General features: G+C 45.2%; 6 protein-coding genes across 12 annotated transcripts in view; 3 read left to right on the forward strand and 3 right to left on the reverse strand.

Annotated features, from left to right (window-relative positions):
- Positions 1–9,276, forward strand: part of LOC115122490 (protein Shroom3-like) — a 166,312-nt gene extending 157,036 nt beyond the window's left edge. For all 3 annotated transcript variants that reach the window (XM_065007629.1, XM_065007630.1, XM_065007631.1), the window contains 3 exons: positions 1,259–1,388; positions 1,626–1,910; positions 6,581–9,276. In XM_065007629.1, the coding sequence (XP_064863701.1) occupies positions 1,259–1,388; positions 1,626–1,910; positions 6,581–7,027 (862 nt within the window). In that variant the 3' untranslated portion in view covers positions 7,028–9,276. The remainder of the gene's footprint in view (positions 1–1,258; positions 1,389–1,625; positions 1,911–6,580) is intronic.
- A 29,072-nt stretch (positions 9,277–38,348) lies between these two features.
- Positions 38,349–42,644, reverse strand: LOC115106043 (ankyrin repeat domain-containing protein SOWAHB-like). Its single transcript, XM_029628642.2, has one exon. It carries the CDS (start codon positions 42,481–42,483, stop codon positions 39,925–39,927), a length of 2,559 nt encoding a protein of 852 aa, XP_029484502.1. The 5' UTR covers positions 42,484–42,644; the 3' UTR covers positions 38,349–39,924.
- A 345-nt stretch (positions 42,645–42,989) lies between these two features.
- Positions 42,990–69,062, reverse strand: LOC115106045 (cyclin-I). Of its 3 annotated transcripts, none has more exons than XM_029628643.2 (8): positions 68,812–69,060; positions 68,214–68,379; positions 66,484–66,618; positions 59,249–59,323; positions 58,774–58,914; positions 54,386–54,622; positions 53,079–53,396; positions 42,990–43,980 (listed from the first exon to the last, which is right to left on the reverse strand). In XM_029628643.2, exons 2-8 carry the CDS (start codon positions 68,334–68,336, stop codon positions 43,777–43,779), a joined length of 1,233 nt encoding a protein of 410 aa, XP_029484503.2. In that variant the 5' UTR covers positions 68,337–68,379; positions 68,812–69,060; the 3' UTR covers positions 42,990–43,776. The 3 variants fall into 3 exon arrangements, with proteins under 3 accessions (XP_029484503.2, XP_064863707.1, XP_029484504.2); XM_029628644.2 differs by having other exon boundaries at positions 43,804–43,980; positions 53,050–53,396; positions 68,812–69,062; XM_065007635.1 differs by lacking the exon at positions 58,774–58,914.
- A 1,035-nt stretch (positions 69,063–70,097) lies between these two features.
- LOC115106046 (cyclin-G2-like) lies at positions 70,098–77,167 on the forward strand. The gene is made up of 8 exons (XM_029628645.2): positions 70,098–70,220; positions 71,042–71,186; positions 71,370–71,510; positions 71,731–71,981; positions 73,911–73,989; positions 74,111–74,209; positions 74,576–74,772; positions 76,046–77,167. Exons 2-8 carry the CDS (start codon positions 71,082–71,084, stop codon positions 76,188–76,190), a joined length of 1,017 nt encoding a protein of 338 aa, XP_029484505.2. The 5' UTR covers positions 70,098–70,220; positions 71,042–71,081; the 3' UTR covers positions 76,191–77,167.
- taf1c (TATA-box binding protein associated factor, RNA polymerase I subunit C) lies at positions 77,081–94,769 on the reverse strand. Of its 3 annotated transcripts, XM_029628639.2 has the most exons (14): positions 94,385–94,769; positions 94,104–94,215; positions 93,933–93,985; positions 93,726–93,821; positions 93,575–93,642; positions 91,813–91,931; positions 90,808–90,925; positions 85,724–85,795; positions 82,278–82,413; positions 81,920–82,048; positions 80,789–80,969; positions 79,930–80,067; positions 78,777–79,663; positions 77,081–78,495 (listed from the first exon to the last, which is right to left on the reverse strand). In XM_029628639.2, the coding sequence occupies exons 1-14, from the start codon at positions 94,517–94,519 to the stop codon at positions 77,710–77,712; spliced, it is 3,030 nt and encodes a 1,009-aa protein (XP_029484499.1). In that variant the 5' UTR covers positions 94,520–94,769; the 3' UTR covers positions 77,081–77,709. The 3 variants fall into 3 exon arrangements, with proteins under 3 accessions (XP_029484499.1, XP_064863705.1, XP_029484501.1); XM_065007633.1 differs by lacking the exon at positions 94,385–94,769 and having other exon boundaries at positions 94,094–94,144; XM_029628641.2 differs by lacking the exons at positions 93,933–93,985; positions 94,104–94,215; positions 94,385–94,769 and adding an exon at positions 92,150–92,317 and having other exon boundaries at positions 91,813–91,941; positions 93,726–93,815.
- A 9,349-nt stretch (positions 94,770–104,118) lies between these two features.
- LOC115104839 (phospholipid-transporting ATPase IC-like) overlaps positions 104,119–144,179 on the forward strand; it is a 71,091-nt gene continuing 31,030 nt past the window's right edge. The window contains exons 1-11 of the mRNA XM_065007636.1: positions 104,119–104,399; positions 124,047–124,215; positions 125,119–125,216; positions 129,604–129,717; positions 132,974–133,072; positions 134,759–134,820; positions 135,359–135,431; positions 135,547–135,617; positions 135,836–135,918; positions 137,028–137,186; positions 139,556–139,644. Of these exons, the coding sequence (XP_064863708.1) occupies positions 124,074–124,215; positions 125,119–125,216; positions 129,604–129,717; positions 132,974–133,072; positions 134,759–134,820; positions 135,359–135,431; positions 135,547–135,617; positions 135,836–135,918; positions 137,028–137,186; positions 139,556–139,644 (990 nt within the window). The 5' untranslated portion in view covers positions 104,119–104,399; positions 124,047–124,073. The remainder of the gene's footprint in view (positions 104,400–124,046; positions 124,216–125,118; positions 125,217–129,603; positions 129,718–132,973; positions 133,073–134,758; positions 134,821–135,358; positions 135,432–135,546; positions 135,618–135,835; positions 135,919–137,027; positions 137,187–139,555; positions 139,645–144,179) is intronic.

Below are 144,179 nucleotides of genomic sequence, written 5' to 3' on the forward strand. Positions count from 1 at the left end.
AGGTTTTAACTCCAACCCTGTTCCTGGAGAGAGACCCTCCTGAAGGTTTTAACTACAACCCTGTTCCTGGAGAGAAACCCTCCTGAAGGTTTTAACTCCAACCCTGTTCCTGGAGAGAAACCCTCCTGAAGGTTTTAACTCCAACCCTGTTCCTGGAGAGCTACCCTTCCTGTAGGTTTTAACTCCAACCCTGTTCCTGGAGAGATACCCTCCTGTAGGTTTTAACTCCAACCCTGTTCCTGGAGAGAGACCCTCCTGTGGGTTTTATCTCCAACCCTGTTCCTGGAGAGAGACCCTCCTGTAGGTTTTAACTCCAACCCTGTTCCTGGAGAGCTACCCTTCCTGTAGGTTTTAACTCCAACCCTGTTCCTGGAGAGAAACCCTCCTGTAGGTTTTAACTCCAACCCTGTTCCTGGAGAGAGACCCTCCTGTAGGTTTTAACTCCAACCCTGTTCCTGGAGAGATACCCTCCTGTAGGTTTTATCTCCAACTCTGTTCCTGGAGAGAAACCCTCCTGGAGGTTTATCATTTTCAACCCAAGATGGTATATATTCTACAAAATCTCGGCTGGATTTTTGAGTATTTGGGAAATAACTTGAGAATTTGTATAGGTAATATTTTAAAATATGAAATGTATTATATTGAAATAGAACCAGAGGACAGTTGGGTTGTTAGAATCCTCGGTGTCAGAGGTGGGTGTAACCTGATTCTACTGTTGGATGTCGTTCTGTCTAAAACATTCTATTCTGCCTATCCATCCTGCCATGAAGTCATGAAAACAAACCAGCCACAGCACATTCCTTATAGTAGTGTGTGTGTGTGTGTGTGTGTGTGTGTGTGTGTGTGTGTGTGTGTGTGTGTGTGTGTGTGTGTGTGTGTGTGTGTGTGTGTGTGTGTGTGTGTGTGTGTGTGTGTGTGTGTGTGTGTGTGTGTGTGTGTGTGTGTGTTTCACCCAAAGAACACACACACACACACCCAGAATACCATACTAATTATTTTGGCATTCAGACACACTATTCAACAGACTAGTGCTTGTTGCTGACTGCTTGTTTTACAATATGTGTCAGTTTCGGTCATGAGTTTCAGGATGTAATGTGTCAGTCTATTCAAGTGGTAGTAATGCTAACTGTTGCTACGTTCTTTATGTCTCTGTTCCATGGGGTGCTGTACTACTATGCCTGACCCAGTAAAACAACATATTTCACTGCACCTTTCCTGTGTATGTGACAATAAAACATCATTTTCTTTCTTCTTGTAGAAGTCAAGATGATGTCTGTTCTATAGGACCCAATCTGCTGCAGAGAACAGAGGGAGGAGGAGGAGCAGGAGGAGGAGGCGAGGTGGACACAGATCTGGATGAGGATGAGACAGACTTCAATCAGAAGAAGGTCTGAATTTACCTTAAATACTTTTTGTTTTTGGCAAACAATTGTTTTTATCAGATCAAATCAACGGCAATACAATTACATGAATCTTTGAATTAACTGATTAATAAGTAAGGAAAATGAAAGACAAATGCCCATCCAACCTATGGTCCTCGGGGATCCAGAAGATCTCTGGTGAAAGAGAAGTGGAGACACAATAGACACAATACACCGTTGTTGCTAACTTCTCCCGTCCTCTAGGTGGAGCTACTCCAGGCTCTGACTCTGAGCGTTACCTCCTTGAGAGAGGAGAAGGAGGTTCTGGCGGAGGAGCAGAGGAGGTTCCGGGCCCTAGGGGGCCACATGGAGAGCCTGGTTCAGGAGCGCTGTAAGCCCAACGAGAGGGAGAAGTACAAGATGCTCATCGGGGACATGGATAAGATAGTCAACCTTCTGCTGTCTCTGTGTGGCCGGCTGGCCCGGGTCGATAACGCTCTCTCTGCCCTGGACAGAGAGGAGGAGACAGAGGACAGCCAAGAGGAAAGGGTGAGACATTAAACTACACTATACACTACAAGACCCTGCTAGGTAAAGTCCCCCCTTATCTCAGCTCGCTGGTCACCATAGCATCACCCACCTGTAGCACACGCTCCAGCAGGTATATCTCTCTAGTCACCCCCAAAACCAATTCTTTCTTTGGCCGCCTCTCCCTCCAGTTCTCTGCTGCCAATGACTGGAACAAACTACAAACATCTCTGAAACTGGAAACACTTATCTCCCTCACTAGCTTTAAGCACCAACTGTCAGAGCAGCTCACAGATTACTGCACCTGTACATAGCCCACCTATAATTTAAAAACAAACAACTACCTCTTTCCCTACTGTATTTAATTTATTAATTTATTTTGCTCCTTTGCACTCCATTATTTTTATTTCTACTTTGCACATTCTTCCATTGCAAATCTACCATTCCAGTGTTTTACTTGCTATATTGTATTTACTTTGCCACCATGGCCTTTTTTTGCCTTTACCTCCCTTATCTCACCTCATTTGCTCACATTGTATATAGACTTGTTTATTCTGTATTATTGACTGTATGTTTGTTTTACTCCATGTGTAACTCTGTGTCGTTGTATGTGTCGAACTGCTTTGCTTAATCTTGGCCAGGTCGCAATTGTAAATGAGAACTTGTTCTCAACTTGCCTACCTGGTTAAATAAAGGTGAAATATAAAAAAAAAAAAAATACACTATACATTATACATTATACACTATGTCCTATCTTCCCTGGATAGACAGGAGACAGAGGACAGCCAAGAGGAGAGGATGAGGCTTCACACACTGTACACACTACACCTACACTACACCTACGCTACACATACACTACACCTACACCACACATACACTACACCTACACTACACCTAAACACTACACTTACACTACATCTACACCTACACTACACATACACTACACACCACACTACACCTACACTACACAACACACCAAAACATACACTACACTACACTAACACTTCACTACACTAACACTAACACTACACTTCACTAACACTACACTACACTAACACTACACTACACTAACACTAACACTACACTAACACTACACTAACACTACACTACACTAACACTACACTAACACTACACTAACACTACACTAACACTACACTACACTAACACTACACTAACACTACACTAACACTACACTACACCTACACTACACATACACTACACACCACACTACACCTACACTACACAACACACCAAAACATACACTACACTACACTAACACTTCACTACACTAACACTAACACTACACTTCACAAACACTAACACTACACTAACACTACACTACACTATACACTAACACTACACTAACACTACACTAACACTACACTACACTAACACTACACTAACACTACACTAACACTACACTACACTAACACTACACTAACACTACACTAACACTACACTAACACTACACTACTCTAACACTACACTAACACTACACTAACACTACACTAACACTACACTACACTAACACTACACTAACACTACACTAACACTACAATACACCAACACTACACTAACACTACACTACACTAACACTACACTAACACTACACTACACTAACACTACACCACACTAACACTACACTACTCTAACACTACACCAACACTACACTATGACACTACACTAACACTACACTACACTAACACTGCACTACACTACACCAACACTACACTACACCAACACTACAATACACTAACACTACACCAACACTACACTACACTAACACTACTCTACACTAACACTACAATACACCAACACTACACTAACACTGCACTAACACTACACTAACACTGCACTACACTAACACTACACTACACTAACACTGCACTACACTACACTACACTAACACTAACACTACACTAACACTGCAGTACGCTAACACTGCACTACACTAACACTGCAGTACGCCAACACTACACTAACACTACACTAACACTTCACTAACACTACACTACACCAACACTACACCAACACCACACCAACACCAAACCAACACTACACTAACACTACCTACACTAACACTACACTAACACTACACTAACACTACTCTAACACAACACTAACACTACACTAACACTAACACTACACTAACAACTACACTACACTAACACTACACTAACACTACACTAACACCGCACTAACACTACACTAAACACTACACTAACACTGCACTACACTAACACTGCACTAACACACTACACTAACACTACACTAACACTGCACTACACTAACACTACACTACACTACACTAACACTGCACTACACTAACACTTCACACATTGCAACACTACACTAACACTACACTAACACTGCACTACACTAACAACACTTAACACCAACATTGCACTAACACTACACTAACACTACACTACACCAACAACACTAACAACACTACACTAACACTACACTAACACTACACTACACACACTAACACACTAACACTACACCAACACTACACTACACCAACACTACACTACACTAACACTACACTAACACCAACACTACACTAACACTACACTAACAACACTAACACACACACCAACACTGCACTAACACTTCACTAACACTATACTAACACTATACTAACACTACACCAACAATACACTAACACTACACCAACACCATACTAACACTACACTAACACTGCACTACACCAACACTATACTAACACTATACTAACACTATACTAACACTAACACTACACTAACACTACACAACACTGCACTACACTAACACTGCACTACACTAACACTATACTAACACTATACTAACACTATACTAACACTACACTAACACTACACTAACACTACACTACACTAACACTATACTAACACTACACTAACACTAACACTACACTAACACTATACTAACACCATACTAACACTACACTAACAATACACTAACACTACACTAACACTACACTACACTACAATTCACTACACCAACTCTAACACTACACAAACACTTCACTAACACTACACTAACACTACACTACAATTCACTACACTAACACTACACTAACACTACACTTCACTACACTAACACTAACACTTCACTACACAACACTACACTAACAATACACTAACACTATACTAACACTACACTAACACTACACTAACACTATACTAACACTATACTAACACTACACTAACAATACACTAACACTATACTAACACTACACTAACACTACACTAACACTACACTAACACTACACTAACACTATACTAACACTATACTAACACTACACTAACAATACACTAACACTACACTAACACTACACTAACACTACACTAACACTACAATTCACTACACTAACACTACACTTCACTACACTAACACTACACTAACACTACACTAACACTATACTAACACTATACTAATACTACACTAACACTAACACTACACTATACTAACACTACACTAACACTAACACTACACTACACTAACACTTCACCTACACTACACTATACTAACACTATACTAACACTACACTAACACTAACACTACACTAACACTATACTAACACTACACTAACACTACACTACACTAACACTACACTAACACTAACACTTCACTAACACTATACTAACACTATACTAACACTACACTAACACTTCACTAACACTACACTAACACTATACTAACACTACACTAACACTAACACTACACTAACACTAACACTTCACTAACACTATACTAACACTATACTAACACTACACTAACAATACACTAACACTACACTAACACTATACTAACACTACACTAACACTACACTACACACATAACAGCACAGAAGAGGGTGAAGATACTCCACTCTACATACTACAGTCAGAGAATCACAGTGTGAAGGAGACCCCTAACACCGCAGGCTATTTTTAGGGTCCCTTGTATTTTACCAGCCTGGTCTCGCTGAGATGAAGATGTGCATTTTAATAGATACCTCCGACCTCCTTGACTTCCAGGGAATCACACTTTGCTCCAGACAGTCTGTCTCATATTGTGGTATTGAATGAGGTCACAGACCGGCAGACAGCTTGTTGGTCTACAGGATGTTCTGACGGAGCCTGGGCTTTTTAATCAAGCCTTACACTCGTGTTAAGGAGCGGGGACATCATGGTGCTACCTCAGCCTCCCTCCCTTAACGAAGGAACGCCACGGTGTGTTAAAATGTGATTTTACTTCAGTCACTGGTACTACAGGGCTCCTCTCCTCTGAGACACGGATTGATTCCTGCGACCTTCTATTCTGCCCTCCTGAGAGGGTGTCGTTCAGCCCGGGTTGCTGTACTTTACTCAAACGTCCTCATGTGTTATCAAGGCTTTTACTAATCTAGTTTCCTCTACTGGTGTCCTATCTCATTCATAACGAACATGGTTCTGTAGATGTGTCACATGATGGCCACTAGGTGGTGCCAGGTCATAGTGTCTGTGTGTATTTACTAACCCACATCCTCTCTATCTCTCCCTCAGGAGTCTACAGCAGACAGGATGTCTATCACCTCTAGTTTAACCAGGAGTTTCTCTGTGTAAAGACTCTATTCACCTATCACTAACAGTCTCTCTCTGCCCTCTGGAATCTGTGTCGTCAGCACCAGGATGTCTTTAATCATCTATATATCTGTGTTAACTCAGGAGTCCTTACAGCAGAAGCGCAGGCAGCTGTGTAGTCAGCACGAGGATGCCAGGGAGCTGAAGGAGAATCTGGACCGGCGGGAGCGTGTGGTACTGGACATCCTGGGTGGGTACCTGACTGGGCCGCAGCTTAGAGACTACCAGCACTTCGTCTGTATGAAACCAGCCCTGCTGATCCGCCAGAGACACCTGGATGAGCTCCTTAAGCAGTGGGATGAACAGCTCAGCAGGCTGGCTGAGAGTATCTCTCCAGGGGATCATCAGGCCCAGCCCCGCTCACCTATCCCTGGGTTGAACCCCAGCCTCGGCTCTAACCTTAGAGCTCCCAGCCCTAACCTTAGAGCTCCCAGCCCTAACCTTAGAGCTCCCAGCCCTAACCTTAGAGCCCCCAGCCCTAACCTTGGTCCTACCCAAACAGTCCGCTCCACCACTGTGACATCACTGTGACATCACCCCAACAACAACACTGCTCCTGGTCACTCCTACAGTTGCTGTGTCTCTGTCTCTGGCGAGTAAGATACAACAGTACATGGTTGAAGAGAGAGATACAGTTCATCCAGTTCTGCTCTATACGAAGCAGGAAGGATGTCTGTCGGTCTGTCCCCTTGTTGCAGACAGACAGACAGACAGACAGACAGACAGATAGACAGACAGGCAGGCAGGCAGGCAGGCAGACAGGCAGGCACAGACCGACAGACAGACAGACAGGCAGACAGACTGCATTCAGACAGACAGACAGGCAGACAGACTGCATTCAGACAGACAGACTGCATTCAGACAGACAGACAGGCAGACAGACTGCATTCAGACAGACAGGCAGACTGCATTCAGACAGACAGACAGACTGCATTCAGACAGACAGGCAGACTGCATTCAGACAGACAGACAGACTGCATTCAGACAGACAGGCAGACAGACTGCATTCAGACAGACAGGCAGACAGACTGCATTCAGACAGACAGGCAGACAGACTGCATTCAGACAGACAGGCAGACTGCATTCAGACAGACAGGCAGACAGACTGCATTCAGACAGACAGACTGCATTCAGACAGACAGACAGGCAGACAGACTGCATTCAGACAGACAGGCAGACTGCATTCAGACAGGCAGACAGACTGCGTTCAGACAGGCAGACTGCATTCAGACAGGCAGACAGACTGCGTTCAGACAGACAGGCAGACAGACTGCATTCAGACAGACAGGCAGACAGACTGCATTCAGACAGACAGGCAGACAGACTGCATTCAGACAGACAGACTGCATTCAGACAGACTGCATTCATGATCGATGCATTCTTGTGCCTCTATTTATGCTTCCTATGTTACTCAAGCTTTTTCACATATCTGTATTCTGACTGGCCACTCAGCATGTCTTTGGTTGATTCAATACACTGTTGAGGTACCTAGTTGTATTCATACGAGTGGATCAAAGCTTTGAGAGTAACGATGGTGGATGTACAACTTCCTGTCAAGAAATGTTGTTCCCCATATATTTATAACATTACTACTGCCTTTACGTTTGTATATCACTACAGCTGAGCACTTTTTTGGGGGGCAGTTTAACTACTGATTGGTCAGAATGGTCAGAATCACAGAACTAGAATGGCTTCTATTTCTCATTCTGTTCCTATTGGTCAGGAGGAACCAGACCTGAAATGTTCAAATCAAATCAAATAGGTCTGTTTTCTTTACCAACATAATAGCACGCTCTCACACATATTAATATGTAGTCACAATCTAAGGCAATATTATGCTTCAAACACTTCTAATTCAGACTCGAAAATGATAGTTTGTGATAAAAGCTACCATGACATTGACAACAACTGCTATAATTATTTATATTATAAAAAATAAAAAAAGGAATGCAAGTGGCTGTACATATGGTGTCTGCTAACCTCTTATGATTTTTAATATGTAGATGACAAACAAACAAAAAAACATTTTATATTTTTTGGAAACTGAAAAAAAATATGTGAAATTTAAAACAAATGTGATTTCTCTCAGAGAAGGCAAGATGATGTCATGATGATGTAATGTTCTAGAATTTGTGAATTCAACTAAACTTTTCACCATGTCATTGGAATTAGGTTAAAAGTTGGGTGAATAAATATCCTTTTGTTGATTACTTTTTGCGAATCTAATCTGTTTTCTATGTTGATTCAACATCATCACATTGATTTGTTGGGTTGAAATGACGAGGAAACAACCTTGATTCAACCCGTTTTTGCCCAGTGGGAAGTGTGTGTGTGTGTGTGTGTGTGTGTGTGTGTGTAGTGTGTGTGTGTGTGTGTAGTGTGTGTGTGTGTGTGTGTGTGTGTAGTGTGTGTGTGTGTGTGTGTAGTGTAGTGTCAGCGTGAATGTAGAGTCCTGTGACTCCTTGCTTGTTTTCCCTCCCAAAATGTACTATGCCAATTGATATTGTTGTGTCCTTTTGAGAGAAAAAGCATCTACATATTATCCTAATTTGAGTCAAATATACTGTATCAGGCACATATTCATGTTACCATTTTCACCAATAATGGTGCCATCCATATTTTTCTTCATAGCTTTTCAGAAGCATAACTGAATTCTCAGATTTGACAGATTTTCCTAATCAAAATTCCATGTATCAATCGTGCTTTACGAAGCGTAGGAGAAGGGAGGCTGATTGGAAAAAACATCCTTGTTTTACAAATAAATCTATTTTTTAAACAGAGCCTTTGTTGTTGTCTTTCTGTACTTTGACTAACTATTCTATAACGTCATCAGCCAACGGTGTGTCTGTTCTGTTGTGGATGAGATTAGATCCATTTTATTCTCCCTGAAGGGTTGTTAACCTGGTCTCAGATCTGTTGTCTCCTTCTATAGCCTGGTCTCAGATCTGTTGTCTCCTTCTATAGCCTGGTCCCAGATCTGATGTCTCCATCTATAGCCTGGTCCCAGATCTGTTGTCTCCTTCTATAGCCTGGTCCCAGATCAATTTGTGCTCCATAGCTCATTGTCAGATGTCAACCCAAAAGTGACAATGAGTGGGCATGATAGCACCAGCAGACTGGCTCTCAGGCTAAAGTTGGCATGATAGCACCAACAGACTGGCTCTCAGGCTAGAGTTGGCATGATATCACCAACAGACTGGCTCTCAGGCTAGAGTTGGCATGATAGCACCAACAGACTGGCCCTCAGGCTAGAGTGGGCATGATATCACCAACAGACTGGCTCTCAGGCTAGAGTTGGCATGATATCACCAACAGACTGGCTCTCAGGCTAGAGTGGGCATGATAGCACCAACAGACTGGCCCTCAGGCTAGAGTGGGCATGATATCACCAACAGACTGGCCCTCAGGCTAGAGTGGGCATGATAGCACCAACAGACTGGCCCTCAGGCTAGAGTGGGCATGATATCACCAACAGACTGGCTCTCAGGCTAGAGTTGGCATGATAGCACCAACAGACTGGCTCTCAGGCTAGAGTTGGCATGATAGCACCAACAGACTGGCTCTCAGGCTAGAGTTGGCATGATAGCACCAACAGACTGGCTCTCAGGCTAGAGTTGGCATGATAGCACCAATAGACTGGCTCTCAGGCTAGAGTTGGCATGATATCACCAACAGACTGGCTCTCAGGCTAGAGTTGGCATGATAGCACCAACAGACTGGCTCTCAGGCTAGAGTTGGCATGATAGCACCAACAGACTGGCTCTCAGGCTAGAGTTGGCATGATAGCACCAATAGACTGGCTCTCAGGCTAGAGTTGGCATGATATCACCAACAGACTGGCTCTCAGGCTAGAGTTGGCATGATAGCACCAACAGACTGGCTCTCAGGCTAGAGTTGGCATGATAGCACCAACAGACTGGCTCTCAGGCTAGAGTTGGCATGATAGCACCAACAGACTGGCTCTCAGGCTAGAGTTGGCATGATAGCACCAATAGACTGGCTCTCAGGCTAGAGTTGGCATGATATCACCAACAGACTGGCTCTCAGGCTAGAGTTGGCATGATAGCACCAACAGACTGGCTCTCAGGCTAGAGTGGGCATGATAGCACCAACAGACTGGCCCTCAGGCTAGAGTGGGCATGATATCACCAACAGACTGGCCCTCAGGCTAGAGTGGGCATGATAGCACCAACAGACTGGCCCTCAGGCTAGAGTTGGCATGATATCACCAACAGACTGGCTCTCAGGCTAGAGTTGGCATGATAGCACCAACAGACTGGCTCTCAGGCTAGAGTTGGCATGATAGCACCAACAGACTGGCTCTCAGGCTAGAGTTGGCATGATAGCACCAATAGACTGGCTCTCAGGCTAGAGTTGGCATGATATCACCAACAGACTGGCTCTCAGGCTAGAGTTGGCATGATAGCACCAACAGACTGGCTCTCAGGCTAGAGTTGGCATGATAGCACCAATAGACTGGCTCTCAGGCTAGAGTTGGCATGATATCACCAACAGACTGGCTCTCAGGCTAGAGTTGGCATGATAGCACCAACAGACTGGCCCTCAGGCTAGAGTTGGCATGATAGCACCAACAGACTGGCCCTCAGGCTAGAGTTGGCATGATAGCACCAACAGACTGGCTCTCAGGCTAGAGTTGGCATGATAGCACCAACAGACTGGCCCTCAGGCTAGAGTTGGCATGATAGCACCAATAGACTGGCTCTCAGGCTAGAGTTGGCATGATATCACCAACAGACTGGCTCTCAGGCTAGAGTTGGCATGATAGCACCAACAGACTGGCTCTCAGGCTAGAGTTGGCATGATAGCACCAACAGACTGGCTCTCAGGCTAGAGTTGGCATGATAGCACCAATAGACTGGCTCTCAGGCTAGAGTTGGCATGATATCACCAACAGACTGGCTCTCAGGCTAGAGTTGGCATGATAGCACCAACAGACTGGCCCTCAGGCTAGAGTTGGCATGATAGCACCAACAGACTGGCCCTCAGGCTAGAGTTGGCATGATATCACCAACAGACTGGCTCTCAGGCAAGAGTTGGCATGATAGCACCAACAGACTGGCTCTCAGGCTAGAGTTGGCATGATAGCACCAACAGACTGGCTCTCAGGCTAGAGTTGGCATGATAGCACCAATAGACTGGCTCAGGCTAGAGTTGGCATGATATCACCAACAGACTGGCTCTCAGGCTAGAGTTGGCATGATAGCACCAACAGACTGGCTCTCAGGCTAGAGTGGGCATGATAGCACCAACAGACTGGCCCTCAGGCTAGAGTGGGTATGATAGCACCAACAGACTGGCTCTCAGGCTAGAGTTGGCATGATAGCACCAACAGACTGGCTCTCAGGCTAGAGTTGGCATGATAGCACCAATAGACTGGCTCTCAGGCTAGAGTTGGCATGATATCACCAACAGACTGGCTCTCAGGCTAGAGTTGGCATGATAGCACCAACAGACTGGCTCTCAGGCTAGAGTTGGCATGATAGCACCAATAGACTGGCTCTCAGGCTAGAGTTGGCATGATATCACCAACAGACTGGCTCTCAGGCTAGAGTTGGCATGATAGCACCAACAGACTGGCCCTCAGGCTAGAGTTGGCATGATAGCACCAACAGACTGGCCCTCAGGCTAGAGTTGGCATGATATCACCAACAGACTGGCTCTCAGGCTAGAGTTGGCATGATAGCACCAACAGACTGGCTCTCAGGCTAGAGTTGGCATGATAGCACCAACAGACTGGCTCTCAGGCTAGAGTTGGCATGATAGCACCAATAGACTGGCTCAGGCTAGAGTTGGCATGATATCACCAACAGACTGGCTCTCAGGCTAGAGTTGGCATGATAGCACCAACAGACTGGCTCTCAGGCTAGAGTTGGCATGATAGCACCAATAGACTGGCTCTCAGGCTAGAGTTGGCATGATATCACCAACAGACTGGCTCTCAGGCTAGAGTTGGCATGATAGCACCAACAGACTGGCTCTCAGGCTAGAGTTGGCATGATAGCACCAATAGACTGGTGCTCAGGCTAGAGTTGGCATGATAGCACCAACAGACTGGCCCTCAGGCTAGAGTTGGCATGATAGCACCAACAGACTGGCCCTCAGGCTAGAGTGGGCATGATAGCACCAACAGACTGGCTCTCAGGCTAGAGTGGGCATGATAGCACCAACAGGCTGGCTCTCAGGCTAGAGTGGGCATGATAGCACCAACAGACTGGCTCTCAGGCTAGAGTGGGCATGATAGCACCAACAGACTGGCTCAGGCTAGAGTGGGCATGATAGCACCAACAGACTGGCTCTCAGGCTAGAGTGGGCATGATAGCACCAACAGACTGGCCCTCAGGCTAGAGTTGGCATGATAGCACCAACAGAATGGCCCTCAGGCTAGAGTGGGCATGATAGCACCAACAGACTGGCTCTCAGGCTAGAGTGGGCATGATAGCACCAACAGACTGGCTCTCAGGCTAGAGTGGGCATGATATCACCAACAGACTGGCTCTCATGCTAGAGTTGGCATGATATCACCAACAGACTGGCCCTCAGGCTAGAGTTGGCATGATAGCACCAACAGACTGGCCCTCAGGCTAGAGTGGGCATGATATCACCAACAGACTGGCCCTCAGGCTAGAGTGGGCATGATATCACCAACAGACTGGCCCTCAGGCTAGAGTGGGCATGATATCACCAACAGACTGGCTCTCAGGCTAGAGTGGGCATGATAGCACCAACAGACTGGCCCTCAGGCTAGAGTGGGCATGATAGCACCAACAGACTGGCCCTCAGGCTAGAGTGGGCATGATAGCACCAACAGACTGGCCCTCAGGCTAGAGTGGGCATGATAGCACCAACAGACTGGCCCCTCAGGCTAGAGTTGGCATGATAGCACCAACAGACTGGCTCTCAGGCTAGAGTTGGCATGATAGCACCAACAGACTGGCTCTCAGGCTAGAGTTGGCATGATAGCACCAATAGACTGGTGCTCAGGCTAGAGTTGGCATGATAGCACCAACAGACTGGCCCTCAGGCTAGAGTTGGCATGATAGCACCAACAGACTGGCCCTCAGGCTAGAGTGGGCATGATAGCACCAACAGACTGGCTCTCAGGCTAGAGTGGGCATGATAGCACCAACAGGCTGGCTCTCAGGCTAGAGTGGGCATGATAGCACCAACAGACTGGCTCTCAGGCTAGAGTGGGCATGATAGCACCAACAGACTGGCTCTCAGGCTAGAGTGGGCATGATAGCACCAACAGACTGGCTCTCAGGCTAGAGTGGGCATGATAGCACCAACAGACTGGCCCTCAGGCTAGAGTTGGCATGATAGCACCAACAGAATGGCCCTCAGGCTAGAGTGGGCATGATAGCACCAACAGACTGGCTCTCAGGCTAGAGTGGGCATGATAGCACCAACAGACTGGCTCAGGCTAGAGTGGGCATGATATCACCAACAGACTGGCTCTCATGCTAGAGTTGGCATGATATCACCAACAGACTGGCCCTCAGGCTAGAGTTGGCATGATAGCACCAACAGACTGGCCCTCAGGCTAGAGTGGGCATGATAGACTACACTAACACTTCACTACACTAACACTAACACTACACTTCACAAACACTAACACTACACTAACACTACACTACACTATACACTAACACTACACTAACACTACACTAACACTACACTACACTAACACTACACTAACACTACACTAACACTACACTACACTAACACTACACTAACACTACACTAACACTACACTAACACTACACTACTCTAACACTACACTAACACTACACTAACACTACACTAACACTACACTACACTAACACTACACTAACACTACACTAACACTACAATACACTAACACTACACTAACACTACACTACACTAACACTACACTAACACTACACTACACTAACACTACACTACACTAACACTACACTACTCTAACACTACACTAACACTACACTATGACACTACACTAACACTACACTACACTAACACTGCACTACACTACACTAACACTACACTACACTAACACTACAATACACTAACACTACACTAACACTACACTACACTAACACTACTCTACACTAACACTACAATACACTAACACTACACTAACACTGCACTAACACTACACTAACACTGCACTACACTAACACTACACTACACTAACACTGCACTACACTACACTACACTAACACTAACACTACACTAACACTGCAGTACGCTAACACTGCACTACACTAACACTGCAGTACGCTAACACTACACTAACACTACACTAACACTTCACTAACACTACACTACACTAACACTACACTAACACTACACTAACACTAAACTAACACTACACTAACACTACCTACACTAACACTACACTAACACTACACTAACACTACTCTAACACAACACTAACACTACACTAACACTAACACTACACTAACTACACTAACACTACACTAACACTACACTAACACTGCACTAACACTACACTAACACTACACTAACACTGCACTACACTAACACTGCACTACACTACACTAACACTACACTAACACTGCACTACACTAACACTACACTACACTAACACTGCACTACACTAACACTACACTACACTACACTAACACTGCACTACACTAACACTTCACTAACATTGCACTACACTACACTAACACTACACTAACACTAACACTACACTAACACTACACTAACACTACACTACACTAACACTACACTACACTAACACTACACTACACTAACACTATACTAACACTAACACTACACTAACACTACACTAACACTACACTACACTAACACTGCACTAACACTTCACTAACACTATACTAACACTATACTAACACTACACTAACAATACACTAACACTACACTAACACTATACTAACACTACACTAACACTGCACTACACTAACACTATACTAACACTATACTAACACTATACTAACACTAACACTACACTAACACTACACTAACACTGCACTACACTAACACTGCACTACACTAACACTATACTAACACTATACTAACACTATACTAACACTACACTAACACTACACTAACACTACACTACACTAACACTATACTAACACTACACTAACACTAACACTACACTAACACTATACTAACACTATACTAACACTACACTAACAATACACTAACACTACACTAACACTACACTACACTACAATTCACTACACTAACTCTAACACTACACAAACACTTCACTAACACTACACTAACACTACACTACAATTCACTACACTAACACTACACTAACACTACACTTCACTACACTAACACTAACACTTCACTACACTAACACTACACTAACAATACACTAACACTATACTAACACTACACTAACACTACACTAACACTATACTAACACTATACTAACACTACACTAACAATACACTAACACTATACTAACACTACACTAACACTACACTAACACTACACTAACACTACACTAACACTATACTAACACTATACTAACACTACACTAACAATACACTAACACTACACTAACACTACACTAACACTACACTAACACTACAATTCACTACACTAACACTACACTTCACTACACTAACACTACACTAACACTACACTAACACTATACTAACACTATACTAATACTATACTAACACTAACACTACAATACTAACACTACACTAACACTAACACTACACTACACTAACACTTCACCTACACTACACTATACTAACACTATACTAACACTACACTAACACTAACACTACACTAACACTATACTAACACTACACTAACACTACACTACACTAACACTACACTAACACTAACACTTCACTAACACTATACTAACACTATACTAACACTACACTAACACTTCACTAACACTACACTAACACTATACTAACACTACACTAACACTAACACTACACTAACACTAACACTTCACTAACACTATACTAACACTATACTAACACTACACTAACAATACACTAACACTACACTAACACTATACTAACACTACACTAACACTACACTAACACTACACTACACACATAACAGCACAGAAGAGGGTGAAGATACTCCACTCTACATACTACAGTCAGAGAATCACAGTGTGAAGGAGACCCCTAACACCGCAGGCTATTTTTAGGGTCCCTTGTATTTTACCAGCCTGGTCTCGCTGAGATGAAGATGTGCATTTTAATAGATACCTCCGACCTCCTTGACTTCCAGGGAATCACACTTTGCTCCAGACAGTCTGTCTCATATTGTGGTATTGAATGAGGTCACAGACCGGCAGACAGCTTGTTGGTCTACAGGATGTTCTGACGGAGCCTGGGCTTTTTAATCAAGCCTTACACTCGTGTTAAGGAGCGGGGACATCATGGTGCTACCTCAGCCTCCCTCCCTTAACGAAGGAACGCCACGGTGTGTTAAAATGTGATTTTACTTCAGTCACTGGTACTACAGGGCTCCTCTCCTCTGAGACACGGATTGATTCCTGCGACCTTCTATTCTGCCCTCCTGAGAGGGTGTCGTTCAGCCCGGGTTGCTGTACTTTACTCAAACGTCCTCATGTGTTATCAAGGCTTTTACTAATCTAGTTTCCTCTACTGGTGTCCTATCTCATTCATAACGAACATGGTTCTGTAGATGTGTCACATGATGGCCACTAGGTGGTGCCAGGTCATAGTGTCTGTGTGTATTTACTAACCCACATCCTCTCTATCTCTCTCCCCTCAGGAGTCTACAGCAGACAGGATGTCTATCACCTCTAGTTTAACCAGGAGTTTCTCTGTGTAAAGACTCTATTCACCTATCACTAACAGTCTCTCTCTGCCCTCTGGAATCTGTGTCGTCAGCACCAGGATGTCTTTAATCATCTATATATCTGTGTTAACTCAGGAGTCCTTACAGCAGAAGCGCAGGCAGCTGTGTAGTCAGCACGAGGATGCCAGGGAGCTGAAGGAGAATCTGGACCGGCGGGAGCGTGTGGTACTGGACATCCTGGGTGGGTACCTGACTGGGCCGCAGCTTAGAGACTACCAGCACTTCGTCTGTATGAAACCAGCCCTGCTGATCCGCCAGAGACACCTGGATGAGCTCCTTAAGCAGTGGGATGAACAGCTCAGCAGGCTGGCTGAGAGTATCTCTCCAGGGGATCATCAGGCCCAGCCCCGCTCACCTATCCCTGGGTTGAACCCCAGCCTCGGCTCTAACCTTAGAGCTCCCAGCCCTAACCTTAGAGCTCCCAGCCCTAACCTTAGAGCTCCCAGCCCTAACCTTAGAGCCCCCAGCCCTAACCTTGGTCCTACCCAAACAGTCCGCTCCACCACTGTGACATCACTGTGACATCACCCCAACAACAACACTGCTCCTGGTCACTCCTACAGTTGCTGTGTCTCTGTCTCTGGCGAGTAAGATACAACAGTACATGGTTGAAGAGAGAGATACAGTTCATCCAGTTCTGCTCTATACGAAGCAGGAAGGATGTCTGTCGGTCTGTCCCCTTGTTGCAGACAGACAGACAGACAGACAGACAGACAGACAGACAGACAGGCAGGCAGGCAGGCAGACAGGCAGGCACAGACCGACAGACAGACAGACAGGCAGACAGACTGCATTCAGACAGACAGACAGGCAGACAGACTGCATTCAGACAGACAGACTGCATTCAGACAGACAGACAGGCAGACAGACTGCATTCAGACAGACAGGCAGACTGCATTCAGACAGGCAGACAGACTGCGTTCAGACAGGCAGACTGCATTCAGACAGGCAGACAGACTGCGTTCAGACAGACAGGCAGACAGACTGCATTCAGACAGACAGGCAGACAGACTGCATTCAGACAGACAGGCAGACTGCATTCAGACAGACAGACAGACTGCATTCAGACAGACAGGCAGACAGACTGCATTCAGACAGACAGACTGCATTCAGACAGACAGACTGCATTCAGACAGACAGGCAGACTGCATTCAGACAGGCAGACAGACTGCGTTCAGACAGGCAGACTGCATTCAGACAGGCAGACAGACTGCGTTCAGACAGACAGGCAGACAGACTGCATTCAGACAGACAGGCAGACAGACTGCATTCAGACAGACAGGCAGACAGACTGCATTCAGACAGACAGACTGCATTCAGACAGACTGCATTCATGATCGATGCATTCTTGTGCCTCTATTTATGCTTCCTATGTTACTCAAGCTTTTTCACATATCTGTATTCTGACTGGCCACTCAGCATGTCTTTGGTTGATTCAATACACTGTTGAGGTACCTAGTTGTATTCATACGAGTGGATCAAAGCTTTGAGAGTAACGATGGTGGATGTACAACTTCCTGTCAAGAAATGTTGTTCCCCATATATTTATAACATTACTACTGCCTTTACGTTTGTATATCACTACAGCTGAGCACTTTTTGGGGGCAGTTTAACTACTGATTGGTCAGAATGGTCAGAATCACAGAACTAGAATGGCTTCTATTTCTCATTCTGTTCCTATTGGTCAGGAGGAACCAGACCTGAAATGTTCAAATCAAATCAAATAGGTCTGTTTTCTTTACCAACATAATAGCACGCTCTCACACATATTAATATGTAGTCACAATCTAAGGCAATATTATGCTTCAAACACTTCTAATTCAGACTCGAAAATGATAGTTTGTGATAAAAGCTACCATGACATTGACAACAACTGCTATAATTATTTATATTATAAAAAATAAAAAAGGAATGCAAGTGGCTGTACATATGGTGTCTGCTAACCTCTTATGATTTTTAATATGTAGATGACAAACAAACAAAAAAACATTTTATATTTTTTGGAAACTGAAAAAAAATATGTGAAATTTAAAACAAATGTGATTTCTCTCAGAGAAGGCAAGATGATGTCATGATGATGTAATGTTCTAGAATTTGTGAATTCAACTAAACTTTTCACCATGTCATTGGAATTAGGTTAAAAGTTGGGTGAATAAATATCCTTTTGTTGATTACTTTTTGCGAATCTAATCTGTTTTCTATGTTGATTCAACATCATCACATTGATTTGTTGGGTTGAAATGACGAGGAAACAACCTTGATTCAACATCATCACATTGATTTGTTGGGTTGAAATGACGAGGAAACAACCTTGATTCAACCCGTTTTTGCCCAGTGGGAAGTGTGTGTGTGTGTGTGTGTGTGTGTGTGTGTGTAGTGTGTGTGTGTGTGTGTAGTGTAGTGTCAGCGTGAATATAGAGTCCTGTGACTCCTTGCTTGTTTTCCTCCCAAAATGTACTATGCCAATTGATATTGTTGTGTCCTTTTGAGAAAAAGCATCTACATATTATCCTAATTTGAGTCAAATATACTGTATCAGGCACATATTCATGTTACCATTTTCACCAATAATGGTGCCATCCATATTTTTCTTCATAGCTTTTCAGAAGCATAACTGAATTCTCAGATTTGACAGATTTTCCTAATCAAAATTCCATGTATCAATCGTGCTTTACGAAGCGTAGGAGAAGGGAGGCTGATTGGAAAAAACATCCTTGTTTTACAAATAAATCTATTTTTTAAACAGAGCCTTTGTTGTTGTCTTTCTGTACTTTGACTAACTATTCTATAACGTCATCAGCCAACGTGTGTCTGTTCTGTTGTGGATGAGATTAGATCCATTTTATTCTCCCTGAAGGGTTGTTAACCTGGTCTCAGATCTGTTGTCTCCTTCTATAGCCTGGTCTCAGATCTGTTGTCTCCTTCTATAGCCTGGTCCCAGATCTGATGTCTCCATCTATAGCCTGGTCCCAGATCTGTTGTCTCCTTCTATAGCCTGGTCCCAGATCAATTTGTGCTCCATAGCTCATTGTCAGATGTCAACCCAAAAGTGACAATGAGTGGGCATGATAGCACCAGCAGACTGGCTCTCAGGCTAAAGTTGGCATGATAGCACCAACAGACTGGCTCTCAGGCTAGAGTTGGCATGATATCACCAACAGACTGGCTCTCAGGCTAGAGTTGGCATGATAGCACCAACAGACTGGCCCTCAGGCTAGAGTGGGCATGATATCACCAACAGACTGGCTCTCAGGCTAGAGTTGGCATGATATCACCAACAGACTGGCTCTCAGGCTAGAGTGGGCATGATAGCACCAACAGACTGGCCCTCAGGCTAGAGTGGGCATGATATCACCAACAGACTGGCCCTCAGGCTAGAGTGGGCATGATAGCACCAACAGACTGGCCCTCAGGCTAGAGTGGGCATGATATCACCAACAGACTGGCTCTCAGGCTAGAGTTGGCATGATAGCACCAACAGACTGGCTCTCAGGCTAGAGTTGGCATGATAGCACCAACAGACTGGCTCTCAGGCTAGAGTTGGCATGATAGCACCAACAGACTGGCTCTCAGGCTAGAGTTGGCATGATAGCACCAATAGACTGGCTCTCAGGCTAGAGTTGGCATGATATCACCAACAGACTGGCTCTCAGGCTAGAGTTGGCATGATAGCACCAACAGACTGGCTCTCAGGCTAGAGTTGGCATGATAGCACCAACAGACTGGCTCTCAGGCTAGAGTTGGCATGATAGCACCAATAGACTGGCTCTCAGGCTAGAGTTGGCATGATATCACCAACAGACTGGCTCTCAGGCTAGAGTTGGCATGATAGCACCAACAGACTGGCTCTCAGGCTAGAGTTGGCATGATAGCACCAACAGACTGGCTCTCAGGCTAGAGTTGGCATGATAGCACCAACAGACTGGCTCTCAGGCTAGAGTTGGCATGATAGCACCAATAGACTGGCTCTCAGGCTAGAGTTGGCATGATATCACCAACAGACTGGCTCTCAGGCTAGAGTTGGCATGATAGCACCAACAGACTGGCTCTCAGGCTAGAGTGGGCATGATAGCACCAACAGACTGGCCCTCAGGCTAGAGTGGGCATGATATCACCAACAGACTGGCCCTCAGGCTAGAGTGGGCATGATAGCACCAACAGACTGGCCCTCAGGCTAGAGTTGGCATGATATCACCAACAGACTGGCTCTCAGGCTAGAGTTGGCATGATAGCACCAACAGACTGGCTCTCAGGCTAGAGTTGGCATGATAGCACCAACAGACTGGCTCTCAGGCTAGAGTTGGCATGATAGCACCAATAGACTGGCTCTCAGGCTAGAGTTGGCATGATATCACCAACAGACTGGCTCTCAGGCTAGAGTTGGCATGATAGCACCAACAGACTGGCTCTCAGGCTAGAGTTGGCATGATAGCACCAATAGACTGGCTCTCAGGCTAGAGTTGGCATGATATCACCAACAGACTGGCTCTCAGGCTAGAGTTGGCATGATAGCACCAACAGACTGGCCCTCAGGCTAGAGTTGGCATGATAGCACCAACAGACTGGCCCTCAGGCTAGAGTTGGCATGATAGCACCAACAGACTGGCTCTCAGGCTAGAGTTGGCATGATAGCACCAACAGACTGGCCCTCAGGCTAGAGTTGGCATGATAGCACCAATAGACTGGCTCTCAGGCTAGAGTTGGCATGATATCACCAACAGACTGGCTCTCAGGCTAGAGTTGGCATGATAGCACCAACAGACTGGCTCTCAGGCTAGAGTTGGCATGATAGCACCAACAGACTGGCTCTCAGGCTAGAGTTGGCATGATAGCACCAATAGACTGGCTCTCAGGCTAGAGTTGGCATGATATCACCAACAGACTGGCTCTCAGGCTAGAGTTGGCATGATAGCACCAACAGACTGGCCCTCAGGCTAGAGTTGGCATGATAGCACCAACAGACTGGCCCTCAGGCTAGAGTTGGCATGATATCACCAACAGACTGGCTCTCAGGCAAGAGTTGGCATGATAGCACCAACAGACTGGCTCTCAGGCTAGAGTTGGCATGATAGCACCAACAGACTGGCTCTCAGGCTAGAGTTGGCATGATAGCACCAATAGACTGGCTTCAGGCTAGAGTTGGCATGATATCACCAACAGACTGGCTCTCAGGCTAGAGTTGGCATGATAGCACCAACAGACTGGCTCTCAGGCTAGAGTGGGCATGATAGCACCAACAGACTGGCCCTCAGGCTAGAGTGGGTATGATAGCACCAACAGACTGGCTCTCAGGCTAGAGTTGGCATGATAGCACCAACAGACTGGCTCTCAGGCTAGAGTTGGCATGATAGCACCAATAGACTGGCTCTCAGGCTAGAGTTGGCATGATATCACCAACAGACTGGCTCTCAGGCTAGAGTTGGCATGATAGCACCAACAGACTGGCTCTCAGGCTAGAGTTGGCATGATAGCACCAATAGACTGGCTCTCAGGCTAGAGTTGGCATGATATCACCAACAGACTGGCTCTCAGGCTAGAGTTGGCATGATAGCACCAACAGACTGGCCCTCAGGCTAGAGTTGGCATGATAGCACCAACAGACTGGCCCTCAGGCTAGAGTTGGCATGATATCACCAACAGACTGGCTCTCAGGCTAGAGTTGGCATGATAGCACCAACAGACTGGCTCTCAGGCTAGAGTTGGCATGATAGCACCAACAGACTGGCTCTCAGGCTAGAGTTGGCATGATAGCACCAATAGACTGGCTCTCAGGCTAGAGTTGGCATGATATCACCAACAGACTGGCTCTCAGGCTAGAGTTGGCATGATAGCACCAACAGACTGGCTCTCAGGCTAGAGTTGGCATGATAGCACCAATAGACTGGCTCTCAGGCTAGAGTTGGCATGATATCACCAACAGACTGGCTCTCAGGCTAGAGTTGGCATGATAGCACCAACAGACTGGCTCTCAGGAGTTGGCATGATAGCACCAATAGACTGGTGCTCAGGCTAGAGTTGGCATGATAGCACCAACAGACTGGCCTCAGGCTAGAGTTGGCATGATAGCACCAACAGACTGGCCCTCAGGCTAGAGTGGGCATGATAGCACCAACAGACTGGCTCTCAGGCTAGAGTGGGCATGATAGCACCAACAGGCTGGCTCTCAGGCTAGAGTGGGCATGATAGCACCAACAGACTGGCTCTCAGGCTAGAGTGGGCATGATAGCACCAACAGACTGGCTCTCAGGCTAGAGTGGGCATGATAGCACCAACAGACTGGCTCTCAGGCTAGAGTTGGGCATGATAGCACCAACAGACTGGCCCTCAGGCTAGAGTTGGCATGATAGCACCAACAGAATGGCCCTCAGGCTAGAGTGGGCATGATAGCACCAACAGACTGGCTCTCAGGCTAGAGTGGGCATGATAGCACCAACAGACTGGCTCTCAGGCTAGAGTGGGCATGATATCACCAACAGACTGGCTCTCATGCTAGAGTTGGCATGATATCACCAACAGACTGGCCCTCAGGCTAGAGTTGGCATGATAGCACCAACAGACTGGCCCTCAGGCTAGAGTGGGCATGATATCACCAACAGACTGGCCCTCAGGCTAGAGTGGGCATGATATCACCAACAGACTGGCCCTCAGGCTAGAGTGGGCATGATATCACCAACAGACTGGCTCTCAGGCTAGAGTGGGCATGATAGCACCAACAGACTGGCCCTCAGGCTAGAGTGGGCATGATAGCACCAACAGACTGGCCTCAGGCTAGAGTGGGCATGATAGCACCAACAGACTGGCCCTCAGGCTAGAGTGGGCATGATAGCACCAACAGACTGGCCCTCAGGCTAGAGTTGGCATGATAGCACCAACAGACTGGCTCTCAGGCTAGAGTTGGCATGATAGCACCAACAGACTGGCTCTCAGGCTAGAGTTGGCATGATAGCACCAATAGACTGGTGCTCAGGCTAGAGTTGGCATGATAGCACCAACAGACTGGCCCTCAGGCTAGAGTTGGCATGATAGCACCAACAGACTGGCCCTCAGGCTAGAGTGGGCATGATAGCACCAACAGACTGGCTCTCAGGCTAGAGTGGGCATGATAGCACCAACAGGCTGGCTCTCAGGCTAGAGTGGGCATGATAGCACCAACAGACTGGCTCTCAGGCTAGAGTGGGCATGATAGCACCAACAGACTGGCTCTCAGGCTAGAGTGGGCATGATAGCACCAACAGACTGGCTCTCAGGCTAGAGTGGGCATGATAGCACCAACAGACTGGCCCTCAGGCTAGAGTTGGCATGATAGCACCAACAGAATGGCCCTCAGGCTAGAGTGGGCATGATAGCACCAACAGACTGGCTCTCAGGCTAGAGTGGGCATGATAGCACCAACAGACTGGCTCTCAGGCTAGAGTGGGCATGATATCACCAACAGACTGGCTCTCATGCTAGAGTTGGCATGATATCACCAACAGACTGGCCCTCAGGCTAGAGTTGGCATGATAGCACCAACAGACTGGCCCTCAGGCTAGAGTGGGCATGATATCACCAACAGACTGGCCCTCACTAGAGTGGGCATGATATCACCAACAGACTGGCCCTCAGGCTAGAGTGGGCATGATATCACCAACAGACTGGCTCTAACACTAGAGTGGGCATGATAGCACCAACAGACTGGCCCTCAGGCTAACACTGGGCATGATAGCACCAACAGACTGGCCCTCAGGCTAACAGTGGGCATGATAGCACTAACAGACTGGCCCTCAGGCTAAGTGGGCATGATACACCAACAGACTGGCCCTCAGGCTAGACTGGCATGATAACACACCAACAGACTGGCCCTAAGGCTACAAGTTGGCATGATAACACTCACCAACAGACTGGCTCTCAGGCTAGAGTTGGCATGATAGCACCAACAGACTACTCTAACACTAGAGTAACACTACACTATGACACTAGCACAACACTACACTACACTAACACTGATATCAACAACTAACACTGCTCATGCTAACACTGGCAATGATATCACCTACACTAAGACTGGCCCTCAGGCTAACACTACAATGATACACACAACAGACTAACCCTCACTAGAGTAACACTGCATGATATCACAACAGACTGGCACTAACACTAGAGTAACACTGCATATCACCAACAGACTGGCTCTAACACTACACTAACACTGATAGCACCAACACTGCACTACACTAACACTGCAGGCTACACTAACACTAAACTAACACTCACTAACACTGATAGCACCAACAGACTGGCACTCAACTAACAGTGGGCATGATAGCACCAACAGACTGGCCCTCAGGCTAGAGTGGGCATGATAGCACCAACAACACTACCTAACACTACACTAATAAGCACAACAGACTAACACTACACTAACACTGGCAACATACACCAACAGACTGGCTCACACTACACTAACACTACACCAACAGCACTAACACTACACTAACACTACACTAACACTGCACTACAGCACTACACTACACTAACACTACACTAACACTGACTGGCACTCAGGCTAGACAACACTACAGCACTAACACAGACTAACACTAACACTACACTAACACTGATACACCAACACACTAACACTACACTACACTAACACTAGACACTGGCATGATAACACCAACACTGGCACTAACACTACACTAACACTACACACCAACAGACTAACCTCACTAGAGTGGCAACAACACCAACTAACACTGGCACTCAGGCTAGACATGATAGCACTACACAGACTAACACTGCACCAACAGTGGGCACCAACACCATACTAACACTATACTCAACACTACACTAACAATACACTAACACCACACTAACACTATACTAACACTCACTAACACTGGCATGCATAGCACCAACAGACTATACTAACACTACACTAACACTAGACTAACACCAACATACACAACACCACAACAACACTGGCACTCAGGCTAAGTTGGCATGATAGCACCAACAGACTATACTAACACTAGAACATGATAGCACCAACAGACTGGCACTCAACACTACAGTGGGCATGATTCACCAACAGACTAACCTCAGGCTAGTGGGCATGATAGCACCAACAGACTGGCTAACTACACTAACACTGATACAACACCACTACAGACTGGCTACACTCACTAGACTAACACTACATAACACCACACTAACACTACACTAACAATACACTCTAACACTACACTAACACTACACTCACTGGACAACACTAACACTCAACACACAACAACACCTACACTACACTATACTAACACTACACCAACACTACACCAACACTAACATAACACTACACTAACACTACACCAACACTACACTAACACTATATAACAACACCACACTAACAATACACTAACACTACACTAACACTAACAAGACTGGCACACTCACTAGAGTTGGCATGATAGCACCAACAGACTCACTCTCAGGCTAAGTTGGCATAACACCAACTAAGACTAACACTATACTCACTACAGTTGGCATACATATCACCAACACACTCAACACTAACACTAGACACTGGCATAACAACACCAACAGACACTCTCACTAGAGTAACATGATAGCAACACTACACTGGCTCTAATACTAGAGTTGGCATAATATCACCAACAGACTAACACTAACACTAGAGTTGGCATGATACACCAACAGACTGGCACTCACACTAACACTTAACACTAGCACCATACTAACACTACACTCACTACAGTTGGCATGATAACACCAACAGACTAACACTCATACTAACACTATACTGGCAACACTAGCACCAACACTGGCCCTCAGGCAACAGTGGGCAACATAGCACCAACAGACTGGCTCACCAGGCTACACACATAACAGCACCAACAGGCTGGCTACCAACAGGCTAGAGTAACACATAACACCAACAGACTGGCTCTCACTAAGATGGGCATGATAGCACCACACATACTGGCTCTACACAGGCTAGAGTGGGCATGATAGCACCAACAGACTGGCTCTCAGGCTCAGAGTGGGCATGGGAGCACCAACAGACTGGCCCTCAGGCTAAGTTGGTCATGAAGATAGCACCAACAGAATGGCCCACAGGAAGTTGGGAAGATAGCACCAACAGACTGGCTCTCATTGGCTAGAGTGGGCAGAGCACCAACAGACTGGCTCTCAGGGCTAGAGTGGGCATGCTATCACCAACAGACTGGCTCCATGCTAGGAGTTGGCATGATATCACCAACAGACTGGCCCTCAGGCGAAGAGTTGGCATGATTTTAGCAGTCAACAGTACTGGCTCCTCTCCTCTGAGACACGGCTTTGATATCACCAACATTCTGCCCTCCTGAGAGTGGTGCATGTATCACCAACAGACTGGCCTTCAGGCTCAAACGTCCTCATGATATCACCAACTAACTGGCTCTCAGGCTAGGAGTGGGCTATCTCATAGCACCAACAGACTGGCCCTCCAGGCTAGATGTGTGGGCATGATAGCACCAACAGACTGGTGCCAGGCTAGAGTGGGCATGATAACCCAACAGACTGGCCCTCAGGGAGTCTACAGCAGACAGGATGATATCACCAACAGACTGGCCCTCAGGCTAAAGAGTTGGCATTCACCACCAACAGACTGGCTCTCTAATCAGGCTAGAGTTGGCATGATAGCACCAACAGACTGGCTCTCAGAACAGGATGTCTTTAATCATCTATAGACTGGTAACTCAGGAGTCCTTGGCATGATAGCACAACCCAGCTGGCTCCTCAGCAGAGATGGCATGGGCAGCTGAAGGAGACTGGCCCTCAGGCAGAGTGGGTACTGGATAGCACCAACAGACTGGCTCGCAGGCTTAGAGACTACCAGCACCAACAGGCTGGAAACCAGCCCTGCTAGAGTGGGCATGATAGCACCAACAGACTGAGCTCTCAGGCAGTGGGCATGATAGCAGCCAACAGACTGGCTGAGAGCTATCTGGGGACCAGGCCCAGACTGGCTCACCTAGATCCCTGGGTTGAACCCCAGCCTCGGCCCTCAGAGCTCCCAGAGTTAACCATGAGCTCCCAGCCTAACAGAGAGCCCTCAGGCTAACCTTAGAGGGCATGATAGCACCAACAGACTGGCTCTCAGGCCACTGGACATCAGGCCCAGCTGCACCAACAGACTGGCTCTCAGGCTACAGTGGGCATGATATCACCAACAGTCTCCTGCCTCTCATGCTAGAGTTGGCATGATATCACCAACAGTTCTGCTCCCAGGCTAGGAGTTGGCATGATAGCACCAACAGACTGGCCCTCAGACAGAGTCCACAGATAGACACACTAACACTTCACTACACTAACACTAACAGGCTACACTTCACAAACACTAACACTACACTAACACTACACTACATATACACAACACAGACTAACACTACACTAACACACACTACACTAACAGACACTAACACACACTAACACTACACTCAGACAGACACACACTAACACTACACAACACTACACAACAGGCACACTGCATTCAGACACACACTAACACTACAGACAACACTACACCAACACAGACTGCATTCAACACTACACCAAGACACACTAACGTACAATACACAACACTACACTAACACTACACTACATTAACACTACACTAACACTACACTACACTAACAGGCAGACTACATTCAACACTACAGACAGACTGCATTCAACAGACACTATGACACACACTAACATTCACACACACTAACACTGCACTACACTACACCAACACTACATTCAGACACAGGCAGACTGCATAACAGACACTAAGACAGACTGCGTTAACAGACAGGCAGACTGCATTCAGACAGGCAGACAGACTGCGTTCAGACTAACAGGCAGACAGACTGCATTCAGACAGACAGACACAGACAACAGACTGCATTACAGACAGACACAGGCAGACATTAACACTTCACTAAGACTGCATTCGCTAACACTGCATACACTAACACTGCATTCGTCCAACACTACATTCAACACTTCACAGACTCAAGCTTTTTACACTACACTAACATTCAGACAACACTCACACTGATTCAATACACTGTTAAATACACTAACACTACCTACAGTGGATCAAACTTTACACTAACACTACACTAACACTTGGATGTACAACACAATGTTGTTCCCCATATACTTTTATAACATTACTACTGCACTTCGTTTTGTATACACTACAGCTGAGCACTTTTTGGGGGCAGTTTAACTACTGATTGGTCAGAATGGTCAGAACACAGAACTAGAATGGCTTCTATTTCTCATTCTGTTCCTATTGGTCAGGAGGAACCAGACCTGAAATGTTCAAATCAAATCAAATAGGTCTGTTTTCTTTACCAACATAATAGCACGCTCTCACACATATTAATATGTAGTCACACTAAGGCAATATTATGCTTCAAACACTTCTAATTCAGACTCGAAAATGATAGTTTGTGATAAAACTACACCATGACATTGACAACAACTGCTATAATTATTTATATTATAAAAATAAAAAAGGAATGCAAGTGGCTGTACACTACAACTAACCTCTTATGATTTTTAATATGTAGACTGACTAACACTACAAAATAAACAAAAAATTTTTACACTAACATTTTTAACACTAGAAGGCAAGAAACTATACTGAATTACACCAACAACTAACACTTTATGTGATTTTTAAATTTGACAAACAAACAAAAAAAAACAAATGAAATTTAAAAAACAAATCTCTCAGAGAAGGCAAGATGATGTCATGATGATGTAATGTTCTAGAATTTGTGAATTCAACTAAACTTTCACCATGTCATTTGAATTAGTTAAAGTTGGGTGAATAAATATCCTTTTGTTGATTACTTTAACACTACATCTGTTTTCTATGTTGATTACATCATCACATTGATTTGTTGGGTTGAAATGACGAGGAAACAACCTTGATTCAACATCATCACATTGATTTGTTGGGTTGAAATGACAGGAAACAACTTGATTCAACGTTACACTTGCCACTGGGGAACTGTGTGTAACTGTGTAGTGTGTGTGTGTGTGTGTGTGTAGTGTGTGTGTGTGTGTAGTGTAGTGTCAGCGTGAATATAGAGTCCTGTGACTCCTTGCTTGTTTTCCCTCCCAAAATGTACTATGCCAATTGATATTGTTGTGTCCTTTTGAGAACAATACATCTCAACACTATACTAATTTGAGTCAAATACTATATCAACATATTCTGAATGTTCACACTATTTTCACACTAATATGTTAATACAATAATCCATATTTTCTTCATAGCTTTTCAGAAGCATATTGAATTCTCAGATTTGTTTTTCCTAATCACTATTCCATGTATCAACACTACGGGCGTAGGAGAAGGGAGGCTGATTGGAAAAAACATCCTTGTTTTTACAAATAAATCTATTTTTAAACAGAGCCTTTGTTCACTTGTCTTTCTACACTTTGACTAACTATTCTATAACGTCTCAGATCAACGGTGTGTCTGTTCTGTTGTGGATACACTAACATTACATCCATAACACTTCACCTCCCTGAACTTGTTAACCTGGTCTCAGATCTACACTTGTCTCCTTCTAGCACTATCTGTCAGATCTAACACTACACTACACTAACACTGGTCCTAGATCTGAACACTTCATCTAAGCCTATACTAACAGACTGTTGTCTCCTTCATAGCCTGGTCCCACTCAACACTCCACACTCATTATCAGATGTCAACAAGTGACACTATGATAGCACCAGCAGACTGGCACTAACACTACACTAACACTAACACTGGCACTAGGCTAGACTGGCATGATATCACCACTAGACTGGCTCTCAGGCTAGAGTTACACTAGCACCAACAGACTGGCCCTCAGGCTACATGATACACTACACTACACACATAACACTGGCACAGAAGTGGGCATGATAGCACCTACAGACTGGCAGTCAGAGAATCACAGGGCATGATATCACCAACAGACTGGGCTCATTTTTAGGGTCCCTTGATAGCACCAACAGCCTGGTCTCCTCAGGAGAAGTGGGCATGATATCACCAACAGACTGGCTTCTTCAGGGAGTTGGCATGATAGCACACTTTGCCTCCAGACAGCTCTCAGGCTCATATTGTGGCATGATAGCACCAACAGACTGGCTCTCAGGACAGCTTGCATGGTCTCACCAACAGACTGGCTCGGAGCCTGGGTTTTTAATCAAGCCCAATAGACTGGCTCTCAGGCTAGAGCGGGGGACATCATGGTGCACCTCAGACTGGCTCTCCCTTAGAGTTGATAACAGACAGCTCTCAGGCTAGAGTTGGCATGTGATAGCACCAACAGACTGGCTCTCAGGCTAGAGTTGGCCTGATGAGACATAGACTGGCTCCTGCTAGAGTTGGCATGATCTGCACCAACAGACTGGCTCGTTCAGGCTAGAGTTGGCATGATAGCACCAACAGACTGGCTCTCAGGCTAGAGTTGGCATGATAGCACCAACAGACTGGCTCTAGGCTAGAGTGGCATGATCTCACCAACAGACTGGCTCTCAGGCTAGATGTGTCACATGATGGCCACTAGACTGGCTGCTCAGGTCAGAGTGTCTGTGCATGATATACTAACAGACTGGCCACAGGCCAGAGTTGGCATCTCTCTCCCCTCAGGGTCTCAGCTAGACAGGATGATATCACCTCTAGTTTAACCAGACTGGCCCTCAGGCTAGAGTGGGCATGATATCACCAACAGACTGGCTCCTCAGGCTAGAGTGGGCATGATGTCACCAACAGACTGGCCTCAGGGAGTCTTTAATGATATCACCAACAGACTGGCTTAGGCTCAGGAGTCCTTACAGACTGGCGCAGGCAGTTGGTAGCAGCACGAGGATGCCAGGGAGCTGGGAGAATCTGACAGGCTAGAGTTGTGGTAGCACCAACATCCTGGGTCAGGGTAGAGTTGGCTGGATAGCACCAATAGACTGGCTCCAGGCTAGAGTCTGTATGAAATCACCCAGCTGGATCCAGGTTAGAGTTGGCACACACCAACAGACTGGCCTTCAGGCAGTGGGATGAACAGCTCAGCAGGCTGGCTAGAGTTATGATATCACCAACAGATGGCATCAGGCCCAGCCATGATAGCACCAACAGACTGGCCCTCAGCCTCGGCTCTAACCTTAGACTGGCCCTCAGGCTAGACCTTAGATAGCACCAACAGACTGGCTCCCTAACCTTAGAGCATGATAGCACCTAACCTTAGAGCCCTCAGCCCTAACCTTGGTGATAGCACCAACAGTCCGCTCCACCACTGTGACATCACTGTGACATCACCCCAACAACAACACTGGCTCCTCAGGCTCCTACAGTTGGCTGATAGCACTCTGTCTCTGGCAGAGTTGAGCAGTAAGACTGGCAACAGCTAGATGGTTGAAGACCAAGATACAGTTCATCCAGTTCTGCTCTATACGAAGCAGGAAGGATCAGTCTAGAGTCTGGCATGTTGCAGACAGACAGACAGACAGGCAGACAGATAGACATAGACAGACAACAGGCAGGCAGGCAGGCAGACAGGCAGGCACAGACCGACAGACAGACAGACAGGCAGACAGACTGCATTCAGACAGACAGACAGGCAGACAGACTGCATTCAGACAGACAGACAGACTGCATTCAGACAGACAGACAGACTGCATTCAGACAGACAGCAGACTGCATTCAGACAGACAGGCAGACTGCATTCAGACAGGCAGACAGACTGCATTCAGACAGACAGACTGCATTCAGACAGACAGACAGACTGGCTGCATTCAGGCAGACAGGCACTGCATTCAGACAGGCAGACAGACTGCGTTCAGACTGCATTCAGACAGGCAGAGTGCGTTCAGGCAGACAGACTGCATTCAGACAGACAGGCAGACTGCATTCAGACAGACAGACAGACTGCATTCAGACAGACAGGCAGACAGACTGCATTCAGACAGACAGACTGCATTCAGACAGACAGACAGGCAGACAGACTGCATTCAGACAGACAGGCAGACTGCATTCAGACAGGCAGACAGACTGCGTTCAGACAGGCAGACTGCATTCAGACAGGCAGACAGACTGCGTTCAGACAGACAGGCAGACAGACTGCATTCAGACAGACAGGCAGACAGACTGCATTCAGACAGACAGACAGACAGACTGCATTCAGACAGACAGACAGGCAGACAGACTGCATTCAGACAGACTGCATTCATGATCGATGCATTCTTGTGCCTCTATTTATGCTTCCTATGTTACTCAAGCTTTTTCACATATCTGTATTCTGACTGGCCACTCAGCATGTCTTTGGTTGATTCAATACACTGTTGAGGTACCTAGTTGTATTCATACGAGTGGATCAAAGCTTTGAGAGTAACGATGGTGGATAGCACAACTTCCTGTCAAGAAATGTTGTTCCCATATATTTATAACATTACTACTGCCTTTACGTTTGTATATCACTACAGCTGAGCACTTTTTGGGGGCAGTTTAACTACTGATTGGTCAGAATGGTCAGAATCACAGAACTAGAATGGCTTCTATTTCTCATTCTGTTCCTATTGGTCAGGAGGAACCAGACCTGAAATGTTCAAATCAAATCAAATAGGTCTGTTTTCTTTACCAACATAATAGCACGCTCTCACACATATTAATATGTAGTCACAATCTAAGGCAATATTATGCTTCAAAACACTTCTAATTCAGACCAAAATGATAGTTTGTGATAAAAGCTACCATGACATTGACAACAACTGCTATAATTATTTATATTATAAAAATAAAAAAGAATGCAAGGCTGTACATATGGTGTCTGATAACCTCTTATGATTTTTAATATGTAGATGACAAACAAACAAAAAAAACATTTTATATTTTTTGGAAACTGATAAAAAGATCATGTGAAATTTAAAACAAATGTGATTTCTCTCAGAGAAGGCAAGATGATGTCATGATGATGTAATGCTAGAATTCTAGAGCATGAATTCAACTAAACTTTTCACCATGTCATTGGAATTAGGTTAAAGTTGGGTGAATAAAGATCCTTTTGTTGATTACATTTTTGCGAATCTAATCTGTTTTCTATGTTGATTCAACATCATCACATTGATTTGTTGCTAGTTGAAATGACGAGGAAACAACAGACTGATTCAACATCCATGATATTTTGCCCAGTGGGGAAATGACTAGAGCACCAACAGACTGTGATTCAGGCCGAGTTTGATGCACCAACAGTGGCTGTCAGTGCTGTGTGTGTGTAGTGTGTGTGTGTGTGTGTGTGTGTGTAGTGTGTGTGTGTGTGTGTGCAGTGTAGTGTCAGCGTGAATGTAGAGTCCTGTGACATGAAAAAGCATCAACCTTGGCTTGTTTTCCCTCCCAAAATGTACTATGCCAATTGATATTGTTGTGTCCTTTTGAGAGAAAAAGCATCTACATATGGCCCTAATTTGAGTCAAATATACTGTATCAGGCACATATTCATGTTACCATTTTCACCAATAAGGTGGTGCCATCCATATTTTCTTCATAGCTTTTCAGAAGCATAACTGAATTCTCAGATTTGACAGATTTTCCTAATCAAAATTCCATGTACCAACAGACTGGCTACTCCAAGCGTAGGAGATCAGGCACCAACAGACTGGCTCTCAGGCTGATTGGAAAAAACATCCTTGTTTTCAAATAAATCTATTTTTTAAACAGAGCCTTTGTTGTTGTCTTTCTGTACTTTGACTGGGCTATTCTATAACGTCATCAGCCAACAGACTGGTCTGTTCTGTTGTGGATGAGATTAGATCCATTTTATTCTCCCTGAGTGGGTTGTTAACCTGGTCTCAGATCTGGCATTGTCTCCTTCTAACAGCCTGGTCTCAGATCTGTTGTCTCCTTCTATAGCCTGGTCCCAGATCTGATGTCTCCATCTATAGCCTGGTCCCAGATCTGTTGTCTCCTTCTATAGCCTGGTCCCAGATCAGTTTGTGCTCCATAGCTCATTGTCAGATGTCAACCCAAAAGTGACAATGAGTGGGCATGATAGCACCAGCAGACTGGCTCTCAGGCTAGAGTTGGCATGATAGCACCAACAGACTGGCTCTCAGGCTAGAGTTGGCATGATATCACCAACAGACTGGCTCTCAGGCTAGAGTTGGCATGATAGCACCAACAGACTGGCCCTCAGGCTAGAGTTGGCATGATAGCACCAACAAACTGGCCCTCAGGCTAGAGTTGGCATGATATCACCAACAGACTGGCTCTCAGGCTAGAGTTGGCATGATAGCACCAACAGACTGGCTCTCAGGCTAGAGTTGGCATGATATGATAGCACCAACAGACTGGCTCTCAGGCTAGAGTTGGCATGATATCACCAACAGACTGGCTCTCAGGCTAGAGTTGGCATGATATCACCAACAGACAACAGACCCTCAGGCTGGCATGATCTCAGGCTAGAGTTGGCATGATATCACCAACAGACTGGCCCTCAGGCTAGAGTTGGCATGATAGCACCAACAGACTGGCTCTCAGGCTAGAGTTGGCATGATAGCACCAACAGACTGGCCTCAGGCTCAGGCTAGAGTTGGCATGATATCACAACAGACTGGCTCAGGCTAGAGTGGGCACAGACTGGCTCTCAGGCTAGAGTTGGCATGATAGCACCAACAGACTGGCTCTCAGGCTAGAGTTGGCATGATAGCACCAACAGACTGGCTCTCAGGCTAGAGTTGGCATGATAGCACCAACAGACTGGCTCTCAGGCTAGAGTTGGCATGATAGCACCAACAGACTGGCTCTCAGGCTAGAGTTGGCATGATAGCACCAACAGACTGGCCCTCAGGCTAGAGTGGGCATGATAGCACCAACAGACTGGCTCTCAGGCTAGAGTGGGCATGATAGCACCAACAGACTGGCTCTCAGGCTAGAGTTGGCATGATAGCACCAACAGACTGGCCCTCAGGCTAGAGTGGGCATGATAGCACCAACAGACTGGCTCTCAGGCTAGAGTGGGCATGATAGCACCAACAGACTGGCTCTCAGGCTAGAGTGGGCATGATAGCACCAACAGACTGGCTCTCAGGCTAGAGTGGGCATGATATCACCAACAGACTGGCTCTCAGGCTAGAGTGGGCATGATAGCACCAACAGACTGGCCCTCAGGCTAGAGTTGGCATGATAGCACCAACAGACTGGCCCTCAGGCTAGAGTTGGCATGATATCACCAACAGACTGGCCCTCAGGCTAGAGTGGGCATGATAGCACCAACAGACTGGCTCTCAGGCTAGAGTGGGCATGATATCACCAACAGACTGGCTCTCAGGCTAGAGTGGGCATGATATCACAACAGACAGACTGCACCAACAGACTGGCCCTCAGGCTAGAGTTGGCATGATAGCTCAGGCTAGAGTTGGCATGATATCACCAACAGACTGGCCCTCAGGCTAGAGTTGGCATGATAGCACCAACAGACTGGCCCTCAGGCTAGAGTGGGCATGATATCACCAACAGACTGGCCCTCAGGCTAGAGTGGGCATGATATCACCAACAGACTGGCTCTCAGGCTAGAGTGGGCATGATAGCACCAACAGACTGGCCCTCAGGCTAGAGTGGGCATGATAGCACCAACAGACTGGCCCTCAGGCTAGAGTGGGCATGATAGCACCAACAGACTGGCCCTCAGGCTAGAGTTGGCATGATATCACCAACAGACTGGCCCTCAGGCTAGGGACATTAGTCTTGGACATTCAAGTCAAGTCAAACTGCAACGTTGCTTTTATTGTTATTTATTTACCCTTTATTTAACGAGGCAAGTCAGTTGAGAACAAATTCTTAATTACAATGACGGCCAAACCCGGACGACGCTGGGCCAATTGTGCGCCGCCCTCTGGGACTGCCAATGTGAAACAGCCTGCTTGTGTGAAGTGTGTGTGTTGCAGTTCACGTTCCTCATCCTAGAAGTTGACTGGTCCACTGACTGTCCTAGTGACTTGACTTGTGGACTATTTGCCCTCGGGAGAGCACACTAACCCAGTGTAACATGATAAGCTCAACATAGCAGTGTCCGAGTGCTGGTAGGACTTGTCATAACATTCTCATCATTCCTTCCACTGTTAAAGGGATATTTCACCCAAATTACATACAACAAAAAAATGCACGCATCATTTCTAAATCATCCAAATGTATCTCAAATTGACTGTGAAGATCAATGAAGTCACTTATAGATTAATTGAACATGATGCAGCATTTATCGTGAATGCAGTCTCTGCTATCGCGGAAACATTGTCCTTTAAATGTCAATCACGCTGTAATGCTGAACTTCAGCGAAACGGATTGAATAGAGCCCTAAACCAAAGCATGGATTGCTGTCATACCAGGTCCATAGACTCCTACAGGGTAAGAAAACCAATAGACTATCCCTATAATTCTCTCCTAACTGCCTGTTGTATTACAGGTCGAGAGAAATAGTCAAAAGAAACATGCTTGTTTATCAGGTCTGCGTTCAGCATGAGACAACATTGTGGAACGTTCAGATAGAAATTAGTTTTGTAGAACAGACATGCCTCTCTGACATGTAGGCTAAATCATGTCTGCTCTATTCATGATGTTTCTATCTGCAAAATTCCAGAAGGTTTGTCCACTGAACGAGGTCTTGGTTGTTGACAGGAATCAGATCACAGGGGTGTTTGACCTTTATTTTAACTAGACCAAGTCAGTTAAGAACAAATTCTTATTTACAATGACGGCCTACCTCGGCGACGCTGGGCCACTCGGCGGCCCTATGGGACTCCCAATCAGGGACGGATGTGATACAGCCTGGATTCGAACCAGGGACTGTAGATGCAGCGCCGTAGACCGCTGAGCCACTCGAGAGCCCATGCTACAACAGTAAACAGCAGAGGTGACACAAACAGCTATGTGTTGACAATAATCTTTGAAGAAATGTTAACAACTATAGCAGTTAATATACCATGTGCTTTTAATTCATAGAAAAAGAAAGCTATAGACATAATGTCTAACAGGTTATACAATACAATGCTTGATATAACTGCAGCCTCCCATTCACACCCAGTGACAATATATATTTCATGTTGTTTTTTTTCCATTAAGAACAAAACAAATGTACAGTAAATGTAAGTTTTGAGTATTAGGCTGTCCCCCCCCCCCCAAATGGCACCCTATTCCCTATATGGGCCCTGGTCCAAAGTAGTGCACTATATAGGGAATAGGGTTCCATAGGGCTCTGGTCTAAAGTAGTGCACTATATGGGGAATAGGGCTCCATAGGGCTCTGGTCTAAAGTAGTGCACTATATAGGGAATAGGTTTCCATTTGTAAATTAGCCTTCGTTTAGCACTCTCTCTGCAAGTTCAATTTTAACACAGGTTAACATTTCATTTAAATCAACAACAGTAGTGTTAGAGACAAAATAAATAAGAGTGCTTAAAGGGATACTTCTACTAGCATGCTAGCAGTTACCATAGACTTTCAGTCATTCCGTTAATGCTAGTTAGCATTGGCTCACAAAACTACAACCCCTTAAGTTCCTTAATACTGGACACAGAGAGGACACCTGACTCTGGAGAAGTAGATAAAGGGCCTCGTTACCAAAATCCCGATGTATCCCTTCATGGAGATGGCTTCAGAGGTACATCAAATACCAGTCTGGATTGTTTAAGCACCTCAGGACATGAGGTATCATAACAATATGATTTAAGTGCACATGGGGAAAACAGTTAATGTGAGTACTGTTTATGCCTTGTAGTGTCAATCAAAAGTGAATAAAGCCAAGCAATCTATACTGAGTGAACCTCCAACATTGTACAAGATAAGCAACTTGGTGCAACTGAAGGGAAGGATTCCTGACATTTTAGTCCAGTCAGATGATGCAATAATAACAGTGCTACTTTGAAAGGTCTTTGAACAAAAGAAAAAAAAAAGAAATCCTCTCACTACCACATTCCAGAGTCAGGTCACATCACTTCAAATCTGAACCCAGTTAAGCACGAACAACTGACACACAGTACACTTTTGTTAGAGAACAGGCATTTAAACATTTAAAAAAAAAAAGGAGTATTCTTTGGTCATTGAAAACGAGCACACGAGAATGGAAGTCATTTCCCCAGCAGCAAATAAACAAAAGCTTCTCACCACAATAAACAAAATAGCAAAGCAATTATACTGAGGTATCATAGTTTAATACAATCCCTTAAGAAATCTAACTTAATGACTGATTCTGTTGCTTCGTGTCATGGTAGGATTTCACAAGTGATAGTTGATGCCACATCATAATCCAAATCACAATATGTTAATTTAGACAGCTCAATAACATAATACCACCCTCTTATTCATTTATTAGGTTTTACTTTTTTTTTTTTTTATAAATGGAAAAACATTTGAAATAACCAAGAAAGTTTTTAAGTGGCAAATCAAAGTCGTAAAGACCCCAAACGGCTTACTTAGTAAGAGCCTTGAGTTGTGTGGTAGGTCTTGTCAGTAGCCACACCCTCAGAGCAGGCAGACTCACCCTGAAGTTCACGCTATTCTCACACAAAGGATTCGGGAGACTGAGAACCCTCCCATCCTGGGAACTTTACTAGGGTTTTATGCTTCAGGAACCCAGTGATGGACATGGACTTCTTTACCGTGGCTGAGGTTGCAACGGGCCTTCTGGGTCTCTCCCCTGAGGGTGTGGAGCTACCCCCTGTGGAAGTCCAGCACTGAGGGGCCCCTAGCATCTGTAGCAGGTCCTTGGGGCCGGTCCGGCCCACATACTGCCAGGCCTTCTTCCCACTGGTATCCCTGAGGGACACGTTAGACCTGAACTTATAAACAAGCAGCCGGATCATCTTGTTGTTCCCGTGGATGGCGGCCAGGTGAAGAGGCGTGTAGCCACAGGTAGTCTTCACATCTACGTCCAGTTTCAACCCGGCTTTGTTGACTCCGTACCAGAGTGTGTTGAGGACCCGGTGGTCTCCATGTTTAGCGATCCAGTGCAGGATGGTATAACCAGTGATGAAGTCTCTCTTGGTGAGGAGGCTGGGTTCATCTCTGAACAGGGTGTAGATGTCAGTCCAGGTCCCAGTGGCGCCCTTCACCAGCCAGTCATGTTCCTTCGTCTCCAGGGGGACCAGATCGTGGCAGTGGAAGTAAGAGCTGTCATGGCCACCAGAGTTAGAGGCTCCGTTCAGGCTCTTGTTACTGGAGGACCCGGAGTGCATCTCCCGCCTCAGGTTTCTGTAGCTGGGTGTACGAGAGGTGGGGGTGGAGAAGGAGTGGCTGATGCTGAGGTTGGAGGAGAGGAGGTGGAGGCGGTTGTGCCGTGCCGAGACGCTGTCCTCCGGGAACAGTTGGTCCAGGTCGGCTCCGAGGCTGCGGCACATACGGCTGCGGAACCGGCTGCTGATTCGCCGAACAGGGGGTCGGAGGTGGTGCTCGGGGTCTGAACCAGGAAGAAAGGTGGACTCGATGGACTTGGACCCATTGTCATCATGGAGATGACCTGTGGAGTGGTGCCATGACGACGCTCTGTTCGCCTCATCGTCAAGGTAACCGGTGGAGTGATGGTGAGGCCAGGGCGCTCTCCTCTCAGCGCGGTGCATCTGAGAGAGCAGTTTGGCCTCCTGAGCACGGCAGAGCATATCGTGCACTTTCACCCTCTGCTGCTCACCTGGGTAGTTCAGGTCCTGGTAGCTGAGAGTTTCATTGCTGGCCCACTCCTCTCTAGGGGAACGCTGGGGCCACTCATCCCTGGAGTCCAGTGACTGGGCTAGGGAGAGACTGCTGTGGCTGGAGGAGAAGTCAGAGCTGGCCTGGTGGTGGTGCTCAGGGTACCCAAACCCATCAGTACACCCAGCAGTGTGGTCCTGGTAGGCAGAGTCCAGGAGTAGGCTGCGTGGGAAAGGCAGGGTCTGGGCTCTGGACTGGGTAACAGCAGCTCCTCCCTCTTCCGGATACTGGATGTCAGGAACAGGGGCTGGGACTCCATCCTTCTGTGGTACAGGTAGGCTGCCATTGCTCTGCGTCAGCTGACAGGCAGGTGTAGCGTGCAGTGGAGCTGCTGGGAGTCCATCTTGTTTTGGTCTGGGCTGCTGTGGGATCCTATGGCGGAGGTGGTAACTGCCATCCAAGTTGCAGTTACTCCGCGTCACCTGGGGGTCAGGGGTCAGTAGAGCGCGTGGAGCAGCAGGAGGACTGTAACCATCAGATAAACAAGGAGAGGAGCTGGCATGTTCTAGAGTGGTGAGCAGTGGCCATGCTGTAGCTGTCCTTCTGTGGTCAGCTTCAGAAGTCTTCCTCTGTGGCTGCACTGCATTCTGTTGCACCAGTGTTGGGTGAGACGCTGGAGGTTTCACCTCTGTGTATAGGAACTGAGGGGGCGGATAGGACCTCTTCCTCTTTGGTTCTTTTGACTGCTGACCAAGTTCGGAACCGCTGATGTAAATACCTTTGTGATTCAGTTCCCATTCTGCTTCAAAGCTCTGACCACTCCCATCTTCTGACCACTTTGATATTGCCGCATTGTACGATGGGAGGAATGGTGCATCTCTGTTGTATATAGGAGGTGAGGCATCGTCTGGCACATGTGGCGAGGAGCATTGGATAAGCTTTTCGTAATTGATAGTTGTTTCCACAATGTTGTTGTTGTTGACAATTCCAGCCGAGACTAATAACTTGTCGGTGAGTTGGTTGGTGTCGCCTGGTGGAACGTGTAATTCATTAAAGTGCGTCTCAATCAGTCCCTTCTGACCTCTCTGCTGGTTTCGGTTTACCGGAGCTCTCGATGACTGGTCTCTCTCCCTCGGTCTCGCCTGTGGCGCCGGTTGTTGTCTAGCGCGAGGCTTTGGTGAGTGGTATGCGGCGGCGATATCTCCAGCAACCTGCCCCAGACATTTCTTCCTTAGCACAACGTATGATACTCCCTCCTCTGGTTTCACCACAGCCACAGAGTTCACAAACGTTTTAAACAGTTGCCGGTTGTGCGTCTGGTTCTCGTGGTCGCGTAAGAACGTTTTGAAGTGAGCCAACAGGTCCGAGTTCTTCACTCTCCCACCCTTGAATTGGAGAAAGTGCAACACCGAATCCTGAGTAAAATCGGTAGCCATTCTGTCTGTTTGCTTCAAGTTTCAAAGTTCAATTGATTGTCACGTATTTTTTCCTGCTCCAGCAACAATTAACTCCACCCCATCTGAACATGTTTAACTCCACCTGCACACCGGAGCTTCGGTCAACACGCCGTTAGCCTTGCGCATGAAATGTTACGTAATACAAATTGCCTACCATCCGATGGGCTACATTTCAATGTTGACATTTGAAGAAAGGACTCATCATAACCTACAGCCTTTGTCTGGTCAACACCTATCACTAAAACGCGTGCTGCAGTCAGGCCTGAATATATTCATTGCAGGAATCGGTTCTCTTATTATACACGTTGACGAAAGAATCACTATAGGGACTGGGAAAACGACCCTGAATTCGTCCCAAATGGCAAGACCCTATCTCAATTAAGGTAGTCACCCTTCCATCGTGTTTTTATTACGTTAATGTACATTGTAAATGTTCTGTAAAAAGCTGAAGAAAACGTTTATATCGAGTAACAAATTGCATGAGATTGTTAAAACGTTTTTTCTTTATTGGTGACACAAGGTGTACCAGCAGAGCATAGGCAGTTGACCAGCGCACCCAAGAAAAAAGACAACTGCTTTTTTTTGTTGTTGCAATAAATACAAAACATGTCATTTCTGAACAGTGAAGACAAGCTATTATGGTGGAATCATCTTCGTCCCTCTTGTAACGAAAGCTGTTCATCTTAAAACAATACACAAACTGGGTAAAAACCAAAACACCTGTATTGCTCCACTGAGTAAAATGAATGCTCTTTCATTAGTAACAGGATCCTGTTTTCTTCTTTGCTTTCGCTACTACACTGTGATGGGACAAATACATGAAGGTTGTGGACAGGGGATATTTAGATTAATTTTTTTCCCCTAAATATTATAAACAAATCATTCAGTACTTCACACAAAATCACTTGTTTCCTACTTTGGCAGGTTAACACAGTCATCTACTATAAACACATTTACATTCAAATCAAACTTTGAAGTGACACGTTATGTGAACGATTAAAGCAACATGCTGAGGAAAGAAAACAAATATATGTAACTTACAGAAGAGGTTCAACGACAGAAATAAAATGGCATGACCTTAAAGTAACAAGGAAAATCTCTTACACACAGAATCACTGGGAGAAAGATTAGATTTATATCAATATTTTTTGTTTTTTTAAATGATTTTATATTCTACAAATAGTTATGAAATAGCAGCTTTTTCCCCCCCTTTCGTGCCTGGTACGGTGGGTTAATGCCTGCTGGTACACTGGGATGCCTCTTCCTTGCAGATCAGATGACGAGAAGGCCTTGGTTTCTTTCTCCTCTCGATGTGACACTGACGGGTTGGAGAGGGGGCAAGGGGGAATTGTTGCCCTCCTGCCTGACTAGCAGGCCACTGCACCCTCCTAGAGGCCCCTCCGGAGGGCCCCCGCTCTCGTCGCTGTAGAGCCTCTTGATCCCGTCGTAGAATTCGTCGACCTCCATCTCCTCCACCTGAAAAATAATGATTATAACAATAATAACATTTAAATTTGTATAGCGCTTTTTTATTGGCATTCTCAAACGCTACTTAGAAAAAGAACACAATACAAATCAAGACGTTACTGGACACACTTTCACGTGGGTTTTATTGGCCTCTGGCAGCCAGAAGGCAGGAGTTCAGTTTGCATCAAATATCAATAGCTCAATCAAATTATATTAGTCACATGACTGAAATACAACAGGTTGTAGGTAGACTTTACAGTGAAATGCTTACGAGAGCCCCTTCCCAACAACTGAGAGTTAAAGACAAATATTTGCACACAAAAAAAATAAAAGGACGACAATAAAAAACAATAACGTGGAGTACCAGTACCGAGTCAATGTGCAGAGGTACCAGGTAGTAACATGGATATATACAGGAAGTACCAGTACCGAGTCAATGTGCAGAGGTACCAGGTAGTAACATGGATATATACAGGAAGTACCAGTACCGAGTCAATGTGCAGAGGTACCAGGTAGTAACATGGATATATACAGGAAGTACCAGTACCGAGTCAATGTGCAGAGGTACCAGGTAGTAACATGGTTATATACAGGAAGTACCAGTACCGAGTCAATGTGCAGAGGTACCAGGTAGTAACATGGTTATATACAGGAAGTACCAGTACCGAGTCAATGTGCAGAGGTACCAGGTAGTAACATGGTTATATACAGGAAGTACCAGGTAGTAACATGGTTATATACAGGAAGTACCAGTACCGAGTCAATGTGCAGAGGTACCAGGTAGTAACATGGTTATATACAGGAAGTACCAGGTAGTAACATGGTTATATACAGGAAGTACCAGTACCGAGTCAATGTGCAGAGGTACCAGGTAGTAACATGGTTATATACAGGAAGTACCAGGTAGTAACATGGTTATATACAGGGAGTACCAGTACCGAGTCAATGTGCAGAGGTACCAGGTAGTAACATGGTTATATACAGGAAGTACCAGGTAGTAACATGGTTATATACAGGAAGTACCAGGTAGTAACATGGTTATATACAGGAAGTACCAGTACCGAGTCAATGTGCAGAGGTACCAGGTAGTAACATGGTTATATACAGGAAGTACCAGGTAGTAACATGGTTATATACAGGAGTACCAGTACCGAGTCAATGTGCAGAGGTACCAGGTAGTAACATGGTTATATACAGGAAGTACCAGGTAGTAACATGGTTATATACAGGAAGTACCAGGTAGTAACATGGTTATATACAGGAAGTACCAGTACCGAGTCAATGTGCAGAGGTACCAGGTAGTAACATGGTTATATACAGGAAGTACCAGGTAGTAACATGGTTATATACAGGAAGTACCAGTACCGAGTCAATGTGCAGAGGTACCAGGTAGTAACATGGTTATATACAGGAAGTACCAGGTAGTAACATGGTTATATACAGGAAGTACCAGTACCGAGTCAATGTGCAGAGGTACCAGTCAATGTGCAGAGGTACCAGGTAGTAACAGATGGTTATATGGTTATATACAGGAAGTACCAGTACCGAGTCAATGTGCAGAGGTACCAGGTAGTAACATGGTTATATACAGGAAGTACCAGGTAGTAACATGGTTATATACAGGAAGTACCAGTACCGAGTCAATGTGCAGAGGTACCAGGTAGTAACATGGTTATATACAGGAAGTACCAGGTAGTAACATGGTTATATACAGGAAGTACCAGGTAGTAACATGGTTATATACAGGAAGTACCAGTACCGAGTCAATGTGCAGAGGTACCAGGTAGTAACATGGTTATATACAGGAAGTACCAGGTAGTAACATGGTTATATACAGGAAGTACCAGGTAGTAACATGGTTATATACAGGAAGTACCAGTACCGAGTCAATGTGCAGAGGTACCAGGTAGTAACATGGTTATATACAGGAAGTACCAGGTAGTAACATGGTTATATACAGGAAGTACCAGGTAGTAACATGGTTATATACAGGAAGTACCAGTACCGAGTCAATGTGCAGAGGTACCAGGTAGTAACATGGTTATATACAGGAAGTACCAGGTAGTAACATGGTTATATACAGGAAGTACCAGGTAGTAACATGGCTATATACAGGGAGTACCAGGTAGTAACATGGCTATATACAGGGAGTACCAGGTAGTAACATGGCTATATACAGGGAGTACCAGGTAGTAACATGGCTATATACAGGAAGTACCAGGTAGTAACATGGCAATATACAGGGAGTACCAGGTAGTAACATGGCTATATACAGGAAGTACCAGGTAGTAACATGGCTATATACAGGAAATTCCAGTACCGAGCTAATGTGCAGAGGTACCAGGTAGTAACATGGTTATATACAGGGAGTACCAGGTAGTAACATGGCTATATACAGGAAATACCAGGTAGTAACATGGCAATATACAGGGAGTACCAGGTAGTAACATGGCTATATACAGGAAATTCCAGTACCGAGCTAATGTGCAGAGGTACCAGGTAGTAACATGGTTATATACAGGAAGTACCAGGTAGTAACATGGCTATATACAGGAAGTACCAGGTAGTAACATGGCTATATACAGGAAGTACCAGTACCGAGTTAATGTGCAGAGGTACCAGGTAGTAACATGGTTATATACAGGAAGTACCAGGTAGTAACATGGATATATACAGGAAGTACCAGGTAGTAACATGGTTATATACAGGAAGTACCAGTACCGAGTTAATGTGCAGAGGTACCAGGTAGTAACATGGTTATATACAGGACGTACCAGGTAGTAACATGGATATATACAGGAAGTACCAGGTAGTAACATGGCTATATACAGGAAGTACCAGTACCGAGTTAATGTGCAGAGGTACCAGGTAGTAACATGGTTATATACAGGAAGTACCAGTACCGAGCTAATGTGCAGAGGTACCAGGTAGTAACATGGTTATATACAGGAAATACCAGGTAGTAACATGGCTATATACAGGGAGTACCAGGTAGTAACATGGCTATATACAGGAAGTACCAGGTAGTAACATGGATATATACAGGAAATACCAGTACCGAGCTAATGTGCAGAGGTACCAGGTAGTAACATGGTTATATACAGGAATTACCAGGTAGTAACATGGTTATATACAGGAAGTACCAGGTAGTAACATGGCTATATACAGGAAGTACCAGGTAGTAACATGGATATATACAGGGAGTACCAGGTAGTAACATGGCTATATACAGGAAGTACCAGGTAGTAACATGGATATATACAGGAAGTACCAGGTAGTAACATGGATATATACAGGAAGTACCACATAGTAACATGGTTATATACAAAGAGTACCATTACAGTCAATAGGCAGGGGTACCAGGTAGTTAGGTAGGGGTAAAAGGAGTACCAGTACAGTCAATAGGCAGGGGTACCAGGTAGTTAGGTAGGGGTAAAAGGATATATAATAAACAGAGTAGCAGCAACGTATGTGATGAGTGAAAGTGTGTGTGATGTCAATATGCGTGTGTGAGATATATATAGATATCTATATATATAGATCTATGAGTCTAGTCAGTGTCATTAGAGACATTTCAAAACAAACAAGATAAATAAATAAATAATAAAGGGAGTCAATGTAAATAGCCTGGGCGGCCATTAGATTAACTGTTCAGCAGTCTTGTGTCTTGGGGGTAGAAGCTGTTAAGGAGGCTTTTGGACCTACACTTGGAGCTCCTGTACCGCTTGCCGTGCGTTAGCAGAGGGAACAGTCTGACTTGGGATTTTTAGGGCTTTCCTCTTGACACCGCCTGGTATAGCGGTCATGAATGGCAGGAAGTTGGTCCCCAGTGATGTCCTGGGCCTTATCCTCTGTAGCACATTTCAGTTGGATGCTGAGCAGTTGCCGTACCAAGCGGTGATGCAGCCAGTCAAGATGCTCTCAATGGTGCAGTTGTGGAACTTTTAGGATCTGAGGACCCATGCCAAATCTTTTCAGCCTCCTGTGGGGGAAGAGGCGTTGTGGTGCCCTCTTCACAACTGTGTGTAGACCATGAGAGATCCTTAGTGATGTGAACACAGAGGAACTTGAAGCTCTCGACCCTCTCCACTATAGCCCAGTCGATGTGGATGGGAGCGTGTTTCCTGTAGTTCACAATAACCTCCTTGGTCTTGCCCACATTGAGGAAGAGGTTGTTGTCATGGCACCACACTGCCAGATCTCACACCTCCTCTCTATAGGTTGTCTCATCGTCGTCGGTGATTAGGCCTACCGCAGTCGTGCCGTCAGCAAACTTAACGATTAACGAGAGTGTTTAATAGTCACATGTACAGGGTTGCAGGTGTGATTGCAGGGTACAGTGAAAATCTTAGGCTTCAAGCTCCACCATGCAGGAATAAGTAAAATAGAACAATATACATAACTGTCCAGCTTCTCTGAGATGTAAAACACCGAGAGGTATTTAAGGTTATTGAAGGTCTCCACCCACGGCGGCCCTGTTGATGAGGATGGGGGCGTGTCCAGCCTGGTTCCTCCTGAAGTCCGCAATCAGCTCCTTTCTTTCGCTGACGTTGAGAGAGAGAGGTTGTTTACCACGCACCACGCCATCAGTGTCTACCTCCTCTCTGTAGACCGTCTCGTCGTTGTTGGTAAAATCAGGCCTACTACTGTCGTGTCGTCGGCCAACTTCATGACGGAGGCGGAGCTGTGTGAGGCCACTCAGTCTTGGGTATACAGGAAGATGCACCATTGTGAGGCCCCCGTGTTGAGAATCAGTGTCGAGGAGGTAATGTTGTCTACCTTCGGCACCTAGGGGGCGGCCCGTCAGGAAGTCCAGGACCCAGTTGCATAGGGAGGACTTCAGACCAAGGGCTGTGAGCTTTGTAATGAGCGAACAAGGCACTATGGTATTGAAGGGCAAGCTGTAGTCAATGATCAGCATCCTCACATTCCTTATGGACGACACAATCATGTGTGTCAGGGTGGGAGGCGAATTGGAGAGGGTGGAGTGTGTCGGGGGAGGTGATATGGTCTTTGACTAGCCTCTCGAAGAACTTCACGATGACAGAAGAGAGCGCTTCTGGTTGGTAGTCATTCAGTTCCTTTCCCTTTCTTGGGCACAAGGATGATAATTGACATCTTGAAGCAGGTGGGTATAGCAGCCAGCTGGGGACGATTAGGGATGCCATCAGGGCCATCAGCCTGAGCTAGAGAGAGGTTGAAAATGTCAGAACACAACAGCCAGCTAGGGACGATTAGGGATGCCATCAGGGCCAGCAGCCTGAGCTAGAGAGAGGTTGAACATGTCAGAACACAACAGCCAGCTAGGGACGATTAGGGATGCCATCAGGGCCAGCAGCCTGAGCTAGAGAGAGGTTGAAAATGTCAGAACACAACAGCCAGCTAGGGATGATTAGGGATGCCCTCAGGGCCAGCAGCCTTGCAAAGGTTAACAGGTTTTAATGACTTGCAGTGGCAAGAAGAAAAAAGGTATTTGAACCCCTTGGAAATACCTGAATTTCTACATAATTTGTTCTGATCTTCATCTAGGTCACAACAATAGAGAAACGCAGTCTGCTTAAACTAATAGCACACAAACAATTATACGTTCTCATGTCTTTATTGAACATACCGTATAAACATTCACAGTGCAGGTTGGGAAAAAGTATGTGAACCCTTGGATTTAATAACTGGTCGACCCTCCTTTGGCAGCAATAACCTCAGCCAAACGTTTTCTGTAGTTGTGGATCAGACCTGCACAACTGTCAGGAGGAATTTTGGACCATTCCTCTTTACAAAACTGTTTCAGTTCATCAATATTCTTGGGATGTCTGGTGTGAACCTCGAGGTCATGCCACAGCATCTCAATCGGGTTGAGGTCAGGACTCTGACTGGGCCACTCCAGAAGACGTATTTTCGTCTGTTCAAGCCATTCTGTTGTTGATTTACTTCTGTGTTTTGGGTCGTTGTCTTGTTGCATCACCCACTTCTGTTGAGCTTCAATTGGCGGACAGACAGCCTTACATTCTCCTGCTAAATGTCTTGATAAACTTGTGAATTCCTTTTTCTGTCGATGACAGCAAGCTGTCCAGTCCCTGAGGCAGCAAAGCAGCCCCAGACCATGATGCTCCCTCCACCATAGTTTACAGTTGGAATGATGTTGGTGTGCTGGGTCTTCTTTTCTCCACACATAGTGTTGTGTGTTCCTTCCTTCCAAACAACTCATCTTTAGTTTCATCTGTCCACAGCATATTTTGCCAGTAGCACTGTGGAACACGCAGGTGCACTTTTGTAAACTTGAGACATGCAGTTAAGTTTTTTTTGGACTGCAGTGGCTTCTTCCGTGGAGTCCTCCCATGACCACCGTTCTTGTTTAGTGTTTTACGTATAGTAGACTCGTCAGCAGAGATGTTAACATGTTCCAGAGATTCCTGTAAGTCTTTAGCTGACACTCTAGGATTCTTCTTGACCTCATTGAGCATTCTGCTCTGTGCTCTTGCAGTTATCCTTGCAGGACGGCCACTCCTAGGGAGAGTAGCAACAGTGCTGAACTTTCTCCAATCATAGGCAATTTGTCTTACCGTAGACTGATGAACATCAAGGATTTTAGAGACACTTTTGTAGCCCTTTCCAGCTTTATGCAAGTCAACAATTCTTAATCTTAGGATCTATTTTGTTCAAGGCATGGTTCTGTTGGTTCATATTTGTACTGTTTAACCAGACTATTTTCCAGGTCACCTTGCCATGTTTATCAGCAGCATCTCTCTCTTTCAGTTGTCCTCCAAGGCAGCTATCAATCCACAGTTTTTGATTAGGATATGTTTTGAAAGATACCATTGGCATTTTGCCACACCCGCAATAACATCTGCTAACCATGTGACCAATAACATCTGCTAACCATGTGTAGTTGACTAATAAAAGTTGATAACATGTCATTCTATGCATTTTTTTATGAATCCGGTGACTGAGTCGGCGTATTCATTGACATCTCCAGAGGCGACCCGAAACATATTCCAGTCCACGTGCTCAATGCGGTCTTGGAACATGAATTCTGATTAGGTCAGACCAAAACTATACAGGCCTGACCACTGGAACTTTCCTTTAGTTTTTGTTTGTAGAGAAACAAGATGGAATCATGGTAGGATTTTCTAAAAGGGGGACGGGAGAGGGCCTTATACCCGTGTCGAAAAGGCGTGTAGTAGTGATCAAGAGTCGCATTTCCGCGAGTTAGACAGTCAATGTGTTGGTAATAATTTGGGAGCACGGTTCTTTAACAAAAGTAATTTAAGTCCCCCGCAACAATGAACACTGCCTCCGGGAATGCAGTCTCCAGTTTGTTCAGAGTCCAATGAATATCTTTGAGAGCCTTTTTGGTGTCGGCTTGGGGCGGGATGTACACAGCCATGGCGATAATCCCGGAGATCTCTGAAAGTTAAAGAGAGCCCGCTTCCTGTCCCCTCGAAAAATCTGAAAAACCCGCTGGTTGTATATAATCCGTTTAGATGTCTCTAGGAAAGCAAAGTATGTTGCAGGATCTGATGTCCATCTGGAAGGAGATCCTCGCTCGGTGTTGAACACTGAACTGTAGTCAATGAACAGCATTCTCGCGTAGGCCGTTCCTTTTAACAGGTGGGAAAGGAAAGTGTCGAGTGCAATAGAGAACGCGTCATCTGTGGATCTGTTGGGGCGGTATGCGAATTGGAGTAAGTTCAGGGTTTCTGGGTTGATGGTTTATGTGAGCCATGACAGGCCTTTCAAAGCATTTTATGGCGGTGGTCAGACAGGTTACCTTGGCAACTGGCCTTATTCTTGGCATTCTTAGACAGGTTGCCTTGGCATTCTTAGGCACAGGGACTATGGTGGTTTGCTTGAAAAATGTAGGCATGACAGACTGGGTCAGAGAGGTTAAGCGCATGTTCGGAGTACGCGTCCTGGTATTACGTCTGGCCTTGTGAACGTTAACCTGTTTAAAGGTCTTGCTCACATTGGCTACGGACAGAGCGTGATCATACAGTCCTCCGGAACAGCTGGCACTCTCACGCATGGTTCAGTGTTGCTTGCCTCGAAGTAAGCATAGAAGGCATTTCGCTGGTCTGGTAGGCCCATGTCACTAGGTAGCTCTCGGCTGGGTTTCCCTTTGTAATCTGTGATCGTTTTCAAGCCTTGCCATATCCGGCGAGCCTCAGAGATGGTGTAGTAGGATTCCATCTTAGTCCTATATTGACCCTTTGCATGCTTGATGGTTCGTCAGAGGGCGTAGAGGGATTATTAAAAACGTCCAGAAAATTGTCCTGCTCCTTGAAAGTAGCAGCTCTAGCCTTTAGCTCAGTGTGGATGTTGCCTATAATCCATGGCTTCTGGTTGGGATATGTGCGTACGGTCACTGTGGGGAAAAAGTCGTCAATGCACTTATTAATGAAGCCGGTGACAGATGTGGTTAACTCCTTAATGCCATCGGATGAATCCCGGAACATATTCCAGTCTGTGCTAGCAAAAACGGTCCTGTAGCTTAGCATCCGCTTCATCCAACCACTTGCGTATTGAGCGCGTCACTGGTACTTCCTGTTTGAGTTTTTGCTTGTAAGCGGGAATCAGGAGAATATAATTATAGTTTTGCCAAATGGAGGGCAGGGGAGATCTTAGTCTGCGTCTCTGAGTGGAGTAAAGATGTCTCTAGAGTTTTATCCCTCTCGTTGCAGAGGTGACGTGCTGGTAGAAATGAGGTAAAACCGATAGCAACACTTCTTAACCTTTGCAGGAAGGCCACTCCTAGGGAGAGTAGCAACAGTGCTGAACTTTCTCCATTTACAAGCAATTGGTCTTACCGTGGACTGATGAACATCAAGGCTTTTAGAGATACTTTTGTAACCCTTTTCAGCTTTATGCAAGGCAACAATTCTTAATCTTAGGTCTTCTAAAAAATATTACACAAAAAAATAACCCCATTGGTCAGGAGCCCGTAAAAACGGCAGCCACCCCCCCACCCAATCCCCCCCCGGCAGCCATTCTCGTCATACCATAAGAACAACACGCATTTAGAATCAAGGCAGGTAAAATAGCAATAGTAGGATAAGTAGGTAGGTGGTAAAAATACTTTACTCCGGTTGATGGAGTAGCCAAGCTCTCACCTTGCGCTTGGATGAGAGCTTGCAGCGCAGGTGGACTTGGTGGGGTTGGTGGCGAGGCATGGGAGGACCGTGGACCTGGAGCAGGGTGTTGGTGGTGGAGAACCTGGAGAGGCTTCGATTCCTGGGGTCTGGGTCTGTGACTGGGGAGTGGAGCCTGGTGCTGGACTCTGCTTCCTCGTCGCAGGGGTCTGGGGCCAGACTGTGGATGTGGTGCAGGGGCTGGTAGATGTAGACAGTGTTGGGAGGCAGGGAAACCTCCTGTGTGGACAGGCGACGTGAAACCAGCGCTTGACAGCGGATGAGTTGAGAACTATCGATCTAGGAGGGGGAGTAACATGAGAATCTTGATTATAATGATGTTATTGTGCGTAAAAACGCAGGTAGACTATATTATGAAACCAATGGACAGCAACGGTTCCCAGGGGCATCCTGATACCAGTGACTTAAACAAAAAAACGGATCCGATATGTGGGAGGGACTACAACATCCATATTATGTAAACATCCATTTGTTTTCTTCCTGTATTTGTTATGATTTCATTGAACAGATGGTGAGAGAGAAAGAGACATGGGAGGTTGAGTGGGATTGAACAGATGGTGAGAGAGGATGAGACATGGGAGGTTGAGTGTGATTGAACAGATGGTGAGAGAGGATGAGACATGGGAGGTTGAGTGTGATTGAACAGATGGTGAGAGAGGATGAGACATGAGAGGTTGAGTGGGATTGAACAGATGGTGAGAGAGGAAGAGACATGAGAGGTTGAGTGGGATTGAACAGATTGTGAGAGAGGATGAGACATGAGAGGTTGAGTGTGATTGAACAGATGGTTGAGAGGTTGAGTGTGATTGAACAGATGGTGAGAGAGGAAGAGACATGAGAGGTTGAGTGTGATTGAACAGATGGTGAGAGAGGAAGAGACATGAGAGGTTGAGTGTGATTGAACAGATGGTGAGAGAGGATGAGACATGAGAGGTTGAGTGGGATTGAACAGATGGTGAGAGAGACATGAGAGGTTGAGTGGGATTGAACAGATGGTGAGAGAGGATGAGACATGGGAGGTTGAGTGTGATTGAACAGATGGTGAGAGAGACATGAGAGGTTGAGTGTGATTGAACAGATGGTGAGAGAGGAAGAGACATGAGAGGTTGAGTGTCAAATAGGCAGTAGGTCAGACTAGAATCCACGTCAACATTGATAAATGTGTGCGCTTTAGGCAGAAGCTCTTACTGTCTAACCGGCCCCTATCCAAACATGCCAACAGGCCTAAATGTGTTGTTCTGAGCAGGAGGATAGTGAGAGTTTAGTACCTGTGCTTTCCTGAGCAAGAGGACAGTGAGAGCCAGCCCGTCAGGGCAGATATTCTCCAGCTCCAGGGTGATAAGGGCCAGCGCCAGCATGGATCCCCGGGAGAGGGGTTGTAGCAGGGCGCTGTCGGCCAGGCAGTAGTGCAGCTGCTGGGTCAACACGGACAGGTGCTGCGCCGGGTTACACCCCACCAGACCCACCACGAACCGGGACTTGCAGGACAGCACCATGGCATGGAACTGAAGGGGAACAGCAGTGTGTAAGAGAGTGGTGCTAGCAACACCAAGGTTATGGATTCACCTCTGAACCCCACAGGTATCGCATATACATAATAAACACACTAAAATGTATGCCCTCGAGTTAACTGAGGGACAACAGCAAGATTATAGACAAAGAGTAATAGTTACAGTCGGATGGAATTTAGCTGAATAACACAAAACTGTGCTGTGATACATGTTCTATGTTGTGTTATAAAGTGGTAACCTATAGCTCATAAACAGGGCAGTATTCTGGTGGATACAGTCTGAGCCAGATCCTCCACTCTTAACTTCAAGCCTCTAATGGAGGCTCTGGCTAGGACAGGAGTATGAATGTGTTGGTGGAAGAACAGGACTCACGTCACCTATTTTATGTTTTAAAGTGATCACCTACTAGGGTTGAGGGCGGAATCCAGATTTTCAAACCTTCATACCGTCCCTGTACCACACCAGGGTATACGGTGTTACCGGCAGTGAACACAAGGGGTTCTAGAATCTTGATCCAGGAGGGGATTGATTGTCAGATTCAGAGTGTTTAGTCACATGGGGCGGCTGGTTAGCCTAGTGGTTAGAGCGTTGGACTAGTAACCGGAAGGTTGCAAGTTCAAACCCCCGAGCTGACAAGGTACAAATCTGTCGTTCTGCCCCTGAACAGGCAGTTTAACCCACTGTTCCTTCATTGAAAATGAAAGTCACATTTACAGGGTTGCAGGTGTGATTGCTTAGGCTTCGAGCTCCACTATGCAGAACTAAGTGAAATAAAATAATGAAAATGGTAAATAAAAAACTATAGAGAAATAGCACCATAAAATGTGGCTTCTTCACCGTCGTGAAGAGTTCAAGTAATATAGACATCTGTTCAGAGGAGAGACTGAATTGCTGCAAAGAAACCACTACTAAAGGACACCAATAAGAAGAAGAGACTTGCTTGGGCCAAGAAACACGAGCAGGTGGAAATCTGTCCTTTGGTCATATGAGTCCAAATTTGAGATTTTTGGTTCCAACCATTGTGTCTTTGTGAGACACAGAGTAGGTGAACGGATGATCTCCACATGTGTGGTTCCCACCGTGAAGCATGGAGGAGGAGGTGTGATGGTGTAGGGGTGCTTTGCTGGTGACACTGTCAATGATTTATTTAGAATTCAAGGCACACTTAACCAGCATGGCTACCAAAGCATTCTGCAGTGATACGCCATCCCCTATGGTTTGCGCTTAGTGGGACTCTCCAGGCTGTGTAAGGGCAATTTGACCAAGAACGAGTGATGAAGTGCTGCATCAGATGACCTGGCCTCCACAATCGCTCAACCTCAACCCAATTGAGATGGTTTGGGATGAGTTGGACCGCAGAGTGAAGGAAAAGCAGCCAACAAGTGCTAAGCATATTCCAACTCCTTCAAGAGCGTTGGAAAAGCATTCCAGGTGAAGCTGGTTGAGAGAATGCCAAGAGTGTGCAAAAGCTGTCATCAAGGCAAAGGGTGGTGTCGTGACGTTAGCCTGTGGGTAAGGTTTATGACACCACCCCCCCCCCCCCATAAATACCTTTCTCCCTTCCCTCTCTGTTGACTCTACAGAAGGACTCTTGAATAGCCGTTGTTAAACAGAGAGTCTGGGAACATCAAATAAGTGGAGGGAAAGGAACCATATTTCGGTAAGAGAACCAGTTGAAAATATGCGTTGGTACTTAATGAATATGATTTCAGTTCGGTTGTCGTCTGAGACATTATGACTGATGACAGGACGACCTAAACTGTATCTGAGAAAGTCTACACATTAGTTATCAGATTCACATGGGATTGTTGTGCAATTCAAATGTTTAAATATAAAATTATTGGTGAAAAGATTAAATGTAAATGTAGCTTCCAAATGAGAGATTAGGGTTTTCATAAGGTTAGGGCTCTGCTCAAATCAGTGGCCCGCCCCTGTGAAGAGACATGGGCTATAAACTATGAAACACACCCTTCTCCCGCCACTATATAAGCCCTTGACAAAAATGTAACCTCCTGTTCCAAGAATGATAGGACAACGGTCCATATGTTGAAAAGGACTAACATGTCAACTACAGAACTAAGCCACCTCAGCGTGAGCTTTGGTTGTGAATGGTATAAACTTTGAAATCTTACTCACTAAAGAAATGAGACATCCTAGCCGTTGAGTTAGCAACAGCAGCTGTAAACGTGGGCAAGGAAAGGACGGACAGAGTATCCCGTCTACCACACAACAACGACACTACAACGTTTCCCGTTCACCACCAGAGACACTCTTCAAAGGACTCAGTTGGGCAACACGGCCTTCCATCTACCACCAACCTATTGAAGCGCAGTTCTGAGTAAATATTTATTGCATTTTCCTTTTCCAAATGGGTGGTAATTTAGAATGCATAAGATTCTGTATTTACGATAGAGTAGTTGCCTATGGCCCGATAGAGACATTGCTTCTCCCTTTGTTCTTCAGTCTTCCCGCTCTTTCACTCAAACCCAACCCCTGTTCTTTGTGTAACCAGCTGTCATATCTGTTCTGCCCGCTAGGGACGTTTTCCTTTATGACGTAATTTGTAATCAAGGTATGACTCATTCTATGTATATGTAATTCTGTGTGATTAGTTAGGCATTTAGTAAATAAATAAATAAACCCAATTTTGTATTGCTGATTCAACTTGTTAGCCAGGGTTCCTGAAGATAACCAAGAATTTACAACTTTCAGATGAGACTGAAATAAAGTGACGATTAATATTGACTGCTATTGAGGTAAAATATTACTAGCTCTTTAAGAGTTTATTCGGAAGATAACTGCTCTAAATATTATTTTGTGGTGCCCTGACTTTCTAGTTAATTACATTTACATGATTAGCTCAATCAGGTAATATTAATTACAGAGAAAGGATTTTAGAGAAGAGCATGTCAATATCACTTAATCCAGCATAGCCAAAGACACAAGAGTGGCTATTGTGAAGAATCTCAGATATAACATATATTTTGATGTTTAACACTCTTTTTTGGTTACTACATGATTCCACAAAGCTGTCATCAAGGCAAAGGGTGGCTAATCTAAAATATATTTATATTTGTTTAACACTTTTTTGGTTACTACATGAGTCCATGTGTGTTATTTCATAGTTTAAATGTCTTCACTATTATTCTACAATGTAGAAAATAGTAAAAAAAAAATAAAAAAAAACCTTGAATGAGTAGGTGTGTCCAAACTTTTGACTGGTACTGTGTGTAATATATATATACACAATTAATAAATAAATAAAACCAGCACTTAACCCCCCCCCCTTCTAGTTCTAACTCTACTAATAGCTACTTTGAGGAAAAATGTACTTCCTATGCCTGTGATGTGGTGGTCTCACCCAGCTATCTTAAGATGAATGCACTAACTGTAAGTCTCTCTGGATAAGAACGTCTGCTAAATGACTAGAATGTCAAAAGACTGAGCTGTAGTCAAACGGAATCCTCACATACGCATTCCTTTTGTCCAGGTGATCAAAGACAGTGTGCAGTGTAATAGCCTTGTCCGTGGATCTGTCGGGGCGGTGGGCGAGTTGGGAGAGGGTGGAGTGTGTCGTGGAGGGAGGTGGTGGTGACGGTCTTTGACTAGCCTCTCGAAGCACTTCATGATGACAGAAGAGAGTGTGCTTCTGGTTGGTAGTCATTCAGTTCAGTTACTTTCCCTTTCTTGGATGATAGCTGACATCTTGAAGCAGGTGGGTAAATCAGCCTGAGCTATGGAAAAGTTGCTGTAACTAGGAAGCTTGTTCCTGCAAGCTAGCCACAAACCAAATGTATAGCTGGAGAACCAGGCTGGATGTCATTCATTTGCCATATCTTAAAATAGTTCACTTATAGTTACAAGCAGTGGTGTAGCACACACCTCCAAACTTTAGAGGGGCCCGGTAAATAAAAAATCATGCCTTCTGTATTTCAAAATACTCCCGCTATACGGTATACCGCCCAAGCCTATTACCTTTTACAACAATTTTTTTTTTTTTTTTTTAAAAACAGGGCAGTATTCTGGTGGATCCAGTCCTGGGCAGGACTGAGCCAGATCCTCCACTGCAGGCTAGTTAGTGGTTCTAGCGGTGGTTCTGGCTAGGACAGAAGTATGAATGTGGTGACAGAATACAATACACGCACAATGTGTAGAAACTCCAGCGGTGTGGCAGCGTGCAGGTCCCAGTTGAGTTTATCCAGAATGATCCTCTCCATTCTCAGTATCTCTGATGGGGAGCAGCCACACCTGCTGCTGCTGGCCAAGTCACGCAATAACGGCACACGCTGCGCACACACAGACAGAGCGCGAGACGGAGAGAGAGAGAGAGACAAAGAGGACTTCTGGTTAGTTGGGTTCAACCCACTTTCTGACAACTTGGTGTGTAGTTCTCTAGGACTTCATCTAGCATTACAACTATTGGAGCTAACCTTCACAGTGAGCAACATTTCAGCATTTGGAAAATAACCTTTCGTTGGGACGTTCATAAAATAGTTTGTTTTTAATACAGCTGCAAATCATATTGCCAAATGTTTGGATAACAAAGTTGAATAGAAAGAAACAAATAATGTGAATAGTGACTAAGGAAGGACTGATGGTGTGAGGCTAGGATGTAATCACCTCGTCTTCCTCGCTGGTTTTGGCAGCCAGGAAGTAACAGGCGATGGCGATGCAGCGGAGGTACTTTGGACGGGCCTGAGGAGAGAGAGAGAGAGACAGGGTCAGGAGGACTACGTGATGTCACTAGTACCCAGTGTCTAAACTCAGCACCCCGGGTTCTACCTACTCTGCAAGGAAGGCAGCCCAGGTTAAAGACATTCTCCAGGACTACTACTCTGTAAGGAAGGCAGCCCAGGTTAAAGACATTCTCCAGGACTACTACTCTGTAAGGAAGGCAGCCCAGGTTAAAGACATTCTCCAGGACTACTACTCTGTAAGGAAGGCAGCCCAGGTTAAAGACATTCTCCAGGACTACTATTCTGTGAGGAAGGCAGCCCAGGTTAAACACATTCTCCAGGACTACTACTCTGTAAGGAAGGCAGCCCAGGTTAAAGACATTCTCCAGGGCTACTACTCTGTAAGGAAGGCAGCCCAGGTTAAAGACATTCTCCAGGACTACTACTCTGTATACCTTTTAGCCAAAAGTGGTCCTTGAAAATTGCCTACTAGTCTTTGACTCACTCAAATGGCGAGGGGCTGAACCCCATTGGCCGGAACTTGAATTACTAGGGGGCTGGCCCAAGTAAGGGAAAATATACGGAACAAAAAAATGGGCCGCGAACGTCAACAGCGTAATGCAAATCAAATTAGAAAGAAAGTCTATTTTTCTCACGTCTATTCAGAGCAACGCTGCGAAAATGTGCAAATAAATGGTGTGGGTCGTTTGTAGAAAAGGAATTTGAGAAATTGTTATGATCTTCCCGATGTAGACTAGCTAACGAACTAGTTTAAAATCTATTGGGCTGTAAGACAAGGTTTCAGTTAAATAGGCTATATATTTTAAAACAATTGCAGCCTACCAGTGTTGATTTCAATCACATATAGCCTAGGCAGGCTGGAAAAGGACTCTAATTTCAAGAGAGAATACTGTTATGCAGAAAGAACGAGACGAGCTAAATTCTTTATTAACTGCTCAGGTGCATCTACAACCCTAACATAACTAGTGCAGGCAGGTATGGTGGCTCCGGTGGGACATAAGAGTAAAAAGGAACATGCAACAATAATTCACAATGCCTACGAAAAGATGGCACCAAAAAACATGGCTGATGTTTTACACTCTTCCCAACCAATTGTGCAATTTTGTTATTTTATTTGCATTTTGTGTAACTTATTTTTTTAACTTTGTGTGTACATTATGTTGCTGCTACCGTCTCTTATGACCGAAAATAACTTCTGGACATCAGAAACGCGATTACTCACCACGGACTGGAAGAAACGTTTTCATTTAACGAGTCCGACGAGAAGGATATCCTGCTTTCACTGGAACAGGCCCAGATCCACGCCTTTTGCGTGAAGAAAAGACACCGGAAAAGCAGATCCTTCTGAGAATCTGTAGGCGAGCGAGTAAACTCCCAATGCCTTCTATTCCACTTGCTAACGTGCAATCGTTAGAAAATAAAATTGATGACATACTATTAACATTATCCTACCAACGGGACATTAAGAACTAACATATGCTTCACCGAGACGTGGCTGAACGAAGAAACGGACAATATAGAGCTGGCGGCATTTTCCATGCACCGGCAGAACAGAGACCTACCTCTGGTAAAACGACCTTGTCAATAACAGCTGGTGCGCGACGTCTAATATTAAATAAGTCTCGAGGTATTGCTCGCCTGAGGTAGAGTACCTTATGATAAGCTGTAGACCACATTATCTACCAAGAGAGTTCTCAGCTGTATTATTCGTAGCCGTCTATTTACCACCACAGAAAAAAGCTGTCACTAAGACCGCACTCAACCAACTCTATAAGGCCATAAGCAAAAAGGAAAATGCTCACCCAGAAGCGGCGCTCCTAGTGGCCAGGGACATTAATGCAGGCAAACTTAAATCAGTTTTACAAAATTCTTACCAGCATGTCACATGTGCAACCAGAGGGGGAAAATCCTAGACCACCTTTACTCCACACACAGAGATACATCCAAAGCTCTCCCCACCCTCCATTTGGCAAATATGACCACAATTCTATCCTCCTGATTCTTACTTACACAAGCAAAAAACTAAAGCAGGAAGTACCAGGGACTCGCTCAATATGGAAGAGGTCAGATGACGCAGATGCTACACTACAGGACTGTTTAGCTAGCACAGACTGGAATATGTTCCGGGATTCATCCAATGGCATTGAGGAGTACACCACCTCAGTCATCGGCTTCATCAATAAGTGCATTGAGGACGTCGTCCCCACAGTGACTGCACGGACATATCCCAAACAGAAGCCATTGATACAGGCAACATCCGCATCGAGCTAAAGGCTAGAGCTGCCGCTTTCAAGGAGCGGGAGACTAATCCGGATGCTTATAAGAAATCCTGCTATGCCCTCAGACGAACCATCAAACAAGCAAAGCGTCAATACAGGATTAAGATTGAATCCTACTACACCGGTTCTGACGCTCGTCGGATGTGGCAGGGCTTGAAAACTATAACGGACTACAAAGGGAAACCCAGACCCGAGCGGCCCAGTGACGCGAGCCTACCAGACGAGCTAAATGCCTGTTAAGTTTGCTTCGAGGCAAGCAACACTGAAGCACGCTTGAGAGCACCAGCTGTTCTGGATGACTGTCTAATAACACTCTCGGTAGCCGATGTGAACAAAACCTTTAAACAGGTCAACATTCACAAGGCCGCTGGGCCAAACGGATTACTAGGACGTGTACTCAGAGCATACGCTGACCAACTGTCAACTATCTTCACTTACATTTTCAAGCTCTCACTGACCGAGTTTGTAATACCTACATGTTTCAAGCAGACCACCATAGTCCCTGTGCCCAAGGAAGCGAAGGTAACCTGCCTAAATGATTACCGCCCTGTGGCACTCACGTCAGTAGCCATGAAGTGCTTTGAAAGGCTGGTTATGGATCACATCAACAGCATCCTCCCTAGACCCACTCCAATTCGCATACCGCCCCAACAGACCCACAGAAGAGGCAATCTCAATCACACTCCACACTGCCCTTTCTCACCTGGACAAAAGGAACACCTATGTGAGAATGCTGTTCATTGAATACAGCTCAGCGTTCAACACCATAGTGCCCACGAAGCTCATCACTAAGCTAAGGACTCTGGGACTAAACACCTCCCTCTGCAACTGGATCTTGGACTTCCTGACGGGCCGCCCCCAGGTGGTAAGAGTAGGCAACAACACGTCTGCCACTCTGATCCTTAACACTGGGGCCCCTCAGGGGTGTGTACTTAGTCCCCTACTGTATTCCCTGTTCACCCACGACTGCGTGGCCAAGCAAGACTCCAACACCATCATTAAGTTTGCTGACGACACAACAGTGGTAGGCCTGATCCCCGACAACGATGAGACTGTCTATAGGGAGGAGGTCAGAGAACTGACTGTGTGGTGCCAGGACAACAACCTCTCCCTCAATGTGATCAAGAAAAAGGAGCTGATCGTGGACTACAGGAAAAGGCGGGCTGAAACAGGCCCCCATTAACATCGACGGGGCTGAAGTGGAGCGTGTTCGAGAGTTTCAAGTTCCATGGTGTCCACATCACCAACGAACTATCATGGTCCAAACATACCAAGATAGTCGTGAAGAGGGCACGAGAAACATTTCCCCCCTCAGGAGACTGAAAAGATTGGTCGAGGGTCCTCAGATCCTTAAAAGGTTCTACAGCTGCACCATCGAGAGCATCCCGACCGATTGCATCACCGCCTGGTATGGCAACTGCTCGGCATCTGACTAAGGCGCTACAGAGGGTAGTGTGAACGGCCCAGTACATCACTGGGGCCAAGCTTCCTGCCATCCAGGACCAAAATAATAGGCGGTGTCAGAGGAAAGCCCATAAAATTGTCAGAGACTCCAGTCACCCATGTTATAGACTGTTTTCTCTGCTACCGCACGACAAGTGGTACCGGAGCACCGAGTCTAGGACCAAAAGGCTCCTCAACAGCTTCTACCCCCAAGCCATTAGACTGCTGAACAGTTCATAAAAATCGCCACAGGACAATTTACATTGACACCCCCTCTTGTACACTGCTGCTACTCGCTGTTTGTTTGTTACCTCTGCATAGTCACTTCGCCCCCACCTACATGTACAGATTACCTCAACTAGCCTGTACCCCTCTACACTGACTCAGTACCAGTGCCCCCTGTATATAGCCACGTTATTGTGATTCTTACTGTGTTACTTTTTATTTTAGCCTACTTGGTAAATATTTTCTTCTTCTTGAACTGTACTGTTGGTTAAAGGGCTTGTGAGTAAGCATTTCACGGGTAAGTCTACACTTGTTGTATTCGGCGCATGTGGCACATAAAGTTTGATTTGATTTACGAAGAGAACATAACAAATTAATATGGATTATACTGACAATCAAATGTGGCATTGCACATTTTTGCGCCTTTGGCGGCGTCTCTCTGTGTGGTTTCGGCTATACCGTTCATCTCTCATTCCAGGATTTTGGGAATTACTGCCTTAGTACAAAAGGGGGCGCCAAAACCACACAAAAACCCAGTGGCATCATTTACCAGAATGCTAACCAGAATGCTAACAAAATTAGCACAAGTAATAGCTACTTTTCATGCGGGATACTAGCAAAATATGCTAATGAGCGCAAACAAAAATAAACAAATTGCAAAGACAGGTAAATCCAGCTCATAAAGGGATATATATATAGAGCTACTGAATGTCATTTCTAGTGAGTTTGGACATTTACAAGCGAATGTGAACGAGGGACATTGTGCATAATGAACTAAGTTGACGCATGCTTGTCTTAAAGACAGTGTGCAGTGCAATAGCCTTGTCCGTGGATCTGTCGGGGCGGTGGGCGAGTTGGGAGAGGGTTGAGTGTGTCGTGGAGGGAGGTGGTGGTGATGGTCTTTGACTAGCCTCTCGAAAGAAGAACAGTACTGACTCAGAAGCAGCATGTGTACATGCTGTGTCTGTGTGCAGTCTGGAGTCACTAGGTCAACAAGCCTGCCTGCTCAGCTCAGAGAAGATGGGGGGGGAGCAGACGGACCAAGAACAGAGAGCAGAAAAAAAACAATCAAGATAGTAGTGGCAGCTGTACAGATAATTCATTTAAATAGCTTTGATTTCTCAAACACGGCAGAAAGCTAACACTATATGATGCCCCGTTATTAATTCAGCCACCTACTTAAATAACTAGCAAGTTAAAAACTTAGGTTCGCGTAAACACAGAATTCTGTGTTTGGGATGAACTGGAATGCCGACTGCAAGCCAGGCCTAATAGCCCAACATCAGACTTCACCAATGCTCTTGTGGCTGAATGGAAGCAAGTCCCCGCAGCAATGTTCCAACATCTAGTGGAAAGCCTTCCCAGAAGACTGGAGGCTGTTATAACAGCTGTGCTTCAGTTGCACTTCTCCACTCGGATGAGAATTCTGGAACGGGCATTCTATCAGCAGACAGCACTCTGACTGATGTCTAGCTACTTTTCTCGGTGTAGCCCGCCTACTTTTCTTTGGTAAAGATTAAGTTTAAGCAAAACATTAGAATGCAGCCAGCTACATTTCCTACGATAAACATTAGAATGCAGCCAGCTACATTTCCTATGATAAACATTAGAATGCAGCCAGCTACATTTCCTACGATAAACATTAGAATGCAGCCAGCAACATTTCCTATGATAAACATTAGAATGCAGCCAGCTACATTTCCTGCGATAAACATTAGAAATATGATGAACATGCATTCTTTTTGCAAAAAATACCTTGCTTTTTCATTGTAATCTCATTTACTTGTGTGGCTGCCAGCCTAATTGCGTTGCAGTTCTCTTGTCGTGTGATGAAAACAAAGATATGTTCTGTTGAATGTTAATGTATTTTATGTGATGCTGTTGGAGGGCCAGTAGGAGGCACTCTTTCCTTTGGTCTAAAAAATATCCCAATGCCCCAGGGCAGTGATTGGGGACACTGCCCTGTGTAGGGTGCCATCTTTCGGATGGGACGTTAAACGGGTGTCCTGACTCTCTGAGGTCATTAAAGATCCCATGGCACTTATCGTAAGGGTAGGGGTGTTAACCCCGGTGTCCCGGCTAAATTCCCAATCTGGCCCTCAAACCATTTTGGTCACCTAATAATCCCCAGTTTACAATTGGCTCATTCATCCCCCTCCTCTCCCCTGTAACTATTCCCCAGGTCGTTGCTGTAAATGAGAACGTGTCCTCAGTCAACTTACCTGGTAAAATAACAGAGAAATAAACATTTAAAATGTGAAGGGAAACTATAGTTGCACGTCCCCTGATTTTAATATTATTATTTTTTATTTATTTATTTGACCTTTATTTAACCAGGCAAGTCAGTTAAGAACACATTCTTATTTTCAATGACGGCCTGGGAACAGTGGGTTAACTGCCTGTTCAGGGGCAGAACGACAGATTTGTACCTTGTCAGCTCGGGGGTTTGAACTCGCAACCTTCCGGTTACTAGTCCAACGCTCTAATCACTAGGCTACCCTGCCGCCCTGATCACTCTATAGGATAATAAAAAAACACATGTATTTACAATATAAAACACGACCCCTGTCAATACACAGCTGGACTCACCAACTCAAGTGACTGGCTCAACTGTTCTGGGGAACTACGGTAAGCTTCATAATGTAAAATATTGTGACAGGTGAAATTATGAAATTTGCAATCTGTTTTACCTTCTAACATATTGCACAAGTTGACTGCAGGTATTAACTTAAAAAGTATCTAGAAACATTCAAATGTATTGAAAAACTTCAAATAAATAGTTTCAACGGTATTGCCATAGTGAATTTCCAAATACCCTGGTATACCTTATACCACCCTAGCCTAGCTCTTTATAAGGGAGCCAGGCTAATACTAGAGGAAGTAAGATTAATCTGATAGATAGATACAGGAAGAGACAAGAGAGCTGCTTTTATCAACAGGCCTAAATAAATCACACACTGACACTTCCTGAGTGAACTCTAGAGTGTGTTACTTCCTGCAACATCAGGTTTGATAAGTTACAGATGAATTTACTTTTTTTTTTTTTTACGTTTTAAATCGAGCTAACCTCATAAAACCGTCAAATCTTGTCCAAGAGTAGTCACAGTGAAGAAATATACCCTAGCCTACACAGCTGGTAAGGTTAAAGATGCTGTTGACATTCTATGTAGATCTATAGCTGATAAGACTAAACATTGTGTTGCCATCTTACCTTTATAGCACCTAAAAACCTGTCTAAAATACTGATGGTTAGGGAGAGGGTCTCTGGATAGAGCTTGGTGTCACTGTGCAGGTCAATGAGCCAGCACACAGCCTCATCACGCTGGGCAGGGGAGATGTCTGTATCCTAGGGATAATCACAGAGGGGGTCAGTTAAAATGACAGCACACGTCACAGGTCAGTTACAGAGGAGACATAGCATGAGCGTCAGTAAACTGTGAGTGACCCTTTCACATTCAGGGAAAATAAACTCAAAAGTTCCAATTAGGTTACAATATAAAAAGTATCAAAACCACTCACTTAAAAAAAAATCACTAACAAAAGTCTCAACCAAAACAACGAAAATCAAATCATAGACTTGATTAAAGTACAGGAAACAATTATTTCTTGAAAGAGAGCCTGAATGTCAATTATAAATAAACAAAATACAGTCAACATTTCAACTAAAAGGTCAAGCTGTCCCTTGAAGATAAAGAATGACTTGAGGCAAACAGATCAACCAAACTAGTGAATAAATAAAAGAGAAGACCTTTCTGAACTCGTCTGCATACCTGTAACCTGACACTGGTCTAACCAGCACCCACTGGAAGCTTTTAGCTTCAGACATAGGCTAAGTACCAAATGACACACTATTACCTATTTAGTGCACTACTTTTGACCAGAGCCCAAGTGCACTAGTGAATAGGATACCATTTGGGATGCATTCAAACGTTGCTTTACAGTGACCTGAACTCTAGCCTTGCCCTAAAGACACTTCTCACCATCATGTTGCCTTGTTAAAGTGCCTCTTGACTCATAGTGAAATTACTCAGTGAGCAAAACAACCAATGTACTAGGACCCAAGTTATTGTCTCGACTTGAATTGACTGACTGGTTTACCCCTTCTACTGCACTCGATTTTGGGACAGGTTACATCTGTTACTGCACTCTGTTTTGGGACAAGGTGTATCTGTTACTGCACTCTGTTTTGGGACAGGAGAAAAACATTTTACTGCAATCCGTTTTGGGACGTGTCTGTTACTGTGTACTCCTGTTATGTTTTAATTTCCACAGATCATTTGTAGAGATAAGATGGTGAAGGTCAGAGCCTTATACATTACAGTTGGATAAGGCTCAATATCAGGCTCTGGTGACACTGGCAGTAATAGCTTATCTTAGCAACATGTTGATGACCACACTGTGTACATGTGTACTTTTAGGCAAATCAGATAGAAGTGTGCTGCAGTGAGTCAGCAGGAAAGAGCGTCAGATTAACAGTCAGGCAGGCATCCTTTTCAAAATCCTGTTAACTTGCTAACACTTTCAGCAGGTTTCTGTTGCTAGCCAATGATCAGGGCAGGACTGTTCATTGGACTAATGAGTAGGATGGAAGTGAAAGCATGAACCTCTTAGCCACAGCAGGTGCTTCATTTTTTAAAATGTAACCTTTATTTTACTAGGAAAGTCGGTTAAGAATAAATGATTATTTACAATGACGGCCTACCCCGGCCAAAACCTAACCCGGACGACGCTGGGCCAATTGTGCGCCGCCCTATAGGACTACCAATCACGGCACATTGTGATACAGCCTGAAAATAACAGTGACCTTAGGTGATACACATATCTGTACCAAGGAAATAACCTAAGACAGATAGATACCACTTCAAAACAAAGTTTAACATGACGTGCTGCATTCTCTTTCATATGGACAACAGCACATTGTTTTTGTGTTGTGGGATTCACCTGAACGCCGATATACGTATTTTTAGGCACGTACGCCTTCCACATCTGGGCTTCCCTAGAGGCGGCCTTTTCCAGAAGAAAAGACAGCCTCCTGCTTTCCAAGGGTTCGGCAAACTTCCTCATTGCGACCCCTGGATACGCCTCCCTCCTCACTGTATACAGCTCCCTGTAAGTGCCAGAGAAAACACATAGAAGAAGACTTGTATTTTACAACATGTTTATGAATGATACCAAGGTGATACCAAACAATCACTTCCTTATGAATACTACTGTAACCTGGTTTTACGGACACTGGTCCCCACCAAATACGCTCATTCATTTTCCCAACTAGCGATACTCTTTTCTGTAGTAACAACAGCGATGAGGTATTTTCTCATATCGAGACGATTCCGGCTAATATTACCGTTACCGAGTTATGGTTCGCTAGCTAGCAACCGAACTAGCGAGAACAGAAACAAACACCAACCGATGGTAAACGTTAACTAATAATAAACCCTTTCATTAATAGACAACGCATATTATCCAAAATAACTTAATCTATTTAGAAAACGATATGACTATAAAGCTCTACTTCATATGCTAGCTAGCATTAGCTTACCTCCCCTGCAAAGCTGTGGGAATCACAGTTTGACTTGGAAATCATCCGGTCCATTAAACTGAGGTAAAAACAAAAAAAGAGAGGTAAATCGAGTCTTAAATTACTCCATCTTCGATTTTGTGTTGTGTTTTATTTTTGGGATAAATGAGGGGGTCTTCCAAATTAAATGTATATGAAAATGGTACGGAATAGACAGATATGTCTACTTCCGAGTAGGAGACTCTTGGGAGATAAATCGATCCGCGTACGTGCGTCACGTAGCTGGTCCCGAAAATGTATATTGTACCAATATTTAGGATAAATGTTAGTTATTGTGGTAAATAAAAAATTACAAATGGTTGTTTTAGGTTTTATCACGATGGATTTGAGCTATGACATTACATTTGTTTTCCGTTGTATTCGATGTTTGGTGGGCCTATTTTCTATTGCGAATGAATCCTACTACAATATTATGTTATGTAAATACGTTTCAGACGTTTTCTGTTCCATTTGCCAACCACGTCTGAATATGAAACAGATTTGTATAAATAAACCACTATTTGTGATAATACTGTGCATAGGGGACATAAAACAGAGAGACCACATACTTACACCTTGTTCTTGACAGTAATCATAAACCTGGAAAATGATTTACTGCCAATGCATCACCCCTAAATGCATGTATACATCTTTTCTTTGAATTATTGATTTTGCTTTATAAAACCAACTCGGTGCTTGGGGGTTTTGTGTGATGTGCAGGAACAGTAATACCGTATCAGTAATACCGACTATAACAGTATTATCATAAATTCCCCTAGTCATCCCTGAATCAATGTATTTAACTAGGCAAGTCAGTTAAGAACAAATTCCCAAATATTCTGCAGACAGTTGGTTGGACCAGAAAAAAAGAAGGGAAAAAATGTCGTTTAATATGTTTAAATGCCCTACATACAATCCCGAGCTAATTATTTCTAACCAATCGTGAGTAAAAGGGTTTGTCCAGGCATCCAATAGAAATAAAACAATTTGGGCGGACTATTTGAACGGGAAAAAAGGAGAAAGATGATTGGTTCGTGGAAGTGTCAATATCGAGCTGGTGTAGAAAAACAACCCTCCGTACTAAATCCATTGTAATTCATAAGTAATGTTTAGCCACGTTACTTATTACAACATAAAATGTGTCTAGCACTATCAACTCTTTAATAAGTACTAAATAGTAGTAAACTACAATCGGAGACAGACTTTCCTCGACAAGTCAAAACAAGGTGGATAGCTACGGACGTGATTGGCTAACGCGACATTGACGTCCGTTTCTGGGTGTGGAAATTCTCAACATCAACAAAAAGAGAAAAGAAATGAGAAACTAGAGATTACAAGGAACAAACAATAGTTTGGGACGTGAGAATAAATCGATGTAACTAACATAACAGGTAAATATTGAAATTCATAAAGTGTACACGAGATGCAAGAAAACTGAATAGATGTGAGGTAATGTGAAATGTTCTAATGCTATTGTAATACTATTTTATCTAGTTCAATTAATTCCTTCCTGTAGCCAGGATTAAATGTTTTTTTAATCATAATTATGCTTTTAAAACGGCACTATAAATCTCTATTGGTTTTGCCTTTTAATGGTTGTCGATTAAATTTGGCATCTTCAATTGATTTTCTCACAGCGAAAAATCTAGATAAACCCAGTTCGCTGCCTTGGCTTTGTTATTTATCGTCTCTGTTAGCTAACGTTATACCCTGGCTGGTTTAGTTTGCGCTACTTCCTCATAGAGCAGTCGAGATTTTACACAAAAACATGTTTGTTTTTTACATCACCGACTAGTAGCTGCAACCCGCTTTTATTAGACTAAAATGTTATATCGATTGAACACCAAGATCTATGAAAATCGAAGGGAATTGCCAGGGAATGAACTCTGACCTAGGCGAGAACAAGAATAACCCCCCACCCCGTCGACGATTTGAAGCATTATTTGCCGTCTAATAGATTCAAGCGAACGCCGTGTTGCTGTATTATCCGTTTTTCTAGTGTCTCACAACATAAAACATTTGGCATAACTAAAACTGTTTTTCACTCTAAGTGGGATTTGTTCTGATGTATGTAAGCGTTATTAACCTAAGACATCTGACACCGTATCCCAGTTGAGAGAGGGGGGGGGGGCAGACCTTGAACCTATCGCCTGGGTGAATGAATGTAACGTTAACGGACAACCATTAACATCAGACTCTTGTTGTTTTACAGTGGAAGGATTTCAGATTTCTGTAACAATACAGTCTAAAAGATGGAAGCCGTTAAACTTATGAGGGAGCTGAAAACCAATTTTGAACAGGAGATGAATTATCTTCCGAAAGAAACGGGACTCCACTTGATCGAATCAACCAGAGAGGTAGATATTCACTGCAGTACAGTAAATATGCTGTACGATAAATATTATTATTATTATTATTTTTATAAATAAATGGTTAAATATAAATCCTGTAACAATAACATTATGGTTAAACAAATATATATTTTTAAACTATCACCTATTAATACACATTTAATGCCTAAAATGTTTTATGAATTACAGAATGCCAGCCAAGGAATCTCAGCTAAATGTAGGGACGTCAAAGTGGAAGACCTCTGGAGCCTAACCAGTTTCTTTGGGTACAGCACACAGACCTTCGTTCTGGCAGTCAACCTGCTAGATAGATTTTTGGCCATGATGAAGGTGAGATGAAAAACCCAATAAAAGCAGACTGCAGAAAGAATTTCAACCCTTTAAAAATGTAACATTTTGTTCTCCTTTCTTGACAAAAACAACCATGACACAATGTAAAAAATGAGCATGAACATTTAAAAGTTAAATGAAAAAGGAGGTGGCTTGACTAATGATTGCACATGTCCACTAATTACAAGCCTTTGTGTGCGTGTGTGTGACTCCTCTTTAGGTCCAACCCAAACATCTAGCCTGCATTAGCATCAGCTGCCTCCATATCGCAGCCAAAGCAGTCGAAGAGGATTGTAACTTGTCTTCCACCAATGAACTTATTCGTATCAGCCAGTGCAAGTTTACGGTCTCGGACCTCACTCGCATGGAGAAGATCATTTCCGAGAAACTCAACTTCCAACTCGAAGCCATCACAGCCTTAACCTTTTTGCACCTATACCATAGAATCACACGCTCACACACCTCAGACAGGTAAGGCACCCATTATGACGGATAAAACTAATAGCCTAATTCTGAAGATAGGTAGAATGGTGACATAATGAACTAGACATGAACTTTAAGCAGCTGTTGACATATCTGGCTTATCATTAGGGCTGGCACAATTACCATATCTGACCAATCACGGTCATCCAAAATTCCATAATGTCACAGCCCGACTTATTATCATGGTGCTGTCAAGACAACTGGGAACTCGTGGGGGGGGGGGGGGCATTGCAGTGCTTGAGGTGTCACTACAGCCCCCGGGTTAAATTCCAGGCTGTCACAGCTGGCCGTGACACCCATGAGGCGGTGCACAATTGGCCCAGTGTCGTCTGGGTTTGAATTATTTCTTTATTTAACTAGGCAAGTCAGTTAAGAACAATTTTTGATTTATAATTACGGCCTAGGAACAGTGGGTTTGTCAGCTCAGGGATCCGTTCTAGCAACCTTTCGGTTACTGGCCCAACACTCAAACCACTAGGTCACCTGCCACCCCAGGGGAGGGTTTGGCTGGCCGGGATTTCCTTGTCCCATTGCGCTCTAGATACTCGTTGTGGGCCGGGCGTCTCTAAGCCTACTTCGGTTGCCAGTTGGACAGTGTTTCCTCTGACACATTGTTGCGACTGGCTTCCGGGTTAAGGGAGCAGTGTGTCAAGAAGCAGTGCGGCTTGGCAGGGTCGTGTTTCGGAGCATGCGTGGCTCTCGACCAGACATGCTCAATGGGATTGAGATCCAGGCTCTTCGCTGGTCATGGCAGAACACTGACATTACTGTCTTCCAGGAAATCACGCACAGAATGAGCAGTATGGCTGGTGGCATTTTGTCATGCTGGAGGGTCATGTCAGGATGAGTCTGCAGGAAGGGTGCCATATGAGGGAGGAGGATGTCTTCCCTGTAACGCACAGCGTTGAGATTGCCTGAAATGACAAGCTCCGGCCGATGATGCTATGACACACCGTCCCAGACCATGACGGACCCTCCACCTCGATCCCGCTCCAGAGTACAGGCCTCAGTGTAACGCTCATTCCTTCGACGATAAACGCGAATCCGACCGTCAGACAAAACCGCGGCACGTCAGTGAAAAGCACTTTTTGCCAGTCCGGTCTGGTCCAGCGACGGTGGGTTTGTGCCCATAGGCGACATTGTTGCCTGTGACGTCTGGTGAGGACCTGCCTACAACAGGCCTTCAAGCCCTCAGTCCAGCCTCTCTCAGCCTATTGCGGACAGTCTGAGCACTGATGGAGGGATTGTGCGTTCCCGGTGTAACTCGGGCAGTTGTCATCCTGTACCTGTACCGATCCTGTGCAGGTGTTGTTACACGTGGTCTCCCACTGCGAGGACGATCAACTGTCCGTCCTGTCTCCCTGTAGCGCGGACATTGCAATTTATTGCCTTGGCCACATCTGCAGTCCTCATGCTTCCTTGAAACATGCTTAAGGCGCGTTCACACAGATGAGCAGGGACCCTGGGCACCTTTCTTTTGGTGTTTTTCCAGAGTCAGTAGAAAGGCCTCTTTAGTGTCCTACGTTTTCATAACTGTGACCTTAATTGCCTACCGTCTGTAAGCTGTTAGTGTCTTAACGACCGTTTCACAGGTGCATGTTCATGGGAAACCACGTTTAAACCCGTTACAATGAAGATCTGTGAAGTTATTTGGATTTTCTATTAATTATCTTTGAAAGACAGGGTCCTGAAAAGGGGACGTTTCTTTTTTTTGCCGAGTTTATACACAAATAAAAATACCAAATCGGAGCTCGTTCCCCCATCGTTTCCAAAGTTACATTATTCCTGACTGTGAAAGGACAGCACTGGTTTTATCTATTGGAACAGCATTACTGAACATTCTCAGATAACACGTTCCCCACCATCAGTTATGTAACAAAGTAGCCTAATAACCTTGTTTTTTGTCTCTCATAAAAGGAAGGAGGCCCTGAACCTCGACACACTAGAGGCCCACCTCAAAGCCTGTCTCTGCCGCATCACGTTCTCCAAAGCTAAAGTAAGGCGTGACCCCAGAGCATTAGCAGTCCCCAGCGTCTATAGGCCTAGTTTACATATTCCAGTAGACCTCTAGGCAGCAGTTTGTAATGTATGGTTTCTTCTTCTTTGTTCTCTTTCAGCCGTCCATCTTGGCCCTGTCCCTCCTCACTCAAGAGATTGAAGCCATGCAGTCTGTTGACATGCTAGAAATAGCACATAGTGTTCAGAGACATCTCAAGGTAAACCAATACTGTAGTGTCAAAGGCCTTGAACTTATCACAAAATAATTTTAAAAATATTCCTTTGGTTAACAAAATAACACAATCAGTTTCCTGTCATATTTGCACGCAAACATATTTTTTTGTTGCCCTGGAACCAGTGTTACATATTGTAAAGCCCTTAAGCCCTTGTCCATAAGGTCTCATATGACAACTGACCCATATGGGAGGACATTTTTTAAAGGGGCCCTTTTACATTCTCGGCCTCAAGTTCTCCAACTCCCATCCTTTGACAACACCTGGAATCCATCCCAATGGTATTTGCTGATCCTGTCAATTATTTTTCCACGGTGTCCAATGTTATGATGACCCGGTCTTCTTTTACAGATCACCGACACGGAGCTGCTACACTGGAGGGGGCTCGTGGCCAAGTGTCTGTCTGACTACTCTTCCCCTGAATGTAGCAGACCCAACAATAAGAAGCTCGTCTGGATCGTGTCGAGAAGGACAGCTCAGAACCTACACACCAGCTACTGCAACGTCCCTGAACTGCCGACCATTCCCGAGGACTGCTGGGACCAAAGGTAAACAGGAATACATGAGGAATACTGTACCCGTAGGAAGGAAGAAATACTTCCCACGTGCTCATCAAAAACACATTGGCAGTAGGCATACATTCCTGGAAAGTACATTCTTGGAGAGGACACAGTATTACGAGATTCGTCTATATACATACACACTGTATGACAACAGAAAACGCGTTGGAAAATCCCCAGACAACTGAATACTATACCGAACAAAAAAATTATAAAAACGCTACTATTTCAAAAGTAAATTTGCAGCCATGGGTGGCATAGGCCCACCTGCTGGGGGAACCGGGCCCACCTGCTGGGGGAACCGGGCCCACCTGCTGGGGGAACCGGGCCCAGCTAACCAGAATGAGTTTTAACCCACAAAAGGGCTTTATTACACAGAAATACTTCTCAGTTCAACACTTAACATGTTGCATTTTATATTTTTGGTTCAGTTTAAAAAGGGCACATTTAAATACCTCACCCGACAATTAAGCCCCACCCCTCCAGTGTATGGCCACTCCTAGTTTCAGTTCTTACAGTATACTATAGTAATCCTGTGTGCAACCTGTGACTTGTAAGGGAGGGGGTTTCATCCGCTCTGTGACGTCACGGCCCTGCCTGTTGCGTCAGTTAACCTAGCCCTACAGCCTGTCTACAGAGGCCCATCCCTGTCTGTCTGGCTCCTTCACGTTGCTCACGATTACTCAGACATGACATGTATGCAGGTGAGTGACTTGTCACTTCCTACCTGCCTAGCAACCAGTTGCCATAACTGCTCAACCACATTGTTGCACAACCAGTTCCACCTCCACATTCCGAAGATGACTTGAATTGTTGGGATTAATTCTGTAGTCAAACAATAATAGTAAGGATGAAAATACATTGACTGCAAACAGGATCAACGATGAGAACTAACCTGGCCGTGCTGCTGCTCCAGTTTCAACTGTTCTGCCTGTGATTACTATTATTATTTGACCATGCTGGTCATCTATGAACATTTGAACATCTTGGCCATGTTCTGTTTTAATCTCCACCCGGCACAGCCAGAAGAGGACTGGCCACCCCACAGCCTGGTTCCTCTCTAGGTTTCGGCCTTTCTAGGTAGTTTTTCCTAGCCACCGTGCTTCTACACCTGCATTGCTTGCTGTTTGGGGTTTTAGGCTGGGTTTCTGTACAGCACTTTGAGATATCAGCTGATGTATGAAGGGCTATATAAATACATTTGATTTGAACTTATTAAATATTAACGTATTCAATTGTCCCCCCCCTTTTGTTCTTTTAGCGAGGACTCGTGTGAAGACATGAGTTCTGGGGAGGAGAGCCTGAGCAGTTCCCTGGGTTCTGATGCAGAGGGACCTTACTTTCCTCTTTACTTCCGCTGCCAGAGCAACCACCGAAACAAATACCACCATCCCAACCCCCTGTGAAGGAGCCACAGTGCCTGGGTTCCACAACCGCCGTTTATACTGTAGGGTTATGTTCATTAGTGAAACGTTTCCTAGCGTTAGACACGTTTAGGAAGTCACGTTTAACATGTGACAGCCCATTTTGGTTCCTGGTGAATATAACCCAGAAAAAAGAAAAAAAAAACGATAATATATTTAATTTTGTTAGTTCAAAAGGGCTACCAGTGTGTTGCCTGTTACAAGCCAATCAATATACTGTATCTATCTTATTTTAAGCTAAACAAAAATGCATTTATGGGGAAACTTAATCCTGACAGGCAGCGGAATCCATCAACTCAAAGATAAAACGTTTTAAACTCTTTTTGTTGTTGTTGTAGATTGTAGCTTTAAAAAAAAAGTGTTGGTGCATGTTTGGATTTGTAACATTCCAGCCACAATCAGACAGTCTCCATCCCAAATTAGTATCCTATCCAGTGCACTACTTTTGACCAGAGCCGAATGAGCCCTGGGCCACAAAGTAGTGCGCTATAGAGAATATCGTGTAGCATTTAGGATGCACTATAGAACACAGCCAAGGTACAATAGACTTGTCTGGGGAGTAAGAACATGTATGTTACATAGTTTCCCTATGACATGTCATCGTTGAGTTGTGTTCACTGCCTGATGGTCCGGTTATCCCTCTACAAGGATCAACGGTCAAAAGACGACCTCTGTTTGCATGTTATTATACAGGAAAAACACGTGCGTGTGTAGTCTTGTTAACCTCTAAATTTGCCAATTTTTTTTTTTAGGTTGTAGGGTAACTTATATTTGGCTGGTATGTAGCTAGCTCTGTGGAAGAAATGTATGGGATGGAGTTTCTCATAATGTACATTTGTATAATGTAAAAAGAAAAAGCTGTGAATAAGTACCTTTGTAGATATTAACTTATTTGTAATTGTTTTGCCAATGTTGTATGACAACAAAAAAACACAAAAAAACTATTTTGGACATCTGAATCTCTGGTCTTTTTGATTATCATAATTACTTATTTGAAATGTTTTTGCTTCAGTCAGATTATGCCTGTACTGGCCTATTTGAACACAACGACTTGCAATATAGCAACCCGGAGGCAATAACTGGACAACATTGAGTGATGCTCTAGGTCTAGAAATGTCTTATAACCAAAGTCGGTAGGCAATTCACACTTCCTGTACTGTCACATAACCAAAGTCAGTCGCTCAACCAAACCTGCTTCAGTCAGATAATAGATAAGATGCTGGTCTAGAACAATATTAATGCATATAGATTTTATTTTAACAACCCCCCCCCCCCCCCAAAAAAAAAAAAAAAAATCTGTGACTTCAATGCTTTTGGTTTCTAGAATATTCCAGAAATCTCTCAATAGCCAATTCACACTTCACAGTCCTGTCGCGTAACACGTGAAATCAACCAACAACCAAAGGTTGAAAAAGATCCCTCGTCATAGTTCCATCCATCATAATCATCTCATCTGAAAAATAACTGTTGGGATGTGAGGCTACATCCATCAATACTCAGATCAGAAACCCATACGAGACTTCTTCCTTTTGGGTTGTGAGGAGGTTAGTCCCACTTTCAGGTTCCTCTGTGAAGAAGAGATGGAGGACAGCTGAGAAGAGGTGGCCAAAGGAGTATTATGTCTGCTCTCGTTAAATCCTACTCCCTGTGAGGCATCCATAGGCTCCTGGGATCCGAAGAGAGAATTTAAATAATCCTGATTCTGTGGCTTGGGCTTCTGGGTTGCCACCACCGTTCTCAAAATGTCCGCCGCGCTGGAGTCAGAACCTGCTGTTGTCCAGGGCGACGACTTACCAATGGCGGGCTGTTTTTTGGGTGTAAACAGTAGCTCGGAACTAGTGAACTGTGTATGGGGGATAGTGGGCTGTGAACTACTACTGCTCTGTGAATAGGGGACAGTTGGCAGTGAACTACTACTGCTCTGTGAATAGGGGATAGTGGGCTGGGAGAGGAAACTACTAAGCTGCTCCAGTGGTGTAGTTGGTTTTGAACCAAACTCCCTACGAGGTGTTGTGGGCTGTGAGCTACTGGTCTGTGGTGTTGGTGTGGTAGCCCTCGGTGTACCCGGCTCAGATAGGGTGACCCACTTGGTGTTGTCGCAGCTTGTGGCCACACTGTCTACATCGGAGCTGGCGTACTGACTGGCTGCCGACGACCAACCGGAGAGAGAAGCGCTGTCCAGGTCTGATTGGTAGCTGACGGACGAGGTGAAGCTGCCCGATAGGTCGATACGACTGTGAGCCTTTGCCCGTTTCTGTCTCCTCCTCTTCCTCCGCAGAGCCTCCACCTTCAAAATCAACCAATGAATATGTCAATCAACATCTCCATTGTCCTAATTGGGAAATGTATAGTCAGGGAGAAAAAACAATATTCACAATAACCACCACCTCAGCGGGAGCATTCAGAAGGAAACAATGGAACATTCAGATAGATAACGACTAGAACAAAACATGCCTTTCCGACATGTTGAACAAGGAATCATGGTCAGCTCTATTGATGTCATATCTGCAGCGTAGTACAACGTGGTCCAGATACACAGATGATAAAATAAGAATAGAGATGCGTTACCTTCTCCTCTCGGTTCAGCCCCAGCCTCTCCTCCCACCAGCTCCTCCATCCCCCAAGCCCAGGCTCCCACGATGCACTCATCCTCTCGCTCAGCACATCAGCCCACTCAGAGGGCTCCACGGGTGCCGGGACAGGGACCAGAGCCAGGGGTTTGAGACAGGTGTTTCTGTGGACGAGAACATTACCATTCCTCATGGTCTCCCTCAGGTCCTCCCTCAGGGTCCGACGACAGTGATCTTCCAACGGGTCTCTGTGAAGGCTGTCGTCGGGTAGAAGATCCTTGGTGTTTGTGGTCTTGTGTGGGAGATTACGGCGCTCCCAGGGGCACTTGAACAGTTTGAGGAACCACTTCCTCCAAATCAACAGAGCCTCATCACTGACTTTAGCCTTTAGCCTGACGGGGTTAATGTTAACATTAGTGTCCAAACACTGGGCTGTAGGTAGAGGAACTACAGCAGTGGTTTCCTGAGTATCAGTTAATCCTGTGTTTGTTGCTAGCGTCGGGTACGGGTCGTCATGAGGGTCGTTGATAACCATCTCCAGTCCAGCCCTAAGTGTGTCCCACGGCTGCCCCCTTCCCTCGAACCCAGAGTCACCCTCAGGAGGTCCAGAGGAATACCATGTCTCATCTAGGGTACTGCTTCTTGGGGTTCCTAACGTTTGATGCAGCCCTTTTCTTAATGTATCAACTGGTTGTTTTAGTCCCTGTACATCTCCTCTACGTCCCTCGGGTCCCACGGAGTTCTGGGTTGGTGTCGGTGGGTCGTCTTTACTGAAGCACTCAGTCTGGGACTTTAGCGTGTGGTAAAAGATGTCTCCGGCCTCAGTGAGTTGCAGCACACAGATACAGTCCTCCTTGGCTCGGCTCTGATGGATGACAGTAAGACCTGAAAGGACAGAAAACGTGAGTTTATGAGCCTATTCAACATAAAAGCACCAACTTCACTAATTAAGCTCAATGAGAAAATTACTTTCAGTTTCGCCAGATATGTAAACATTTAAGTGATGATGGATTTGGCACGGATAGTTACATCTCACCAAACACATCTACAATAACATCCCATAAACATACATAACATGCTTAGGGACATATTTTCAATACAACTTTATTTACAGGTCTTTATTTACAGGTCTTTATTTACACAGTGCTTACCAGCAGCAGGATTGGCTAGTCTGTCCTGGGCATGGTGCTGTCTGTGGGGGAGTTGGACAGGCAGGTGTCCAAGGCTGTCTCTGGGGCTGAGCAAGGCCCGAGGTGGGCCTCTGGTGACGCAGGCCTCCTCCCTACCACCTGGAAAACCAGACGGAACAGTTCATTTATTTATTTTAACTTTATTTAACTAGGCAAGTCAGTTAAGAACAAATTCTTATTTTCAATGACGGTCTAGGAACAGTGGGTTAACTGCCTGTTCAGGGGCAGAACGACAGATTTGTACCTTGTCAGCTCGGGGGTTTGAACTTGCAACCTTTCGGCTAGTCCAACGCTCTAACCACTAGGCTACCCTGCCGCCCCAACAGTAGACATCATAGAAAGTCAATAGCCATGTGTGCCTCCAGAGTGGCACTGCATCTCAGTGCTAAAGGCGTCACTACAGACACCCTGGTTCGATTCCGGTACTGAATCACAACCGGCCATGATCGGGAGTCCCATAGGGCAGCGCACAATTGGCCCAGCATCGTCCGGGTTAGAGGAGCGTTTTGCCCGGGGTAGGCCGTCATTGTAAAATAAGAATTTGTTCTTAATCGACTTGCTCCCAAGGTTAAATAATAGAAAATAACATTGATCAAATAGTCATTATGTTATGCATCTCTGTTCAGTGAGACAGACCTGGGTTCATATAGTATTTGTTTTATTTGCAAGTGCTCCAGGAACTCCAGGCTCAATGACAAAGTTTTTTATTTTCTATCCAGGTGCACAGTAAGACTGGTTGGTCAGCAGTAGCCTGATGCACAGGATTAACTCAAACAAAACCCCCAACCTGGCACACACACTCTAGAACGACTGTACACACCCGAGTACTGTAGCAGGATCACTTCCTGTGATCTCTGAGAGCCCAGCAGCACCTTGGTAGTCCCGCCCCCTGACGGCAACCCCGCCACGACCTGGGAAAACATGGGAGGATGCTCCATCATGTGATCCCACTGGATCATGGGGAGGCAGGGGAAACGCTCATCCATGACGTAAGCAGAGTGCTGTGAATAACAAAGATCACAAGAACATCTGAAGAAACAGACTCACAACAAGTTGATTGGTTTGGCTTTTCTTGAGGTCAAAAGCAGGAGTCGCTTGGTAGGTCAAAAGCGGGAGTCGCTTGGTAGGTCAAAAGCGGGAGTCGCTTGGTAGGTCAAAAGCGGGAGTCGCTTGGTAGGTCAAAAGCGGGAGTCGTTTGGTAGGTCAAAAGCGGGAGTCGTTTGGTAGGTCAAAAGCGGGAGTCGTTTGGTAGGTCAAAAGCGGGAGTCGCTTGGTAGGTCAAAAGCGGGAGTCGCTTGGTAGGTCAAAAGCGGGAGTCGTTTGGTAGGTCAAAAGCGGGAGTCGTTTGGTAGGTCAAAGCGGGAGTCGTTTGGTAGGTCAAAAGCGGGAGTCGCTTGGTAGGTCAAAGCGGGAGTCGTTTGGTAGGTCAAAAGCGGGAGTCGTTTGGTAGGTCAAAAGCGGGAGTCGTTTGGTAGGTCAAAAGCGGGAGTCGTTTGGTAGGTCAAAAGCGGGAGTCGTTTGGTAGGTCAAAAGCGGGAGTCGTTTGGTAGGTCAAAAGCGGGAGTCGTTTGGTAGGTCAAAAGCGGGAGTCGTTTGGTAGGTCGAAAGCGGGAGTCGTTTGGTAGGTCGAAAGCGGGAGTCGTTTGGTAGGTCGAAAGCGGGAGTCGTTTGGTAGGTCAAAAGCGGGAGTCGTTTGGTAGGTCAAAAGCAGGAGTCGTTTGGTAGGTCAAAAGCAGGAGTCGTTTGTTGTCAATGTGGCCCATTGTGAGGGTTGTAACACAGAGTTGTTCCTTAGAGCTGGAATACAGCCGAATACATTCCAGAATTGTGAAGTAAACAAGGAACTGGCGCACCCAAAACATTTAGGCGCATATGCAAATAAAAATGAATGGCACTGTAGAGCCCTGATGTGATAGGTCAATTAGAATTTTAATTTAAAAAGGTACTGCACCTGTGTGGTGACGAGGTGGTGGAAGGTGTGGACATCTCTCAGGTAATTGGACAGGATGACTCTCTCTCCACTCTTACAGTCAGGAGTTTGGCCGATACGAAACAACGTGTGGCTATAACTATCTTTGGTCTGTAAAGACAGAGACACACACACAGACAGAACGTTAACATCTACCAAACTTCGGGTCACTTCATATTTCTCAAAACCATTTTTTTTTTTTTTAATAGCAGTCATATTGTTCCATTTCCAATTGTAAACACGTAAGAGATGATCTGATATGGCTAGGTTTAAACCTTCAGAATAGAAATGTTAGGAAACGGGTTTGTCAAATCAGCACAGTAACACTGTGTTATATTACCCTGATATCAGTGAGCTCCACACCTGTCCGGTCAGCATACACCATCACCCTGGGGTGGCCAGAGAAGTCACACCATCTCCATGACGACTTACAATTGAAGTACAGGTTACTGTACTCCTGACGGAACTTCTGCAAACTAAAATATGACGAGAGGGAACACTGTTAGTGATACGGGCAGCACGCCCTACACGCCGAGACGGGCAGCACGCCCCAAGACGAGACTGGCAGCACGCCCTACATGCCAAGACGGGCAGCACGCCCCAAGACGAGACTGGCAGCACGCCCTACATGCCAAGACGGGCAGCACGCCCCAAGACGAGACGGGCAGCACGCCCCAAGACGAGACGGGCAGCACGCCCCAAGACGAGACGGGCAGCACGCCCCAAGACGAGACGGGCAGCACGCCCCAAGACGAGACGGGCAGCACGCCCCAAGACGAGACGGGCAGCACGCCCCAAGACGAGACGGGCAGCACGCCCTACATGCCGAGAGACGATACGGGCAGCACGTCCCGAGACGATCCGGGCAGCACGCCCTACACGCCGAGAGACGAGACGGGCAGCACGTCCTACACGCCGAGAGACGATACGGGCAGCACGCCCTACACGCCGAGAGACGATACGGGCAGCACGCCCCAAGACGATCCGGGCAGCACGCCCCACGCCGAGAGACGAGACGGGCAGCACGCCCCACGCCGAGAGACGATACGGGCAGCACGCCCCACGCCGAGAGACGATACGGGCAGCACGCCCTACACGCCCGATACGGGCAGCACGCCCCGAGACGGGCAGCACGCCCTACACGCCGAGAGACGATACGGGCTGCACGTCCCGAGACGATCCGGGCAGCACGCCCTACACGCCGAGAGACGATACGGAGAGCACGCCCTACACGCCGAGAGACGAGACGGGCAGCACGCCCTACACGCCGAGAGACGATCCGGGCAGCACGCCCTACACGCCGAGAGACGATCCGGGCAGCACGTCCTACACGCCGAGAGACGAGACGGGCAGCACGTCCTACACGCCGAGAGACGATACGGAGAGCACGCCCTACACGCCGAGAGACGAGACGGGCAGCACGCCCTACACGCCGAGAGACGAGACGGGCAGCACGCCCTACACGCCGAGAGACGATCCGGGCAGCACGCCCTACACGCCGAGAGACGATCCGGGCAGCACGCCCTACACGCCGAGAGACGAGACGGGCAGCACGTCCTACACGCCGAGAGACGATACGGGCAGCACGCCCTACACGCCGAGAGACGATACGGGCAGCACGTCCCGAGACGATCCGGGCAGCACGCCCTACACGCCGAGAGACGATACGGGCAGCACGCCCTACACGCCGAGAGACGATACGGGCAGCACGCCCTACACGCCGAGAGACGATACGGGCAGCACGCCCTACACGCCGAGAGACGATACGGGCAGCACGTCCCGAGACGATCCGGGCAGCACGCCCTACACGCCGAGAGACGATACGGGCTGCACGTCCCGAGACGATCCGGGCAGCACGCCCTACACGCCGAGAGACGATACGGAGAGCACGCCCTACACGCCGAGAGACGAGACGGGCAGCACGCCCTACACGCCGAGAGACGATCCGGGCAGCACGCCCTACACGCCGAGAGACGATCCGGGCAGCACGTCCTACACGCCGAGAGACGAGACGGGCAGCACGTCCTACACGCCGAGAGACGATACGGAGAGCACGCCCTACACGCCGAGAGACGAGACGGGCAGCACGCCCTACACGCCGAGAGACGAGACGGGCAGCACGCCCTACACGCCGAGAGACGATCCAGGCAGCACGCCCTACACGCCGAGAGACGATCCGGGCAGCACGCCCTACACGCCGAGAGACGATCCGGGCAGCACGCCCTACACGCCGAGAGACGATCCGGGCAGCACGTCCTACACGCCGAGAGACGATACGGGCAGCACGTCCCGAGACGATCCGGGCAGCACGCCCTACACGCCGAGAGACGAGACGGGCAGCACGCCCTACACGCCGAGAGACGATCCGGAGAGCACGCCCTACACGCCGAGAGACGATCCGGGCAGCACGCCCTACACGCCGAGAGACGATACGGAGAGCACGCCCTACACGCCGAGAGACGATCCGGGCAGCACGCCCTACACGCCGAGAGACGATCCGGGCAGCACGCCCTACACGCCGAGAGACGATCCGGGCAGCACGCCCTACACGCCGAGAGACGATCCGGGCAGCACGCCCTACACGCCGAGAGACGATACGGAGAGCACGCCCTACACGCCGAGAGACGATCCGGGCAGCACGCCCTACACGCCGAGAGACGATCCGGGCAGCACGCCCTACACGCCGAGAGACGATCCGGGCAGCACGCCCTACACGCCGAGAGACGATCCGGGCAGCACGCCCTACACGCCGAGAGACGATCCGGGCAGCACGCCCTACACGCCGAGAGACGAGACGGGCAGCACGCCCTACACGCCGAGAGACGAGACGGGCAGCACGCCCTACACGCCGAGAGACGAGACGGGCAGCACGCCCTACACGCCGAGAGACGATACGGAGAGCACGCCCACAACCTTGGCTACACTTTCAAAAAAATATTTTGGTTTATTTCATTCCATTTATGAATTATCAACTAAATCATTGTCTTTTGTTTGTAATGCGCCTGTCAATCTTCAGTAAGGATGTTGCAAGTTTGCTAGCACAAGTTGCTTTGGGCCAGACCAAATTAATAGTTGATACAATGTTGCAAGTTTGCTATCACAAGTTGCTTTGGGCCAGACCAAATTAATAGTTGATACAATGTTGCAAGTTTGCTATCACAAGCTGCTTTGGGCCAGACCAAATTAATAGTTGATACAATGTTGCAAGTTTGCTAGCACAAGCTGCTTTGGGCCAGACCAAATTAATAGTTGATACAATGTTGCAAGTTTGCTATCACAAGCTGCTTTGGGCCAGACCAAATTAATAGTTGCTTGCAGACAGGCCATGCATAGCCAATGTCATTTATAGGATATTTATTTTTATCCACCAGGATAGATAGATATGTTTTTGTTGCTTAATGTAGGCTATTTTTACATAATAGAAAATGTCAATAGAAGTTTATTTTGGATTTGTATCTTTTTCATTTAGATAGAATTATGACTAACCACATGACAGTGATTTTTTTAGATATGAAGACTATTATAAATGAAACTGTTCCAAGAAAATGTGTGTATTAAACTCATATCGGGCAGATCAGTAGAAATTATACGACAACTTGGCACTGCACATGGAAAAAGGTTGCCGCCCGCTGGTGTAGCCTATTACCAGCAACAGTCCCATTCGTGGATTTAACAATGGTGGAAAAGTGTACACTTTTCTTAGGGAGAGGGGTCATGGAGAACAGGAGAAGGGTAGATCGTTGGGGCAGGGCCATGAGTTCAGTGACAGATATCTAAGCCTCTTACCCTTTGCCCACTGTCCATAGATAGGCAGCTCCACTCTCACTGGCCACCAGGAGCTCTCCCTGGACATGGGGACTAAAAGACAACAATATCCCCGGTTTATACCAAGGTTTACATTTTTAAAAAGAGTCTGTAGCAAGGTTGGGGTCAATTCCATTTAAAATTACAGTCAATTCAGGAAGTACACTTCACTTCCTCCATTTCTTAAAATTCAAAAAGCATTAAAGAGAATTTGAATTTCAGTATACTTCCTGAATTGGGTGGAATTGACCCCATTCCTGGTCTGTAGTAGAAACCGTACATAATCATGAATACTAACTTGACTGCAAAAACTATTCCTAAAATCAGAGTGACATATGCAGAGAAAACCTATCATAAAGATTAACAATATGTGATGAACAATATATGTGATGAACAATCATAGCTACAGTGATCAGACTAGCTTGCTAGAGCGTCCATCTCCTCAGACGCCGGCTTGTCAGGGCCAGACAGCTCTTTAATCACCACACACATTCAGAACCAGTGCTAAACAGTATAGGAGAACAAAGCTTTTTACTATGACAGCAAACAGAACAACCTAAAAGGCCTATAGCAGAACACAGAACGGCCTATAGCAGAACGGCCTATAGCAGAACGGCCTATAGCAGAAGGGCCTATAGCAGAAGGCAGAAGGGCCTATAGCAGAACGGCCTATAGCAGAAGCAGGCCTATAGCAGAAGGCAGAACGGCCTATAGCAGAAGCAGCCTAAGGCAGAAACGGCCTATAGCAGAAGGCAGAACGGCCTATAGCAGAAGACAGAACGGCCTATAGCAGGCCTATAGCAGAAGGCAGAACGGCCTATAGCAGATAGCAGAAGGCAGGCCTATAGCGGCCTATAGCAGAAGGCAGAACGGCCTATAGCAGAAGGCAGAACGGCCTATAGCAGAAGGGCCTATAGCAGAAGGCAGAACGGCCTATAGCAGAAGGCAGAAGCAGAAGGCAGGCCTATAGCAGAAGGCAGAACGGCCTATAGCAGAAGGCAGAAGAAGACAGAACGGCCTATAGCAGAAGACAGAACGGCCTATAGCAGAAGACAGAACGGCCTAGCAGAAGGCAGAACACCTATAGCAGAAGGCAGAACGGCCTATAGCAGAAGGCAGAACGACCTATAGCAGAAGCCTATAGCAGAAGGCAGAAGATAGCGGCCTAGCAGAAGGGCCTATAGCAGAAGGCAGAACGGCCTATAGCAGAAGGCCAGAACGGCCTATAGCAGAAGGCAGAACGGCCTATAGCAGAAGGCAGAACGGCCTATAGCAGAGGCAGACAGAACGGCCTATAGCAGAAGCAGAAGACGGCCTATAGCAGAAGACAGAACGGCCTATAGCAGAAGACAGAACGGCCTATAGCAGAAGGCCAGAACGGCCTATAGCAGAAGGCAGAACGGCCTATAGCAGAAGGCAGAACGGCCTATAGCAGAAGGCAGAACGGCCTATAGCAGAAGGCAGAACGGCCTATAGCAGAAGGCAGAACGCCTATAGCAGAAGCAGCAGAACGGCCTATAGCAGAAGACCTATAGCAGAAGGGCCTATAGCAGAAGGGGCAGAACGGCCTATAGCAGAAGGCAGAACGGCCTATAGCAGAAGACGGCCTATAGCAGAAGGCAGCCTATAGCAGAAGGCAGAACGGCCTATAGCAGAAGCAGAAGGCAGAACGGCCTATAGCAGAAGCCTATAGCAGAACAGGCCTATAGCAGAAGGCAGAACGGCCTATAGCAGAAGGCAGAACGGCCTATAGCAGAAGACAGGCCTATAGCAACGGCCTATAGCAGAAGGCAGAACGGCCTAGCAGAAGGCAGAACGGCCTATAGCAGAACAGGCCTATAGCAGAAGGGCCTATAGCAGAAGCCTATAGCAGAAGCAGAACGGCCTATAGCAGAAGGCAGAAGCCTATAGCAGAAGGCAGAACGACCTATAGCAGAAGACTGAACGACCCTATAGAAGAAGGCAGAACGGCCTATAGCAGAACACACAACGACCTAAAAGGCCTTATAGCAGAAGGCAGAACGGCCTATAGCAGAAGGCAGAACGGCCTATAGCAGAAGGCAGAACGGCCTATAGCAGAAGGCAGAACGGCCTATAGCAGAAGGCAGAACGGCCTATAGCAGAAGCCTATAGCAGAAGACAGAACGACCTATAGCAGAAGGCAGAACGGCCTATAGCAGCCTATAGCAGAAGACAGAACGGCCTATAGCAGAAGGCAGAACGGCCTATAGCAGAAGGAACGACCTATAGCAGAAGGCAGAACGCCTATAGCAGAAGGCAGAAGACCTATAGCAGAACGACCTATAGCAGAAACGGCCTATAGCAGAAGAGCAGAAGGCAGACCTATAGCAGAAGCCTATAGCAGAAGGCAGAACGGCCTATAGCAGAAGACAGAACGGCCTATAGCAGAAGGCAGAACGACCTATAGCAGAAGGCAGAAGGACCATAGCAGAAGGCAGAACGACCTATAGCAGAAGGCAGAACGACCTATAGCAGACCTATAGCAGAAGCAGAAGGCAGAACGACCTATAGCAGAAGGCAGAACGACCTATAGCAGAAAGAACGGCCTATAGCAGAAGGCAGAACGGCCTATAGCAGAAGGGCCTATAGCAGGGCCTATAGCAGAAGCCAGCAAGACAGAACGGCCTATAGCAGAAGACTATAGCAGAAGGCGAACCTATAGCAGAAGCCTATAGCAGAAGGCAGCCTATAGCAGACCTATAGCAGAAGGGCCTATAGCAGGCCTATAGCAGAAGGCAGAACGACCTATAGCAGAAGGCAGAACGGCCTATAGCAGAAGGCAGAACGGCCTATAGCAGAAGGGCCTATAGCAGAAGGCAGAACAGGGCCTATAGCAGAAGAACGGCCTATAGCAGAAGCAGAAGGCAGAACGACCTATAGCAGAAGGCAGAACGACCTATAGCAGAAGGCAGAACGACCTATAGCAGAAGCCTATAGCAGAAACAGGCCTATAGCAGAAGCCTATAGCAGAACCTATAGCAGAAGAAGGCAGAACGGCCTATAGCAGAAGGCAGAACGACCTATAGCAGAAGGCAGGGCCTATAGCAGAAGGCAGAAGGGACCTATAGCAGAAGGCAGAACGACCTATAGCAGAAGGCCTATAGCAGAACGGCCTATAGCAGAAGGCAGAACGGCCTATAGCAGAAGGCAGAACGGCCTATAGCAGAAGGCCTATAGCAGCAGAACGGCCTATAGCAGAAGGCAGAACGACCTATAGCAGAAGGCAGAACGGCCTATAGCAGAAGGCAGAACGGCCTATAGCAGAAGGCAGGCCTATAGCAGAAGGCAGAACGGCCTATAGCAGAAGGCAGAAGGCCTATAGCAGAAGGCAGAACCTATAGCAGAAGGCGGCCTATAGCAGAAGACCTATAGCAGAACGGCCTATAGCAGAAGGGCCTATAGCAGAAGACAGAACGACCTATAGCAGAAGGGCCTATAGCAGAAGCAGAACGGCCTATAGCAGAAGGCAAGCCTATAGCAGAAGGCCTATAGCAGAAGGCAGAACGACCTATAGCAGAAGGCAGAAGGCAGAACGGCCTATAGCAGAAGGCAGAACGACCTATAGCAGCAGAACGGCCTATAGCAGGCAGAAGGGCCTATAGCAGAAGGGCCTATAGCAGAAGGGCCAGAACGGCCTATAGCAGAAGGGCCTATAGCAGAAGGGCCTATAGCAGAAGCAGAACGGCCTATAGCAGAAGGCAGAACGACCTAGAAGCAGAAGGCAGAACGACCTATAGCAGAAGGCAGAACGACCTATAGCAGAAGGCAGAACGGGCCTATAGCAGAAGGCAGAACGACCTATAGCAGAAGGCAGAACGACCTATAGCAGAAGACAGAACGACCTATAGCAGAAGGCAGAAGGGCCTATAGCAGAAGGCAGAAGGGCCTATAGCAGAACGGCCTATAGCAGAAGACAGAGACCTATAGCAGAAGGGCCTATAGCGCCTATAGCAGAAGACCTATAGCAGAACGGCCTATAGCAGAAGGCAGGCCTATAGCAGAAGGCAGAACGACCTATAGCAGAAGGCAGAACGGCCTATAGCAGAACGGCCTATAGCAGAAGGCAGAACGGCCTATAGCAGAAGGCAGATAGCAGAAGGGCCTATAGCAGAAGGGCCTATAGCAGAAGGCAGAACGGCCTATAGCAGAAGGCAGAACCTATAGCAGAAGGCAGGCCTATAGCAGAAGGCAGAACGACCTATAGCAGAAGGCAGAACGACCTATAGCAGAAGACAGGCAGCAGAACAGAACCTATAGCAGAAGGCAGAACAGGCCTATAGCAAGGCCTATAGCAGAAGGCAGAACGGCCTAGCAGAAGGCCTATAGCCTATAGCAGAAGGCAGAACGACCTATAGCAGAAGGCAGGCCTATAGCAGAAGGCAGAACGGCCTATAGCAGAAGGCAGAACGGCCTATAGCAGAAGGGCCTATAGCAGAAGGCAGAACGACCTATAGCAGAAGGCAGAACGACCTATAGCAGAAGACAGAACGACCTATAGCAGAACGGCTATAGCAGAAGACAGAACGACCTATAGCAGAAGACAGAACGACCTATAGCAGAAGACAGAACGACCTATAGCAGAAGACAGAACAACCTAAAGGCCTATAGCAGAATACTGTTATAATGTAAAAAAAATGCTAACAAATATTGTGTTAAGATATACTAGGGGTGCACAATGAATCAATGATTTTATTTCTTTGACTCCAACAGTTCACCCAAGTGGGTCAATGTTTAATCAATCGCTATTCGATTATTTGCCCACATCGTGCAGACATACACACATATATATATATATATATACACATACATACGTGTATATAGCAGAAGGGCCTATAGACATGCAATGACCATGCTGGCCGCAGAAGTTCACGGCTATAGCAGAGGCAGAAGCGGCTGCTGGCCGGTTCACACGGCGGCTGCTGGCCGGTTCACACGGCGGCTGCTGGCCGGTTCACGCGGCTGCTGGCCGGTTCACACGGCGGCTTGCCAAGGGCTGCCTTTCTTACAGAAGGAGAGACTCACTCAGTCACACCGCTCCAACCTACCTGGCACTGAGACATGTAGCAGGCTGCTTGGTCTGAATGACCTCCAGAGACTTGGGGATGTTCTTCTCACTGACCATCCAGACACCACACAGGTGGTCACAGCGCACCCCCACGTGACCTACGGTAGGAACACAACAGAGTCAGTTCACCAGACAGTCAGTTTAACACTGCAAACTCATGTAAAGAGTTTGGGCTGCATGTCCATTCAACAGCAAGATAAATGGTTCAAACTCAAACTACAGGCCTTCCAAGTGGCACAGCGGTCTAAGGCATTACTACGGTCCCCGGTTCATATCCCAGACTGTGCCACAACCCGGCCATGTTCAGGAGTCCCATAGGACGACTCACAATTGGCCTAGCGTCATCCAGGTTAGGGGGGCTTAATTGGCTCATCGCGCTCTAGCGACTCCTTGTGGCAGGTCGGGTGCCTGCGGGCTGACCCCGGGTGCCAGTTGAACGGTGTTTCCTCCGACACATTGGTGTGGCTGGCTTCCAGGTTAGGGGGGGGGGCTTAATTGGCTCATCGTGCTCTAGCGACTCTTTGTGGCAGGTCGGGTGCCTGCGGGCTGACCCCGGGTGCCAGTTGAACTGTGTTTCCTCCGACACATTGGTGCGGCTGGCTTCCAGGTTAGGCTGGCGGGTGTTAAGTAGCGCGGTTCGGCAGGTCATGTTTCAGAGGACGCATGACTCGACCTTCGACTCCCGAGCCTGTTGGAGAGCTGCAGCGATGAGACAAGATCGGGAGAAAGCAAGGGGCGACCCCCTCAAAAAAAAAAAAGTTACATCAAAACTAGACAAAGGAAATAGACGAAGAAAACATGACCTGAATTAGGGTCAACTCGATTTCATTCATTCAATTCGGGAAGTAACCTGAAATTCCTAATTTCCCCTTGGCAATGAGGAAATTACAATTTCAGTTAAACCTACTTCCTGAGTTGAACATCAAAGAACAGGATACAATATTGCACATGCATTTATGCATGATAATGATGTTACTGTGCTTACATTCATCCTGCTGAAGGCCGATGGTGATCTGTCTGATTGTACCATTGAGCTGGAATGAGAGAGGCTTGTGGCTCACATCAAAACATGGAGGCTTCCCATCTTGGAACTCTAGCACCACCCTGTGGAAGTATGTGGTACTGCACTAAGGATTTTTTTATGTGGTTCTTGAAATGGGTTGAATTCAAGTGAATGAACAACCGCAAAAATATAAATCGCCAAAAATATCCCTACGACTGTTATCCAGGTTGTGAAGGCCTCAATGCAAGGGGGAAAGGGCAGGCCACCAGTAAAAATATTTCAAGACAGATATTCCTGATAAGATTACATTGAAGGATACTAAGCTTGTTTAGTCCAGCTTTCCCAGGGTACACCAGACAGCCTTGCTGAGAGATACTGGTGTTGGTAAAGGAAATGTACCCAATGGCACCCCCTGTGGCGTGGTCAGAGAACTGCTCCTGCCCTCTCTGATAGGTCAGCTCCTCATGGAGATGATCAGCTAGCAGGGCTGGAGGGATGTCATGAATCACATCTGATAACAGGTTGTGGTACTGAGTTAACTTTGAGCCCTTTAAATAAACCCCAGATAGAGGACAGAGAACCAAAATAGAGGACAGAGTTAACTAGAGGACAGAGAACCTTTTAAATAAAGGTAGAGGACAGAGAACCCTTTAAATAAACCCTAGGTAGAGGACAGAGAACCTTTTAAATAAACCCCAGGTAGAGGACAGAGAACCTTTTAAATAAACCCCCAGGTAGAGGACAGAGAACCTTTTAAATAAACCCCAGGTAGAGGACAGAGAACCTTTTAAATAAACCCCAGGTAGAGGACAGAGAACCTTTTAAATAAACCCCAGGTAGAGGACAGAGAACCTTTTAAATAAACCCCCAGGTAGAGGACAGAGAACCTTTTAAATAAACCCCAGGTAGAGGACAGAGAACCTTTTCTATAAACTTGAATGCAATGATGAACAACTAGGGTATCTGGTAGTCAGAGGGCACCACCAAGGAAAATAAGTAGCGGAGAAAGAATTTCACACTGTTTTCTAGACTCAACAGCTTCTTGCTGAGCAATAACCCTTCTAGGTAGAGTGGATGAAAAGGGGATTGTGTGCGCTTGATGACCACTGAATCAGAAGCCGACACCACAGCACTGGCCACTAACATGGGACCGCCACATCATGAAATGCCTTGGTAGGATCAGGATATTGCATAGCAGGGACTTTCAAATCACCTCAGGGTGAATGTGATGTGCACAGCCTACATCTATAAAAGTACACAGTGCCCGATGGTGGAACGCCTCCATGTAGAGCAGTGTCTCGGCTAGGACACAAGGCTAGGACACAAGGCTAGGACACAAGGCTAGGACACAAGGCTAGGACATAAGGCTAGGACACAAGGCTAGGACACAAGGCTAGGACACAAGGCTAGGACACAAGGCTAGGACACAAGGCTAGGACACAAGGCTAGGACACAAGGCTAGGACACAAGGCTAGGACACAAGGCTAGGACACAAGGCTAGGACACAAGGCTAGGACACAAGGCTAGGACACAAGGCTAGGACATAAGGCTAGGACATAAGGCTAGGACACAAGGCTAGGACACAAGGCTAGGACACAAGGCTAGGACACAAGGCTAGGACACAAGGCTAGGACACAAGGCTAGGACACAAGGCTAGGACATAAGGCTAGGACACAAGGCTAGGACATAAGGCTAGGACACAAGGCTAGGACATAAGGCTTAGAGTCCCTCACTATGTACTTACTTTTTGTATTTAAATGTGTGCATGAAATGCTCCATCTGCCACATGTGTACAGCATTTCTTTCACTTCCCTGGAAAATGACAAAACAGGTGGTTATAAACTTCATTCCATATATAAAAATATTGGGGGGGGGATAGACATCAGGACAGTCACCTTTCTCCTCCCCTGTCCAAAGTTGAATTTGTCCCCCAGGATATGGCTCATTGTGCAAAAAGCATCCTTGTACTTATACTGGTAGAGGTTCTGCATCTACAAAAGGAGAAATCATCCAAATATAAATCACGTTATATCAGTGTGTGTTCAGTGGAAAAAGAAATGAATTTTTTTTTTTTTAAATCAGGAAGTAAAAAAGGTTGTTACATGCTCTGAGAAGTCCATAGGATCTGACAGAACTGTTGATGACCATTTGGGGCCTTAAACAAATAAATAATTATATTTCAGTTCAAATGATGAGTGACATTCAGAAAAGTAACAATTGTCTAAGAATCTTATCCGTATCAAACAATAGGAAATGCACTGACAGGCCACTACCTCTTTTTGGTCGCAGAAGTGGTATTGCTATAGGTTCCACTGGCACCCAAGGCTCTCCCTTCACTTGGTGTTGAGATTCAAACTTCCAATCTACTTTTGGTAGACTGTCTTTCTAAAATTATTCAAAAATAAATACATTTAAAAAAACTCCAGTAAAAATAGCAAAGGATTTTCAGGGTGAAAGTGATTTTAAAACAAGACTCTGGCCTACGATCATCCTTAGCATAGTAGGAGTAACATAGTGAGCTAGAAAGTGCATCGATTTCATAATCACAACTCACCTCGTGTAGAGGGACGTTTACGTCCACCACTTGACCATAAGAACCCCAACCTCCGACGTTATGTCTAAACGTAGAACTGGGGGGCCCAGAGTTGAAATAAACCGGGAAAAGTTTTCGTGGGAAAATGTAATCCATGTCTGAAAGAATCGCAACCTATAGGCCTGGTATGTCCAGTCTGGGCATGTTCTACTGACGTTAAATAGTTCACGGTAAATGTGTCGAGGCTAGCAAGTCGCTAAATAGATAACTACGTCTCCGCTCTCATTGCCCCCACTTTAAAATGTGACATTTCCGTTCCGACACGATATTTGTCAAGTCAAGTTAATTCAACTGTAGAAATCCAGCGATATTGACGGAACACGTGTAACACAAAAAAATATATAGGCACCACTCCAGCAGGGCGAATGGCGTACGTAGGAAATAAGCTTTTCCATTAGTTACAACAGTCACACAGTCAAATGTGGCTTTTTCGTAAACATTTATGAAATCAAATATTAACTGTTTTGTCTTCAATTAAGATTGGAATTAGGCATAAAGTTAACAGTTTAGTTAAGGTAAGGGTTAGGTTTAAAATAACATTTTAAGAAGATAAATTGTTGAAATTAGCGGGGTGATGACTTTGTGGCTGTGGTAACTAGTGACGACCGGAAAACAGGGGAGGTGTGGTCGACCACACCATTGGTCAAAAATAGCCAAAGTCATAAGAGTGACAGGAAGTTTGGCCAGTTAGATCTGCGTACCTACAGAATACTTTTTTGGAACGCCTAGGTTGAAAATGACAGCTGTATCACAGAGTTTCTTAACCCAGAGGCGCAACATCGCAAGACTTCTGGGACCGCTTGAGAAACTGTTCCAACAGACGAGGCCAGGGTTTGAGATTTGAGAAGTCAATGAGAGAAGTAAAATATTCTTCCTTAGTTGTTTATTTTCTCGAAATCTAAAGGCACAACCTAGATTTTGAGCCAATGTTATTAATCCAACCTTGTGGAATAGACAAACTGATACGTTTTTATTTTCGTAAAAAAACAACTTTGTATTGAAAGGAGGACCTTTGAGTTAACGACTTGCACATGCGCAGTTTGCCGCGAGAGGCCCGTTAGACCTGATTTAATTTTAATTTTATTTAACTAGGCAAGTCATGAGTTTAGCTAGCCAACTTCGCCATGACATCGCGTAAAAGTGCGATCGGGGATCTATTGGATAAGCAGTTTTAGCCTATCTTTATGCTGTACTGTCGATGACTGTACATTTCCGACCTAGACACAATTAACTATATTACAATGAGGGGATTCGATTATCTGACCCAGGTTACCCGGTAGAAGGTGTTTGCACCGGGTGAAAAGTGATAGCATCTCGGGAGTGAGCCAGGTGCCCAGTTCAAAACCCACTGCGAAATCGGCTCAAAACAAAAGTGATGTTACCTAAACTAGAGTAAACACGTGTGGAGTAATGAGTACGATTCTGTGTTTTCACAAAGGTGATTGCTTTTAATAAAAACGTGTTATCTGCCTACAAATTAAAACAAGTTCGAAACTAAATTCGAATATAGACCTATATTTTATGGAATAGAAATGTTATATGTTTCTGAACGAACCCCCATGCTACCTTGTTGACAACATGACTGCAGGGAAGATGATTGTTCCATCGAAAAGGGTGCTCCTTTGCACAGGTTGCAAATTGCACAGGTCTTATTTTCACGATTTGGACATGAATTTGCTTTCCAAAGCTAATAAACATGTGGAAATGTGAGCAGCATTTTGTATTCCTAGTTGAATTAGTTAGGGAGCGTAAACAAACTTTTTTTTACATTCGAATTTCAATAGCTCCTTGGTCATGTGACCTAGTGACCTCAAACAGGGTTCAGAATGTCCACTGACTATGCCTTCATATCGCACACTCTGATGTTTGTCTACTTTCATCTCATGCTATTAGACTTAAATGTTTAAGTTTACAGGCCATCTACAACAACAAAAATAAAATAACGTTTTTGACCTAATTGTCACATAACAGCTAACCATTCATTATTGAAAATATAACTATCAAACAAACCTGCATTATAAAGACCCCTCAGCTGAAGGTGCCCTGCTGCATGGTGGGAGTTATTTCCCCTCCTTTACACTTTATATCCACCCAGTCGTCTTTTCCATGGCAGGATCTTCTCATTTTGAAGTACTCTCTTTTTTATGTAAACATAATGGAATTCTGATTAGTTATAGGCAAATGAATACACAGGCCAAATTGGTATGCTGTTTTCCTCATCACTATAATGTAGTAGTAATTTAGTAGTAGAGGTAATTTCCTTTATGCCCCATTCTACACACACAGCCTAAATTATAGGCACTGAACCATTCACAGGACAATAATAAAAGTACCATATAGGATCCAACCCTGTCACAGAGTGAAAAAATGTAGAGCGTTTGTACATTTAACATTTAAGTCATTTAGCAGACGCTCTTATCCAGAGCGACTTACAAATTGGTGCTTTCACTTCAAGAAAAAAATATTAAGTGACAGGTTCATCAGTACGTGCTTAAAGAAAATCAGATCACAGATGACAGTGCCCACCAAATCTATGACAATAGAGAATAAATTGTAAGCACCAAAGTGTGTTTGTCAAAATAATATCTGAAAATATCAGTTGTTGAACATAATACTTCTATTTGCAATAGCAATGTACCAACACTACATGTAGGACGGACAAAAGACATTCCCACATATAGTATTAAAAAAAAATATATATATATATATATTTCACCTTTATTTAACCAGGTAGGCCAGTTGACAACAAGTTCTCATTTACAACTGCGACCTGGCCAAGATAAAGCAAAGTGGTGTGACACAAACAACAACACAGAGTTACACATTGAATAAACAAACGTACAGTCAATAACACAATAGAAAAGTCTATATACAGTGTGTACAAATGAGGTAAGATTAGGAAGGTAAGGCAATAAATAGGCCGTAGTGGGGAAATAATTAATTTAGCAAATAAACACTGGAGTGATAGATGTGCAGAAGATGAATGTGCAAGTAGAGATACTGGGGTGCAAAGGAGCAAAATATAAATAAAATATAAATAAAATAAATAACAATATGGGGATGAGGTAGTTGGATGGGCTATTTACAGATGGGCTATGTACAGGTGCAATGATCAGTTAGCTGCTCTGACAGCTGATGCTTAAAGCTAGTGAGGGAGAAATGAGTCTCCAGCTTCAGTGATTTTTGCAGTTCGTTCCAGTCATTGGCAGCAGAGAACTGGAAGGAAAGGCAGTCAAAGGAAGAATTGGCTTTGTGGGTGACCAGTGAGATATACAGTGGGGCAAAAAAGTATTTAGTCAGCCACCAATTGTGCAAGTTCTCCCACTTAAAACGATGAGAGAGGCCTGTAATTTTCATCATAGGTACACTTCAACTATGACAGACAAAATGAGGGAAAAAATCTGGAAAATCACATTGTAGGATTTTTAATTAATTTATTTGCAAATTATGGTGAAAAATAAGTATTTGATCACCTACAAACAAGCAAGATTTCTGGCTCTCACAGACCTGTAACTTCTTCTTTAAGAAGCTCCTCTGTCCTACACTCGTTACCTGTATTAATGGCACCTGGTTGAACTTGTTATCAGTATAAAAGACACCTGTCCACAACCTCAAACAGTCACACTCCAAACTCCACTATGGCCAAGACCAAAGAGCTGTCAAAGGACACCAGAAACAAAATTGTAGACCTGCACCTGGCTGGGAAGACTGAATCTGCAATAGGTAAGCAGCTTGGTTTGAAGAAATCAACTGTGGGAGCAATTATTAGGAAATGGAAGACATACAAGAACACTGATAATGTCCCTTGATCTGGGGCTCCACGCAAGATCTCACCCCGTGGGGTCAAAATGCTTCACAAGAATGGTGAGCAAAAATCCCAGAACCACACGGGGGGACCTAGTGAATGACCTGCAGAGAGCTGGGACCAAAGCAACAAAGTCTTCCATCAGTAACACACTACGCCGCCAGGGACTCAAATCCTGCAGTGCAAGACGTGTCCCCCTGCTTAAGCCAGTACATGTCCAGGCCAGTCTGAAGTTTGCTAGAGAGCATTTGGATGATCCAGAAGAAGATTGGGAGAATGTCATATGATCAGATGAAACCAAAATATAACTTTTTGGTAAAAACTCAACTCGTCGTGTTTGGAGGACAAAGAATGCTGAGTTGCATCCAAAGAACACCATACCTACTGTGAAGCATGAGGGTGGAAACATCATGCTTTGGGGCTGTTTTTCTGCAAAGGGACCAGGACGACTGATCCGTGTAAAGGAAAGAATGAATGGGGCCATGTATCATGAGATTTTGAGTGAAAACCTCCTTCCATCAGCAAGGGCATTGAAGATGAAATGTGGCTGGGTCTTTCAGCATGACAATGATCCCAAACACACCGCCCAGGCAACGAAGGAGTGGCTTCGTATGAAGCATTTCAAGGTCCTGGAGTGGCCTAGCCAGTCTCCAGATCTCAACCCCATAGAAAATCTTTGGAGGGAGTTGAAAGTCCGTGTTGCCCAGCAACAGCCCCAAATCATCACTGCTCTAGAGGAGATCTGCATGGAGGAATGGGCCAAAATACCAGCAACAGTGTGTGAAAACCTTGTGAAGACTTACAGAAAACGTTTGACATCTGTCATTGCCAACAAAGGGTATATAACAAAGTATTGAGACAAACTTTTGTTATTGACCAAATACTTATTTTCCACCATAATTTGCAAATAAATCCATTAAAAATCCTACAATGTGATTTTCTGGATTTTTTCTCTCATTTTGTCTGTCATAGTTGAAGTGTACCTATGATGAAATTACAGGCCTCTCTCATCTTTTAAAGTGGGAGAACTTGCACAATTGGTGGCTGACTAACTACTTTTTTGCCCCACTGTACCTGCTGGAGAGCGTGCTATGGGTGGGTACTGCTATGGTGACCAGTGAGCTGAGATAAGGCGGGGCTTTATCTAGCAAGGAATTGTAGATGACCTGGAGCCAGTGGGTTTGGCGACGAGTATGAAGCGAGGGCCAGCCAACGAGAGCATACAGGTTGCAGTGGTGGGTAGAATATGGGGCTTTGGTGACAAAACGATGGCACTGTGATAGACTACATCCAATTTGTTGAGTAGAGTGTTGGAGGCTATTTTGTAAATGACATCGCCAAAGTCAAGGATCGGTAGGATAGTCAGTTTTACGAGGGTATGTTTGGCAGTATGAGTGAAAGATGCTTTGTTGCGAAAAAGGAAGCCAATTCTAGATTTAATTTTGCATTGGAGATGCTTAATGTGAGTCTGGAAGGAGAGTTTACAGTCTAACCAGACACCTATGTATTTGTAGTTGTCCACATATTCTAAGTCAGAACTGTCCAGAGTAGTGATGCTAGGCGAGCGGGCAGGTGCGAGCAACAATCGGTTGAATAGCATGCATTTAGTTTTACTTGCATTTAAGAGCAGTTGGAGGCCACGGAAGGAGAGTTGTAATGGCATTGAAGCTCATCTGGAGGTTAGTTAATACAGTGTCCAAAGAGGGGCCAGAGGTATACAGAATGGTGTCGTCTGCATAGAGGTGGATCAGAGAATCACCAGCAGCAAGAGCGACATCATTGATATATACAGAGAAAAGAGTCGGCCCGAGAATTGAACCCTGTGCCACCCCCATAGAAACTGCCAGAGGTCCGGACAACAGGCCCTCCGATTTGATATACTGAACTCTATCTGAGAAAGTAGTTGGTGAACCAGGCGAGGCAGTCATTTGAGGAACCAAGGCTGTTGACTCCGCTGATAAGAATGCAGTGATTGACAGAGTCAAAAGCCTTGGCCAGGTCGATGAATACAGCCGCACAGTATTGTCTTTTATCGATGGCGGTTATGATGTCGTTTAGGACCTTGAGCGTGGCTGAGGTGCACCCATGACCAGCTCAGAAACCAGATTGCATAGCGGAGAAGGTAGGGTGGGATTCGAAATGGTGGGTGATCTGTTTGTTAACTTGGCTTTCAAAGACCTTAGAAAGGCAGGGTAGGATAGATATAGGTCTGTCACAGTTTAGGTCTAGAGTGTCTCCCCCTTTGAAGAGGGGGATGACCGCAGCAGCTTTCCAATCTTTGGGGATCTCAGACGATACGAAAGAGAGGTTGAACAGGCTAGTAATAAGGGTTGCAACAATTTTGTGGATAATTTTAGAAAGAGAGGGTCCAGATTGTCTAGCCCAGCTGATTTGTAGAGGTCCAGATTTTGCAGCTCTTTCAGAACATCAGGTATCTGGATTTGGGTGAAGGAGAAATGGGGGAGGCTTGGGCAAGTTGCTGTGGGGGGTGCAGTGCTGTTGACCGGGGTAGCCAGGTGGAAATCAAGGCCAGCCGTAGAAAAATGCTTATTGAAATTCTCGATAATTGTAGATTTAATCGGTGGTGACAGTGTTTCCTAGCATCAGTGCAGTGGGCAGCTGGGAGGAGGTGCTCTTATTCTCCATGGACTTTACAGTGTCCCAGAACTTTTTGGAGTTTGTGCTACAGGATGCAAATTTATGTTTGAAAAAGCTAGCCTTAGCTTTCCTAACTGCCTGTGTTTATTGGTCCCTAACTTCCCTGAAAAGTTGCATATCGCGGGGTCTATTCGATGCTAACGCAGTACGCCACAGGATGTTTTTGTACTGGTCAATGGCAGTCAGGTCTGGAGTGAACCCAAGCTCTATATCTGTTCCTGGTTAAAAAAATTTTTGAATGGGTCATGCTTATGCTTATTTATGGTGGTGAGGAAAGCACTTTTAGAGAATAACCAGGCATCCTCTACTGACAGAATGAGGTCAATATCTTTCCAGGATACCCGGGCCAGGTCGATTAGAAAGGCCTGCTCGCTGAAGTGTTTTTGGGAGCGTTTGACTGTGACGAGGGGTGGTCGTTCAACTCCACCCCCTTTGGCAGTTCTGTCTTGGTGGAAAATGTATACACATACAGAGGCATTTTCCAGCTATGATTTGACCAGTCAGAATCCAGAATGGATATGACAATGGGGCCAGCGCAGGATGGAATACACCCTTACAACAAAATACTTCTTGTCTGGTTTACTGCTACTGTGTGTCAAGAAAAGAGCCCCAATTAGGGGTTAGTGTACTCCAGTAATGAAAGGTCTGGTTTAGATGAAAAACTATTTCCCTGTGTCCCTGTTCATAGGGGCAATAGAGACTTGTCACTGGTAGAATTGAGTTGGCACTTTATTGGTCCAAACACCCACAGACACACAAGGTAGAGGTTACTCATGGACAGTCATTTGTAAAAAAAATAATAATAATAATAATAATAAAAAAAAGTTTTTTGTTTGTTGCATTGATGCATTGTGTCTTCTAACTGTCCAAGAATAGGATCCAAAGTGTTAGGAAATATTTGTTATCATAAATACAAAGGAGGATGTCTCTCCTCATACCTCTGGCACTTTAGTCAGACTGCCAGACTGTGCACCACAGAGCACCACAGAGCACGACAGAGCCAATCAGGAGAGAATACATACAGGTCAACGGTGCCAATTGAAAGTCAAGGGTTGTGTCTGTGCCTTTTGGATTACTCTCTCTTTACAGAGAACCCCTGTGGTTCAAGTCAAGAGCTACCCTTCCCCTTTCAGTCTGCTCTGCGCATGTCTGAAAGTGACAGAGCCAGCAGCCAAGAGAGTTTTTCCACAGTATGTCATAAAAAATGATTACACTTATGACTGTATGTAAAATGCTAATATGTATTAGATCCAGTACAATGGAATAACTAAGACCTGAATTTGAATGCAGCGTGTTCCGATTCCTCCTTCTCTTCCTGTCCAGCAGGAACAACCAAAAACACTTGGCCTGATGGTTCTTGCAGATACTGGGGAAGCAATATAGAAATGTATTGATCCCTTAAACGATTTTACTATTAAATTACCCATATCTGTAGCAGCTGTACATAGTCCATCGGTAAATAGCCCACCCAATTTTACCTACCTCATCCCCATACTGTTTTTATTTATTTACTTTTCTGCTCTTTTGCACACCAATATCTCTACCTGTACATGACCACCTGATCATTTATCACTCCAGTGTTAATCTGCAAAATTGTAATTATTCGCCTACCTCCTCATGCCTTTTGCACACAATGTATATAGACTCTCTTTTTTTTCTACTGTGTTATTGACTTGTTAATTGTTTACTCCATGTGTAGTCTGTTCACACTGCTATGCTTTATCTTGGCCAGCTCGCAGTTGCAAATGAGAACTTGTTCTCAACTAGCCTACCTGGTTAAATAAAGGTGAAATTAAAAAATTAAAAATATCACAACCCTCATACCAATTCACAAAAATGTACGTAAATCAATTTTGGAAAAAGGATTTTACCCACAAAAAACGTAGGAATATATTTTCCCAGTTAGAAATAGTAGGCCGTGCATCAAATAACTACTTTCATCAGACAAAAACAAACCCTCAAATGCACTATTGTATTTTGTAAGTTGTCTGCAGGTGGTTTGTTGTGAATGCACTCAAATATCAAGTTATCAGGTTATGTAAACTGCGTTCTAATACTCAACGTAGAAGGATTTGTCTTAATGTACAGTATATGAAAGTGATGCTATCAAGCTCACTGTGACCCGCAAATCACTGCCTATTACTGTGATTAAAAAGAGCACATGAAACATTGTTTTTCACGAGGCCTACCTGTGCACCTTCCTTGAAGCACCTCTGTTCAAACACCTCTCCTGTCCTTGATCCATACCACATACAGCCATTTGTGAATATTTTCAGTGTCCATGTGAAATATAGTTATTACGAGGATGGAACATTTATTAACTTAAACATTTTCTTTTAAACACCCATGTAAAATGAAGGCCTGCAAGCCTACACTTAAATTTAGAAAAATGAATGTAAAATCAAACTAAAAGGGTGTGTAATATAGAAGGGTGGTCAGTGGACATTCTGAACCTTGTTTGAAGTCATTAGGTCACATGACAAATGAGCTATTGAAATTCAAAAAATCTAAATAAATCATTTAAAATAGTGCGAGATGTAAATCGACCAAAGAAAACGTTTTTTTATGTGTGTCTATGCCATTGGGTTAGCTAGAACCAAACGTTTTAGGAGTAATGGTTAAATAGCTATTGAAATTTGAAGAAAATTGATTTTTCACTATGTTGAAGGTCCCTAACTGCTGTTGGTGGAGGTTAGGAAAACTACAGGCGAATATCCAACTTGAAACTGGTTTTACCTCGGTATTTGATTGCATTCTTAACATAGCGATAAATTAGCCTCATAGTCATGTGGTTAATAGCAAAATAACTATAAGAGCATGACATTTACATTAATGTACAAATGTTTATAATAGGAAAACTTTACAATTAAACATGTTATATAATAATATAGCTAATGTCATTGTGAGTTGTCAATGGGGGCAGTCTTTACATATACTTTTATTTACGGATATAAAGCAGTTCATCATGCAACTGATTAATGTCTTGGCTAGATGAGATACACATTGATGTCAATTATTTTATTTGAACCTTTTAGCAAACCCTAACCCATTCCCTTTCCATAGCCTACAGTAACCCTAACCTGCTGCGTAAATTCTCTTAACCTGATACGAAAAGTCAATTCTGACAAACTGTATCCCTTCTAGCCAAAACCTCTTCGTTCCGTTTGATTGGGATTACATCGTTACCCGGTCGGTCACGTGCGTGTCAGTCAAAGATGGGTAGTGTGTAAACTACATGTCATTTCAGCTCCGAAATTCTTTTTTTTGGTCGTTTGTTTTAATGAAACAGAAGGCGTTTTTTTTGTGAAGTTATTTTTAAAACTCATCCTGCCAGGCCAGTTTGTCAAGTTTCAGGGTTGGTATGTAGTCAGGTAGCCATTACGCAGGTAAAGGGAGTGAACAAAACTCCACAATTGTTTGTGGCGAGGACAGAACAAACATGGTACAATAACCAGAAACTGGAAGATCATACGGAAAGAAAAAAAAAGAAATTATCGACATAGAATAATACTGGTGAGTAGTTAGCTGTATTATCCGCCGCCAAATTAAAGTTATTTTCAAGGATTTGTGAAGTGTGACGTTCGCACGTTGACGTTATTTCATCCACTGACAATCTAAAAATCGAAAACTGAATCAAATCGAGGAAATCCACATTTTAAAGGCGATTTAATTGATCACATATTGGCTATGAACAGACCACTTGTGTTATTTCCAGACGTTCTTATACAGATTTGCCTTGTTTCAGTGTAGTTGAACTTTTCCATATCCTTTATTTTACACTTGAATTGTTTGTTAACACTTTATTATGATTCCCTACACGGGATGTGAATGACATTTCATTGTAGTCTTGATACTCTTCCTGGAGACGGTGTCTCGACACACGATCTATAGGGTTGCTTCAGAATGGAGAAGGGTCACTCTTTTTATATAAACACTCAGCATAGGCAGCTGACAATGGCCGTCAGGCGCTAGAGTCTTGGATTGATGTGCATTCCCGGTAATACACACCTGGCCCCTTTGGACCGGCTCGTACATAAAGCATAAATGCATCATTTTCCTCAACTAGATTTAAAAGCGAGCCGTGGGGAAAAAAACAGGAATAATGTGTACCTTCTTAAAAATGTTTTTTGAAAACAACATTTTCCACCACAATTTTTGGATTTTTCCAGACAATTTAGGATGTTGGCTGAACACTGTGCAACATCCTGCATTTTTTAAAATTAGAACGGTAAACACACACTTAATGGCCAGTTTATTAGGTACACCCATCTACTACCAGGTCGGACCCTCTTTGCCTCCAGAACAACCTGAATTATTTGGGGCATGGTAACGTTCAATTGGTATCAAGGGACCTAACGTGCCAGGAAAACATTCCTCACACCATTGCACCACCACCATCAGGCAGGGTGGGGGCCATGGTCTCATGCTGCATACACCAAATCATGACTCTGCCATCAGCATGATGCGACAGGAACCGGGATTCGTCGGACCAGGCGATGCGCGACTCTCGCCATTCTCCTTTGACCTCTCATCAACAAGCTGTTTTCGACCCCACAGGACTGCCGCTGACTGAATGTTTGTTTGTCGCACCATTCTCAGTAAACCCTAGAACACTGTCTTGCGTGAAAAGCCCAGGAGGCCGTTGCTGAGATAGTGGGACCGGCATGCCTGGCACTGACAATTTTATACCATGCTCAAAGTTGCTTAGGTCACTTTTCTAAAATTCAATCAAGCAGTAATTGGATGCCTGTCTGCCTGCTTTATATAGCAAGCCATATGACTCACTGTAGGAGCGAACCATTTTTTGTGAACAAGGTGGTGTACAGGTGGTGCTATTTAAAGCTAGTTAAGGAAGAAAAATAATGCCTTTGCAGACTGAATCAAATCTAATTGTATTTGTCACATGCGCTGAATACAACAGGTGTAGACCTTTACTGTGAAATTACTTACATACAAGCTCTTAACCAACAATGCAGTTGGAGGATGCTTTTTGTACGAGCCTGTCCACAGGTGATGCAAGTGTATTACTAGGAATGCAGATCTAGATGCCACCGTTTCCCGCAGAGGGAAAGACTGCGGAGTTGCCTTGTGAGAGCAGCAACAACAACTGATCACTTTCTACCACTGCAATAGGTCAGTCACCACCTTGTTAGCCTGTGGCTCGGGGTCCAGTTTCAGGCCACAAAACCCCATAGGTCACGAACACAGATTACTCGACCTCTGCTAAATGGGGGATGATATTACATGTGATGGATTGGCCGTTCGAACAACTGACAATTATAATGGACGGCTTGAGGGTTAATGCACTTCCTGAATGTGTTCCACATGGGTAGCTTCAGGTTGAACATGTGGCTTTTCCAAGCAGGATGTAGGGTTTAAATGGTTCGACAGGATGAATATGTATTTACATGTAATGTTACTCTGAGTGTACATAGTGTACTGGAACAACAGATTAATTCCTGAGCGTAGTGTTTCTCTGAAAGTAGTGTCGCTCTGAGTGCTCGTTAATATTGTAACAGATAAGCCTTCTTGTGGATGACTTCCTCTTCTTCTATGTTTCCAGTCCGCATCCCAAATTACTCTATTTCCTGTATAGTGCTTATAGGAGTCTGGTCGAAAGTAGGGCATTATATTTACGAAATAGGGTGCCTTGTAATTTTAATGTCCTCCACCCCTATTGTATATTCCTCCCAGCCAGTCAGTGAAGTGTTCCTTAGAGGACAGCCTGAGGTAGGGCCAGTCAGTGAAGTGTTCCTTAGAGGACAGCCTGAGGTAGGGCCAGTCAGTGATGTGTTCCAGACAGCCTCAGTGAGTCAGTGAAGTGTTCCTTAGAGGACAGCCTGAGGTATGGCCAGTCAGTGATGTGTTCCTTAGAAGACAGCCTGAGGTAGGGCCAGTCAGTGATGTGTTCCTTAGAGGACAGCCTGAGGTATGGCCAGTCAGTGATGTGTTCCTTAGAAGACAGCCTGAGGTATGGCCAGTCAGTGATGTGTTCCTTAGAAGACAGCCTGAGGTAGGGCCAGTCAGTGATGTGTTCCTTAGAGGACAGCCTGAGGTAGGGCCAGTCAGTGATGTGTGTTCCTTAGAGGACAGCCTGAGGTATGGCCAGTCAGTGATGTGTTCCTTAGAAGACAGCCTGAGGTATGGCCAGTCAGTGATGTGTTCCTTAGAAGACAGCCTGAGGTATGGCCAGTCAGTGATGTGTTCCTTAGAAGACAGCCTGAGGTAGGGCCAGTCAGTGATGTGTTCCTTAGAGGACAGCCTGAGGTAGGGCCAGTCAGTGATGTGTGTTCCTTAGAGGACAGCCTGAGGTAGGGCCAGTCAGTGATGTGTGTTCCTTAGAGGACAGCCTGAGGTATGGCCAGTCAGTGATGTGTTCCTTAGAAGACAGCCTGAGGTAGGGCCAGTCAGTGATGTGTTCCTTAGAGGACAGCCTGAGGTATGGCCAGTCAGTGATGTGTTCCTTAGAAGACAGCCTGAGGTATGGCCAGTCAGTGATGTGTTCCTTAGAAGACAGCCTGAGGTAGGGCCAGTCAGTGATGTGTTCCTTAGAGGACAGCCTGAGGTAGGGCCAGTCAGTGATGTGTGTTCCTTAGAGGACAGCCTGAGGTATGGCCAGTCAGTGATGTGTTCCTTAGAAGACAGCCTGAGGTAGGGCCAGTCAGTGATGTGTGTTCCTTAGAGGACAGCCTGAGGTATGGCCAGTCAGTGATGTGTTCCTTAGAAGACAGCCTGAGGTAGGGCCAGTCAGTGATGAAGAGGACAGCCTGAGATGGCCTCAGTGATGTGTTAGACGACAGCCTGAGGTATGGCCAGTCAGTGATGTGTTCCTTAGCGACGTAGGGCCAGTGATGTGCTAGCCTAGGTAGGGCCAGTCAGTGATGTGTTCCTTAGCGACAGCCTGAGGTAGGGCCAGTCAGTGATTGTGTTCTTAGAGGACAGCCTGTAGGGCCAGTCAGTGATATGTGTTCCTTAGACGACAGCCTGAGGTATGGCCAGTCAGTGATGTCGACAGCCTGAGGTAGGGCCAGTCAGTGATGTTAGACGACAGCCTGAGGTAGGGCCAGTCAGTGATGTGTTGTTAGGACAGCCTATAGGGCCAGTCAGTGATGTGCTTCAGCCTGAGGTAGGGCCAGTCAGTGATTGTGTTCCTTAGAGGACAGCCTTTTGCCAGTCAGTGATATGTGTTCCTTAGAGGACAATGGCCAGTCAGTGATGTGTTCCTTAGACGACAGCCTGAGGTAGGGCCAGTCAGTGATGTGTTCCTTAGAAGACAGCCTGGTAGGGCCAGTCAGTGATGTGTTTTAGAGGACAGCCATTCCAGTCAGTGATGTGTGTGATGTTGTAGGGCCTCAGTGACGTGTGTTCCTTAGAGGACAGCCTGAGGTAGGGCCAGTCAGTGATGTGTGTTCCTTAGAGGACAGCCTGAGGTTCAGTGATGTGTTCCTTAGAGGACAGCCTGAGGTAGGGCCAGTCAGTGATGTGTTCCTTAGAGGACAGCCTGAGGTAGGGCCAGTCAGTGATGTGTAGAGGACAGCCAGTGCCAGTGTGATGTGTGTTCCTTAGAGGACAGCCTGAGGTAGGGCCAGTCAGTGATGTGTGTTCCTTAGACGACAGCCTGAGGTAGGGCCAGTCAGTGATGTGTGTTCCTTAGAGGACAGCCTGAGGTAGGGCCTAAGACAGTACAGTATGAAGATAGGTGGAGACTGCCTCTCTGTTAACGCTTGTAGGCGACGTTGGCTAGCTAAGCTCGAGCGCAGGAAAGCTTCATTGTGTCTACCTGTCATCTTGCGCCGAACTGTGTCAGTTTGTCGCGGGGTTGGAGTAATAACATGTTAAACTATTCAAGACATTGCTTCATATATAGGTTGTGACTTTTAGCTTTTGAGAAAATTAACCATTTTTAATGGAAGAATTTTTCACTACTTCTCAAACCCCGAACTGGTCTGCTTGATCTGTTTCGCAAGCATTCCCAGAAGTCTCGTGATGTTGTGCCTATGGGTTTTGAAAAAGTCTGTGGCAGGGCTTCTTGTTATTGTTTATTATAGATGTGAAATCTACACCCTAGTTCAGACATGTTGAGGGCTACAAGTCATGTCACAATGTAAGGTTGAACCATGCAATAGGCCAACTACTTGTTCATAAAGATTTGTACACGTTTTACTGCGTTTGCCCAGGAAGTTATGTTGATTTGACAGGGATAGCAAAACAGTTAAGTCTTCAACTGTCAGACATAAGGTGAAGTGTTGTGGTTGTTGAGTCTCTTGTTAGTTACGTGACAGACCGAGCTGACCAGGTTGTTGAGTCTCTTGTTAGTTACGTGACAGACCGAGCTGACCAGGTTGTTGAGTCTCTTGTTAGTTACGTGATAGACCGAGCTGACCATGAGGGTGAAGGCTGGTGATGGAGACTATAGGCAAAGCAAGTCTGTCCCCATGTTTCTCTCCGTATGGAAATAAATGGCCCTAGAAAGTGTACCAAGAAAGCAAGATTTGAATCTTGACTTGTAAGGCAAATGTTGTGAATTGAAGTATTTTCTTTAGCTTGAAGACGGACCTCTCCTCCGCTACTACTCTCAAATGTCGTTATTTTGCCATCATTGTAAGCCTGCCACACACACACACACACACACACACACACACACACACACACACACACACACACTATACGATACATTTATTAAACATAAGAATGAGTGTGAGTTTTTGTCACAACCAGGCTCGTGGGACGTGACAAAGAACTGTTATAGGACCAGGGCACAAATAATAATGTAATAATTGTGCTCTTTATTTAACCATCTTACATATAAAAACCTTATTTGTTCATCAAAAATGGTGAATAACTCCCCACAGGTTAAGGAGAAGGATGTGCTTGAAAGGATGCACACAACTCTGCAATGTTGGGGTGTATTGGAGAGAGTCTCAGTCTTAAATACGTTTCCACACACAGTCTGTGCCTGTGTTTATTTTTCATGCTAGTGAGGGCTGAGAATCCACTCCCACATAGGTATGTGGTTGCAAAGGGCATCAGTGTCTTAACAGAGCAATATGCCAAGGCAGGATAGTCTGGCAGTGGCTTCTGATTTTAAATATAATATTCACAGAACCGATGAGGCTCTGTTGTTCAGATAACGGAAAGTGGACTGGAGTCGGGGCATGAAAGGGATAACGAATCCAGTTGTTTGTGTCATCCGTTTCGGGAAAGTACCTGCGTAATTGCGCACCCAACTCGCTCGGGTGATTTGCTATATCACATTTGACATTGTCCGTAAGCTTGAGTTCATTTGCACACAAAAAAATCATACAATGATGGAAAGACCTGTGTGTTGTGTTCCTTGTTAATGCAAACAGAGAAGAGCTCCAACTTCTTAATCATACCCTCAATTTTGTCCCACACATTGAATATCGTTGCGGAGAGTCCCTGTAATCCTAGATTCAGATCATTCAGATGAGAAAAAACATCCCCCAGATGGGCCAGTCGTGTGAGAAACTCGTCATCATGCAAGCAGTCAGACAAGTGAAAATTATGGTCAGTAAAGAACTTGAAGCTCGTCTCTCAATTTAAAAAAAACGTGTCAATACTTTGCCCCTTGATAACCAGCGCACTTCTGTATGTTGTAAAAGCGTCACATGGTCGCTGCCCTTATCATTGCATGTGCAGAAAATACACGAGAGTTCAGGGGCCTTGCTTTAACAAAGGTAACCATTGTCACTGTAGTGTCCAAAATGTATTTCAAGCTGTCAGGCATTCCCTTGTCATCAAGAGCCTCTCGGTGGATGCTGCAGTGTACTCTAGTGCCGTCGGGAGCAACTGCTTGCACTCACATTAACACTCCACTGTGTCTCCCTGTCATGGCTTTTGCGCCATCAGTACAGACACCAACACGGGCAGCAGCTACGTTTGGCTACATACAGACCGTTAGTGGAATTCCCGCGAGAGCGTAACGGTTAATGTGATTGGATGTTCATTATTTGACTAGGCTACCTGTATTTGACATTGTGTTGTTATTTCACTGAACACTAGATGGTTACATTTTATGTTTGGCAGTGAAACGAGGCTACTCAGGCGAGGGGAAAAAAATATAAATGGACTGTTTTAAAATGTGGATAAAATTATGTGAATCACGTTTTTATTTGGCGTACCCTCGACGGCTTGCACGTACCCCAGTTTGGGAATACCTGGTCTAGTAGGTAAAGAGGACTGTGTTTCCTGTTAGGGTCGAGTGGGTAAAGAGGACTGTGTTTCCTGTTAGGGTCTAGTGGGTAAAGAGGACTGTGTTTTCTGTTAGGGTCTAGTGGGTAAAGAGGACTGTGTTTCCTGTTAGGGTCTAGTAGGTAAAGAGGACTGTGTTTCCTGTTAGGGTCTAGTGGGTAAAGAGGACTGTGTTTCCTGTTAGGGTTTAGTGGGTAAAGAGGACTGTGTTTCCTGTTAGGGTCTAGTGGGTAAAGAGGACTGTGTTTTCTGTTAGGGTCTAGTGGGTAAAGAGGACTGTGTTTCCTGTTAGGGTCTAGTGGGTAAAGAGGACTGTGTTTCCTGTTAGGGTCTAGTAGGTAAAGAGGACTGTGTTTCCTGTTAGGGTCTAGTGGGTAAAGAGGACTGTGTTTCCTGTTAGGGTCGAGTGGGTAAAGAGGACTGTGTTTCCTTAGGGTCGAGTGGGTAAAGAGGACTGTGTTTTCTGTTAGGGTCTGGTGGGTAAAGAGGACTGTGTTTCCTGTTAGGGTCTGGTGGGTAAAGAGGACTGTGTTTCCTGTTAGGGTCTAGTGGGTAAAGAGGACTGTTTCCTGTTAGGGTCTAGTGGGTAAAGAGGAATGTGTTTCCTGTTAGGGTCTGGTGGGTAAAGAGGACTGTGTTTCCTGTTAGGGTCTAGTGGATAAAGAGGACTGTGTTTCCTGTTAGGGTTTAGTGGGTAAAGAGGACTGTGTTTCCTGTTAGGGTCTGGTGGGTAAAGAGGACTGTGTTTTGTTTCCTGTTAGGGTCTAGTGGGTAAAGAGGACTGTGTTTCCTGTTTCCTGTTAAACTCCGTGTTTTAACCCCTGACCTCGCCCCTCAGGGGAGCATTAGCATTTGGGTGAGGGACAGTTGGGCCATGTTAAATATCTAGATGGGGGCGGGAAGCCTTAGTTTATTTGAATTATTTCACCTTTATTTAACCGGGTAGGCTAGTTGAGAACAAGGTCTCATTTGCATCTGCGACCTGGCCAAGATAAAGCAAAGCAGTTCGACACATACAACAACACAGAGTTACACATGGAGTAAAACAAACATACAATCTTTAGTGAAACTCTTGTCTCAGGTTCCAAGCCAGGCAGGCAGCGAGCCAGGTATGTGAGGCAGGCAGCCAGGTATGTGAGGTAGCCAGGCAGGCAGCGAGCCAGGTATGTGAGGCAGGCAGCCAGGTATGTGAAGGCAGGCAGGCAGGCAGCCAGGTATGTGAGGTAGCCAGGCAGGCAGCCAGGTATGTGAAGGCAGGCAGCCAGGTATGTGAGGCAGGCAAGCAGGCAGCCAGGTATGTGAGGTAGCCAGGCAGGCAGGTATGTTAGGCAGGCAAGCAGGCAGCCAGGTATGTGAAGGCAGGCAGGCAGCCAGGTATGTGAGGTAGCCAGGCAGGCAGCCAGGTATGTGAGGTAGCCAGGCAGGCAGCGAGCCAGGTATGTGAGGTAGCCAGGCAGGCAGGCAGCCAGGTATGTGAGGGCAGGCAGCCAGGTATGTGAAGGCAGGCAGCCAGGTATGTGAAGGCAGGCAGGCAGGCAGCCAGGTATGTGAAGGCAGGCAGGCAGGCAGCCAGGTATGTGAAGGCAGGCAGCCAGGTATGTGAGGGCAGGCAGCCAGGTATGTGAGGGCAGGCAGCCAGGTATGTGAAGGCAGGCAGCCAGCCAGGTATGTGAAGGCAGGCAGCCAGCCAGGTATGTGAAGGCAGGCAGGCAGCCAGGTATGTGAAGGCAGGCAGGCAGCCAGGTATGTGAAGGCAGGCAGGCAGCCAGGTATGTGAAGGCAGGCAGGCAGCCAGGTATGTGAAGGCAGGCAGGCAGCCAGGTATGTGAAGGCAGGCAGGCAGCCAGGTATGTGAAGGCAGGCAGGCAGCCAGGTATGTGAAGGCAGGCAGGCAGCCAGGTATGTGAAGGCAGGCAGGCAGCCAGGTATGTGAAGGCAGGCAGGCAGCCAGGTATGTGGAGGCAGGCAGCCAGCCAGGTATGTGGAGGCAGGCAGCCAGCCAGGTATGTGAGGTAGCCAGGCAGGCAGCCAGGTATGTGAGGTAGCCAGGCAGGTATGTGAAGGCAGGCAGCCAGGTGTGTGAAGGCAGGCAGCCAGGTGTGTGAAGGCAGGCAGCCAGGTGTGTGAAGGCAGGCAGCCAGGTGTGTGAGGGCAGGCAGCCAGGTGTGTGAGGGCAGGCAGCCAGGTGTGTGAGGGCAGGCAGCCAGGTGTGTGAGGGCAGGCAGCCAGGTGTGTGAGGGCAGGCAGCCAGGTGTGTGAGGGCAGGCAGCCAGGTGTGTGAGGGCAGGCAGCCAGGTGTGTGAGGGCAGGCAGGCAGTGAGGCTCCTTTTGAAAGGTGTTCCCAACGCACTGCCATAGCAAGGCCGACGGATACCACCAGAGATCACGACAAACCGCGGTATGTGTAGAGCGAAGTGGAGGAGGACAGTGACCCCCTCAGAGGGCTCTGGTCTAAAGTAGTGCACTATATAGGGAATAGGGTTCCATAGGGCTCTGGTCTAAAGTAGTGCACTATATAGGGAATAGGGTTCCATAGGGCTCTGGTCTAAAGTAGTGCACTATATAGGGAATAGGGTGACATTTGTGACGCAACCCAAAAGTCACATTTTATATTTAGTCCATCCCACTGATTTTAGTGGTCGTGAATCTCAGGGAATATCTCTGTGGGTCTAGAATACAGTTGCTGCCTTTTTGATTTCGATTGTGGTAAACTGATTTGTTTGAGTGAGTTTGGGGATGTTCTCCATGCGGTGATCCATGTGTTCGAGCTCTCAGAATCATAGAATAGTAGGATCGTCGTGACAGTGTAAGGTCAGAGGCTCGCTGTACATTAGAAGTGCATTCCTCGTTCTGTTCTCTGCCAGAAAACACATTTTTCTTGTTCAAGATTTGAAATGTAATGTCTTAAGAATTTGGAAAAACAAAACTTTCACAACACTCGTTATGTCTCAAGTACCGTACACAATCAATTCACAACATTCAAAATACTTCAACGTGCCACGTTAAGTTTTGTCCTGAATTTGATCATAACATTTGGGATGATAGACGTACTCCTTGTACAGTTGTCAGTCTACAGTCATGTTATAGGGCCTATACGCTGCTCAATGTCTCCTCCACAAGCATTCTGGTGTTTTTTTATTCAGGAATTTGTTCTCAAATCACAGCATGGTCATAGACTACTGCCAGGCAGACTGCTAGATCGTCATATTTGATTTATTTAGTAGTTTATAGTCTTTACACAAGATGATAATGGAGCCTGCCGGGTGACGCAGTGGTCTAAGGCAGTGCTAGCTGTGCCACCAGAGACCCTGGGTTCGGGCCCAGGCTCTGTTGCAGCCGGCGACCGGGAGGTCCATGGGGCTACGCACAATTGGCCCGGCATCGTTAGGGAGGGTTTGGCCGGCAGGGATATCCTTGTCTCATCGCGCACTAGCGACTCCTGTGGTGGGTCGGGGCGCAGTGCCCGCTGACCAGGTTGCCAGGGGCACGGTGTTTCCTCCGACACATTGGTGCGGCTGGCTTTCCGAGTTGGATGTGCGTTGTCAAGAAGCAGTGCTGCTAGGTTGGGTTGTGCTTCGGAGGACGCATGACTCTCGACCTTCGCCTCTACTCTCGACCTTCGCCTGTACTCTCGACCTTCGCCTCTACTCTCGACCTTCGCCTGTACGGGGGTTGCAGCGATGAGACAAGACTCTACTAATTAAATACCACGAAATTGGGGAGAAAAAAGGGGTAAAAAATAACCTATTTTAATGGAGACGAGTTGCATGACCAATAATCTGTCCGTTCTCCCGGAGTGTGCTCTTGTCAACTTCCCTTCATGGATTTGAAACAAAATAACTGGTAGCCTATATGGAAACTCTAGTTCATGCTTGGACCAATCCGCTACTTAGTATTTGTGGGGAGTATGTGTGGGGAGTATGTGTGGGGAGTAGTGAATGGGCATGTTTTAAGCAGATACATTTTGTCTAGGGAGTGACCATCATTGGTCACCGCCTTTTCAAAGTGTGTTGCATTATGGGGATAAAAAAAAAATCCAACTTGCATGTCGACTGCAGGAATTTAACGAACACCATTTTATCAAAGGTCATGCAGTTTTTAAAGACTGTCCTTCAAGTTGCTTCTCACCAACTAGTACCATGCAGCAATCGCCTGCTTAGTGGGAGGCCCTATTTGTCGACCAATCACTCTTTGTTTTCTGTGTGACCCATGCGAACGTCGCCAAAGACATCACTCAGACAGGAACCAACTTTACTAATGCTACAGGGATACAAATTAAAGTGTTATGAGACCTCTCTCTCTAACCAATGAATTGGACACCCATTATGTTTTCAGTTTCAGTCTATGATTTGGGGGATAAAGCTTATTTTTCACATTTTATTTTTGTAAATTAACCTCTTTTATATAAACAATAGCAGCTACGTTGACACTGCAACATTGATCATAGCCTTGCTGTTGGAAAACTACTTCAATGTTGGACTTTCGGCTGTCGCAGATGCAACCCCCCCCTCCCAACCCCGACTTAATTTGGCAACTTTTGTTTAGTTGGCTTCGTTAGCCTTACTACTTGAACACACCCATTGAGTTCCCACTTCAGGAGGAAGGAGAGATTATTCAGACCACTAAGCACTGCACAGCAGGAAGGAATGGTAGTGGAGCTCTCTGTTAGTGTGACATCACTGCAGACAGGGAGCGAGAGACCTTGCTTAGTTAGTCAAATAAGGGTGCGGCCTACCGACAACCTAGCTGTGTGCACCTCTCCCCTTGGGTGTGGAGGTTAAGGTTGGTTCTACCTTTTTTAATTTATTTAAAAAATATATTTTTTAAACTTTTATTTAGTAAATATTTTCTCAACTCTATTTCTTGAACTGCATTGTTGATTTAAGGGTTTATAACTAAGCATTTCACAGTAAGGTCTACACTTTAAACATTTGATTTGATGGGCCTCCCGAGTGGCACAGCCTTCTTAGACACTGCATCACAGTGCTAGCTGTGTCACTACAGATCCGGGTTCGTTTCCAGGCTGTCGTCGTAGCCGGCCGTGACCGTGAGACCCTTAAGGCGGCGCACAATTGGTCGGGTTAGGGGAGTAAAAATCTTACGCGAGCAAGGAGGCCTACAAACCTGACTCAGTTACACCAGCTGCGTCAGGAGGAATGGGCCGAAATTCACCCAATTCACTCAATTTATTGTGGGAAGCTTGTGGAAGGCTACCCAAAACATTTGACCCAAGTTAAACAAATTTAAAGGCAATGCTACCAAATACTAATTGAGTGTATGTAAACTTCTGACTCACTGGGAATGTGATGAAATAAATAAAAGCTGAAATAAATAATTATATTATTATTCTGACATTTCACATTCTTAAAATAAAGTGGTGATCCTAACTGACCTAAGACAGGGAATTTTTACTCGTATTAAATGTCAGGAATTGTGAAAAACTGAATTGAATATATTTTGTATGTAAACGTCCGTCTTCAACTGTAAATGTAGGAAGTAAGTGTGTGTGACTAGGTGTTGTGTGTACCCAGGAAACAGACACCTTTCCTTAGGCCAGCTCCTTCTTGACGTCTTGGTCGGCCAGTCCAAGCAGCTTATTATTTGTCCCGATGGTGACCAAAACACATGAACAAAAAGGAAAACTACCAAAGGCAGTTTTGGGGCGGCAGGGTAGCCTAGTGGTTAGAGCAGTTCAAACCCCCGAGCTGACAAGGTACAAATCTGTCGTTCTGCCCCTGAACAGGCAGTTAACCCCCTAGGCCGTCATTGAAAATAAGAATTTGTTCTTAACTAGTTAAATAAAGGTAAAATAAAAATACCCAAACTAAAGACTCAAATACAAAAGAACGACTCTGCCAGCTGGGACACTGACTGACCATCACCTTAAATGACAGCACCTGGTGTACCTATCAAGGCATCCTTCTGCATTTGGACATGGTTAGTGCTGCCACCTGGGGTGCAGTGTGGAAGTGCATCAAATTAAATGAAATCTAATTGTATTAGTCACTGGGTGTCGAATACAACCCGGTGTAGAGGTTCCAGTGAAATGCTTACTTATGAACCCCTAACCGACAGTGCATTTTCAAAAAAAAAATACAGTTAAGAATAAGAGATAAAAGTAACAAGTAATTAAAGAGCAGTGGTGAAATAACAATAGTGAGAATATATACGGGGGGGGGGGGTACCGGTACAGAGTCGATGTGCGGGGGCCACTGGTTATTTGAGGTAGGATTTACATGTAGGTAGAGTTATTAATATTAAAGTGACTATGCATAGATGACAACCGAGAGTAGTAGTGGTGTGAAGAGGGGGGAGGGGGGGGGGGCACACTGCAAATAGTCTGGGTAGCCATTTGACAAGATGTTTAGGACTCTTGTGACTTGGGGGTAGAAGCTGTTTTAAATCCCTCTTGGTCCTAGACTTGGTGCTCCGGTACCGTTTGCCGTGCGGTAGCAGATAGAACAGTGTATGACTAGGGTGGCTGGAGTCTTTGCCATTTTTTTTAGGGCCTTCCTCTGACACCGCCTGGTATGAAGGTCCTGGATGGCAGGAAGCTTGGCCTCAGTGATGTACTGGGCCGTTCGCACTACCCTCTGTAGTGCTTTGCGGTCGGAGCCTGAGCAGTTGCCATACCAGGCAGTGATGCTCTCGATAGTGCAGCTGAAGAACCTTAAGAGGATCTCCGGACCCATGCCAAATCTTTTCAGTCTCCTGAGGGGGAATAGGTTTTGTCGTGACCTCTTCATGACGGACTTGGTGTGCTTGGACCATGTTTGTTGGTGATGTGGACACCAAGGAACTTGAAGCTCTCAATCTGCTCCACTGCAGCCATGTCGATGAGAATGGGGGGCGTGCTCAGCCTTTTTCCTGTAGTCCATAATCCTCTCCTTTGTCTTGATCACGTTGAGGGAGAAGTTGTTGTCCTGGCACCACACGGCCAGGTCTCTGACCTCCTCCCTATAGGCTGTCTTGTCATTGTCGGTGATTGGGCCTACCACTGTTGTGTCATCAGCAAACTTAATGAAGGTGTTGGAGTCGTGCCTGGCTGTGCAGTCATGAACAGGGAATACAGGAGGGGACTGAGAACGCCTGTGTTGAGGATCAGTGTGGCGGATGTGTTGTTACCTAGCCTTACCACCTGGGGGCGGCCCGTCAGGAAGTCCAGGATCCAGTTGCAGAAAGTTTTTAAAAAGTATGTTCATCTCTAGGAGACAGAGCGCGTCGACCTTCCTGAGCGGTATGACAGCTGCGTGGCCCCATGGTGTTTATACTTGCGTACTATTGTTTGTACAGATGAACATGGTACCTTCAGGCGTTTGGAAATTGCTCCCATGGATGAAACAGACTTGTGGTATACAATTTTTTTTCTGAGTTCTTGGCTGTTTTCCTTTGATTTTCCCATGATGTCAAGCAAAGAGGCACTGAGTTTGAAGTTTGAAGCCTTGAAATGCATCCACAGGTACACCTCCAATTCACTCAAATGATGTCAATTAGCCTATCAGAAGCTTCTAAAGCCATGACATCATTTTCTGGAATTTTCCAAGCTGTTTAAAGGCACAGTCAATTTAGTGTATGTAAACTTCTGACCCACTGGAATTGTGATACAGTGAATTATAAGTGAAATAATTTGTCTGGAAACAATTACTGGAAAAATGTGTCATGCACAAAGTAGATATCCTAACCGACTTGCCAAAACTATAGTTTGGTATTTGTGGAGTGGTTGAAAAAGGAATTTGAATGACTCCAACCTAAGTGTATGTAAACTTCCGACTTCAACTGTAGGTGGTCCAGAGGTCCTTTCCCTCTGGTTGCCTGATTGATTTTAACATGATGATAGAAATTTGGTAAAAACGGATTTAAGTTTCCCTGCATTTAAAGTCCCTGGCTACTGTGAGCGCTGCCTCTGGGTGAGTGTTTTCCTGTTTGCTTATGGTGGAATACAGCTCATTCAATGCTGTCTTAGTGCCTAACACCTAAAGTACATCACATTATCAAACTAATTCAAATATGATGCAGCCTTTTCTTTCTGATTTTTGTAACTGTTTAACAAAAAGCTTGTAAAAATGGACTTGTAATTCAGATCAAGTCGCTTATCAGTTTGGTGTGAATGTTTTCCTTCAGTGCTCTATTTGAATTAAAGAGAGCAGGTCATGTAGTGGTTTTGGGGTATGTAACAGGGTTTTTTGTTTCGGTGGGTGTGAGGAGGTAATTACTGGAACATGTCAGACTTTATAATGGGAGAAAAACACTCCTCAGTCATGACCTCCTCACCAAGAGACTAAAAGACCTTGCTGCCAAAAGGCTATCACTGAGTTACTCAGAGGCACGCTCAGAGGCACGCTCAGAGGCACGCTCAGAGGCACGCTCAGAGGCACGCTCAGAGGCACGCTCAGAGGCACGCTCAGAGGCACGCTCAGAGGCACGCTCAGAGGCACGCTCAGAGGCACGCTCAGAGGCATTTTAGGATGTTTGACCATTACCCATTTTTTTTTAAAGCTATACTCTAACAAGACATTGAACGCCATATGAGTTAACTATATGAGTTAACTATATGAGTTAACTATATGAGTTAACTATATGAGTTAACTATATGATAGTGTGTTAACTATATGAGTTAACTATATGAGTTAACTATATGATAGTGTGTTAACTATATGAGTTAACTATATGAGTTAACTATATGAGTTAACTATATGAGTTAACTATATGATAGTGTGTTAACTATATGAGTTAACTATATGAGTTAACTATATGATAGTGAGTTAACTATATGAGTTAACTATATGATAGTGAGTTAACTATATGAGTTAACTATATGATAGTGTGTTAACTATATGAGTTAACTATATGATAGTGAGTTAACTATATGAGTTAACTATATGATAGTGTGTTAACTATATGAGTTAACTATATGAGTTAACTATATGATAGTGAGTTAACTATATGAGTTAACTATATGATAGTGTGTTAACTATATGAGTTAACTATATGAGTTAACTATATGATAGTGAGTTAACTATATGAGTTAACTATATGATAGTGAGTTAACTATATGAGTTAACTATATGATAGTGTGTTAACTATATGAGTTAACTATATGATAGTGAGTTAACTATATGAGTTAACTATATGATAGTGTGTTAACTATATGAGTTAACTATATGAGTTAACTATATGATAGTGAGTTAACTATATGAGTTAACTATATGATAGTGAGTTAACTATATGAGTTAACTATATGAGTTAACTATATGAGTTAACTATATGAGTTAACTATATGATAGTGTGTTAACTATATGAGTTAACTATATGAGTTAACTATATGATAGTGAGTTAACTATATGAGTTAACTATATGAGTTAACTATATGATAGTGTGTTAACTATATGAGTTAACTATATGAGTTAACTATATGATAGTGTGTTAACTATATGAGTTAACTATATGAGTTAACTATATGATAGTGAGTTAACTATATGAGTTAACTATATGATAGTGTGTTAACTATATGAGTTAACTATATGAGTTAACTATATGATAGTGAGTTAACTATATGAGTTAACTATATGAGTTAACTATATGATAGTGAGTTAACTATATGAGTTAACTATATGATAGTGAGTTAACTATATGAGTTAACTATATGATAGTGAGTTAACTATATGAGTTAACTATATGAGTTAACTATATGATAGTGAGTTAACTATATGAGTTAACTATATGAGTTAACTATATGATAGTGAGTTAACTATATGAGTTAACTATATGAGTTAACTATATGATAGTGAGTTAACTATATGAGTTAACTATATGAGTTAACTATATGATAGTGAGTTAACTATATGAGTTAACTATATGAGTTAACTATATGAGTTAACTATATGAGTTAACTATATGAGTTAACTATATGAGTTAACTATATGATAGTGAGTTAACTATATGAGTTAACTATATGAGTTAACTATATGAGTTAACTATATGAGTTAACTATATGAGTTAACTATATGAGTTAACTATATGAGTTAACTATATGATAGTGAGTTAACTATATGAGTTAACTATATGAGTTAACTATATGAGTTAACTATATGATAGTGTGTTAACTATATGAGTTAACTATATGAGTTAACTATATGAGTTAACTATATGAGTTAACTATATGAGTTAACTATATGATAGTGTGTTAACTATATGAGTTAACTATATGATAGTGTGCTCTGTGTATTATTGGTAGTAGTAATCTACATTTATATCATGGCACAAAATGCTTACCTACATATTATTGGCTCAAAAAATATCCCAAGTTGTTGTGCTGCCATTGCTGTTTTGGATTTGGCAGTGCAGTTGAGTGGACATGGGACAGGGAGAAGAGTTTTCTTTTTAAAAGTCTAGTTCAGTGATTAATTTCCATCAATTAAAAAATATATATATTTATATATTTTTTTACCTGAGCTGGAATAATGGCAGACTGACTTGACATTTCTGGCTGTGGTTCTACTGTGATTTGTGATGGGTGTAGTTTGGCATGTGTCGAAGAGGTAGCTCTACAGAGCAGTGTAGTCACCTGAAGAGGCTGTCTGCATCCCAAATAGCAACCTACATTTACCCTATATAGAGCACTAGCCCTGGTCAACAGTAGTACATCCCAAATAGCAACCTACATTTACCCTATATAGAGCACTAGCCCTGGTCAACAGTAGTGCATCCCAAATAGCAACCTACATTTACCCTATATAGAGCACTAGCCCTGGTCAACAGTAGTACATCCCAAATAGCAACCTACATTTACCCTATATAGAGCACTAGCCCTGGTCAACAGTAGTGCATCCCAAATAGCAACCTACATTTACCCTATATAGAGCACTAGCCCTGGTCAACAGTAGTGCATCCCAAATAGCAACCTACATTTACCCTATATAGAGCACTAGCCCTGGTCAACAGTAGTGCATCCCAAATAGCAACCTACATTTACCCTATATAGAGCACTAGCCCTGGTCAACAGTAGTACATCCCAAATAGCAACCTACATTTACCCTATATAGAGCACTAGCCCTGGTCAACAGTAGTGCATCCCAAATAGCAACCTACATTTACCCTATATAGAGCACTAGCCCTGGTCAACAGTAGTGCATCCCAAATAGCAACCTACATTTACCCTATATAGAGCACTAGCCCTGGTCAACAGTAGTGCATCCCAAATAGCAACCTACATTTACCCTATATAGAGCACTAGCCCTGGTCAACAGTAGTGCATCTACAAAGTGTGTCGTTTGAGACGCAGATGCTTTCTGTCTGTAGATCACTTCTTTGTCTCTGGGTTTAACTTTAGGAATGCGGTTGCTGCCTTGCTGATCAACCTCATTGCCACCAACTTCTTAAAACTGGTAGGGTTAGTGACTGGGAATGGAAATTCACCTGGGCTATTTGTCTATATTTAAACCTCCTGTTGCCTTAAGGTTTTATGTAGTTGAAAGAGATGGGGGGGGGGGGGGTTATTCTCTTTTAGTTCAGTTTTTTAGTTTTATTTTTGCTCATGGTTCTACGCTACAAATGTTACAAAAGTGTGTGTATACTTTCTCCAAAATCATGGGCATTAATATGGAGTTGGTCCCCCCTTTGCTGCTATAACAGCCTCCACTCAAAATGTTGCCACACAGTTTTGGAAGCACATAATCGTCTAGAATGCCGTTGCTTGCTGTAGCGTTAAGAGTTCCCTTTCATTGAATGAAGGGAACTACCCTGAACCATGACAAATTCAGCCCCAGACCTTTATTCGTCCTCCACCAAACTTTACAGTTGCCATTATGCATTGGTGCAAGTAGCGTTCTGGCATCCGCCAAACCCAGATTTTTCAGTCAGACTGCCAGATGGTGAAACGTGATTCGTCAATCCAGAGAACGCGTTTTCACTTCTCCATTTCAATGGCGGCGAGTTTTCCACCTCTCCAGCCGACGCTTGTCATTGCACATGGTGATCTTAGGCTTGTGTGCGTCTGCTCGGCCATGGAAATCCATTTCACGAAGCTCCCGGCGAACAGTTATTGTGCTGACGTTGCTTCCGGAGGCAGTTTGGAACTCGGTAGTGAGTTTTGCAACTGAGGACAGATGATTTTTACATGCTACGCGCTTCAGCACTGTGAGCTTGTGTGGCCTACCACTTCGCAGCTGAGCCTTTTTTGCTCCTAGACATTTCCACTCCACAACAACAGCGCTTACTGTTGACCGGGGCAGGTCAAGCAGAGCAGAAATTTGACGAACTGCCTTGTTGGAAAGGTGGCATCCCAAGATGGTGGTGGTGCCATGTTGAAAGGCACCTGAGCTCTTCAGTACAGGCCATTCTACTGCCTGTGTACAGGCCATTCTACTGCCTGTGTACAGGCCATTCTACTGCCTGTGTACAGGCCATTCTACTGCCTGTGTACAGGCCATTCTACTGCCTGTGTACAGGCCATTCTACTGCCTGTGTACAGGCCATTCTACTGCCAGTGTTTGCCAATGCATGGCTGTGTACTCCATTTTATACTCCTGGCAACAATGTGTGTGGCTGAAATAGCCGAATCCACTAATATGGAGGAGTGTCCACATACTATTGGCTATTTAGTGTATCTAGTATGACACAAACATTTTATCTTGTGTATGACACGAGTGCTTTAGTTTCCTTGTCAAAGACTGAAATCTAAGTGGACTTGACTGTTTAGTGCACTTCAAGTCCTCTGACATGCTTTGTGAATGTGAAACCGGTTTTGCTTTGGAAGAATGAGTTGGCAAAATAATTAGCAGGAATCTGTGGCTATTTCAAAATACTCCTCGGTGAAAACTCTCTCTCTCTCCTTTTTTCCACCCTCCCCTTTCTCTCTCTCCTATTCCACCCTCTACTTTCTCTCTCTCTTCCACCCTCCCCTTTCTCTCCTGTTCCCTCAACCCCCTATCCCCCTCCCTCACCCCCCAGTGGGCGACCTCCAGACGTTTCTCCACTATGAGTCGGGAGCGAGCAGACTCCCAGGGGTCACTTGGGCCTGACGATGAGGTCATGCCATATAGTGACGACGAGACAGATGATGAGTTGGACCCCGGCTCAGACGAAGAGCGGCCACAGGTCGAAGAGGCCAAGAGCACCGGTAAGAGACTGGGAGCAGACATACACACACACCTCATCCATTAGACAATCATCTGAGAAACCACCCTTAATAATGGTAATACCACCTTTTGATTCATTTGGAAATGTACCAGTTTCACCATTCAGCTGCCATGTTCTGTCTGCCCTGTTGTTTCCAGAGTCTTGACTGTCTGCCCTGTTGTTTCCAGAGTCTTGACTGTCTGCCCTGTTGTTTCCAGAGTCTTGACTGTCTGCCCTGTTGTTTCCAGAGTCTTGACTGTCTGCCCTGTTGTTTCCAGAGTCTTGACTGTCTGCCCTGTTGTTTCCAGAGTCTTGACTGTCTGCCCTGTTGTTTCCAGAGTCTTGACTGTCTGCCCTGTTGTTTCCAGAGTCTTGACTGTCTGCCCTGTTGTTTCCAGAGTCTTGACTGTCTGCCCTGTTGTTTCCAGAGTCTTGACTGTCTGCCCTGTTGTTTCCAGAGTCTTGACTGTCTGCCCTGTTGTTTCCAGAGTCTTGACTGTCTGCCCTGTTGTTTCCAGAGTCTTGACTGTCTGCCCTGTTGTTTCCAGAGTCTTGACTGTCTGCCCTGTTGTTTCCAGTCTTGACTGTCTGCCCTGTTGTTTCCAGTCTTGACTGTCTGCCCTGTTGTTTCCAGAGTCTTGACTGTCTGCCCTGTTGTTTCCAGAGTCTTGACTGTCTGCCCTGTTGTTTCCAGAGTCTTGACTGTCTGCCCTGTTGTTTCCAGAGTCTTGACTGTCTGCCCTGTTGTTTCCAGAGTCTTGACTGTCTGCCCTGTTGTTTCCAGAGTCTTGACTGTCTGCCCTGTTGTTTCCAGAGTCTTGACTGTCTGCCCTGTTGTTTCCATAGTCTTGACTGTCTGCCCTTTTGTTTCCATAGTCTTGACTGTCTGCCCTTTTGTTTCCAGAGTCTGGTTGGAGAGTCAAAGCAAACGACAGGGCCTTCTGTAACCTGCCAGAGTTTCAGAAAAAATATTTCTTGTGTCTCAAGAAGAGTAAATATGCAGTAAGTTCCCTCTCTCCCAGTTCCACCTAGAACTGCTGGTTCAAGCCTAGGTCTTGTTCGTTAGGCACCACACGAAGGCAATGGACAGAAACAGGAAAGATGTACCTGGACTTGTCCAATAAAAAACACATGTTTTAGATTCCCAATTGTAAAAGGGTTTAAAACCGTTTATAGTTGCATGGCCTCATGAACACCAGCCTCATGAACACCAGCCTCATGAACACCAGCCTCATGAACACCAGCCTCATGAACACCAGCCTCATGAACCCTCATGAACACCAGCCTCATGAACCCTCATGAACACCAGCCTCATGAACCCTCATGAACACCAGCCTCATGAACCCTCATGAACACCAGCCTCATGAACCTTAATGAACACCAGCCTCATGAACCTTAATGAACACCAGCCTCATGAACCTTAGTGAACACCAGCCTCATGAACCTTAGTGAACACTAGCCTCATGAACCTTAGTGAACACTAGCCTCATGAACCTTAGTGAACACTAGCCTCATGAACCTTAGTGAACACTAGCCTCATGAACCTTAGTGAACACTAGCCTCATGAACCTTAGTGAACACTAGCCTCATGAACCTTAGTGAACACTAGCCTCATGAACCTTAGTGAACACTAGCCTCATGAACCTTAGTGAACACCAGCCTCATGAACCTTAGTGAACACTAGCCTCATGAACCTTAGTGAACACCAGCCTCATGAACCTTAGTGAACACTAGCTTCATGAACCTTAGTGAACACCAGCCTCATGAACCTTAGTGAACACCAGCCTCATGAACCTTAGTGAACACTAGCCTCATGAACCTTAATGAACACCAGCCTCATGAACCTTAATGAACACCAGCCTCATGAACACCAGCCTCATGAACACCAGCCTCATGAACACCAGCCTCATGCACACCAGCCTCATGAACCTTAATGAACACCAGCCTCAGACTGAGTAAAGCAAAGTATTGACTAATGAAACCGGTATATATTTGTTTAGGAGTAATGCCAGTTGCTGGCAGGAGCGTGACAATAAAGGGTAAACACAGAGGTCGGTAGAAACCGGTAGAAACCGATCGCTGTAATGTGCTTAGGGGGAGCACAGTGTCGTCCCTTAAACAAGCCCATATTTCCAGTACGGTAGGAGATAAAAGGCCAGTGCTTTGTGGAGATTTTTTTTCTGTTTGCATACTATTACGTACTTTCCAATGTTGTCATCGTTGACGCAGTAGTAGATCCAGTAGTAGATCCAGTAGTAGATCCAGTAGTAGATCCAGTAGTAGATCCAGTAGTAGGTCCAGTAGTAGGTCCAGTAGTAGGTCCAGTAGTAGATCCAGTAGTAGGTCCAGTAGTAGATCCAGTAGTAGATCCAGTAGTAGATCCAGTAGTAGATCCAGTAGTAGGTCCAGTAGTAGGTCCAGTAGTAGGTCCAGTAGTAGGTCCGGTAGTAGGTCCGGTAGTAGGTCCGGTAGTAGGTCCGGTAGTAGGTCCGGTAGTAGATCCGGTAGTAGATCCGGTAGTAGATCCGGTAGTAGATCCGGTAGTAGATCCAGTAGTAGATCCAGTGCATCATGGACAATAAGGAAGTATGTTATTTTATTTGATCCTTTCTGGTTGTCCCTACTTCCTCCTTCCTGTGCTGATGTGTCTGTCAGATTGTCCTGAACACTTTGCATTATTACAGCTCCATAAAATACACTCTGGGCTGAAAATAATATATATAGGTATTTACTAGTGACTGACAGAACAGGACTTGTGGTTAGTCTGTAGTTGGCTCTCTTTCCCCATCTGTGGCGATAGAACTTCTTATCTTTAGTGTTCATTTACTTGTTAGTCACCATTAGAATAATCTCATGTTACCACACTCCTCAGTGTCGATCATCAGAGAGTTATCCTGAAATCAAGGCTACCATTATGAAAATGAGGTGATATGAATCTCATTCAGTTGTCTATTTAAAAAAAAAGGCTTGTTGGATTGTTAACTGCAGGCACATTGGTGGCACAAAGTACAGATGTCAAACTATGACTAAGTCTTCTCTGACATCCGAAAATAGCTCAGCTATTCATTTGTTTTTCCGTGATCCGTGGTTGTGCTCTGCCTGCCGTAAGGTATTGGGATTACGACACTGGGAAATTCCTTGTACACAGTAGACACTCGCCTAAAAACCAAACCTCCCTCTTTCTTCTGTTAGTAATTCTTTAAAGGAATGGACAGAGCAAGTGTGTGGGGTGTTCTGTGTGTAACTAAATGTGCTGCTTTCCCTGGTTAAATAAAGAGCAGAGAGTCTGGGCTAAAGCCACTACACTTTACAGCACCACTCCTAAACCACACTCTTATCCATTCACCTAGCTGCTGCTGTTTTTCCTTTTAAGACTACTCTTATAAAGTCCACTTGACCTTTACACTGGTGTAAAATCAAATCACATTTTATTTATCACATGCGCCGAATTCAACAGGTGTAGACTTTACAGTGAAATGGTTACTTACGATCCCTTTAACCAACAATGCGGTTTTAAGAAATTACAACAACAAAAAAAGTAAGAAATAATTAAAGAGCAGCAGTTAAATAACAATTTCAGGGCTGTATTCAGGCGGGTACCGTTAGTCAGTGTGGAGGCTATATACAGGGTATTACGGTACAGAGTCAGTGTGGAGGTTATATACAGGGTGTTACGGTACAGAGTCAGTGTGGAGGTTATATACAGGGTATTACGGTACAGAGTCAATGTGGAGGCTATATACAGGGTATTACGGTACAGAGTCAGTGTGGAGGTTATATACAGGGTGTTACGGTACAGAGTCAGTGTGGAGGCTATATACAGGGTATTACGGTACAGAGTCAGTGTGGAGGTTATATACAGGGTGTTACGGTACAGAGTCAGTGTGGAGGCTATATACAGGGTGTTACGGTACAGAGTCAGTGTGGAGGTTATATACAGGGTGTTACGGTACAGAGTCAGTGTGGAGGTTATATACAGGGGGTACCTGTACAGAGTCAGTGTGGAGGCTATATACAGGGTATTACGGTACAGAGTCAGTGTGGAGGCTATATACAGGGGGTACCGGTACAGAGTCAGTGTGGAGGTTATATACAGGGTATTACGGTACAGAGTCAGTGTGGAGGCTATATACAGGGTATTACGGTACAGAGTCAGTGTGGAGGCTATATACAGGGTATTACGGTACAGAGTCAGTGTGGAGGCTATATACAGGGGGTACCGTTAAAGTCAGTGTGGAGGATATATACAGGGGGTACCGGTACAGAGTCCATGTGGAGGAACAGAGTCAGTGTGGAGGCTATATACAGGGTATTACGGTACAGAGTAAATGTGGAGACTATATACAGGGGGGTACCGTTACAGAGTCAATGTGGAGGCTATATACAGGGGGTACCGGTACAGAGTCAATGTGGAGGCTATATACAGGGGGTACCGGTACAGAGTCAATGTGGAGGCTATATACAGGGGGTACCGGTACAGAGTCAATGTGGAGGCTATATACAGGGGGTACCGGTACAGAGTCAATGTGGAGGCTATATACAGGGGGTACTGGTACAGAGTCAATGTGGAGGCTATATACAGGGGGGTACCGTTACAGAGTCAATGTGGAGGCTATATACAGGGTATTACGGTACAGAGTCAATGTGGAGACTATATACAGGGGGGTACCGTTACAGAGTCAATGTGGAGGCTATATACAGGGGGGTACCGGTACAGAGTCAATGTGGAGGCTATATACAGGGGATACCGGTACAGAGTCAATGTGGAGGCTCGTTAGGATGTCCAGGATCCAGTTGCAGAGGGAGGTGTTTAGTCCCAGGATCCTTAGCTTAGTGGTGAGCCTTGAGGGCACTATGGTGTTGAACGCTGAGCTGTAGTCAATGAACAGCATTCTCACATACGTGTTCCTTTTGTCCAGGTGAGAAAGGGCAGTCTGGAGTGCGATTGAGATTGCGTCATCTGTCTATGTTGGGGCGGTATGCGAATTGGAGAATTGGTCTAGGAACAGTTTAGTACACGTCCTGGTAGAGAGAGAAAAACAAAAACTGTTCCACCCTAGACCCAAATGAGAGAATATCACACACACGGACAATGTGTTCACACTCAACTAGGAACCAAAGGACCTTCTGAGGAAGTAGTTCTTCCCTAAAGTCTCCCTACTGTTAATGGCCATAATAGTCTAAACCACTCTGTATCCGTAAAGCCCAGATGTGTCTTCCCAGAAACCTTTGTTAAAAACAGTGTTTTGTATTTATAGGAGCCTCACGTCTCTGTATGGACATTTTAAAGTGGAGGATTTCTCCCTGTTTGATTTTTAACCATGTTTATGTGTACCTGTCCTTATTTCTTCAGTTCACCGTCTTACCAAATTGTTTTTTTTTTCCCAAGGGGAATGGAATCAAGACATACAAATATAACGCGTTGACGTTCATCCCACTGAATCTGTTCGAGCAGTTCAAACGAGCTGCTAACCTTTACTTCCTGGCCCTGCTCATCTTACAGGTAAGTCTGCTGAAGACAGCTTGTGTTCCATCCAACTTTCTATACTAACGGATTCTAAGAATCTTCAAGTGCTAGACGGTGAGGTTCCACTTGTAGCAGTGTTCTGTCAGACATCCCAGTTTGTGCTACAGTACGGAGGGAATCAAAATCAATACTATTGTCAGTGGTTTTTGTAAAGAACAGCTGTCGACTAACGGGTGAAATGCTTACTTACGGGTCCTTTTTCAACAATGCAGAGTTAAAGATAAGATTTAAATAATAAATGAATAGAAATAGTGACACGAGGAATAAATACACAGTGAATAACAATAACATGGCTTTACACAGGAAGTACCAGGTAATAACATGGCTTTACACAGGAAGTACCAGGTAATAACATGGATATATACAGGGAGTACCAGGTAATAACATGGATATATACAGGAAGTACCAGGTAATAACATGGCTTTACACAGGAAGTACCAGGTAATCACATGGCTTTTTCAGGGAGTACCAGTACTGAGTCGTTGCAGCACTGAGTCGTTGCAGCACTGAGTCGTTGCAGCACTGAGTCGTTGCAGCACTGAGTCGTTGCAGTACTGAGTCGTTGCAGTACTGAGTCGTTGCAGTACTGAGTCGTTGCAGGGGTACCAGGTAATATGTACATGTAGGTAAAGATAAAGTAACTAGGCAACCGGATGGATGCTTCTCCGAAGCACGAACCCGCCAAGCTGTACTGTTTCTTGACATGCTGCTTAACACGGTAACACTGTACAGCTGGCGACTGAAATCAGCGTGCATGCCATAAGGAGTCGCTAGAGCGCAATTGTACAAGGACAATCCCGGCCGGCCAAACCCTCCCCTGACCCGGACGACGCTGGGCCAATTCTGCGCCGCCTCATGCGACACAGCCCGGGTTCGACCCGTGTCTGTAGTGACGACTCTACCACTGCGATCCGGTGCCTTAGACCACTGCGCCACTCGGGAGGCCCCCAATTGTCATACTTGAGTAAAAGCAAAGATACCTTAATAGAAAATGACTCAAGTAAAAGTGAGCCAGTAAAATACTACTTGAGTAAAAGTCTAAAAGTATTTGGTTTTAAATATACTTAAGTATCAAATGTAAATGTAATTGCTAAAATATACTTAAGTATCAAATGTAAATGTAATTGCTAAAATATACTTAAGTATCAAATGTAAATGTAATTGCTAAAATATACTTGCGTATAAAAAGTAATATCACATTCCTTATTAAACAAACCAGACGGCACCAATTTTTTAAATTTACAGACAGACAGGGGTACCCTCCAACACTCAGACATAATTTACAAACAACACATGTGTATTTAGTGAGTCCTCCAGATCAGAGGCAGTAGATGACCAGGGATGTTTTCTGTTTAGTGAGTCCTCCAGATCAGAGGCAGTAGGGATGACCTATAATTTAGCCTAAACAACTACCTCTTCCCCTACTGTATTTAATTTATTTATTTATTTTGCTCCTTTGCACCCAATTATTTTTATTTCTACTTTGCACATTCTTCCATTGCAAATCTACCATTCCAGTGTTTTACTTGCTATATTGTATTTACTTTGCCACCATGGCCCTTTTTTGCCTTTACCTCCCTTCTCACCTCATTTGCTCACATCGTATATAGACTTGTTTATACTGTATTATTGACTGTATGTTTGTTTTACTCCATGTGTAACTCTGTGTCGTTGTATCTGTCGAACTGCTTTGCTTTATCTTGGCCAGGTCGCAATTGTAAATGAGAACGTGTTCTCAACTTGCCTACCTGGTTAAATAAAGGTGAAATAAATAAATAAATAAAAACAGAGATGTTCTCTGTTTAGTGAGTCCACCAGATCCTGGACCCTGGTCTGAGCAGTAATGTAGTGTTGTTATACAGGACCCTGGTCTGAGTAGTAATGTAGTGTTGTTATACAGGACCCTGGTCTGAGTAGTAATCTAGTGTTATACAGGACCCTGGTCTGAGTAGTAATGTAGTGTTATACAGGACCCTGGTCTGAGTAGTAATGTAGTGTTATACTGGACCCTGGCCTGAGTAGTAATGTAGTGTTATACTGGACCCTGGTCTGAGTAGTAATGTAGTGTTATACTGGACCCTGGTCTGAGTAGTAATGTAGTATTATACTGGACCCTGGTCTGAGTAGTAATGTAGTGTTATACTGGACCCTGGTCTGAGTAGTAATGTAGTGTTGTTATACAGTAGTAATATAGTGTTATACAGGACCCTGGTCTGAGTAGTAATGTAGTGTTGTGATACAGGACCCTGGTATGAGTAGTAATGTAGTGTTATACAGGACCCTGGTCTGAGTAGTAATGTAGTGTTATACTGGACCCTGGTCTGAGTAGTAATATAGTGTTATACTGGACCCTGGTCTGAGTAGTAATGTAGTGTTATACTGGACCCTGGTCTGAGTAGTAATGTAGTGTTATACTGGACCCTGGTCTGAGTAGTAATGTAGTGTTATACTGGACCCTGGTCTGAGTAGTAATATAGTGTTATACAGGACCCTGGTCTGAGTAGTAATGTAGTGGTGTTATACAGGACCCTGGTCTGAGTACTAATGTAGTGTTCTACAGGACCCTGGTCTGAGTAGTAATGTAGTGTTGTTATACAGGACCCTGGTCTGAGTAGTAATATAGTGTTGTTATACAGGACCCTGGTCTGAGTAGTAATGTAGTGGTGTTATACTGGACCCTGGTCTGAGTAGTAATGTAGTGGTGTTATACTGGACCCTGGTCTGAGTAGTAATGTAGTGTTATAGATTATCCCTGGTCTGAGTAGTAATGTAGTGTTATAGATTATCCCTGGTCTGAGTAGTAATGTAGTGTTATACTGGACCCTGGTCTGAGTAGTAATGTAGTGTTATACAGGACCCTGGTCTGAGTAGTAATGTAGTGTTATAGATTATCCCTGGTCTGAGTAGTAATGTAGTGTTATAGATTATCCCTGGTCTGAGTAGTAATGTAGTGTTATACTGGACCCTGGTCTGAGTAGTAATGTAGTGTTATACAGGACCCTGGTCTGAGTAGTAATGTAGTGTTATAGATTATTCCTGGTCTGAGTAGTAATGTAGTGTTATAGATTATCCCTGGTCTGAGTAGTAATGTAGTGTTATAGATTATCCCTGGTCTGAGTAGTAATGTAGTGTTATAGATTATTCCTGCAGTCGACACGCTGCCTTTAAACGTTCTAACATGTCAGATAAAGGAATAGATTGTGATATTAATACACATGTTTTTATTCGCCAGATCATTCCTGAGATCACCACGTTGCCTTGGTACACCACCTTAGTGCCTTTAGTTCTGGTGCTGGGAATCACAGCCATCAAAGACCTGGTGGACGATCTGGTGAGTGACTCCGACCTCCTCCTTCGCTGGCTTTATCTCAATTCTCCACCCTTGTCTCCCAAAGTATGCATTTGTTAACACTCCCCATCATGGATTTTAAAAAACACAACATTGATGTAAAAGCATTGGCGAGAAGTTCTCTGCAAGTATACAAAAAGGGGGAGGAAAAAATAGTGGAAAACCGGGACATTTTTGCCACTTGCCCAGACTGTTAACTTCATCCAACCATGTCGTTCCTACAGACTCTGTTCATCCAACCATGTCGTTCCTACAGACTCTGTTCATCCAACCATGTGGTTCCTACAGACTCTGTTAACTTCATCCAACCATGTCGTTCCTACAGACTCTGTTCATCCAACGATGTCCTTCCTACAGACTCTGTTCAGCCAACCATGTCGTTCCTACAGACCCTGTTAACTTCATCCAACCATGTCGTTCCTACAGACTCTGTTCAGCCAACCATGTCGTTCCTACAGACCCTGTTAACTTCATCCAACCATGTCGTTCCTACAGACCCTGTTAACTTCATCCAACCATGTCGTTCCTACAGACCCTGTTAACTTCATCCAACCATGTGGTTCCTACAGACTCTGTTAACTTTATCCAACCATGTCGTTCCTACAGACTCTGTTCATCCAACCATGTCCTTCCTACAGACTCTGTTCATCCAACCATGTCGTTCCTACAGACCCTGTTAACTTCATCCAACCATGTCGTTCCTACAGACCCTGTTAACTTCATCCAACTATGTCGTTCCTACAGACCCTGTTAACTTCATCCAACCATGTCGTTCCTACAGACTCTGTTCATCCAACCATGTCGTTCCTACAGACTCTGTTCATCCAACCATGTCGTTCCTACAGACTCTGTTCATCCAACCATGTCGTTCCTACAGACTCTGTTCATCCAACCATGTCGTTCCTACAGACTCTGTTCATCCAACCATGTCGTTCCTACAGACTCTGTTCATCCAACCATGTCGTTCCTACAGACTCTGTTAACTTCATCCAACCATGTCGTTCCTACAGACTCTGTTTACTTCATCCAACCATGTCGTTCCTACAGACTCTGTTCATCCAACCATGTCGTTCCTACAGACTCTGTTCATCCAACCATGTCGTTCCTACAGACTCTGTTCATCCAACCATGTCGTTCCTACAGACTCTGTTAACTTCATCCAACCATGTCCTTCCTACAGACCCTGTTCATCCAACCATGTCGTTCCTACAGACCCTGTTCATCCAACCATGTCGTTCCTACAGACTCTGTTCATCCAACCATGTCGTTCCTACAGACTCTGTTCATCCAACCATGTCGTTCCTACAGACTCTGTTCATCCAACCATGTCCTTCCTACAGACTCTGTTCATCCAACCATGTCGTTCCTACAGACTCTGTTCATCCAACCATGTCGTTCCTACAGACTCTGTTCATCCAACCATGTCGTTCCTACAGACTCTGTTCATCCAACCATGTCGTTCCTACAGACTCTGTTCATCCAACCATGTCGTTCCTACAGACTCTGTTCATCCAACCATGTCCTTCCTACAGATGAGAGACAGACCAAGAAATAGGCCTCCTTTTCATTGATGGCATATGCAGCGCACTCCATTTAATGAAGAGAACATTGTGGTCCATTTTTAATCTTAGTGCTGAACCCCTGCCTGGTGTTTTCCCTCTCTAACAGGCCCGCCACAGGATGGACAACGAGATCAATAATAGGAAGTGTGAAGTTCTCCTGGACGGCAGGTAATGACTAGGAACCACAGAGAATCACTCCTTCGATACAACTAGTTTTAATGAAGAGGGCAGCTCCATTGAAGGTTAACACCATTTTAAAGTAGTCAACTGGGCGGGACTTGAAGTGTTTTTAAGGAAGGATCACAAAGTTACATCCGGGTCATTAGGGTTAGGGTTACACAATGCAAATAGTCCGGGTAGCCATTTGATTACCTGTTCAGGAGTCTAATGGCTTGGGGGTAAAAACTGTTGAGAAGCCTTTTTGTCCTAGACTTGGCACTCCGGTACCGCTTGCCATGCGGTAGCAGAGAGAACAGTTGTATATCTAGGTGTATGGTATGAATGTATATTATTACACAACACTGTTATAGTTTCTGTCTGTGGGTGTGGAGCTCCTTGGTGCAGCAGCATACCCTTTTATAATATCTTGAATAGTTTTTGTTGTATTTGTCTGTGTTATGCATCAAGACAAAGGTCATGTTTTGAACATGACCTACAAAGAATCTGAATAGCTGAATGAAACACACCTTTTTTTTTTCCAAACCAGGTTTCAAGTGTCGAAGTGGATGAATATCCATGTTGGTGATGTGGTTCGTTTGAAGAAAAATGATCACATCCCGGTAATGTCATATATTTGTTCTTTGACTAAAAACCCAACTAGCCATTATATAATTCAGTTACAATATTTTGATTTGGTTATTTGCTTTTTTTTCTCATTTTTTTTCTTTCATTTAGGCCGACATTCTGTTGTTGTCCAGTTCAAACCCCAACAGTCTTTGTTATGTTGAAACCGCCGAGCTCGATGGGTAAGATGTTCTCCAATGGACGTTCAATTATGGTCTTGTCCCAAATGGCTCCCTATTCCCTATATAGTGCTCTACTTTAGACCAGAGCCCTATGGAACCCTATTCCCTATATAGTGCACTACTTTAGACCAGAGCCCTATAGAACCCTATTCCCTATATAGTGCACTGTCCCCAAATGAGTCTACTGAAATGTCAATGTACATTTGATTGTTTTGCAGGGAAACCAACCTGAAGTTTAAAATGGGCCTGAAAGTGACAGACGAGAGACTGCAGGAGGAGGGCCAGCTGGCACAGTTTGACGGTAACATACTGCTGTACCGTCCGTCTTAACTAACAGACGGACGTTAGATACTGTATATTTATTTAGATATGTGTGGTGGGTCTTAAGAGGAATGCACTAACTGTACATCGCTATGGAGAAGAGCATCTGCAAATGACCAAAATGTTGTATAAAATGTGTGTATTTTGGATAGGGAGTGGGAGAGAGAATCCTCATACAGCCGTGATAGTAGGTCACTGTTTCCTCATACAGCCGTGATAGTGGGTCACTGTTTCCTCATACAGCCGTGATAGTGGGTTACTGTTTCCTCATACAGCCGTGATAGTGGGTCACTGTTCCCTTGTTTCCTCATACAGCCGTGATAGTGGGTCACTGTTTCCTCATACAGCCGTGATAGTGGGTCACTGTTTCCTCATACAGCCGTGATAGTGGGTCACTGTTTCCTCATACAGCCGTGATAGTGGGTCACTGTTTCCTCATACAGCCGTGATAGTGGGTCACTGTTTCCTCATACAGCCGTGATAGTGGGTCACTGTTTCCTCATACAGCCGTGATAGTAGGTCACTGTTTCCTCATACAGCCGTGATGGTGGGTCACTGTTTCCTCATACAGCCGTGATGGTGGGTCACTGTTTCCTTGTTTCCTCATACAGCCGTGATAGTGTGTCACTGTTTCCTCATACAGCCGCGATAGTGTGTCACTGTTCCCTCGTTTCCTCATGCAGCCGTGATAGTGTGTCACTGTTCCCTCGTTTCCTCATACAGCCGTGATAGTGTGGTCACTGTTCCCTCGTTTCCTCATACAGCCGCGATAGTGTGGTCACTGTTCCCTCGTTTCCTCATACAGCCGCGATAGTGTGGTCACTGTTCCCTCGTTTCCTCATACAGCCGCGATAGTGTGGTCACTGTTCCCTCGTTTCCTCATACAGCCGCGATAGTGTGGTCACTGTTCCCTCGTTTCCTCATACAGCCGCGATAGTGTGTCACTGTTCCCTCGTTTCCTCATACAGCCGTGATAGTGTGGTCACTTTTCCCTCGTTTCCTCATACAGCCGCGATAGTGTGTCACTGTTCCCTCGTTTCCTCATACAGCCGCGATAGTGTGTCACTGTTCCCTCGTTTCCTCATACAGCCGTGATAGTGTGTGAGGAGCCTAACAACCGTCTGGATAAGTTCACGGGGACCATGCGTTGGAGGAAAGACCGCTTCCCTCTGGATCTGGACAATATGATGCTGAGAGGATGTAGGATCAGAAACACTGACGAGTGTCACGGACTGGTCATCTTCGCAGGTAAATACCTTTCATAACCTTTCAGAACCAATGGATATACACACTCATTCACTCACTCACTCACTCCACTCACTCACTCACTCACTCACTCACTCACTCACTCACTCACTCACTCACTCCACTCACTCACTCACTCACTCACTCACTCACCACTCACTCACTCACTCACTCCACTCACTCCACTCATTCACTCACTCCACTCACTCCATTCACTCATTCACTCACTTCACTCACTCCACTCACTCCACTCCACTCACTCACTCCACTCATTCACTCACTCACTCCACTCACTCCACTCATTCACTCACTCCACTCACTCCATTCACTCACTCCACTCATTCACTCACTCCACTCATTCACTCACTCCACTCACTCCACTCATTCACTCACTCCACTCATTCACTCACTCCACTCACTCCACTCATTCACTCACTCCACTCACTCCATTCACTCACTCCACTCATTCACTCACTCCACTCATTCACTCACTCCACTCACTCCACTCATTCACTCACTCCACTCATTCACTCACTCCACTCACTCCACTCACTCCACTCATTCACTCACTCCACTCCACTCATTCACTCACTCCACTCATTCACTCACTCCACTCACTCCACTCCACTCACTCCACTCCACTCATTCACTCACTCCACTCATTCACTCACTCCACTCACTCACTCACTCACTCCACTCACTCATTCACTCACTCCATTCACTCCATTTACTCCATTTACTCCATTCACTCCACTCAATCCACTCACTCAATCCACTCACTCACTCCACTCATTCACTCACTCCACTCACTCCACTCATTCACTCACTCCACTCACTCCACTCATTCACTCACTCCACTCACTCCATTCACTCACTCCACTCATTCACTCACTCCACTCACTCCATTCACTCACTCCACTCACTCCACTCCACTCACTCCACTCCACTCACTCACTCCACTCACTCACTCACTCACTCCACTCATTCACTCACTCCACTCACTCCACTTATTCACTCACTCCACTCACTCACTCCATTCACTCACTCCACTCCACTCACTCACTCACTCCACTCATTCACTCACTCCACTCACTCCACTCACTCCACTCATTCACTCACTCCACTCATTCACTCACTCCACTCACTCATTCACTCACTCCACTCACTCATTCACTCACTCCACTCACTCATTCACTCACTCACTCCACTCATTCACTCACTCACTCCACTCACTCATTCACTCACTCCACTCACTCCACTCACTCACTCCACTCACCACTCACTCACTCACTCACTCACTCCACTCACTCACTCACTCCACTCACTCACTCCATTCACTCACTCCACTCACTCCACTCATTCACTCCACTCATTCACTCACTCCATTCACTCACTCCACTCACTCCACTCCACTCACTCCACTCATTCACTCACTCCACTCATTCACTCACTCCACTCACTCACTCACTCCACTCACTCCACTCACTCACTCACTCACTCCACTCCACTCACTCCACTCACTCCACTCACTCCACTCACTCACTCACTCCACCCACTCCACTCACTCACTCCACTCATTCACTCACTCCACTCACTCATTCACTCACTCATTCACTCACTCCATTCACTCCATTTACTCCATTTACTCCATTCACTCCACTCAATCCACTCACTCAATCCACTCACTCCACTCACTCACTCCACTCATTCACTCACTCCACTCACTCCACTCATTCACTCACTCCACTCACTCCACTCCACTCACTCCACTCCACTCACTCACTCCACTCACTCCACTCACTCCACTTATTCACTCACTCCACTCACTCACTCCACTCACTCCATTCACTCACTCCACTCACTCACTCCACTCACTCACTCACTCACTCCACTCATTCACTCACTCCACTCACTCCACTCATTCACTCACTCCATTCACTCACTCCACTCACTCATTCACTCACTCCACTCACTCATTCACTCACTCCACTCATTCACTCACTCCACTCACTCACTCATTCACTCACTCCACTCACTCCATTCACTCACTCCACTCACTCCACTCATTCACTCCACTCATTCACTCACTCCACTCACTCACTCCACTCACTCCACTCCACTCATTCACTCACTCCACTCACTCCACTCATTCACTCACTCACTCACTCCACTCACTCACTCCACTCATTCACTCCACTCACTTCACTCACTCTTGACACAGCCACAGACATCCTTTTCAGGTAAATATCTCACACACGTTCCTGATCAATATACAGACCTACCAACAACATGAGATGCAGGCATGTAGATATGCTGTCTTGGATCTCATATGCAAACCCTTACTCATCTGTTTGTTTGCTGTTTTGATGTAGGCGCCGACACTAAAATCATGAGGAATGGGGGCAAGACCAGATTCAAGAGGACTAAAATCGATGAATTGATGAACTACATGGTGTACACTGTAAGTGGTATTCCCTTCGGTCCTCCACTACACCTTCGCAAAAATATTTCACCCTTTATGAAATGGAGTCTCTTTTAAAATTCATTTACATCAGAGTGTGACGTATGTTGAACGCTGAACAACAAACCTCTGTTTATTATTATTTTTTTAAACATTTGTGACCAGTGTTTTCTCTCTAAGTTTGGTTGATATACTTTTTTAAATTTTGGCTCACGCGACACGGTTATCCTCAGTTGCTGTGACTACTACTATCTGTCCCGGGATCCTGCCAGACCAAGAAGTCCGAATTTGTTTGCTGGAGCTAGCTACCATCCTAGCTGGTAGCTATCAGTATAAAGCTAGCAGGGTTTTCCATTTTGGCTGGGACTGCAAAGGTGTCCCATGCTAATTGTGGCTGTGTTCCCTGCTAGCTGTTGCTTTTCCCTCTGTAATCTGACCTGTTCTTCCCCTTTAATCTGTTCCTCTTCAAGCTCCCGGGGGGGGGGGGGGGGGATCCTCTTAGCGATAGGAATCCCGGACTGGACACAGACTTCAAACAGCTCTATGGTGAGAGGGTTAACTGGCCTAGGAACAGTGGGCTAACTGGCCTAGGAACAGTGGGCTAACTGGCCTAGGAACAGTGGGCTAACGGGTCTAGGAACAGTGGGCTAACGGGTCTAGGAACAGTGGGCTAACGGGTCTAGGAACAGTGGGCTAACGGGTCTAGGAACAGTGGGCTAACGGGTCTAGGAACAGTGGGTTAACTGGTCTAGGAACAGTGGGTTAACTGGCCTAGGAACAGTGGGTTAACTGGCCTAGGAACAGTGGGTTAACTGGCCTAGGAACAGTGGGTTAACTGGCCTAGGAACAGTGGGTTAACTGGCCTAGGAACAGTGGGTTAACTGGCCTAGGAACAGTGGGTTAACTGGCCTAGGAACAGTGGGTTAACTGGTCTAGGAACAGTGGGTTAACTGGTCTAGGAACAGTGGGTTAACTGGTCTAGGAACAGTGGGTTAACTGGTCTAGGAACAGCGGGTTAACTGGCCTAGGAACAGCGGGTTAACTGGCCTAGGAACAGCGGGTTAACTGGCCTAGGAACAGCGGGTTAACTGGCCTAGGAACAGTGGGTTAACTGGCCTAGGAACAGTGGGTTAACTGGCCTAGGAACAGTGGGTTAACTGGCCTAGGAACAGCGGGTTAACTGGCCTAGGAACAGTGGGTTAACTGGCCTAGGAACAGTGGGTTAACTGGCCTAGGAACAGTGGGTTAACTGCCTGTTCAGGGGCAGAACGACAGATTTGTACCTTGTCAGCTCGGGGATTTGAACGTGAAACCTTTCAGTTACTAGACCAACGCTCTAACCACTAGGCTACCCTTATTCTAAAATGGTATGAAGCTATAAGCTTGGCACACCTGTATTTTGTGGAGGTTCTCCGATTCTTCTCTGCAGATCCTCTCAAGCTCTGTCAGGTTGGATGGGGAGCGTCGTCGATGCACAGCTATTTCCAGGTTTCTCCAGAGATGTTCGATCGGGCTCTGGCTGCGCCATCCAAGGACATTGAGACTTGTCCCCGAAGCCACACCTGCGTTGTCTTGGCTGTGTGTTTAGTATCGTTGTCCTGTTGGAAGGTCCTGAGGTCCTGAGCGCTCTGGAGCAGGTTTTCATCAAGGATCTCTCTCTACTTTGCTCCGTTCATCTTTCCCTCGATCCTGACTAGTCTCTCAGTCCCTGCTGGAGCTCTGGTAGTGACCATTGGGTTCCTGACTAGTCTCTCAGTCCCTGCTGGAGCTCTGGTAGTGACCATTGGGTTCCTGACTAGTCTCTCAGTCCCTGCTGGAGCTCTGGTAGTGACCATTGGGTTCCTGACTAGTCTCTCAGTCCCTGCTGGAGCTCTGGTAGTGACCATTGGGTTCCTGACTAGTCTCTCAGTCCCTGCTGGAGCTCTGGTAGTGACCATTGGGTTCCTGACTAGTCTCTCAGTCCCTGCTGGAGCTCTGGTAGTGTCCATTGGGTTCTTGGTCACTTCACTGGCCAATGCCCTTCTCTCCAGATTGCTCCGTTTGGCTGGTCGGCCAGCTCTAGGAAGAGTCTTGGTGTTTCCGATCTTCTTCCATTTAAGAATGATGGAAGCTACTGTGTTCTTGGGGACCTTCAATGCTGCATACATTTTTTTTGGTACCCTTCCCCAGTTCTGTGCCTCGACGCAATCCTGTCTCGGAGCTCTACGGACAATTCCTTCGACCTCATGGCTTGGTTTCCAGGAGTCCACCTTTGGGAACCTATATAGACTGGTGTGTGCCTTTTTTTCAATTGAATTTACCACAAGTGGACTCCAAGTTGTAGAAACATGTCAAGGATGATCAATGGGAACAGGATGCACCTGACCTCAATTTTCTTTTGTCTCAAAGCAAAAAAGTCTGAATAATATATATGTAAATAAGATATTTGGGATTTTAATTTTATATAAATGTGTAAATATTTTCACTTTGTCATTATGGGGTATTGTGTATAGATTGAGGAATTTGTTTTGATTTAATCCATTTTAAAATAAGGCTGTAACTTGGAAAAAAGAGAAGGGGTCTGAATACTTCCTGAATTCATTGTATGGCTACCATATTGTGATCAATACATCCGATGGATTTGGATACTGCTCTACAGCAGATTTCTGTAGCGTTAGTTAAGATGTGATCAATACATGTGGATGATTTCATTACTGTGCTGTTTGTAAATCCCCTGGTAGGTTGACTGACAACCTGAACCAGGGGATTTCAAACTGAATTGGTTACAGTTTGAAGCTTTTTCTTGAGTGGGCAGCTTGATGAAAACCAGTCAATATTTAGGTCACCCAGAAAATATACCTTTGTTGACATCACATACATTATCAAGCATTTCACACGTTATGTTGCTACTCGGAGGTCTTAGTAAACGTTTTATAATGCAGATACACTGCTGTTTTACAGTAAATAAGTGAAGACTTTCAGCACGCTTATAGGGAAAGGGCTTTCAACACGCACTTACACAAATGACTGATGATAGGCTGAGAGAAATTGATAAGATTGGTGGCTGTTTTGTTAGACTTCAGTGCGGCTTTTGACATTTATCATAGCCTGCTGCTGAAAGAACTTATATGTTATGACTTTACAGCGCCTGCTATATTATGAAGAGTTACCTGTCTTAACACAGAGGGTGTTCTCCAACATAATCCAGGTAGAATCAGGAATTCCCCAGGGCAGCTGTCTAATCACCTGCCACTGGCTCTGAGTAAAGGCTGTGTTTCTATGTATGAGGACGACTCAACACTACACACGTCAGCTACCACACCAAGTTAAATCACTGTAACTACACACGTCAGATACTACACCAAGTTAAATCACTGTAACTCTTAACAATGAGCTGCAGTCTGTTTTTAGAGTGCCTGGCAAGAAATCAATTGGTCCTAGATATTTTCTAAAACCTAATAAGCATTTTATTTGGAGCAAATCATTCACTAAACCCTTAAACCTCAACTAAGTCTTGACATGAATAATGTGGAAATTGAGCTAGTTGAGGAGACTAAACTGCTTGGCGTAACCCTGGATTGTAAACTGTTATGGTCAAAAACCGGTGGTCGGTTTCTGAGGGGAGAACGGCTCATAATAATGTCTGGAACGGAGCAAATGGAATGGCATCAAACCCATGGAAACCACGTGTTTGACATATTTGATACCATTCCATTTATTCCGCTCCAGCCATTACCATGAGCCCATCCCCCTCAAAAGCAACAGTGGCTAAGATTTACATTTACATTTAAGTCATTTAGCAGACGCAAGATGGGGATAGATCTGCCTTTTTTTTAATAAAAAAATGTAAACACCCTTTTGGACTCGATTTTATGATCTTGTCTCATCACTGCAACTCCCCAACGGGCTCGGGAGAGATGAAAAGACGAGTCATGCTGAAACATGACCCGCCAAGCCACACTTCTAAACACCTTCTCGCTTAATCCGGAATCCAGCTGCACCAATGTGTTGGCGAAAACACTGTTCACCTGATGACCGAAGTCAGCCTGCAGGCGCCCGACCCGCCACAAGGAGTCGCTAGAGCACGATAAGCCAAGGAAGCCCCCCCAGCCAAACTTACCCGGACGACGCTTGTTAAATTGTGCGCCACCATTTGGGACTCCTGGTCACGGCCGGCTGGGATCGAACCCCAGGCTGTAGTGAAGCTGCAACACTGCAACGCAGAGGAGGCGGCTGCTCTGCCTTAATGACAATCTCAACAAGGCAGGTCCTACAGGCTCTAGTTTTGTCGCACCTGGACTGCTCCCCAGTTGTGTGGTCAGGTGACACAGAGGGACTATGGAAAATTACAACTGGCCCAGAACACGTAGAGCTAAATGTACACGTAGCGCTGAATGTACATGTAGCGCTAAATGTTCACGTAGCGCTAAATGTACACGTAGAGCTGAATGTACACGTAGAGCTGAATGTACACGTAGAGCTGAATGTACACGTAGAGCTGAATGTACACGTAGAGCTGAATGTACACGTAGCGCTAAATGTACACGTAGCGCTAA

Source organism: Oncorhynchus nerka, linkage group LG22 (genome assembly GCF_034236695.1).
Source record: "Oncorhynchus nerka isolate Pitt River linkage group LG22, Oner_Uvic_2.0, whole genome shotgun sequence".
NCBI classification, from domain to species: domain Eukaryota; kingdom Metazoa; phylum Chordata; class Actinopteri; order Salmoniformes; family Salmonidae; genus Oncorhynchus; species Oncorhynchus nerka.

Bases quoted from the DNA above. Each gene is read 5' to 3' on its own strand.
- LOC115106043 (XM_029628642.2), bottom strand. From the start codon at position 42,483: ATGGCTACCGATTTTACTCAGGATTCGGTGTTGCACTTTCTCCAATTC.
- LOC115106045 (XM_029628643.2), bottom strand. From the start codon at position 68,336: ATGAGGAAGTTTGCCGAACCCTTGGAAAGCAGGAGGCTGTCTTTTCTT. The intron at 59,324-66,483 runs GTAAGATGGCAA...CTCTCTCCTCAG, and splicing joins GGTTTTTAGGTGCTATAAAG to GCCCGTCCAAAGTACCTCCG. The intron at 53,397-54,385 runs GTACTAAACTCT...TCCCCCTCCTAG, and splicing joins TCTTGCTCAGGAAAGCACAG to ATCGATAGTTCTCAACTCAT.
- LOC115106046 (XM_029628645.2), top strand. From the start codon at position 71,082: ATGGAAGCCGTTAAACTTATGAGGGAGCTGAAAACCAATTTTGAACAG. The intron at 71,511-71,730 runs GTGAGATGAAAA...ACTCCTCTTTAG, and splicing joins GATTTTTGGCCATGATGAAG to GTCCAACCCAAACATCTAGC. The intron at 71,982-73,910 runs GTAAGGCACCCA...CTCTCATAAAAG, and splicing joins CGCTCACACACCTCAGACAG to GAAGGAGGCCCTGAACCTCG.
- taf1c (XM_029628639.2), bottom strand. From the start codon at position 94,519: ATGGATTACATTTTCCCACGAAAACTTTTCCCGGTTTATTTCAACTCT. The intron at 82,414-85,723 runs GTAAGAGGCTTA...GTCATATTTTAG, and splicing joins CTATGGACAGTGGGCAAAGG to TTTGCAGAAGTTCCGTCAGG. The intron at 82,049-82,277 runs GTAATATAACAC...CTGTCTTTACAG, and splicing joins TGGAGCTCACTGATATCAGG to ACCAAAGATAGTTATAGCCA.